General features: G+C 48.6%; 1 protein-coding gene across 1 annotated transcript; it reads left to right on the forward strand.

The window, feature by feature from the left end:
* The first annotated feature begins 3,077 nt into the window (after positions 1 to 3,077).
* Positions 3,078 to 110,446, forward strand: wdr54 (WD repeat domain 54). The gene is made up of 10 exons (XM_067978499.1): positions 3,078 to 3,255; positions 11,266 to 11,491; positions 14,576 to 14,638; positions 29,636 to 29,702; positions 30,605 to 30,661; positions 55,749 to 55,876; positions 65,871 to 65,971; positions 67,943 to 68,105; positions 68,229 to 68,303; positions 108,520 to 110,446. The coding sequence occupies exons 2-10, from the start codon at positions 11,267 to 11,269 to the stop codon at positions 108,649 to 108,651; spliced, it is 1,011 nt and encodes a 336-aa protein (XP_067834600.1). The 5' UTR covers positions 3,078 to 3,255; position 11,266; the 3' UTR covers positions 108,652 to 110,446.
* The last annotated feature ends 20,700 nt before the right edge of the window (positions 110,447 to 131,146 follow it).

Here is a 131,146-nt window from a genome sequence, read left to right on the forward strand (position 1 = left end):
TTCTACACACAAAGGGTGGTAGAAGTTTGGAACTCTCTTCCGCAAACGGCAATTGATACTAGCTCAATTGCTAAATTTAAATCTGAGATAGATAGCTTTTTGGCAACCAAAGGTATTAAGGGATCTGGGCCAAAGACAGGTATATGGAGTTAGATCACAGATCAGCCATGATTTTAGCAAATGGCGGAGCAGGCACGAGGGGCTGAATGGCCTACTCCTGTTCCTATGTTTCTCTGTTCCTATCTCCACTGCTTACAATGCTGCCTATTTTTGTGTCATCGGCAAACTTGGATATGTGGCTCTCTATCCCGTCATCTAAGTTGTTAATAAATACAGTGAATAGTTGAGGCCCCAACACAGATCCCCATGGGACACCACTAGTCACATCCTGCCAATTTGAGTACCTGCCCATTTTCCCTACTCTCTGTCTCCTGCTGCTCAGCCAATTCCCTAACCAGGTCAATAATTTGTCCTCAATTCCATGGGCTTTAACTTTAGCTAACAATCTCTTATGAGGGACTTTATTGAATGCCTTGTGGAAGTCCATATAAATAACATCCATAGACATTCCCCTGTCCACTACTTTAGTCACCTCTTCAAAAAATTCAATCAGGTTCATCAGGCATGACCTACCCTTTACAAATCCATGCTGGCTCGCTCTGATCAGCTGAAAATTTTCAATGTGTTCAATCACTCTATCCTTAATTAAAGACTCTAATAATTTCCCGACAACAGATATTAGGCTAACTGGTCTATAATTTCCTGGTTTCCCCTCTCACCTTTCTTAAATAGCGGAGTGACATGCAATTTTCCAGTCTAAAGGAATGGTTCCTGAATCAAGAGAACTTTGGAAGATTATAGTTAGGGCATCTGCAATGTTCTCACCTACCTCCTTTAAACTCCTTGGATGGAAACCATCTGGTCTTGGGAATTTGTCACTCTTTAGCACCATTGTTTTCTTCATTAGTGTTAATTTGCTTACGTTAATTATGGTGAGTCCCCGTCTCAGATTCAAAATTCGTTACCTTGGGGTGTCCAGCATGCTATCCTCTTCCTCTATTGTAAATACTGACTCAAAGTAATTATAAGAACATGAGAAATTGGAGCTGGAGTAGGCCATACGGCCTCTCGAGCTTGCTCCGCCATTCAATAAGATCACAGCTGATTATCAACCTCAACTCCACTTTCCCGCCCGATCCCCATATCCCTTGATTCCCTTAGTGTCCAAATAGCCATCAATCTCAGCCTTGAAGATATTCAATGACTGAGCATCCACAGCACTCTGGGGTAGAGAATTCCAAAGATTCACAACCCTCTGAGTGTAGAAACGTTTCCTCATCTCAATCCTAAATGGCCGACCCCTTATCTTGAGACTATGACCTCTAGTTCTCGACTCTCCAGCCAGGGGAAACAGCCTCTCACCACCTACCCTGTCAAGTCCTCTAAGAATTTTATATGTTTCAATGCGATTACTTCTCATTCTTCTAGACTCCAGAGAGTATTGGCCCATTCTACTCAATCTGTCCTCAGAGGACAACCCTCTCATCCCAGGAATTAATCCAGTGAATCTTTGTTGCACCTCCTCTCAGGCAAGTATATCCTTCCTTAGGTAAGGAGACCAAAACTGTACACAGTACTCCAGGTGTGGTCTCGCCAGAGCTCTACATAATTGCAGCAAGATCTCCTTACTCTTGTACTCCAACCCCCTCACAATAAAGGCTAACATATCTTTTTCTTCCTAATTGCTTGCTGTACCTGCATGTTAACTTTCTGTGATTCGTGTACAAAGCCACCCAAATCCCTCTAACTACCAACATTTCTTAGTCTCTCACCTTCGAAAAATGTAAGGAGTTGCACAACACCAGGTTATAGTCCAACAGCTTTATTTGAAATCACAAGCTTTTGGAGCTTTGCTGCTTCGTCAGGTGAGGAGGAGCAAAGCTCCGAAAGCTTGTGATTTCAAATAAAGCTGTTGGACTATATCCTGGTGTTGTGCAACTCCTTACATTTGTCCACCTCAGTCCATCACCGGCATCTCCACATCATGGCTTCTAAAAATCAGTCTGTTTCTCCATCCTTCCTACCAATAATTTCACATTTCCTCACATTATACTCCATCTGCTACCTTCTCGCCCACTCATTTAACCTGTCCATAAACCTTTGCAGCCTCTTTGTGTCCTCCTCACATCTTGACTAACTTGATTGAATTTTTTGAGGAGGTAAGAAGGAGGGCCGATGAGGGTAGTGCATTTGATGTAGTCTACATGGATTTTAGCAAGGCTTTTGATAAGGACCCACATGGCAGACTGGTCAAAAAAGTACAAGCTCACGGGATCCAAGGGAGAGTGGCTAGTTGGATCCAAAATTGGCTCAGTGGAAGCAAAGGGTAATGGTCGACGGGTGTTTTTGTGAATGGAAGGCTGTTTCCAGTGGGGTTCCACGGGGCTCAGTACTAGGTTCCTTGCTTTTTGTGATATATATTAATGATTTGGACTTAAATGTAGGGGGCGTGATTAAGAAGTTTGCAACTGTTACAAAAATTGTCCATGTGGTTGATAGAATCATAGAAGTTACAACATGGAAACAGGCCCTTCGGCCCAACATGTCCATGTCGCCAAGTTTATACCACTAAGCTAGTCCCAATTGCCTGCACTTGGCCCATATCCCTCTATACCCATCTTACCCATGTAACTGTCCAAATGCTTTTTAAAAGACAAAATTGTACCCGCCTCTACTGCTGCCTCTGGCAGCTCGTTCCAGACACTCACCACCCTTTGAGTGAAAAAATTGCCCCTCTGGCCCCTTTTGTATCTCTCCCCTCTCACCTTAAATCTATGCCCCCTCGTTATAGACTCCCCTACCTTTGGGAAAAGATTTTGACTATCGACCTTATCTATGCCCCTCATTATTTTATAGACTTCTATAAGATCACCCCTTAACCTCCTACTCTCCAGGGAAAAAAGTCCCAGTCTGTCTAACCTCTCCCTGTAAGTCAAACCATCAAGTCCCGGTAGCATCCTAGTAAATCTTTTCTGCACTCTTTCTAGTTTAATAATATCCTTTCTATAATAGGGTGACCAGAACTGTACACAGTACTCCAAGTGTGGCCTCACCAATGCCCTGTACAACTTCAACAAGACATCCCAACTCCTGCATTCAATGTTCTGACCAATGAAACCAAGCATGCTGAATGCCTTCTTCAGCATGTGAGGAGGAAAGCTGTTGACTGCAGGAAGATATCAATGGACTGGTCAGGTGAGCAGAAAAGTGGCAAATGGAGTTCAATCCAGAGAAGTGTGAGGTAATACATTTGGGAAGGACAAACCAGGCAAAGGAGTAGACAACAATAGAAAACAGCTGAGTGCACTGGATACAGCAAAGGCTATGGGTCCAGACAACATCCCAGCTGTAGTGCTGAAGACTTGTGCTCCAGAACTAGCTGCGCCTCTAGCCAAGCTGTTCCAGTACAGCGACAACACTGGCATCTACCTGACAATGTGGAAAATTGCCCATAGAAAGCAGGACAAATCCAATCCGGCCAATTACCACCCCATCAGTCTACTCTCAATCATCAGCAAAGTGATGGAAGGTGTCATCAACAGTGGTATCAAGCGGCACTTACTCACCAAGAACCTGCTCACCGATGCTCAGTTTGGGTTCCGCCAGGACCAGTCGGCTCCAGATCTCGTTACAGCCTTGGTCCAAATATGGACAAAAGAGCTGAATTCCAGAGGTGAGGTGAGAGTGACTGCCCTTGACATCAAGGCAGCATTTGACTGAGTGTGGCACCAAGGAGCCCTAGTAAAATTGAAGTCAATGGGAATCAGGGGGAAAACTCTCCAATGGCTGGAGTCATACCGAGCACAAAGGAAGATGGTAGTGGTTGTTGGAGGCCAATCATCTCAGCCCCAGGACATTTCTGCAGGAGTTCCCCAGGGCAGTGTCCGAGGCCCAACCATCTTCAGCTGCTTCATCAATGACCTTCCCTCCATCATAAGGTCAGAAATGGGGATGTTCGCTGATGATTGCACAGTGTTCAGTTCCACTGGACCAGCCATATAAATACTGTGGCTACAAGAGCAGGTCAGAGTCTGGGTATTCTGTGGCGAATGACTCACCTCCTGACTCCCCAAAGCCTTTCCACCATCTACAAGCCACAAGTCAGGAGTGTGATGGAATACTGTCCACTTGCCTGGATGAGTGCAGCTGCAACAACACTCAAGAAGCTCGACACCATCCAGGACAAAGCAGCCCGCTTGATTGGCACCCCAGCCACCACCCTAAACATTCACTCCCTTCACCACCGACGCACAGTAGTTGCAGTGTGTACCATCCACAGGATGCACTGCAGCAACTCGCCAAGGCTTCTTCGACAGCACCTCCCAAACCCGCGACCTCTACCACCTAGAAGGACAAGGGCAGCAGGCACATGGGAACAACACCACCTGCACGTTCCCCACCAAGTCACACACCATCCCGACTTGGAAATATATCGCCGTTCCTTCATCGTCGCTGGGTCAAAATCCTGGAACTCCCTTCCTAACAGCACTGTGGGAGAACCTTCACCACACGGACTGCAGCGGTTCAAGAAGGCGGCTCACCACCACCTTCTCAAGGGCAATTAGGGATGGGCAGTAAATACTGGCCTCGCCAGTGACGCCCACATCCCATGAACGAATATAAAAAAAAAATCGCAACCCCTCAAATAATGAAGCAGTCCGAGCCCGCATGCAGCAAGACCTGGACAACATCCAGGCTTAGGCTCATGAGTGGCAAGTAACATTTGTGCTAGACAAGTGCCAGGCAATGACCATCTCCAACAAGAGAGAGTCTAACCACCTCCCCTTGATACTCAACGGCATTATCATCGCCGAATCCCCCACCATCAACATCCTGGGGGTCACCATTGACCAGAAACTGAACTGGACCAGCCATATAAATACTGTGGCTACAAGAGCAGGTCAGAGGCTGGGTATTCTGCGGCGAGTGACTCACCTCCTGACTCCCCATAGCCTTTCCACCATCTACAAGGCACAAGTCAGGAGTTTGATGGAATACTCTCCACTTGCCTGGATGAGTGCAGCTCCAACAACACTCAAGAAGCTCGACACCATCCAGGACAAACAGCCCGCTTGATTGGCACCCCATCCACCACCCTAAATATTCACTCCCTTCACCACTGGCGCACAGTTGCTGCAGTGTGTACCATCCACAGGATGCACTGCAGCAACTTGCCAAGGCTTCTTCGACAGCACCTCCCAAACCCGCGACCTTTACCACCTAGAAGGACAAGAGCAGCAGGCACATAGGAACAACACGACCTGCACGTTCCCCTCCAAGTCACACACCATCCCGACTTGGAAATATATCGCCGTTCCTTCATCATCGCTGGGTCAAAATCCTGGAACTCCCTTCCTAACAGCACTGTGGGAGAACCTTCACCACATGGACTGCAGCGGTTCAAGAAGGTGGCTCACCACCTCCTTCTCAAGGGCAATTAGGGATGGGCAATTAATGCTGGCCTCGCCAGCAACACCCACATCCCATGAACGAATAAAAAGAAAAAAAATGGGACGATATTGAGAGGTGTAGAGGAAGTGAGGGACCTTGGGGTGGATGTCCACAGATCCCTGAAGGTAGCAGGACAGGTAGATAAGGTGGTTAAGAAGGCATACTTTCCTTTATTAGCTGAGGCATAGAATATAAGAACAGGGAGGTTATACTGGAACTGTATAAAACATTGGTTAGACCACAGCTTGAGTACTGTGTACAGTTCTGGTCACCATATTACAGGAAGGGTGTAATTGCACAAGAGAGGGTACAGAGGAGATTTACGAGGATGTTGCTAGGACTGGAGAATTTTAGCTATGAGGACAGATTGGATTGGCTGGGGTTGTTCTCTTTGGAACAGAGGAGGCTGAGGGGAGATTTAATTGAGGTGTACAAAATTATGAGGGGCCTAGATAGAGTGGACAGGAAGGACCTATTTCCCTTAGCGGAGGGGTCAATAACCAGGGGGCATGGATTTAAAGTAATTGGTCGAAGGATTAGAGGGAAGCTGAGGAAAAACTTTTTCACCCAGAGGGTAGTGGGGGTCTGGAACTCACTGCCTGAAAGGGTGGTAGAGGCAGAAACCCTCGACTCATTTTAAAAAGTACCTGGATGTGCATCTGAAGTGTCGTGAGCTATGGACCAAGTGCTAGAAAGTGGGATTGGGCTGGGTGGCTCATTTTTGGCCGATGTGGACACAATGAGCCGAATGGCCTCCTTCTGTGCCGTACATTTTCTATGATTCTATGATTCTCCTTTCCCATCTAGCTTTGTATCCTCAGCAAACTTGGATACGTTATACTTGGTCCCCTCATCTAAGTCATTGATATATATTGTAAACAGCTGAGGCCCAAGCTCTGATCCTTGGGACACCCCACTAGTTACAACCTGCCAACCCGAAAATGAGCCGTTTATTCCTATTCTCCGTTTTCTGTACGTTAACCAATCCTCAATCCATGCTAATATATCACCCCCAATCCCACGAACCCTAATCTTGTGTAACAACCTCTTGTGTGGCACCTTATTGAATGTCTTTTGAAAATCCAAATATATTACATCCTCTGGTTCCCACTTATCTACCCTGCTAGTTACATCCTCAAAACACTCTAATAAATTTATTAAACATGATTTCCCTTTCGTCTTGACTTTGCCTAATCATATTATGATTTTCTAAGTGCCGTGTTACAACGTCCTTAATAATAAATTCTATCATTTTCCCTACTACTGATGTTAGGCTAACTGGCCTGTCTTTCCCTGTTTTCTCTCTCCCTCCTTGAATAGCGGGGTGACATTTTCTTCCTTCCAATCCACGGGGACCGTTATAGAATCTCGGGAACTCTGGAAGATCAAAACCAATGCATCCGCTATCTCTGAAGCCACCTCTTTTCGAACTCTAGGATATAGGCCATCAGGTCCAGGGGATTTGTCGGCTTTTAGTCCCATTAATTCCTCCAGTACTTTTTCTTTACTAATATTAATTACTTTAAGTTCCTCACTCTTGTTAGACCCTTGGTTCCCCACTATTTCTGGTATGTTTTTTGTGTCTTCTACTGTGAAGACAGATACAAAATATTTGTTATGTCTCTGCCATTTCCTTATTCCCCATTATAATTTCTCCTGTCTCAGCCTGTAAGGGACCAACATTTATGTTCGCTGCACTCTTCCTTATTATATACTTGTAGAAGCTCTTACAATCTGTTTTTACATTTCTTGCTCATTTACTCTCATTCCATTTTCTCCCTCTTTATATCAATTTATTGGTCATCCTTTGCTGGTTTTGAAAACCCTCCCAATCTTCAGGCTTACTACTCTTTTTTAGCAACATTGTAAGCTTCTTCATTTAATCTAATACTATCCTTAACTTCTCTCGGTAGCCACAGTTGGATCATTTTTCTCAGAGTTTTTATTGCTCAAGTGACTGTATATTCATTGAGAATCATAAATTATTTCTTTAAAATGTTTACCATTTCTTAGCTACCGTCATATCTTTTAATCTAATTTCCCAATTTACCTGAGCCAACTTGCCCCTCATACCTATGTAATTGGCTTTATTTAAATTTAAGACCCTAGTTTCAGACATATTGTTCGAGAAAACTGTCTCGAATGCATTCCATTAATTTGTCCTCCAAACTCCTTTTGCCGATTTGCTTTGCCCAGTCTATATGAAGACTAAAGTCCCCCGTAATTATTGCATTACCCTTGATACATGTTACTCTAATTTCCTGACTTATACTCTGTCCAACACTATAATTACTGTCAGGGGGCCTGTAAACTACTCCCACCAGTGTTTTCTGCCCCATGTTATTTCTTAGCTCCACCCAGACTGATTCTACATCTTGATTTTCTGAGCTAAGATCCTTTCTCACCACTGTCTTTATCTCATCCTTTATTATCAGCCCCACCCCCTTTTCCATTCTTCCTGTCTTTTCTCAAAGTCAAGTACCCTGGAATATTTAGTTCCCAACCACGTCTCCGTAATGGCTACTAGATCAAACCCATTTATTCCTATTTGTACCATTAATTTATATATCTTGTTACGAATGCTTCGTGCATTCTGATGGAGCGCCTTTAATTTTAACTTTTTATTATTTTTCCCTGATGTGACCTTATTCACTAATGCCCCATTACCTTTCTTCAACTCTCTGTCCCTTCCTGACACTCTGCTTGTTTTCACCCAGATCGCTACTCTGCTCTACAGGCTTGACTTTTCTTTTTAGACCTATAAATTTACCCTTACATGAACCCTCCGCCCACCCCCCCCCCTTATTAGTTTAAAGTCCTATATACCACTCTAGTTTTTCGATTCGCCAGAACCCTGGTCCCAGCCCGGTTTAAGTGGAACCCGTCCCAATGGAACAGCTCCCTCCTTCCCCAATACTGGTGTCAATGCCCCATGAATTGAAACCCCTGCTTCCCACACCACTCTTTCAGCCACGCATTTAACCATCTAATTTGTTTGTCCCTAATTTGCGTGTGGCTCAGGTAGTAATCCAGAGATTATTACCTTTGAGGTTCTGCTTTTTAACACGTCCACCATTTCCTTATTTTCATTTACAATATCACCATTATCAGTTTTTAAGGGGCCCACATTGCTCTTGACCACCCTCTTTTACCTAATATAATTGTAAACATTTTTTGTGTTGATTTTGATATCCCTTGCAAGTTTCTTTTCATACTCCCTTTTTGTAGCTATCTGTTTTGTCATCCTTTGCTGTTCTTTGTATCTCTCCCAGTCACCAGGATCTGTGCTATTTTTTGCATTTTTATATGCTTTTTCTTTTAGTTTTAAGTTGTCCCTTACCTCTTTTATTGTCCAAGGCTGTTTTTTTTTGGCAAGTAGTGCTCTTGCCCCTTAGGGATATAAACTAGTTCTGTATCAGGTTAAAGCCAGAAGGTAAGGAAAGGACTGTTGGGGCCAACAGATAAATGTCATATTGATCACATCAACTCTTATGTGGCAAACTTGCGTTATTTTCTCTGTAGTCGGTTCAGAATTGACTTACTGTACACCCGTTCTCCCACTGTGCCTAATTTGTAGATAGTAACCGGAGTGTGTGGGGCTGAGGATCCCAATCAGTCGGGTGTGTTTCTCCACCAACCACCAGAAGGGATAGTTATTTATCACAACGGTCGTCCCTACGGTTATGAAGAGACACGAGATACTGGGACTATTTCTGCTGGAACAGAGAAGGCGAAGAGGGGATTTAGTAGAGTTTTGATAGGGAATAGGGAAAAACGGTTTCCTCTGGTTGGAGAATCAGTGACGAGGAGCCATCAATTTAAAATTGGCACAAAGAGAATAAGGAGAGAGATTAGGAGAAATTTCTTTACACAGCGGGTTGTTGGAGCATGGAATGGTTTACCACAGGGAGTGGTTGAGGCAAAGACCATTGCATCTTTTAAAGGAAAATTGGATAAATTTTTGAAGCAGTGGAAGATACAGGGTGTGGGGAGAAAGCGGGACAGTGGGATTAGATTGGGATTGATACAGGGCTATGGGGAGAATGCAGGCAGTGGGATTAGTTTGGGGATTGATACAGGGTGTGGGGAGAAAGCGGGACAGTGGGATTAGTTTGGGGATTGATACAGGGCTATGGGGAGAGAGCAGGACAGTGGGATTAGTTTCTAGCAAAGAGCTGGCACAGACATGATCATAGAATCATAGAATGATACAGCACAGATGGAGGCCATTCGGCCCATCGTACCTGTGTCGGTTCTTTGAAAGAGCTATCCAATTATTCCCACTCCCCTGCCCTTTCCTCATAGTCCTGCAAGTTTTTTCACTTCAAGTATTTATCTAATTCCCTTTTGAAAGTTATTATTGAATCTGCTTCCTACATCCTTTCAGGCAGCGCATTCCAGATCATAACAACTCGCTGCGTAAAATTTTTATTCCTCACGTCGCCTCTAGTTCTTTTGCCAATTACCTTAAATCTGTGTCCTCTGGTTACCGACCCTTCTACCACTGGAAATAGTTTCACCTTATTTACTCCATCAAAACACTTCCTGATTTTGAACACCTCTATCTAATCTCCCCTCAACCTTCTCTGTTCTAAGGAGAACGACCCCAGATTCTCCAGTCTCTCCACGTAACTGAAGTCCCTCATCCCTGGTACCATTCGAGTAAATCTCCTTGATATCATTCCTAAAGTGTGGTGCCCAGGATTGGATACAATACTCCAGCTGAGACCTAACCAGTGTTTTATAAAGGTTTAGCATAACTTCCTTGCTTTAGTACTCTATGCCTCTATTTATAAAGCCAAGGATGCCCTGTGCTTTTTTAACGGCCTTCTCAACTTCATGAAGTGTTTTGATGTAGTAAATAAGGTGAAACTATTTCCAGTGGTAGAAGGGTCGGTAACCAGAGGACACGGATTTAAGGTAATTGACAAAAGAACTAGAGGCGACATGAGGAATAAAAATTTTACGCAGCGAGTTGTTATGATCTGGAATGCGCTGCCTGAAAGGATGTAGGAAGCAGATTCAATAATAACTTTCAAAAGGGAATTAGATAAATACTTGAAGTGAAAAAACTTGCAGGACTATGAGGAAAGGGCAGGGGAGTGGGAATAATTGGATAGCTCTTTCAACTTGTCCTGCCACCTTCAAAGATTTGTGTACATACACCCCCAGTCTCTCTGTTCCTGTACTCTCTTTAAAATTGTATCATTTTGTTTATATTGCCTTTCTTCATTCTTCCTACCAAAATGAATCACTTCACACTTCTCTGTGTTAAATTTCATCTGCCATGTGTCTGCCCATTTCACCAGTCTGTTTGTGTCCTCCTGAAATCTGTTACTATCCTCATCACTGTTTACTAGATTTCCGAGTTTCATGTCATCTGCAAACTTTGAAATTATACCCTCTATACCCAAGTCCAGGTCATTAATATATATCAAAAAGAGCAGTGGTCCTAATATTGACCCCTGGGAAACACCACTGCACACTTCCTTCCAGTCTGAAAAACAACCCTTCACCACTACTCTCTGCTTTCTGTCCCATAGCCAACTTTGTATCCATACAGACACTGCCCCTTTAATCCTATGGGCTTCAATTTTGCTAACAGGTCTATTATGTGGTAGTTTATCAAATGCCTTTTGAAAGTCCATATACACAACATCAACCACACTACCCTCATCCGTTACTTCATGGGCTGAATGTCCTCCTTCTGCGCTGTGAACCTATTTTACCAAAAGGAAGATTTTTTTTTTGCAGGATGTACAAGAAGGAGAAGAGCATTCAGATTAAGAGCAGCGCCTCTGCTCTCTACAACAACCTTAGCATCCTGCCTATCACTGATAAGAACCTCACCTACTTTGCTGTCATCCATGGCAGCATGGTGAACATGGTGAGCGCCTCGACCGACGGACTGAACTTCTCACACAGGCAGCTGCAGTCCAAGGAGGGAGGCATGGTACATGGCACTTCCTTAATCATGCAGGTAAGGGAGGTCTGGTTACGTTGCTAGTGGGGACAATGAGATCTCACAAACCAGTGTCCTTTCTCCTCTCAAAAACAGACTGGGCCAAGGGGTAAATGAAGGTCCTCGGTCTGTACTGGGGGAGCTGGATAGTGTGAGCTCACTCCTTCATCTCACCCTATCAGCATATCCTTCCATTTCTTTCTCCCTCATGTGTTTATTCAGCTGTCCCTTAAATGTATCTATGCTATTTGCCTCAACTACTCCTTGTGGTAGTGAGTTCTACATTTTAACCACTTTGAGTAAAGAAGTTTCTCCTGAATTCCTATTGGATTTATTAGTGACTATCTTATATTTATGGCCCCTAGTTTTGGACTTCCCCACAAGTGGAAACATCGTCTCTACGTCTATCCTATCAAACCTTTCATAATTTTAAAGACCTCTATCAGGTCATCTCTCATTCTTCACTTTTCTAGAGAAAAGAGCCCCAGCCTGTTCTGTCTTTTCTGATTGTTATAACCTCGCATTTCTGATATCATCCTTGCAAATCTTCTTTGCACTTTCTCCAATGCTTCCATGTTATTTTTATTTACTGAAATCAGTTTTACAAATTTCGCAACCTCTGGGATAACCATGAGGCTGCAATATCCAAATGTTTCTAGTCCCAACAAGGAAGGGGGCATTGCTGTGGGTCTGAGAAATGTTGAGGCAAATAAATGATGTTAGATTGGGAGAACAATTGGGACATAGCAATCACAATATAGTTAGGTTGAATGTAAGAATAGGGGTATGGTAGTATAGTGGTTATGTTAGTGGAGTAGTAATCCAGAGAACGTGAGTTCAAATCCCATCATAGAATGGTTACAGTACAGAAGGAGGCCATTTAGCCCATCAAGCCCGTGCCGGCTCTTTGTAAGAGCAATCCAGTTAGTCCCATTCCCCCACTCTTTCCCCATAGCCCTGCAAATTTTTTTTTCTTTAGGTATTTATCCAATTCCTTTTTAAAAGCCACGATTGAATCTGCCTCCACCACTCCCTCAGGCAGTGCATTCCAGATCCTAGCCACTCGCTGTGTAAAGCTTTTTCTCCTGTCGCCTTCGGTTCTTTTGCCAATCACCTTAACTCTGTGTCCTCTGGATCTTGACCCTTCCGCCAATGGGAACAGTTTCTCTTTATTTACTTTATCTAAACCCTTCATGATTTTGAACACTTCTATCAAATCTCCTCTCAACCTTCTCTGCTCCAAGGAGAACAACCCCACTTCTCCAGTCTATCCATGTAACTGAAGTCCCTCATCCCTGGAACCATTCTAGTAAATCTTTTCTGCACCCTCTCTAGGTCCTTCACATCCTTCCTAAAGTGCGGTGCCCAGAACTGACAATGGCAGTTTGAGAATTTGAATTCAGTTTAAAAAAAAAAAAAAATCTGGAAATTAAAAGCTGATATCAGGAAAAGTGATCATGAAGCTGTCAGATTGCCATAAAAACCCATCTGATTCGCTGATGTCCTTTAGGGAAGGGAACCTGCCGTCCTTAACCGGTCTGGTCTATATTAGGGAGAAAGGGATAAACCGAGTAATTCCAGGCCAGTCAGTCTAACCTCGGTGGTGGGCAAATTATTGGAATCGATTCTGAGGGACAGTATAAATCGTCATTTAGAAAGGCACGAGTTAATCAAGGACAGTCAGCACGGATTTGTTAAGGGGAGGTTGTGTCTGACTAACTTGATTGAATTTTCTGGGCAGGTAACAAGGAGTGTCGAGGGAAACGCGTTTGAAGTAATCTACATGGATTTTAGCAAGGCTTTTGACAAGGTCCCACATGGCAGACTGGTCTAAAAAGTAAAACCCCATGGGATCCAAGGGAATGTGACTAGTTGGATCCAAAATTGGCTCAGTGGCAAGAAGCAAAGGGTAATGGTTGACGGGTGTTTTTGCGACTGGAAGGCTGTTTCCAGTGGGGTTCTGCAAGGCTCCGTAATATGTCCCTTGCTTTTTGTGGTATATATTAATGATTTGGACTTGAAAGTGGGGGGCTTGATCAAGATGTTTGCAGATGATACAAAAATTGGCCGTGTGGTTGATAGTGAGGAGGAAAGCTGTAGACTGCAGGAAGATATCAATGGACTGGTCAGGTGGGCAGAAAAGTGGCAAATGGAATTCAGTCCATAGAAGTGTGAGGTAATGCATTTGGGGAGAGCAAACAAGGCAAGAGAGTACACAATAAATGGGAAAATTCTGAGAGGTGTAGAGGAAGTGAGGGACCTTGGAGTGCATGTCCACAGATCCCTGAAGGTAGCAGGACAGACAAATAAGGTGGTTAAAAAGGCACACGGGATACTTTCCTTTATTAGTCGAGGCATAGAATATAAGAGCAGGGAGGTTATGCTGGAACTGTATAAAACATTGGTTAGGCCACAGCTTGAGTACTGTGTACAGTTCTGGTCACCACATTACAGGAAAGATGTGATTGCACTAGAGAGGGTACAGAGGAGATTTATGAGGATGTTGGCCAGGGCTGGAGAATTTTAGCTATGAGGAAAGATTGGATGGGCTGGGGTTGTTTTCTTTGTAACCTGTGCTGTATCTACCCTGGGAGTGTTTGATGGGACAGTGTAGAGAGAGAACTTTACCCTGTATCTAACCCGTGCTGTATCTGCCCTGGGAGTGTTTGATGGGACAGTGTAGAGGGAGCTTTACCCTGTATCTAACCCATGCTGTACCTGCCCTGGGAGTGTTTGATGGGACAGTGTAGAGAGAGAACTTTACTCTGTATCTAACCCGTGCTGTATCTGCCCTGGGAGTGTTTGATGGGACAGTGTAGAGGGAGCTTTACTCTGTATCTAACCCTGTACCTGCCCTGGGAGTGTTTGATGGGACAGTGTAGAGGGAGCTTTACCCTGTATCTAACCCGTGCTGTACCTGACCTGGGAGTGTTTGATGTGTAGAGAGAGAGAGAGAGCTTTACTCTGTATCTAACCCGTGCTGTACCTGGGAATGTACGAAGCTAACACCGTTTACCCAGCTGTGGCATCATTCACGTTATAAGAATATAAAAGTGAACCTAAATACTGTTGCTAAACATCTCCCCTTCTGCCTTTCCTCAGGCATCGTGGTGTGTGTTGCCCTTTCGAGTTCTCCTGGTGCTGACGTCACAGAAAGGCATTCAGGTAATGCAGGGGCAGGGGTGGAACCAAAGAAAACCTGACTGTAAAGCTTACTACCTGGAGAATATAGTCTTATATATTGAGTTGCCATGGAGATGCTGCTGGTAAATGAAATCGTTATAGTAAATTAAATTTCTTTGCTCCTGTTTAGGTTTTCTGTGCATAGTTGTGTGTTTTTGGAACTGGCGACATGAATATGCCCTCCAGACATATGCCCCCGAGACAGTGGGAGGCAGTAGCGGACGAGGTCAATGCCAGGTCCTTGCAGGACACTCACCGACACACCTCCACACTTCCCCCTTTCTTGCAGGAGAAGGTGGTGCATAACAGGAAGCAGCAAGTGGCAGTGGCTCCATGGAACATGAACCTGCTGTCATCTCTCAGGATGACAGCATTCCTGTCCCACCCCTGCAACTCTGCCAGTGTCCTTGCTGTTGCCTGTCAGCTATGCAGCCCACTCCCTGTAGAGTATTAAAACTTTATTATAGCAACATAGGAACAGGAGTAGGCCATTTAGCCCCTCGAGCCCATTCTGCCATTCAATGAGATCATGGCTGATCTGTGATCTAACTCCATATAGCCGCCTTAGCCCCATATCCCTTAATACATTTGGTTAACAAAAATCTATCAGTCTCAGATTTAAAATTAACAATTGAGCTACCATCAACTGCCGTTTGCAGAAGAGAGTTCCAAACTTCTACCACCCTTTGCGTGTAGAAGTGATTCCTAACTTCACTCCTGCAAGTCCTGGTTCTAATTTTTAGGCTATGTCTCCTAGTCCTAGTATTCAAGTCTAGGAGACCTCCAAAAACAGGTACAAATGCATCAGCAGCCAGAAGCAATAATCCAGCAACTAACCTGTAACTCCTGCATGATCCCTTTAAATTGCGCTGGTGGGGGGTCTTCCAAGGCATTTAAGACCTGTTCAGCTGTGTGAGGTTAAGACAGTGCGTTGGCTGGAGTGTTGAGTTCCAAAATCGCATCTGTCCCTTTAAATCAGCGTTGCACGCTGATCTACTGCATAATCTCCCTGCTTTACATGCTGCCGGCGTTTGTCAAGTGTGCATGCACGCACGCCTTTAACGATATGGCGTCCTGCGCACGTCACGCCAGAAGTGTGCGTACACATCTCAGACGCCATTTTGGGTCCTTTGGTGTCCACGTAGTGCCTACACAACGGGCGCTACGCGGCCCAATTCAGCCCCCAGTGTACTTTAATCATCTCATCATCTACAACTATCCGTTAGACAATAGGTGGTGTGTGTTAAATGGAACAGTACTGATCAGAAGAGAGATCGAGGGGTTATAGTGTGTCTTAAATAGGACAGTGGGACAGGGTGTGATCAGGAGAGAGATCGAGTGGTTATAGTGTGTTTTAAATAGGACAGTGGGACAGGGTGTGATCAGGAGAGAGATCGAGGGGTTAAAGTGTTTTGATGAGGTAACAGAGAGGGTAGATGAGGGCAATGCGGTTGATGTGGTGTATATAGACTTTCAAAAGGTGTTTGATAAACTGCCGCATAATAGGCTTTTCATCAAGATGGAAGCCCATGGAATAAATGGGGCAGTAGTAGCATGGATACAAAATTGGCTAAGTAATAGGAATCGGAGAGTAGTGGTGAACGTTTGTTTTTCTGAGTGGAGGGAGGTGTACAGTGGTGTTCCCCAGGGGTCAGTACTAGGACCACTGCTTTTCTTGATATGTATTAATGACTTGGACCTGGGTGTACAGGGCACAATTTCCAAATTTGCAGATGACACAAAGCTTTGTAAGTGTAGTGAACAGTGAGGAGGATAGTGATAGACTTCAAGAGGATATAGACAGGCTGGTGGAATGGGTGGACACGTGGCAGATGAAATTTAACCTAGAAAAATACAAAGTGATACATTTCGGTAGGAAGAACGAGGAAAGGCAATATAAACTAAAGGGCACAATTCTAAAAGGGGTACAGGAACAGAGAGATCTGGGTGTATATGTGCACAAATCGTTGAAGGTGGCAGGGCAGGTTGAGAAAGCGGTCATAAGAACGTAAGAAATAGGAGCAGGAGTAGGCCATAAGGCCCCTCCAGCTTGCTCTGCCATTCAATCAGATCATGGTTGATCTTCGACCTCAACTCCACTTTCCCACCTGATCCCCATATCCCTTGATTCCCCGAGAGTCCAAAAATCTATCCGTCTCAGCCTTGAATATATTCAATGACTGAGCATCCACAGCCCCCTGGGGTGGAGAATTCCAAAGATTGACAACCCTCTGCGTGAAGAAATTCCTTCTCATCTCAGTCTTGAATGGCCGACCCCTTATCCTGCGACTATACCCCCTAGTTCTCAACTCTCTAAGGAATCTTACAACACCAGGTTATAGTCCAACAAATTTATTTTAAAATCACAAGCTTTCGGAGATTATCCCCTTCGTCAGATGAATGAGTGAAAAGGTTCTCAAATCGCATATCTTACACTAGGCTGGGACAGCATCACACCAATCAAAAGGTGGTGTTGTTATTCAAACAGGCCAGTCACGGAGAACAGCACGTCCCAGTACACTGGATATACATTGTGTCAATTACACAGACAGGCAGAAAGAAACCCAAAATGGCAGAGAGAGAGAGAGAATATTAAAAAACATAATTTTTTTCCCTTTTTTGCTGGTGGGGTTACGTGTAGCGTGACATGAACCCAAGATCCCGGTTGAGGCCGTCCTCATGGGTGCGGAACTTGGCTATCAACTTCTGCTCGACGATTTTGCGTTGTCGTGTGTCTCGAAGGCCGCCTTGGAGTACGCTTACCCGAAGATCGGTGGATGAATGTCCTTGACTGCTGAAGTGTTCCCCGACTGGGAGGGAACCCTCCTGTCTGGCGATTGTTGCGCGGTGTCCGTTCATCCGTTGTCGTAGTGTCTGCATGGTCTCGCCAATGTACCATGCTCCGGGGCATCCTTTCCTGCAACGTATGAGGTAAACAACGTTGGCCGAGTCACAGGAGTATGAACCATGTACCTGGTGGGTGGTGTCCTCTCGTGTGATGGTGGTATCTGTGTCGATGATCTGGCATGTCTTGCAGAGGTTGCCGTGGCAGGGTTGTGTGGTGTCGTGGACGCTGTTCTCCTGAAAACTGGGTAACTTGCTGCGAACGATGGTCTGTTTGAGGTTGGGTGGCTGTTTAAAGGAATCAGATCGGGACGCGACACAGGGGAGGCACCTGATTGGTGAGTAGGTTCAGGTGAGTATTTCTCCTTATCTACAGTAACTGAAGTAAAAGGAAAGGGAAGGTCTGCAGGTCTTATAGGAAGTAGCGTTTATTTTTTAGTCAATCAAGGTCCCTCGTGTAGTTAACATTCTCTAAATTGAGAACAATTTAAAGGAGTAAACTCCTTAAAGGGAGTGGTAAGTAGTTTTTCTTTCCTTTTTTTTTCTCTTGACACTGTAGTTGTTCTTAAGCTAATTTAAGGGTTAAGTCATGGCAGGAGATCCCAGCGCCGTGTCATGTTCCTCTTGTGGGATGTGGGAATTCAGGGATCCTTCCTGTATCCCTGATTCCTTCACCTGCGGGAAGTGTGTCCAGCTGCAGCTATTGTTTGACCGCTTGACGGCTCTGGAGCTGCGGATGGACTCACTTTGGAGCATCCGCGATGCTGAGAAAGTCGTGGATAGCACGTTCAGTGAGTTGGTCACACCGCAGATAAAAATTACTGAGGGAGATAGTGAATGGGTGACCAACAGACAGAGGAAGAGTAGGAAGGCAGTGCAGGGGTCCCCTGCGGTCATCTCCCTCCAAAACAGGTATACCGTTTTGGATACTGTTGGCGGAGATGGCTCACCAGGGGAAGGTGGCAGTGGCCAGGTTCATGGCACCGTGGCTGGCTCTGCTGCACAGGAGGGCAGGAAAAAGAGTGGCAGAGCTATAGTGATAGGGGACTCGATTGTAAGGGGAATAGACAGGCGTTTCTGCGGACGCAACCGAGACTCCAGGATGGTATGTTGCCTCCCTGGTGCAAGGGTCAAGGATGTCTCGGAGCGGCTGCAGGACATTCTGGAGGGGGAGGGTGAACAGCCAGTTGTCGTGGTGCATATAGGCACCAACGATATAGGTAAAAAACAGGATGAGGTCCTACAAGCTGAATTTAGGGAGTTAGGAGTTAAACTAAAGAGTAGGACCTCAAAGGTAGTAATCTCAGGATTGCTACCAGTGCCACGGGCTAGCCAGAGTAGGAATGACAGGATAGCTAAGATGAATACGTGGCTTGAGAGATGGTGCAAGAGGGAGGGATTCAAATTCCTGGGCCATTGGAACCGGTTCTGGGGGAGGTGGGACCAGTACAAATTGGACGGTCTGCATCTGGGCAGGACTGGAACCAATGTCCTAGGGGGAGTGTTTGCTAGTGCTGTTGGGGAGGGTTTAAACTAATGTGGCAGGGGGATGGGAACCGATGCAGGAAGTCAGTGGGAAATAAAGTGGTGACAGAAACAAAAGGCAGTAAGGGAGAGTGTACAGAACATGACCGGACAGATGGTCTGAGAAAGCAGGGCAAAGACCAAGGGAAGACTAGATTAAACTGCATTTATTTCAATGCAAGAAGTCTGATGGGCAAGGCAGATGAACTCAGGGCATGGATGGGTACATGGGACTGGGATGTTATAGCTATTACTGAAACATGGCTAAGGGAGGGGCAGGACTGGCAGCTCAATGTTCCAGGGTACAGATGCTATAGGAAAGATAGAGCAGGAGGTAAGAGAGGAGGGGGAGTTGCGTTCTTGATTAGGGAGAACATCACGGCAGTAGTGAGAGGGGATATATCCGAGGGTTCGCCCACTGAGTCCATATGGGTAGAACTGAAAAATAAGAAGGGAGAGATCACTTTGATAGGATTGTACTACAGACCCCCAAATAGTCAACGGGAAATTGAGGAGCAAATATGTAAGGAGATTACAGACAGCTGCAAGAAAAATAGGGTGGTAATAGTAGGGGACTTTAACTTTCCCAACATTGACTGGGACAGCCATAGCATTAGGGGCTTGGATGGAGAGAAATTTGTTGAGTGTATTCAGGAGGAATTTCTCATTCAGTATGTGGATGGCCCGACTAGAGAGGGGGCAAAACTTGACCTCCTCTTGGGAAATAAGGAAGGGCAGGTGACAGAAGTGTTAGTGAGGGATCACTTTGGGACCAGTGATCATAATTCCATTAGTTTTAAGATAGCTATGGAGAAGGATAGGTCTGGCCCAAAAGTTAAAATTCTAAATTGGGGAAAGGCCAATTTTGATGGTATTAGACAGGAACTTTCAGAAGTTGATTGGGAGAGTCTGTTGGCAGGCAAAGGGACGTCTGGTAAGTGGGAGGCTTTCAAAAGTGTGTTAACCAGGGTTCAGTGTAAGCACATTCCTTATAAAGTGAAGGGCAAGGCTGGTAGAAGTAGGGAACCTTGGATGACTCGGGAGATTGAGGCACTAGTCAAAAATAAGAAGGAGGCATATGACATGCATAGGCAGCTGGGATCAAGTGGATCCCTTGAAGAGTATAGAGATTGCCGGAGTAGAGTTAAGAGAGAAATCAGGAGGGCAAAAAGGGGATATGAGATTGCTTTGGCAGATCAGGCAAAGGTGAATCCAAAGAGCTTCTACAAATACATAAAGGGCAAAAGGGTAACAAGGGAGAGAGTAGGGCCTCTTAAGGATCAACAAGGTCATCTATGTGCGGAACCACAAGAGATGGGTGAGATCCTGAATGAATATTTCACATCGGTATTTACGGTTGAGAAAGGCATGGATGTTAGGGAACTTGGGGAAATAAATAGTGATGTCTTGAGGAGTGTACATATTACAGAGAGGGAGGTGCTGGAAGTCTTAACGCGCATCAAGGTAGATAAATCTCCGGGACCTGATGAAATGTATCCCAGGACGTTATGGGAGGTTAGGGAGGAAATTGCGGGTCCCCTAGCAGAGATATTTGAATCATCCACCGCTACAGGTGAGGTGCCTGAAGATTGGAGGGTAGCAAATGTTGTGCCTTTGTTTAAGAAGGGCGGCAGGGAAAAGCCTGGGAACTACAGACCAGTGAGCCTGACATCTGTAGTGGGTAAGTTGTTAGAGGGTATTCTGAGGGACAGAATCTACAGGCATTTGGAGAGGCAGGGACTAATTAGGAACAGTCAGCATGGTTTTGTGAGAGGAAAATCATGTCTCACGAATTTGATTGAGTTTTTTGAAGGGGTAACCAAGAAGATAGATGAGGGCTGTGCAGTAGACGTGGTCTACATGGACTTCAGCAAAGCATTTGACAAGGTACCGCATGGTAGGTTGTTACATAAGGTTAAATCTCATGGGATCCAAGGTGAGGTAGCCAATTGGATACAAAATTGGCTTGACGACAGAAGACAGAGGGTGGTTGTCGAGGGTTGTTTTTCAAACTGGATGCCTGTGTCCAGCGGTGTGCCTCAGGGATCGGTGCTGGGTCCGCTGTTATTTGTTATTTATATTAATGATTTGGATGAGAATTTAGGAGGCATGGTTAGTAAGTTTGCAGATGACACCAAGATTGGTGGCATTGTGGACAGTGAAGAAGGTTATCTAGGATTGCAACGGGATCTTGATAAATTGGGCCAGTGGGCCGATGAATGGCAGATGGAGTTTAATTTAGATAAATGTGAGGTGATGCATTTTGGTAGATCGAATCGGGCCAGGACCTACTCCGTTAATGGTAGGGCGTTGGGGAGAGTTATAGAACAAAGGGATCTAGGAGTACAGATTCATAGCTCCTTGAAAGTGGAGTCACAGGTGGATAGGGTGGTGAAGAAGGCATTCAGCATGCTTGGTTTCATTGGTCAGAACATTGAATGCAGGAGTTGGGATGTCTTGTTGAAGTTGTACAGGGCATTGGTGAGGCCACACTTGGAGTACTGTGTACAGTTCTGGTCACCCTATTATAGAAAGGATATTATTAAACTAGAAAGAGTGCAGAAAAGATTTACTAGGATGCTACCGGGACTTGATGGTTTGACTTACAGGGAGAGGTTAGACAGACTGGGACTTTATTCCCTGGAGAGTAGGAGGTTAAGGGGTGATCTTATAGAAGTCTATAAAATAATGAGGGGCATAGATAAGGTCGATAGTCAAAATCTTTTCCCAAAGGTAGGGGAGTCTATAACGAGGGGGCACAGATTTAAGGTGAGAGGGGAGAGATACAAAAGGATCCAGAGGGGCAATTTTTTCACTCAAAGGGTGGTGAGTGTCTGGAACGAGCTGCCAGAGGCAGTAGTAGAGGCGGGTACAATTTTGTCTTTTAAAAAGCATTTGGACAGTTACATGGGGAAGATGGGTATCGAGGGATATGGGCCAAGTGCAGGCAATTGGGACTAGCTTAGTGGTACAAACTGGGCGACATGGACATGTTGGGCCGAAGGGCCTGTTTCCATGTTGTAACTTCTATGATTCTATGATTCTATGAGTAGTGGAGGTGTGGGGATGGCCTTAGCGAGGTGTTCGTCGTCATCGATGACATGTTGAAGGCTGCGGAGAACATGGTGTAGTTTCTCCGCTCCAGGGAAGTACTGGACGACGAAGGGTACTCTGTTGGTTGCGTCCCGTGTTTGTCTTCTGAGGAGGTCTATGCTATTCTTCGCTGTGGCCCGTCGGAACTGTCGATCGTCAAGTCGAGCGTCATATACCGTTCGTACGAGGGCGTCTTTCAGCGTCTGTAGGTGTCCATCGCGTTCCTCCTCGTCTGAGCAGATCCTGTGTATTCGTAGGGCCTGACCATAGGGGATGGCCTCTTTGACGTGGTTGGGGTGGAAGCTGGAAAAGTGGAGCATCGTGAGGTTGTCCGTGGGCTTGCGGTAGAGTGAGGTGCTGAGGTGCCCGTCTTTGATGGAGATTTGTGTGTCCAAGAAAGAAACCGATTCTGAGGAGTAGTCCATGGTGAGTTTGATGGTGGGATGGAACTTGTTGATGTTATTGTGTAGTCTCTTCAGTGATTCTTCGCCGTGGGTCCAGAGGAAGAAACCTATGTAACCGTGGTACCTCCCCCGGTACCACGGTTACAACCACAGGGAAGTCTATCATCAATTTGTCCGACCACACCCTTCAACCAGACGAAATCGAGGTTCTCAGCCGAGGGCTCAATTTCTGCCCCACCACCAAAATGGACCGCATCGGTCTCGCGGCGGACACAGAGGAATTCACCAGGAGAATGAGGCTCCGGGAATTCTACCACAAATCCCAAGATTTCAACAGCGAACCCAATGAGACAATCAATGATCCAGAACAGCAGACAGAGGGATCCACGGTACAGCAACCGAAGAGGAAAGTGTCAAACTGGACTCCGGAGGGTCGCTACCCTCAGCTTGACATGTATGCCCAAGCTGTCAGGAAATGCGTCAATGCCAGATTCATCAGGCGCACTCAGAAGACAGTCCAGAATGTCACCCGAGCACAACGCAACTAGTAAGAACGGGATATGACGCTCGACTCATCGATCGACAGTTCCGACGGGCCACAGCAAAAAATCGCATAGACCTCCTCAGGAGACTAACACGGGACGCAACCAACAGAGTACCCTTTGTCGTCCAGTACTTCCCCGGAGCGGAGAAACTACGCCATGTTCTCCGCAGCCTTCAACATGTCATCAATGAGGACAAACACCTCGCTATGGCCATCCCCACACCTCCACTACTCGCCTTTAAACAGCCACCCAACCTCAAACAGACCATCGTTCGCAGCAAATTACCTAGCTTTCAAGAGAACAGCGTCCACGACACCACACAACCCTGCCGCGGTAACCTCTGCAAGACATGCCAGATCATCGACACAGATACCACCATCACACGAGAGGACACCACCCACCAGGTGCATGGTTCATACTCCTGTGACTCGGCCAACGTTGTCTACCTCATACGTTGCAGGAAAGAATGCCCCAGAGCATGGTACATTGGCGAGACCATGCAGACACTGCGACAACGGATGAACGGACACCTCGCAACAATCGCCAAACAGGAGGGTTCCCTCCCAGTCGGGGAACACTTCAGCAGTCATGGACATTCATCCACCGACCTTCGGGTAAGCGTACTCCAAGGCGGCCTTCGAGACACACGACAACGCAAAATCGTCGAGCAGAAATTGATAGCCAAGTTCCGCACCCATGAGGACGGCCTCAACCGGGATCTTGGGTTCATGTCACGCTACACGTTACCCCACCAGCAAACAAATGTTATCTGTTTTTAATATAACGGGTCAGTTGCTGTCTTTTCTATGTTTCTACCTCTCTATCTCTTTTCTTTTGTTTGTTGTCTTTTTTGGTGATTTGTATATTCTGAGACCTGGCAGGTAACACCTGTCTGTCTGCACACTGATTGCCTTGGCAACGGGCAGTTGAAAAAACTGTCTGTAATCACCAAGCATTGTTCTGTGAATTATAAATGCGACTTCATTTCGAGGATTTCATTTCCACATCGTTCACCTGAGGAAGGAGGTAGCCTCCGAAAGCTTGTGAATTTAAAATAAAATTGCTGGACGATAACTTGGTGTTGTAAAATTGTTTACAATTGTCAACCCCAGTCCATCACCGGCATCTCCACATCATAATCATATTATGTTTTCTAAGTGCCCTGTTACCACTTCCTTAATAAAGGATTCCAGCATTTTCCTGACGACTGATGTCAGGCTAACTGGCCTGTAATTTCCTGTTTTCTCTCTCCTTCCCTCCACCGGGACCATTCCAGAATCTAGGGAATTTTGGAAAATTATAACCCATGCATCCACTATCTCTGCAGCCACCTCTTTTAGAACCCCAGGATGTAGGCCATCAGATCTAGGGGATTTGTCGGCTTTTAGTCCCATTAATTTGTCCAATCCTTTTTCTCTAGTGATATTAATTATTTTAAGTTCCTCACTCTCATTTACCCCTTGGTTCCCCACTATTTCTGGTATGCTTTTTGTGTCTTCTACTGTGAAGACAGATACAAAATATTTGTTTAACGCATCTGCCATTTCCTGATTCTCCATTATCATTTCTCCTGTCTCAGCTTCTAAGTGACCAACGTTTACTTTTGCTACTCTCTTCCTTTCTACATACTTGTAGAAGCTCTTACAATCCGTTTTTATATTTCTTGCTAGTTTACTTTCAGATTCTATTTTCTCCCTTCTTATCAATTTTTTGGTTGTCCTTTGTTGGTTTCTAAAACTCTCCCAATCCCCAAGCTTATTACTCTTCTTCGTAGAATCATAGAAAATTTACTGCACAGAAGGAGGCCATTTGGCCCATCGTGTCCGCGCTGGCTGAGAAACGAGCCACCCAGCCTAATCCCACTTTCCCGCATTTGGTCCGTAGCCCTGCAGGTCACGGCTCTTCAGGTGCACGTCCAGGTATTTTTTAAATGAGTTGAGGGTTTCTGCCTCTACCACCCTCTCAGGCAGTGAGTTCCAGACCCCCACCACCCTCTGGGTGCAAAAATATTTCCTAATTTCCGCTCTAAGCCTTCTACCAATCACTTTAAATCTATGCCCCCTTGTTATTGACCCCTCCACTAAGGGAAATAGGTCCTTCCTATCCACTCTATCTAGGCCCCTCATAATTTTATACACCTCAATCAAATCACCCCTCAGCCTCCTCTGTTCCAAGGAAAACAACCCCAGCCTGTCCAATCTGTCATCATAGCTAAAATTCTCCAGTCCTGGCAACATCCTCGTGAATCTCCTCTGCACCCTCTCTCGTGCAATCACATCCTTCCTGTAATGTGGTGACCAGAGCTGTATGCAGTACTCGAGCTCTGGCCTAACTCGTGTTTTATACAGTTCCAGCATAACATCCCTGCTTTTATATTCTATGCCTCAGCTAATAAAGGAAAGCATTCCATATGCCTTCTTAACCACCTTATCTACCTGTCCTGCTACCTTCAGGGATCTGTGGACATGCACTCCAAGGTCCCTCACTTCCTCTACACCTCTCAGTATCCTCCCATTTATTGTGTATTCCCTTGCCTTGTTTGCCCCTTGCCTTGTTTGCTCTCCCCAAATGCATTACCTCACACTTCTCCGGATTGAACTCCACTTGTCACTTTTCTGCCCATCTGACCAGTCCATTGATATCTTCCTGCAGTCTACAACTTTCCTCCTCACTATCAACCACATGGCCTATCTTTGTGTCATCTGCAGATTTCTTAATCATGCCCCCTACATTTAAGTCTAAATTGTTAATGTATACCACGAAAAGCAAAGGACCCAGTACCGAGCCCTGCGGCACCCACTAGAAACAGCCTTCCAGTCACAAAAACACCCATTGACCATTTCCCTTTGCTTCCTGCCACTGAGCCAATTTTGGATCCAATTTACCACATTCGCTTGGATTCCATGGGCCTTTACTTTTTTGACCAGTCTGCCATGTGGGACCTTGCCAAAAGCCTTGCTGAAATCCATGTAGACTACATCAATTGCGCTACCCTCATCGATCCTCCTTGTCACCCCCTCGAAAAATTCAATCAAGTTAGTCAGACACGACCTCCCCTTAACAAATCCGTGCTGACTGTCCTTGATTAGTCCGTGCCTTTCTAAGTGACGCTTTATCCTGTCCCTCAGAATTGATTCCAATAATTTGCCCTCCACTGAGGTTAGGCTGACTGGCCTGTAATTACTCGGTCTATCCTTCACTCCCTTTTTAAACAACGGTACAATGTTAGCAGTCCTCCAATCCTACGGCACTACGCCTGTATCCAGTGAAGTTTGAAAAATGATTGTTAAAGACTCCGCTATTTCCTCCCTGGCTTCTTTTAACGGGATACGTTTCATCCGGCCCTGGTGATTATCCACTTTCAAAGATGCTAATCCCCTTAATACTTCCTCTCTCACTATGTTTATCCCAGAAACGCCTGTCTGCTCCCCTAACTATGGAATCTCCTACCACTATTGCTCTCCTGACCTGTCTCCTCCCACCTCCCCCCCCCCCCCCCCCCCCCCCCCACCCTGTACAGCTGAGCCACCCATGGAGCTCTGGTCTTGGCTCTGGCTGCACTCCCCAGGGGAACCCCCTCCCCCATCAGTATTCAGAACCGAATACTGGTTAGAGAATGAGATGCCTTCAGGGGACTCCTGAACTACCTGCCTGGTCCTCCTTGTCTGTCTGGCGGTCACTCTTGGCAACATTATAGGCCTCTTCTTTCAATCTAATACTCTCCTTAACTTGTTTAGTTAGCCACGTGTGGATCACTTTTCCCGTGGAGTTTTTATTTCTCAATGGAATGTATACTTGTTGAGAATATGCTAATATTTCTTTAAATGTTTGCCATTGCTTTTCAACTGTCAAATCCTTTAATTTAGTTTCGCAATCTACCTTTGACAACTCACCCCTCGTACCTATGTAATTGGCTTTATTTAAGTTTAAGACTCTAGTTTCTGACTTAAGTACATTAAGAAAGCATACGGGATCCTGGGCTTTATAAATAGAGGCATAGAGTACAAAAGTATTGAAGTCATGATGAACCTTTATAAAACACTGGTTCGACCACAACTGGAGTATTGTGTCCAGTTCTGGGCACTGCACATTAGGAAAGATGTGAAGGCCTTAGAGAGGGTGCAGAAGAGATTTACTAGAATGATTCCAGGGATGAGGGACTTCAGTTATATGGGTAGACTGGAGAAGCTGGGGTTGTTCTTCTTGGAACAGAGATAGTTGCGAGGAGATTTGCATAGAGTGTTTGAAATCATGAAGGGTCTAGATAGAGTAGATAGAGAGAAACTGTTCCCGTTGGCAGAAGGGTCAAGAATCAGAGGACATAGATTTAAGGTGATTGGCAAAAGAACCAAAGGTGACATGAGAAAAAACTTTTTTACACAGCGAGTGGTTAGGATCTGGAATGCACTGCCTGAGGGGGTGGTGGAGGCAGATTCAATCGTGGCCTTCAAAAGGGAACTGGATAAGTACCTGAAAGGAAAAAAATTGCAGGGCTACGGGGATAGGGCGGGGGAGTGGGACTAGCTGGATTGCTCATGCATAGAGCCGGCACGGACTCGACCGGTCGAATGGCCTCCTTCCGTGCTGTAAGCTTTGTATGATTCTAGTGTGTGTTAAATGGGACAGTGGGACAGGGTGTGATCAGGAGAGAAATTGAGGGGTTATAATGTGTTAAATGGGAGAGAGGGAGAGGGTGTGATATGGTGAGGAGGGACTGAGGAATTTGGTGACCAGGCGAGGAGGCCTTTCCTGGATTGCAAAGTTTCTTGCATCCTTAATTTAGCCCTGTTATTTTAGTTCCCTCCCTCTTGACAATGACTCTTAAGGATTGCGTAAAAGGCTGCTGTCAGCAAAGTGATTCTTCTTTCTGCTACTGTTGACGATCCGGATTCTTTCCCCTCAGTCTGGTTCAGTAAAAACTGAAGTCGAGTACATTTTAAAGTTCATCACAACTTTAATAGCAGGGTTCTTAGTCTGCAGCATTGATTTGGACTCCTGATAGAGTCCCTCTATGCTGGCAGAGCAAGAACAAGAAACATTCAGAAATCCACACGTTTTTATACAAATCAATAGGGTTGGAACATACTTAACGAGGGTCAACACCAATCTTAAGCCGGGCATAGGTTGCCATGCGAGGTTACATTATTGCCGGCCAATCATAGATCGTCCATGTGCTGATCATGCTGCTGTTAGACATCAAAGGGGATACTTCCTCACCTTCCAACCTGGAATGTTCTTTCCTGTTCCTTCTGTTCCTTATCTCCCAACCTGGAATGTCTTTCAACTTTGGCTAAGTTCGTTACCTATATTGATCTGCCATAAACATGGAGACATTCAGACCAGTCCTTGAATCACATCAAAGACCTATCATTGATAAGACAATGCAGGCCTGCTGACTAAGCAAACATATGGCCGAGCAGGAGGGCCAGGCCACCTGTATCATAGAGTCATAGAGTAGAGTCATAGAGTTATACAGCACGGATAGAGGCCCTTCGGCCCATCGTGTCCGCGCCGGCCATCAGCCCTGTCTACTCTAATCCCATATTCCAGCATTTGGTCCGTAGCCTTGTATGCTATGGCATTTCAAGTGCTCATCCAAATGCTTCTTGAATGTTGTGAGGGTTCCTGCCTCCACAACCCTTTCAGGCAGTGAGTTCCAGACTCCAACCACCCTCTGGGTGAAAAAGTTCTTTCTCAAATCCCCTCTAAACCTCCCGCCTTTTACCTTGAATCTATGTCCCCTTGTTATAGAACCCTCAACGAAGGGAAAAAGCTCCTTAGTATCCATCCTATCTGTGCCCCTCATAATTTTGTACACCTCAATCATGTCCCCCCTCAGCCTCCTCTGCTCCAAGGAAAACAAACCCAATCTTCCCAGTCTCTCTTCATAGCTGAAGCGCTCCAGCCCTGGTAACATCCTGGTGAATCTCCTCTGCACCCTCTCCAAAGCGATCACATCCTTCCTGTAGTGTGGCGACCAGAACTGCACACAGTACTCCAGCTGTGGCCTAACCAGTGTTTTATACAGCTCCATCATAACCTCCTTGCTCTTATATTCTATGCCTCGGCTAATAAAGGCAAGTATCCCATATATGCCTTCTTTACCACCTTATCTACCTGTTCCGCCGCCTTCAGGGATCTGTGAACTTGCACACCAAGATCCCTCTGACCCTCTGTCTTGCCTAGGGTCCTCCCATTCATTGTGTATTCCCTTGCCTTGTTAGTCCCTCCAAAGTGCATCACCTCGCACTTTTCCGGGTTAAATTCCATTTGCCACTGTTCCGCCCATCTGACCAACCCATCTATATCGTCCTGCAGACTGAGGCTATCCTCCTCGCTATTTACCACCCTACCAATCTTTGTATCATCAGTTACTAACTAATTAACCCTTTCTAACCATTTGCATTCTGCTTCTTTGCCACGTAGGCATTTTAATATTTTACCGAAAACTGACCACGTAGGGATTCTCACTGTGATCATGCAAGTATTTGAATTGGTTCTCAGTCTACTGGTTAAAGGAGAGGCGTGTAATTGTGTTTCCAACACTGTCACTGTGTGTGTCCTTACAGATGTATGAATCAGATGGCTCCATCATGGTATACTGGCACGCACTGGATACCCCAGAAGCACAAACAGGTACCAGCTTTATGTGAGACACTCTGGAAGGTTTTGTTGACAGTTTTGCTGGAGCAGGATACAGTTCTCACAGAGGGAAGGAGGACACCTCTCAGCCATGGGTCGAATTATTTTGACCAGCTGAACGTTGAGATTGAGTGTAAACATGCCTATGCCATTTGAAGGGGCACTAGTACTGACCATGGCAGAGCTGAAATACCCATCCCTGTAAATGTGTCAGCCATGGCTCAGTGTGTAGCATTCCCTCCTCGAAGTCAGAAGGTCATGGGTTCAAGCCCCACTCCAGAGACTTGAGTCCATAAACTAGGCTAACACTCCAGCACAGTATGGAGGGAGTGCTGCACTGTTGGAGGTGCCGTCCCTCACGTGGATGTAAAAGATCCCACGGCACTCTTCAAAGAAAAGCAGGGGAGTTCTCCCCAGTGTCCGGGACAATATTGATCCCTCAACCAATATTACTAAAACAGATAATCTGGTCATTATCACATTACTGATTGTGGGGCCTTGCTGTGCGCAAATTGGCTGCCGCGTTTCCTACATTACAACAGTGACTACACTTCAAAAAGTACTTAATTGGCTGTAAAGCACTTTGGGACGTCCTGAGGCCGTGAAAGGCGCTTATATAAATTCAAGTCTTTCTTTTTTTTTCTTTTACTGGCCTTAGTTGAAGTTTTTATTCGGTATCCTCTTTGTGCCACATTCAGCGAGTGATGGCGACTTTGTAGTTGGGATGTAAATAAAAATATGAACTACCTGAAGGGTTTGCATTCACTGAGTGGGTTTGAGATGTTGTTGTGTGATCAAATGGGGGACAGGCTTGTGGGGCCCCAATTGCCAGTTCCTGTCCCCAGACATTCTGCTGGAGAAGAATCCCATTTTTCCCCTTTATTTTCCTTTCCTAGCGGAGGCTGTGTTTGCCCGAGGGATTGCAGCAACAAGGAGCCAATACATCTGTGTGGGTAAGTACTGTTCCCAGAATTACACAGAAATTACAACATAGGAAACAGGCCATTCGGCCCAACCAGTCCATGCTGTAGTCCTAATCACAGGTTCCCATTTCCTTCACCCAACTATCTAACCTATTCTTAAATCTTGACGTAGTCTCTGCTTCAGTCACTAGCTCCGGTCGTGCATTCCACAGCCTCACAACCGTCTGGTGTAAAAAAGTTTCTCCTGTTCTCTTACATCTAATCTTGTATCTATTTCTCTTTATTCTCGATCCCTCAACCACTGGAAATAATCTGTTTCTCTCTACTCTGACCCATCACTTCTATCAAATCACCTCATAATTTCCTCTGTTTGAATGAAAACTGCCCCAATTTTTCCAAATCTCTCTTCATATTTTTATTTCCTCATACCCGGTAGCATCTGAGTGAATCTGTGCTATTCCCCCTCTGTTGCCTCAACATCCTTTCTATAGTATGGAGCCCACAACTGAACACAGTCTTACCAAGGTGGTGGCTGAGGCCAATTCTCCATGTCATATGGCACAGACGGGCGTTGAATATATAACCTTCTCCATGGTCTTTTGAACCTGTCGCATCTGCTCTGTTAATTCAGTCAAATTCGGGTACAAGCCTTGAGCTGTACCAGACTGAGATCAATTGAGACAATCCTTGGCAAAATGTCCCCCTTTTCCACAATCAGAACATTTTTCCCCGTTGCCTTGCCCTTTTCCCATAGCTGCAGTATATTTCTTAAAGGGCCCCTAATTTTTCCAAGCTACCTCCTGCGATTCAGTGACTGTGCTCACTGAACCCTTTCCCCCACTTACTTTCTGATTTTCCTACTTTAAAACCATCTTGTGAATCTGTGTAATTCGTATCCTGTGGATCAAATCCTTTCAGCGGCTGCCTGGAGGTATGGAAACGAGTGACTATTCAGAGTTTTTAGTCACCGAATTGCATGTGCCCCATTGTTGGCCCAAGTTTGGTTGTTCCTCACCAGCCCTGGTCTGCACACCCTATCCTAGTATTGCCATAAGTGGGCCGCATAGACGAGGAGGTTCTCATCTGGCAACTGTCTACGTTTAGTCAATATTATAGCTTGATTCCCTCTATTAAACTCTATGGTTTGCAGAACCTCCTCCTGCAAGTCAATGACAAATTCCTCTCCCTGTATCTCGTCTCTTCACTGGGCACTGTAAATGTTGGGCTCCAATGTCCATTAAAGCATCCACACGTTCTCCGCCTGCCCATGCAACGTCTCTGAAATATTTTATAACGTGTCCCTTCCCATCAGATTTAAGTATCTTTGCTGCCATGTCTTGCAGCCATGGTAGGTATATGGTACAATGAATCGGGAGACCAGATGAGTGTTACTGTTGTTTGAACCTATAGTATATTTGTCATGCGTGGTGGGACACATTTCCCCTCCCGGTCCCTGATCTTTACAATGGTATTGAAACATAAGATTCTGAGGGGGCTTGACAGGGTAAATGCTGGGAGGATGTTTCCCCTCATGGGGGAATCTAGAACTAGGGGGCATAGTCTCAGAATAAGGGGTCGCCCATTTAAGATGGAGATGAGGAGAAATTTCTTCCCTCAGAAGGTTGTGAACCTTTGGAATTCTTTGCCCCAAAGAACGGTAGAGGCTGAGTCATTGAATATATTCAAGACTGAGTTAGACAAATTTTTGATCAGCAAGGGAGTCAAAGGATATGGGGAACCTGCGGGAAACTGGAGTTGAGGCCAGAATCAGATCAGCCATGATCGCATTGAATGGCGGAGCAGGCTCGGAGGGCCAAATGTCTGACTCCTGCTCCTATCTCTCATGTTACATAAGAAGATAAGAAATAGGAGCAGGAGTAGGCCATCTGGCCCCTCGAGCCTGCTCCGCCATTCAACAAGATCATGGCTGATCTACTACCTCAATGCCATTTTCCTGCACCATCCCCACATCCCTTGATGCCTTTAATATCTAGAAATCTATCAATATCTCTTTTGAATGTACTCAATGACTGAGCCTTCACAGCCGTTTGGGGTAGAGAATTCCAAAGATTCACCATCCTCTGAGTGAAGAAATTTCTCCTCATCTCAGTCTGAAATGGCCTACCCCTTATTCTGAGACTGTGACCCCTGGTTCTAGATTCCCAAGCCAGGGGAAACATCCTCCCTGCATCTACCCTGTTGAGTCCTGTAAGAATTTTGTATGTTTCAATGATATCGCCTCTCATTCTTGATACTGAATCAGTTTATACCCCTGAGGGGCAAGAACTCTACTTGCCAAAAAAAACAGCCATGGACAACTAAAGAAGTAAGGGACAGTATAAGACATAAGGAAAGGACATACAAAAAGGCAAAAAATGGCACAGATCCTGGTGAATGGGTAAGATACAAAGATCAATAAAAGGTCACAAAACAGATAGTAAGAGCTACAATAAGAGAGTATGAAAAGAAACTTGCAAGGGATATCAAAACCAATATGAAGAACTTTTATAGTTATATTAGGAAAAAGAGGGTGGTCAGGAGCAGTGTTGGCCCCTTAAAAACTGAAAGTGGGGATATTGTCATTGACAATGGTGAAATGGCAGACATGTTGAATAATTACTTTGCATCAGTATTTACAGTCGAAAAAGAGGATAGCATGCCGGAAATCCCAAGAAAACTAATATTGAATCGGGGACAGGGACTTGATAAAATTAACATAAGTAAAACAACAGTAATGAAGAAAATAACAGCATGAAAGAGTGACAAATCGCCAGGACCAGATGGTTTCCATCCCAGGGTTTTAAAGGAAGTAGGTGAGTACATTGCAGATGCCCTAACTATAATCTTTCAAAGTTCTCTAGATTCAGGAACTGTCCCTCTCGATTGGAAAATTGCAGATGTCACTCCACTTTTTAAGAAAGGAGAGAGAGGGAAACCAGGGAATTATGGACCAGTTGTTGTGGGGAAAATGCTGGAGTCTATAATTAAGGATAGGGTGACTGAACACCTCGAGAATTTTCAGTTAATCAGAGAGAGCCAGCATGGATTTGTGAAAGGTAGGTCGTGCCTGACAAATCTGATTGAATTTTTTGAAGAGGTGACTAAAGTAGTGGACAGGGGAATGTCAATGGATGTTATTTATATGGACTTCCAGAAGGCATTTGATAAGGTCCCACATAAAAGACTGTTAGCTAAGATAGAAGCCCATGGAATCGAGGGAAAAGTACGGACTTGGTTCGGAAGTTGGCTGAGCGAAAGGCGACAGAGAGTAGGGATAATGGGTAGGTACTCACATTGGCAGGATGTGACTAGTGGAGTCCTGCAGAGATCTGTCTTGGGGCCTCAATTATTCACAATTAACGACTTAGATGAAGGCATAGAAAGTCTTATATCTACGTTTGCCGATGATATAATGATTGGTGGCATTGTAAGCAGTGTAGATGAAAACATAAAATTACAAAGCGATATTGATAGATTAAGTGAATGGGCAAAACTGTGGCAAATGGAGTTCAATGTCGACAAATGTGAGGTCATCCACTTTGGATCAAAAAAGGATAGAACAAGGTACTTTCTAATTGGTAAAAAGTTAAAAAGAGTGGATGTCCAAAGGGACTTAGGGGTTCAGGTACAAAGATCATTGAAGTGTCATGAACAGGTGCAGAAAATAATCAAGAAGGCAAATGGAATGCTGGCCTTTATATCTAGAGGACTAGAGTACAAGGGGGCAGAACTTATGCTGCAGCTATACAAAACCCTGGTTAGACCACACCTGGAGTACTGTGAGCAGTTCTGGGCACCGCACCTTCGGAAGGACATATTGGCCTTGGAGGGAGTGCAGCGTAGGTTTACTAGAATTATACCCGGACTTCAAGGGTTAAGTTACGAGGAGAGATTACACAAATTGGGGTTGTATTCTCTCGAGTTTCGAAGGTTAAGGGGTGATCTGATCGAAGTTTATAAGATATTAAGGGGAACAGATAGGGTGGATAGAGAGAAACTATTTCCGCTGGTTGGGGATTCTAGGAGTAGGGGGCACAGTCTAAAAATTAGAGCCAGACCTTTCAGGAGCGAGATTAGAAAACATTTCTACACGCAAAGGGTGGTAGAAATTTGGAACTCTCTTCCGCAAATGGCAATTGATGCTTGCTCAATTGGTAAATTTAAACCTTTTTTTTTATTCATTCATGGGATGTGGCGAGGCCGGCATTTATTGCCCATCCCTAATTGCCCTTGAGAAGGTGGTGGTGAGCCGCCTTCTTGAACCGCTGCAGTCCGTGTGGTGAAGGTTCTCTCACTGCTGTTAGGAAGGGAGTTCCAGGATTTTGACCCAGCGACGATGAAGGAACGGCGATATATTTCCAAGTCGGGATGGTGTGTGACTTGGAAGGGAACGTGCAGGTGGTATTGTTCCCATGTACCTGCTGCTCTTGTCCTTCTAGGTGGTAGAGGTTGCGGGTTTGGGAGGTGCTGTCGAAGAAGCCTTGGCGAATTGCTGCAGTGCATTCTGTGAATGGTACACACTGCAGCCACAGCGCGCTGGTGGTGAAGGGAGTGAATGTTTAGGGTGGTGGATGGGGTGCCAATCAAGCGGGCTGCTTTGTCCTGGATAGTGTCGAGCTTTTTGAGTGTTGTTGGAGCTGCACTCATCCAAGCAAGTGGAGAGTATTCTATCACACTCCTGACTTGTGCCTTGTAGATGGTGGAAAGGCTTTGGGGAGTCAGGAGGTGAGTCACTCGCCGCAGAATACCCAGCCTCTGACCTGCTCTCGTAGCCACAGTATTTATATGGCTGGTCCAGTTAAGTTTCTGGTCATTGGTGACCCCAGGATGTTGATGGTGGGGGATTCGGTGATGGTAATGCCGTTGAATGTCAAGAGGAGGTGGTTAGACTCTCTCTTGTTGGAGATGGTCATTGCCTGGCACTTATCTGGCGCGAATGTTACTTGCCACTTATGAGCCCAAGCCTGGATGTTCTTCAGGTCTTGCTGCATGCGGGCTCGGACTGCTTCATTATTTGAGTGGTTGCGAATGGAACTGAACACTGTGCAGTCATCAGCGAACATCCCATTTCTGACCTTATGATGGAGGGAAGGTCATTGATGAAGCAGCTGAAGATGGTTGGGCCTAGGACACTGCCCGAAGGAACTCCTGCAACAGTGCCCTGGGGCTGAGATGATTGGCCTCCAACAACCACTACCATCTTCCTTTGTGCGAGGTATGACTCCAGCCACTGGAGAGTTTTCCCATGATTCCCATTGACTTCAATTTTACTCAGTCAAATGCTGCCTTGATGTCAATCTGGAATTCAGCTCTTTTGTCCATGTTTGGACCAAGGCTGTAATGAGGTCTGGAGCCGAGTGGTCCTGGCGGAACCCAAACTGAGCATCGGAGAGTATGTTATTGGTGAGTAAGTGCCGCTTGATAGCACTGTCGACGACACCTTCCATCACTTTGCTGATGATTGAGAGTAGACTGATGAGGTGGTAATTGGCCGGATTGGATTTGTCCTGCTTTTTGTGGACAGGACATAACTGGGCAATTTTCCACATTGTTGGGTAGATGCCAGTGTTGTAGCTGTACTGGAACAGCTTGGCTAGAGGCGCAGCTAGTTCTGGAGCACAAGCCTTCAGCACTACAGCTGGGATGTTGTCGGGGCCCATAGCCTTCGTTGTATCCAGTGCACTCAGCCGTTTCTTGATCTCACGTGGAGTGAATCGAATTGGCTGAAGACTGGCTTCTGTGATGGTGGGGATATCGGGAGGAGGCTGAGATGGATCATCCACTCGGCACTTCTGGCTGAAGACGGTTGCAAACGCTTCAGCCTTGTCTTTTGCACTCGCGTGCTAGACTCCGCCATCGTTGAGGATGGGGATGTTTCCAGAGCCTCCTCCTCCCGTTAGTTGTTTAATTGTCCACCACCATTCACGACTGGATGTGGCAGGACTGCAGAGCTTTGATCTGATCCGTTGGTTGTGGAATCGCTTAGCTCTATCAATGTTGCTTCCGCTGTTTAGCACGCATGTCCTGAGTTCTGGCTTTACCAGGTTGGCACCTCATTTTTAGGTACGCCTGTTGCTGCTCCTGGCATGCTCTTCTACACTCCTCATTGAACCAGGGTTGATCCCCTGGCTTGTTGGTAATGGTAGAGTGAGGAATATGCCGGGCCATGAGGTTACAGATTGTGCTGGAATACAATTCTGCTGCTGCTGATGGCCCACAGTGCCTCATAGATGCCCAGTTTTGAGCTGCTAGATCTGTTCTGAATCTATCCCATTTAGCACGGTGGTAGTGCCACACAACACATTGGATGGTGTCCTCAGTGCGAAGATGGGACTTCGTCTCCACGAGGACTGTGCGGTGGTCACTCCTACCAATACTGTCACGGACAGATGCATCTGCGACAGGTAGATTGGTGAGGACGAGGTCAAGTAAGTTTTTCCCTCGTGTTGGTTCGCTCACCACCTGCCGCAGCCCCAGTCTGGCAGCTATGTCCTTCAGGACTCGGCCAGCTCGGTCAGTCGTGGTGCTACCGAGCCACTCTTGGCGATGGACATTGAAATGGTGGAGGAGGCTCGAGGGGCAGAATGGCCTACTCCTGTTCCTACATTCCTATGTTCCTATGTTCTAAACTCTAGAGAATATAGGCCTCGTCTGCTCAATCGCTCCTAATACGACAATCCCGCCATCCCAGGAATCAGTCTGGTGAACCTTCGTTGCACTCCCTCTATGGCATGTATATCCTTTCTTCGGTAAGGATACCAAAATTGTACACAATACTCCAGGTGCAGTCTCACCAAGGCCCTATATAATTGCAGTAAGACATCTTTACTCCTGTACTCAAATCCTCTTGTAATAAAGGCCAACATACCATTTGCCTTCCTAATTGCATGCTGCACTTGCATGTTAGCTTTCAGTGAATCATGTACAAGGACACCAGGTCCCTTTGAACATCAACATTTCCCAATATCTTACCATTTAAAAAATACTCTGCATTTCTGTTTTTCCTACCAAAGTGGATAACTTCACATTTTTCCACATTATATTCCATCTGCCATGTTCTTGCCCACTCACTTAGCCTTGCTATATGCCCTTGAAGCCTCTTTGCATCCTCCTCACAACTCACATTCCCACCTAGTTTTGTGTCATCAGCAATGTTGGAAATATTACATTTGGTCCCTCATCCAAATCATTGATATATATTGTGAATAGCTGGTGCCCAAGCACTGATCCCTGCGGTACCCCACTAGTCACTGCCTGCCCCTGGAAAAGACCCGTTTATTCCTCCTCTCTTTTCTGTCTGTTAACCAATTCTCAATCCATGCCAGTATATTACTCCCAATTCCATGTGCTCTAACTTTGTTCACCAACGTCCTGTGTGGGACCTTATTGAGAGCCTTCTGAAAATCCAAATACACCACATCCACTGGTTCCCCCTTATCTATTCTACTAGTTACATCCTCAAAAAACTCCAATAGGTTTGTCAAACATGATTTCCCTTTCATAAATCCATGTTGACTCTGTCAAATCTTACTGTTATTTTCGAAGTGTCCTGTTATCACATCTTTTATAATAGATTCTAGCATTTTCCCTACTACTGATATCAGGCTAACAGGTCTGTAGTTCCCTGTTTTCTCTCTCCCTCCTTTCTTAAATAGTGGGGTTACATTTGCCACCCTCCAATCTGCAGGAACCATTCCAGAATCTAGAATTTTGGAAGAGACAACCAGTGCATCCACTATCTCTAGAGCCACCTCTTTCAAAACCCTGGGATGTAGATCATCAGGTCCTTGGGATTTATCGACTTTCAGTCCCATTAATTTCTCTAATACTATTTTTTTACTATACTAATTTCTTTCAGTTCCTCATTCTCGCCAGACCCTTGGTTTTCTAGTATTTAGAAGCATAGAAACATAGAAAATAGGAGCAGGAGTAGGCCATTCGGCCCTTTGAGCCTGCTCCGCCATTCAATATGATCATGGCTGATCCTCTATCTCAATACCATATTCCCGCTCTCTCCCCATACCCCTTGATGCCATTTGCGTCTAGAAATCTATCTAGCTCCTTCTCAAATATATTCAGTGACTTGGCCTCCACAGCCTTCTGTGAAGACAGACACAAAGGGCTCAATTTTCGCAATCATGAGCTGGTGCGTTCGTGGCGGGGGGGCTGCGAAAATCGGGGATTCCCGGGGCGGGTCTGGAGCCCGGCTCCAACCCGCCCACTTCCGGGTTCCCCAGTGACGCACTGACATGTGCGCGCAGCCCCCGCATGTGGGACTCCCACCGGCAATTAAAACCGGCGGGGTGAGACTTAAAGTACTTAAACAGGTACTTCAGGTCGTTTACAGACCTGATTGACCTGATATTTTAGGAGGGGTGGGATTTTGCAATGATCTGAGACTGTTTCCCGTACTGGGGGAAACATTCCCAGTTCAAATGGACGTGTTGCAGCCATCAGCCTGTGGCAGCTGCAAAGGTCCATTTGACAGGTCGGGGGGAGGGGGAGACCCTCACTCATTGCAGGAGGCCACTCTGTCACTTTGGACAAAGTTTGGCCTCCATCACCCTCCTCAACAATAAGATTCACAAACTTGCACACTTACCCCGGTGTGCGGACACATGTACCTACCTTGCTGACCCCCTCAAACGTACATCTTCCGGATGGGGGCCGCTGTAGTTGCAGTCATGACCTTCTCGGAGGGCGAACAGCATCATCAGCCTCGCCATCCACGCCGTCCACCTCTGACACGTGGAGCTCCACAACACAGTGCTGTGACACATCCACCTGTACAGCAGGAGGGAGAGCAACCGCAGAGAGAGATGCGTCGCAGAGGGCACTACCCTCGCCACAGGGTCCACAGACCGAGGCTCAGCTTCCTGGACCTCTCTGAGCAGCAGTGCACACGGAGGCTCAGAGTCACTCGACATGTTGTCGTGGACATCTGCAGCCTCCTTCATGCCGAGCTGCTCCCGGCTGGCCCGAGCACCATCTTCTTACCTGTCGCTGTCAAAGTCACCACTGCCCTCAACAACTTTTCCTTCGCATCCTTCCAGGGTGCCACTGGGGACATTGCCGACGTCTCTGTCGTCTGCACAAAAGAGCCCTGCAAATACACCTACACCCACTCTGCAGTGATCCAATGGGTGGCATCAAGTGTGCGTGTTCATGGTGAACCCCATGAAAAGGACCTATTCCACAAGCCAGTCAAGAATGGGAAAGACGTGGCAGTAGTGGTGATAATAATAGGATTTATTCTGCATGTGGTAGAAGACAAATATAAATAAAAAACATGACAAATCGTCAGACACCCTTGTGCATTCTCTTTGTGCTCACAAAATCTTCGCCTTGCTTTTACGGGAACCCCTACGTGGTGCTACCCCTGTGGCTTCAGCAGAGGTAGTGGCAGGTTGCTCTTGTCCATGCCCTGACCAATTAGATGCTCTGCGCGGATGCCCTCTGAGTTTCGGTGCCCGTGAGGGCCCCTCCAAAGACTGCTCCACCTGCACCTGTGCAGGGGCAGACTGGTTGAGAGGGGGGCAACGGGTGAGACGTGGGAGTGCTTTGAGTGGCGTCCCCACTTCCTTGTTTCCTTTCACCATCATCCCTCTCCTGGCCCAGGCCCACATCACTCCTTCCACCCTGCTGGACGACAGTTTGGAGGGCTTGTGTGAGGCCTTGGACGGCCATCTGTAAAGTATCTGTCAGCCTGTTTAAGGCGGCAGAATGTTGCTCACCCTGAATCCAAACGGCCGTTGTCAGGGCCTGAATGGACTCATTGATGAGCTGTGCTTGATGCTCGATGGAGGCTAGCCTTCCCTCCACGCAGACATTCCTGCATCTACCCGCGACACTATCGCAGCCATGCCTTAACGTCCCTGCAACACGATCTTGGAGATACCCTCCTGTACCTGTGCCACCATTCCCCTCATGCAGGAGTTGGACTCCTCCATCCTCTGCGCGATTCTGGAGAGTGTGCGTGGCACCTGTTCCAGTGCCTTGGCAACGTGCTGCTGCCCCTCGATGACTCTCCTTTTCACGGCTGGCCCCCAGGGTTCAGCATCTGGGTCCAGCTGAGCAGAGCCTTGAGAAGAGTGCTCCCACCGACGTGGACTCTCCACGGCTGCCCCTGCCACTAGTGTCTGCTTGTGCTCACGTGTGTGGTGACTCACTATGTGCAAGCCCAACTAAGTGAGGACGGGGACCCACCGAGGTGTGTGTATCTGCGCTGGTGGATGCATGGCTCAGATGTGACGATGGACCCTCAGAGGCCGGCAGGTCCTCTGAGGAATCGAACCTCCACGGTCATGGCGCTCGCAGATGGCCCTGCAAGAGAACAGAAAGCAATATTAGGCATGTGGACAGATGTTGAGGTGCTGCAGATGCCAAGTGATGCTAAGATCATTCGCTCTCATGAGTGCTGAGTGTTAGATTTCTGTCACCGGCCGCTTGTGCAATCCCAGCCTCGGCATCCGCCACAGACAGGCACTCCAGCGTGCGGCTGATCTCGAATGCCTGCTGCTCTGTGTCCGTTAGTGCCACCTGGTGTGGCGGGCCCGCTCCGGTCCTTGCCCTCTCCCGGGCGTTCTGGCATCTCTTCTCCTATCAAGGCAAAACACAGAGGCGTGGTTGAGTGATGGTTGCATGGTGACCCGCTGGATGCATTGGTGTGGGTGGGGTTGAGCATGAGGGAGATGCATAGGAGAGTGCGTGAGCAACATAGCCATGATATTGTATGAGGATTGGGTTGCGTGGTAGTGTTCAAATGGGGACGGGGCGGTGAGTACGTGCAGGGAAGGTGAGGATGATAGTCATAGAGTCATACAGCACGGATAGAGGCCCTTCGGCCCATCGTGTCCGCGCCGGCCATCAGCCCTGTCTACTCTAATCCCATATTCCAGCATTTGGTCCGTAGCCTTGTATGCTATGGCATTTCAAGTGCTCATCCAAATGCTTCTTGAATGTTGTGAGGGTTCCTGCCTCCACAACCCTTTCCAACAGTGAGTTCCAGACTCCAACCACCCTCTGGGTGAAAAAGTTCTTTCTCAAATCCCCTCTAAACCTCCCGCCTTTTACCTTGAATCTATGTCCCCTTGTTATAGAACCCTCAACGAAGGGAAAAAGCTCCTTAGTATCCATCCTATCTGTGCCCCTCATAATTTTGTACACCTCAATCATGTCCCCCCTCAGCCTCCTCTGCTCCAAGGAAAACAAACCCAATCTTCCCAGTCTCTCTTCATAGCTGAAGCGCTCCAGCCCTGGTAACATCCTGGTGAATCTCCTCTGCACCCTCTCCAAAGCGATCACATCCTTCCTGTAGTGTGGTGACCAGAACTGCACACAGTACTCCAGCTGTGGCCTAACCAGTGTTTTATACAGCTCCATCATAACCTCCTTGCTCTTATATTCTATGCCTCGGCTAATAAAGGCAAGTATCCCATATGCCTTCTTTACCACCTTATCTACCTGTTCCGCCGCCTTCAGGGATCTGTGAACTTGCACACCAAGATCCCTCTGTCTTGCCTAGGGTCCTCCCATTGATAGTGTATTCCCTTGCCTTGTTAGTCCCTCCAAAGTGCATCACCTCGCACTTTTCCGGGTTAAATTCCATTTGCCACTGTTCCGTCCATCTGACCAACCCATCTATATCGTCCTGCAGACTGAGGCTATCCTCCTCACTATTTACCACCCTACCAATCTTTGTATCATCAGCGAACTTACTGATCATACCTTTTACATTCATATCCAAGTCATTAATGTAGACCACAAACAGCAAGGGACCCAGCACCGATCCCTGTGGTACCCCACTGGCCACAGGCTTCCAGTCACAAAAACAACCTTCGACCATCACCTTCTGCCTTCTGCCACTAAGCCAGTTTTGTATCCAAAGTGCCAAGGCACCCTGGATTCCATGGGCTCGTACCTTCTTGACCAGTCTCCTGTGGGGGACTTTATCGAAGGCCTTACTGAAATCCATGTATACCACATCCACTGCGTTACCCTCATCCACACGCCTAGTCACCCCCTCAAAAAATTCAATCAAATTAGTCAGACATGATCTTCCCTTGACAAAGCCATGTTGACTATCCCTGATTAATCCTTGCTTCTCCAAGTGGAGACTAATTTTGTCCTTCAGAATTTTTTCCAATAATTTTCCTACCACTGATGTTAGGCTCACTGGCCTGTAGTTCCCCGGTTTTTCCCTACTCCCCTTCTTGAATAATGGTATTACATTAGCGGTTCTCCAGTCCTCTGGCACATCCCCTGTGGCCAGAGAGGTTCTGAATATATGTGTCAGAGCCCCCGCAATCTCCTCCTTTGCCTCACACAGTAGCCTGGGATACATTTCGTCCGGGCCTGGGGATTTATCCATTTTTAGGCCTGCTAAAACCGCCAATACCTCCTCCCGCTCGATGTTAATATGTTCGAGTATATCACAGTCCCCCTGCCGTATTTCTATGTCTACATCGTCCTTCTCCATAGTGAAAACAGATGCAAAAAATTCATTTAGAACCCCTCCTACATCTGCCGGCTCCACACACAGATTGCCATTTTTGTCCCTAATGGGCCCTATTTTTTCCCTAGTCATCCTCTTACCCTGGATGTGAGGAGTGATGCGAGAGCGTTGTGTTGGCAGTGCAGAAGGTTTCGAGGGCTTGTGTGAGGCCTTGGACGGCCATCTGTAAAGTATCTGTCAGCCTGTTTAAGGCGGCAGAATGTTGCTCACCCTAATACCAGTATAAAACACTGGTTTGGCCACAGCTGGAGTACTGTGTGCATTTCTGGTCGCCACACTACAGGAAGGATGTGATCGCTTTGGAGAGGGTGCAGAGGAGATTCACCAGGATGTTACCAGGGCTGGAGCGCTTCAGCTATGAAGAGAGACTGGGAAGATTGGGTTTGTTTTCCTTGGAGCAGAGGAGGCTGAGGGGGGACATGATTGAGGTGTACAAAATTATGAGGGGCACAGATAGGATGGATACCAAGGAGCTTTTTCCCTTCGTTGAGGGTTCTATAACAAGGGGACATAGGTTCAAGGTAAAAGGCGGGAGGTTTAGAGGGGATTTGAGAAAGAACTTTTTCACCCAGAGGGTGGTTGGAGTCTGGAACTCACTGCCTGAAAGGGTTTTTTTTTTATTTTTTTATTCGATCATGGGATGTGGGCGTCGCTGGCAAGGCCGGCATTTATTGCCCATCCCTAATTGCCCTTGAGAAGGTGGTGGTGAGCCGCCTTCTTGAACCGCTGCAGTCCGTGTGGTGACAGTTCTCCCACAGTGCTGTTAGGAAGGGAGTTCCAGGATTTTGACCCTGGAACTCCCTTCCTAACAGCACTGTGGGAGAACTGTCACCACACGGACAGGAACCCTCACAACATTCAAGAAGCATTTGGATGAGCACTTGAAATGCCATAGCATACAAGGCTACGGACCAAATGCTGGAATATGGGATTAGAGTAGACAGGGCTGATGGCCGGCGCGGACACGATGGGCCGAAGGGCCTCTATCCGTGCTGTATGACTCTATGACTCTAAGGTGTTGTGTGGTGGTGGAGGTGATGTGGAGACGAAGTATGGGAGGACGTGTAAGTATACTCACTTTGGCTGACCTGGTTAGGTCATTAAATTTCTTCCTGCACTGGACCCAGGTTCATGGCACATTGCTGCTGCTGGTGACCTCCTCGGCCACCTCCAGCCAGGCCTTCTTCGTGGTGGAGGGAGGGCACTTCCTCCCATCGGATGGGAAAAGGACCTGGAGTGAGGAGTCCGAAAACCTTGGGGCAGCCTTTCCTCTGGCCTGCTCCATGGTTCAGAATTGGTTGTTTGCAGCAGGAGGAGTAATGGTGGACTGCCTCTTTAAATAGAGCTCCTCCAGCTGACAGACTATGCTGTGCATGCGCAGTCCGCCCGCTGCGCAGCTTTCCAGCGTGAAACCCGGACGCACAGGTAAGTGGCTCCAATTAGCCTGCGATTCCGTGTGGAGCACCCTGATTTCACCGGGCGCGTTACCCACGAGCCCAGTCGACCCCCCACTGAGAACCCGCCGCCCTCCTAATATCGGGCCCAAAGTATTTGTTTAATTTCTCTGCCATTTCCTTATTTCCCATTATAAATTCCGTCTCCGTCTGTAAGGGACCCACATTTGCCTTCACCAGTCTTTTCCTTTCTACATACCTATAGAAGCTTTTACAGTCTGTTTTTATGTTTCTCTCTAGTTTACTCTCATTCTATTTTCCTTTTCTTTATCAATTTCTTGGTCCTCCTTTGCTGAATTCTAAAATGCTCCCAATCCTCAGGCTTACTGCTTTTTCTGGTAACTTTATATGCCTCTGCCTTTGATTTAATGCTATCTTTAATTTCTCTTGTTAGCCACGGTTGGACCACTTTTCCTGTTGGGTTTTTGTGCCTTAAAGGAATATATATTTGTTGCAAATTATGTATTAATTATTTAAATGCCAGCCATTGCCTGTCTACCGTCATATCTTTTAATGTAGGTCCCCAATCAACCGCAGCCAACTCACGCCTCATACCTTCGTAGTTTCCTTTGTTTAGATTTAAGACCCGAGTTTCGGATTATTTTTTTTTATTCGTTCACGGGATGTGGGCGTCGCTGGCAAGGCCAGCATTTATTGCCCATCCCTAATTGCCCTTGAGAAGGTGGTGGTGAGCTGCCTTCTTGAGTGAGATTTTACAACTGAGTGGCTTGCTCGGCCATTTCAGAGGGCAATTAAGAATCAACCACATTGCTGTGGGTCTGGAGTCACATATAGGCCAGACCGGGTAAGGACGGCAGGTTTCCTTCCCTAAAGGACATTAGTGAACCAGATGGGTTTTTACGACAATCCGGTAGTTTCATGGCCACAATTACTGATACTAGTATTTTAATTCCAGATTTTTATTTAATTAATTGAATTTAAATTCCCCAGCTGCCGTGGCGGGATTTGAATTTATGACTCGGGATTTTAGTCCAGGCCTCTGGATTACTAGCCCAGTAACATAACCACTATGCTACCGTATAAATGGGGGAATTGGGGAGGGCACCAGAAAATGGGGGAATTAGGGGAGGGCACCAGTAAATGAGGGAATTGAGGGAGGGCACCAGTAAATGAGGGAATTGAGGGAGGGCACCAGTAAATGAGGGAATTAGGGGAGGGCACCAGTAAATGAGGGAATTAGGGGAGGGCACCAGTAAATGAGGGAATTAGGGGAGGGCACCAGTAAATGAGGGAATTAGGGGAGGGCACCAGTAAATGGGGGAATTAGGGGCGGGCACCAGTAAATAGGGGAATTGAGGGAGGGCACCAGAAAATGGGGGAATTGAGGGAGGGCACCAGAAAATGGGGGAATTGAGGAAGGGCACCAGAAAATGGGGGAATTGAGGGAGGGCACCAGTAAATGAGGGAATTGAGGGAGGGCACCAGTAAATGAGGGAATTGGGGGAGGGCACCAGAAAATGGGGGAATTGAGGGAGGGCACCAGAAAATGGGGGAATTGAGGGAGGGCACCAGTAAATGAGGGAATTGAGGGAGGGCACCAGAAAATGAGGGAATTGAGGGAGGGCACCAGTAAATGAGGGAATTGGGGGAGGGCACCAGTAAATGAGGGAATTGGGGGAGGGCACCAGTAAATGAGGGAATTGAGGGAGGGCACCAGTAAATGAGGGAATTGGGGGAGGGCACCAGAAAATGGGGGAATTGAGGGAGGGCACCAGAAAATGGGGGAATTGAGGGAGGGCACCAGTAAATGAGGGAATTGAGGGAGGGCACCAGTAAATGGGGGAATTGAGGGAGGGCACCAGAAAATGGGGGAATTGAGGGAGGGCACCAGAAAACGGGGAAATTGAGGGAAGGCACCAGTAAATGAGGGAATTGAGGGAGGGCACCAGTAAATGAGGGAATTGAGGGAGGGCACCAGAAAATGGGGGAATTGAGGGAGGGCACCAGTAAATGAGGGAATTGAGGGAGGGCACCAGTAAATGAGGGAATTGAGGGAGGGCACCAGAAAATGGGGGAATTGAGGGAGGGCACCAGAAAATGGGGGAATTGAGGGAGGGCACCAGAAAATGTGGGAATTGAGGGAGGGCACCAGAAAATGGGGGAATTGAGGGAGGGCACCAGAAAATGAGGGAATTGAGGGAGGGCACCAGAAAATGAGGGAATTGAGGGAGGGCACCAGTAAATGAGGGAATTGAGGGAGGGCACCAGAAAATGGGGGAATTGAGGAAGGACACCAGAAAATGGGGGAATTGAGGGAGGGCACCAGTAAATGAGAGAATTGAGGGAGGGCACCAGTAAATGAGGGAATTGAGGGAGGGCACCAGAAAATGGGGGAATTGAGGGAGGACACCAGAAAATGGGGGAATTGAGGGAGGGCACCAGAAAATGGGGGAATTGAGGAAGGGCACCAGAAAATGGGGAAATTGGGGAGGGCACCAGTAAACGGGGAAATTGTGGGAGGGCACCAGTAAACGGGGAAATTGGGGAGGGCACCAGTAAATGGGGAAATTGAGGGAGGGCACCAGAAAATGGGGAAATTGGGGAGGGCACCAGTAAATGGGGGAATTGAGGGAGGGCACCAGAAAATGGGGAAATTGGGGAGAGCACCAGAAAATGAGGGAATTGAGGGAGGGCACCAGAAAATGGGGGAATTGAGGGAGGGCACCAGAAAATGGGGGAATTGGGGGAGGGCACCAGTAAATGAGGGAATTGAGGGAGGGCACCAGAAAATGGGGAGGGCACCAGTGAATGGGGAAATTGGGGAGGGCACCAGTAAATGAGGGAATTGAGGGAGGGCACCAGAAAATGGGGAAATTGTGGGAGGGCACGGGAAAATGGGGAAATTGTGGGAGGGCACGGGAAAATGGGGAAATTGAGGGAGGGCACCAGAAAATGGGGAAATTGAGGGAGGGCACCTGTAAATGAGGAAATTGAGGGAGGGCACCAGTAAACGGGGAAATTGAGGGAGGGCACCAGAAAATGGGGAAATTGAGGGAGGGCACCAGTAAATGCTGGAATTGAGGGAGGGCACCAGAAATTGGGGAGGGCACCAGTGAATGGGGAAATTGGGGAGGGCACCAGTAAATGAGGGAATTGAGGGAGGGCACCAGTAAATGCTGGAATTGAGGGAGGGCACCAGAAATTGGGGAGGGCACCAGTGAATGGGGAAATTGGGGAGGGCACCAGTAAATGAGGGAATTGAGGGAGGGCACCAGAAAATGGGGAAATTGTGGGAGGGCACGAGAAAATGGGGAAATTGAGGGGCACCAGAAAACGGGGAAATTGAGGGAGGGCACCAGAAAACGGGGGAATTGGGGGAGGGCACCAGTAAATGAGGGAATTGGGGGAGGGCACCAGTAAATGAGGGAATTGGGGGAGGGCACCAGTAAATGAGGGAATTGGGGGAGGGCACGAGAAAATGGGGAAATTGAGGGAGGGCACCAGAAAATGGGGAAATTGAGGGAGGGCACCAGAAAATGGGGAAATTGAGGGAGGGCACCAGTAAATGAGGGAATTAGGGGAGGGCACCAGTAAATGGGGGAATTAGGGGCGGGCACCAGTAAATAGGGGAATTGAGGGAGGGCACCAGAAAATGGGGGAATTGAGGGAGGGCACCAGAAAATGGGGGAATTGAGGAAGGGCACCAGAAAATGGGGGAATTGAGGGAGGGCACCAGTAAATGAGGGAATTGGGGGAGGGCACCAGAAAATGGGGGAATTGAGGGAGGGCACCAGAAAATGGGGGAATTGAGGGAGGGCACCAGTAAATGAGGGAATTGAGGGAGGGCACCAGAAAATGAGGGAATTGAGGGAGGGCACCAGTAAATGAGGGAATTGGGGGAGGGCACCAGTAAATGAGGGAATTGGGGGAGGGCACCAGTAAATGAGGGTATTGAGGGAGGGCACCAGTAAATGAGGGAATTGGGGGAGGGCACCAGAAAATGGGGGAATTGAGGGAGGGCACCAGAAAATGGGGGAATTGAGGGAGGGCACCAGTAAATGAGGGAATTGAGGGAGGGCACCAGTAAATGGGGGAATTGAGGGAGGGCACCAGAAAATGGGGGAATTGAGGGAGGGCACCAGAAAACGGGGAAATTGAGGGAAGGCACCAGTAAATGAGGGAATTGAGGGAGGGCACCAGTAAATGAGGGAATTGAGGGAGGGCACCAGAAAATGGGGGAATTGAGGGAGGGCACCAGTAAATGAGGGAATTGAGGGAGGGCACCAGTAAATGAGGGAGGGCACCAGAAAATGGGGGAATTGAGGGAGGGCACCAGAAAATGGGGGAATTGAGGGAGGGCACCAGAAAATGTGGGAATTGAGGGAGGGCACCAGAAAATGGGGGAATTGAGGGAGGGCACCAGAAAATGAGGGAATTGAGGGAGGGCACCAGTAAATGAGGGAATTGAGGGAGGGCACCAGAAAATGGGGGAATTGAGGGAGGACACCAGAAAATGGGGGAATTGAGGGAGGGCACCAGTAAATGAGAGAATTGAGGGAGGGCACCAGTAAATGAGGGAATTGAGGGAGGGCACCAGAAAATGGGGGAATTGAGGGAGGACACCAGAAAATGGGGGAATTGAGGGAGGGCACCAGAAAATGGGGGAATTGAGGAAGGGCACCAGAAAATGGGGAAATTGGGGAGGGCACCAGTAAACGGGGAAATTGTGGGAGGGCACCAGTAAACGGGGAAATTGGGGAGGGCACCAGTAAATGGGGAAATTGAGGGAGGGCACCAGAAAATGGGGAAATTGGGGAGGGCACCAGTAAATGGGGGAATTGAGGGAGGGCACCAGAAAATGGGGAAATTGGGGAGAGCACCAGAAAATGAGGGAATTGAGGGAGGGCACCAGAAAATGGGGGAATTGAGGGAGGGCACCAGAAAATGGGGGAATTGGGGGAGGGCACCAGTAAATGAGGGAATTGAGGGAGGGCACCAGAAAATGGGGAGGGCACCAGTGAATGGGGAAATTGGGGAGGGCACCAGTAAATGAGGGAATTGAGGGAGGGCACCAGAAAATGGGGAAATTGTGGGAGGGCACGGGAAAATGGGGAAATTGTGGGAGGGCACGGGAAAATGGGGAAATTGAGGGAGGGCACCAGAAAATGGGGAAATTGAGGGAGGGCACCTGTAAATGAGGGAATTGAGGGAGGGCACCAGTAAACGGGGAAATTGAGGGAGGGCACCAGAAAATGGGGAAATTGAGGGAGGGCACCAGTAAATGCTGGAATTGAGGGAGGGCACCAGAAATTGGGGAGGGCACCAGTGAATGGGGAAATTGGGGAGGGCACCAGTAAATGAGGGAATTGAGGGAGGGCACCAGTAAATGCTGGAATTGAGGGAGGGCACCAGAAATTGGGGAGGGCACCAGTGAATGGGGAAATTGGGGAGGGCACCAGTAAATGAGGGAATTGAGGGAGGGCACCAGAAAATGGGGAAATTGTGGGAGGGCACGAGAAAATGGGGAAATTGAGGGGCACCAGAAAACGGGGAAATTGAGGGAGGGCACCAGAAAACGGGGGAATTGGGGGAGGGCACCAGTAAATGAGGGAATTGGGGGAGGGCACCAGTAAATGAGGGAATTGGGGGAGGGCACCAGTAAATGAGGGAATTGGGGGAGGGCACGAGAAAATGGGGAAATTGAGGGAGGGCACCAGAAAATGGGGAAATTGAGGGAGGGCACCAGAAAACGGGGAAATTGAGGGAGGGCACCAGAAAACGGGGGAATTGGGGGAGGGCACCAGTAAATGAGGGAATTGGGGGAGGGCACCAGTAAATGAGGGAATTGGGGGAGGGCACCAGTAAATGAGGGAATTGGGGGAGGGCACCAGTAAATGAGGGAATTGGGGGAGGGCACCAGTAAATGAGGGAATTGGGGGAGGGCACCAGTAAATGAGGGAATTGTGGGAGGGCACCAGTAAATGAGGGAATTGAGGGAGGGCACCAGTAAATAAGGGAATTGGGGGAGGGCACCAGAAATTGGGGAAGTTGAGGGTGGGCACCAGAAAATGGGGAAATTGTGGGAGGGCACCAGTAAATGAGGGAATTGTGGGAGGGCACCAGTAAATGAGGGAATTGTGGGAGGGCACCAGTAAATGAGGGAATTGTGGGAGGGCACCAGTAAATGAGGGAATTGTGGGAGGGCACCAGTAAATGAGGGAATTGGGGGAGGGCACCAGTAAATGAGGGAATTGGGGGAGGGCACCAGTAAACGGGGGAATTGAGGGAGGGCACCAGTAAATGAGGGAATTGGGTGAGGGCACCAGTAAATGAGGGAATTGAGGGGGGCACCAGTAAATGGGGGAATTGAGGGAGGGCACCAGTAAATGGGGGAATTGAGGAAGGGCACCAGTAAATGGGGGAATTGAGGGAGGGCACCAGTAAATGGGGGAATTGGGGGAGGGCACCAGTAAATAGGGAATTGGGGTGGGCACCAGAAAATGGGGGAATTGGGGTGGGCACCAGTAAATGGGGGAATTGGGGGAGGGCACCAGTAAATGAGGGAATTGGGGTGGGCACCAGAAAATGGGGGAATTGGGGGAGGGCACCAGTAAATGGGGGAATTGGGGGAGGGCACCTGTAAATGGGGGAATTGAGTGAGGGCACCAGTAAATGAGGGAATTGAGGGAGGGCACCAGTAAATGGGGGAATTGAGGGAGGGCACCAGAAATTGGGGAAATTGGGGAGGGCACCAGTAAATGAGGGAATTGAGGGAGGGCACCAGTAAATGGGGGAATTGAGGGAGGGCACCAGTAAATGGGGGAATTGAGGGAGGGCACCAGAAATTGGGGAGGGCACCAGTGAATGGGGAAATTGGGGAGGGCACCAGTAAATGAGGGAATTGGGGGAGGGCACCAGAAAACGGGGGAATTGAGGGAGGGCAGCAGAAAATGGGGAAATTGAGGGAGGGCAGCAGAAAATGGGGAAATTGAGGGAGGGCACCAGTAAATGAGGGAATTGGGGGAGGGCACCAGAAAACGGGGGAATTGAGGGAGGGCAGCAGAAAATGGGGAAATTGAGGGAGGGCACCAGTAAATGAGGGAATTGGGGGAGGGCACCAGTAAATGAGGGAATTGGGGGAGGGCACCAGTAAATGGGGGAATTGAGGGAGGGCACCAGTAAATGGGGGAATTGAGGGAGGGCAGCAGAAAATGGGGAAATTGAGGGAGGGCACCAGTAAATGAGGGAATTGGGGGAGGGCACCAGTAAATGGGGAAATTGAGGGAGGGCACCAGTAAATGGGGAAATTGAGGGAGGGCACCAGTAAATGAGGGAATTGGGGGAGGGCACCAGTAAATGAGGGAATTGGGGGAGGGCACCAGTAAATGGGGGAATTGAGGGAGGGCACCTGTAAATGAGGGAATTGGGGGAGGGCACCAGTAAACGGGGAAATTGAGGGAGGGCACCAGAAATTGGGGAGGGCACCAGTAAATGGGGAAATTGAGGGAGGGCACCAGTAAATGAGGGAATTGGGGGAGGGCACCAGTAAATGGGGGAATTGAGGGAGGGCACCTGTAAATGAGGGAATTGGGGAGGGTACCAGAAAATGGGGAAATTGAGGGAGGACACCAGTAAATGAGGGAATTGGGGGAGGGCACCAGTAAATGAGGGAATTGGGGGAGGGCACCAGTAAATGAGGGAATTGGGGGAGGGCACCAGTAAACGGGGAAATTGAGGGAGGGCACCAGTAAATGGGGAAATTGAGGGAGGGCACCAGTAAATGGGGAAATTGAGGGAGGGCACCAGTGAATGGGGAAATTGGGGAGGGCACCAGTGAATGGGGAAATTGAGGGAGGGCACCAGTAAATGAGGGAATTGAGATAGGGCACCAGAAATTGGGGAGGGCACCAGTAAATGGGGAAATTGGGGAGGGCACCAGTAAATGAGGGAATTGAGGGAGGGCACCAGAAATTGGGGAGGGCACCAGTGAATGGGGAAATTGGGGAGGGCACCAGTAAATACGGGAATTGAGGGAGGGCACCAGAAAATGGGGAAATTGTGGGAGGGCACCAGTAAATGAGGGATTTGAGGAGGGCACCAGTAAATGAGGGATTTGGGGAGGGCACCAGTAAATAAGGGAATTGGGGGAGGGCACCAAAAAATGGGGAAATTGGGGGAGGGCACCAGTAAACGAGGAAATTGAGGGAGGGCACCTGTAAATGAGGGAATTGAGGGAGGGCACCAGTAAATGGGGGAATTGGGGGAGGGCACCAGTAAATGAGGGAATTGGGGGAGGGCACCAGTAAACGAGGGAATTGGGGGAGGGCACCAGTAAAGGGGGAAATTGAGGGAGGGCACCAGTAAATGGGGAAATTGAGGGAGGGCACCAGTAAATGAGGGAATTGGGGGAGGGCACCAGTAAATGAGGGAATTGGGGAGGGTACCAGAAAATGGGGAAATTGAGGGAGGGCACCAGTAAATGAGGGAATTGGGGGAGGGCACCAGTAAATGAGGGAATTGGGGGAGGGCACCAGTAAATGAGGGAATTGGGGGAGGGCACCAGTAAATGAGGGAATTGGGGGAGGGCACCAGTAAATGAGGGAATTGGGGGAGGGCACCAGTAAATGGGGGAATTGAGGGAGGGCACCTGTAAATGAGGGAATTGGGGAGGGTACCATAAAATGGGGAAATTGAGGGAGGACACCTGTAAATTAGGGAATTGGGGGAGGGCACCAGTAAATGAGGGAATTGGGGGAGGGCACCAGTAAATGAGGGAATTGGGGGAGGGCACCAGTAAACGGGGAAATTGAGGGAGGGCACCAGTAAATGGGGAAATTGAGGGAGGGCACCAGTAAATGGGGGAATTGGGGGAGGGCACCAGAAAATGGGGAAATTGAGGGAGGGCACCAGTAAATGGGGAAATTGAGGGAGGGCACCAGTAAATGAGGGAATTGGGGGAGGGCACCAGTAAATGAGGGAATTGGGGGAGGGCACCAGAAAACGGGGAAATTGAGGGAGGGCACCAGAAAACGGGGAAATTGAGGGAGGGCACCAGTAAACGGGGAAATTGAGGGAGGGCACCAGTAAATGGGGGAATTGGGGGAGGGCACCAGAAAATGGGGAAATTGAGGGAGGGCACCAGTAAATGGGGAAATTGAGGGAGGGCACCAGTAAATGAGGGATTTGGGGAGGGCACCATTAAATAAGGGAATTGGGGGAGGGCACCAGTAAATGAGGGAATTGGGGAGGGCACCAGTTAACGGGGAAATTGAGGGAGGGCAGCAGAAAATGGGGAAATTGAGGGAGGGCACCAGTAAATGAGGGATTTGGGGAGGGCACCAGTAAATGAGGGATTTGGGGAGGGCACCAGTAAATAAGGGAATTGGGGGAGGGCACCAGTAAATGAGGGAATTGGGGGTGGGCACCAGTAAATGGGGAAATTGAGGGAGGGCACCAGTAAATGGGGAAATTGAGGGAGGGCACCATTAAATGGGGAAATTGAGGGAGGGCACCAGTAAATGAGGGAATTGGGGGAGGGCACCAGTAAATGAGGGAATTGAGATCGGGCACCAGAAATTGGGGAGGGCGCCAGAAAATGGGGGAATTGGGGGAGGGCACCAGAAAACGGGGAAATTGAGGGAGGGCACCAGAAAACGGGGAAATTGAGGGAGGGCACCAGAAAACGGGGGAATTGAGGGAGGGCACCAGTAAATGAGGGAATTGGGGGAGGGCACCAGTAAATGAGGGAATTGGGGGAGGGCACCAGAAAACGGGGAAATTGAGGGAGGGCACCAGAAAACGGGGAAATTGAGGCAGGGCACCAGTAAACAGGGAAATTGAGGGAGGGCACCAGAAAACGGGGGAATTGAGGGAGGGCACCAGTAAATGAGGGAATTGGGGGAGGGCACCAGATAAAGGGGAAATTGAGGGAGGGCACCAATAAATGGGGAAATTGAGCGAAGGCACCAGAAAATGGGGAAATTGAGGGAGGGCACCAGAAAACGAGGGAATTGGGGGAGGGCACCAGTAAATGAGGGAATTGGGGGAGGGCACCAGTCAACGGGGAAATTGAGGGAGGGCACCAATAAATGGGGAAATTGAGCGAAGGCACCAGAAAATGGGGAAATTGAGGGAGGGCACCAGTAAATGAGGGAATTGGGGGAGGGCACCAGTAAATGAGGGAATTGTGGGAGGGCACCAGTGAACGGGGAAATTGAGGGAAGGCACCAGTCAATGAGGGAATTGGGGGAGGGCACCAGAAAATGGGGAAATTGAGGGAAGGCACCAGTAAATGAGGGAATTGGGGGAGGGCACCAAAAAATGAGGGAAATTGAGGGAGGGCACCAGTAAATGGGGAAATTGGGGGAGGGCACCAGTAAATGAGGGAATTGGGGGAGGGCACCAGTAAATGAGGGAATTGGGGGAGGGCACCAGAAAATGGGGAAATTGAGGGAGGGCACCAGTAAATGGGGAAATTGAGGGAGGGCACCAGAAAATGGGGAAATTGAGGGAAGGCACCAGTAAATGAGGGAATTGGGGGAGGGCACCAAAAAATGAGGGAAATTGAGGGAGGGCACCAGTAAATGGGGAAATTGGGGGAGGGCACCAGTAAATGGGGAAATTGAGGGAGGGCACCAGAAAATGGGGAAATTGTTGGAGGGCACCAGAAAATGGGGAAATTGTTGGAGGGCACCAGAAAATGGGGAAATTGTTGGAGGGCACCAGAAAATGAGGGAAATTGAGGGAGGGCACCAGTAAATGGGTAAATTGAGGGAGGGCACCAGTAAATGGGGGAATTAGAGGAGGGCACCAGTAAATGGGGAAATTAGAGGAGGGCACCAGTAAATGAGGGAATTGGGGAGATCACCAACTGAGGGAAATGGGTGGAATCGAGTAAAAGGGGGAGCTGGGTGAGGGTATCAGTACAATGTGGGTGGTGTTTTTGGACAGTACCAGTGCTCCCTAAACCTGAAACAAACGTGGAATGCTGGAAACATTGAGCAGGTCAGACAGCGTCTGTGGAGAGAAGAAACGAGTTAATGCTTTTGAGTGGGTGAGCTCTTCGTCTAATCTCTCCTCAGGCCACTGCCAAGTGTTTCTGCATTTCGTTTGTTTTTATTTCAGATTTCCAACATCTGCAGCATTTTGCATTCTGTTCCCTAACTCCTCCGTGTCTTTCTCATTGCAGGTACCTCAACGGGATCCATCCTCGTCTTCAACATTCCCCCGAAGGGGACAAACATCACTGTGTCTGAAGTATTGGAGGAGCACAGGGACCCAATCACTGACATCGCGTGTGACTGCTCTGGAGAAAAGGTAATCATGCAGTCATAGGTGTCAGGCCTTTCGGAACATTGGGAATAGGAGGAAGCCATTCAGTCCCTCGAGCCTGTTCAGCCATGGCTGATCTGCACCTTAACTCCATTTACCCCCCCTTTGCTCCATATACCCTTAGCTAACAAAACATTATCAATCTCTGTCTTGAAAGCTCCAATTGTCCCAGCATCCACAGCCTTTTGAGGGAGAAATTCCTGATTTCCACTACCCTTTGTGTGAAAAAGTGCTTCCTGATTTCACCCCTGAATGGCCTAATTTTAAGGTTATGCCCCCTTGTTCTGGACTTCCCCACCAGAGGAAATAATTTCTCTCTATCTACCCTATTAATTCCTTTAATCATCTCAAACACCTCAATTAGATCACCCATTAATCTTCTGTATTCAAGGGAATACAAGCCTAGTCTATGCAACCTGACCTCATAATTTAACCCTTTTAGCCCCAGTGAATCTGCGCTGTACCCACTCTCAGGCCAATATATCCTTCTTAAGGTGCGGTGCTCAGAACTGAACGCAGTACTGCAGGTGGGGTCTGACCTAGGCTCTGTACAACTGAGGCATAATTTCCACCCGACTTTTGTACGCCAACCCCCTTGACATAAAGTACATCATTCCATTAACCTAGGAAGAGGAGGGGGCTAAGGATAGATACTTGGGGGAGTGGCAACCGTGTGTAGGTGGGAAGAGGAACCATTACTGGGGATGCTCTGGCTTCAATCAGATACAGGTACGTACCTTTATGGGAGCTGGGGAGGGAGGTTTAAGCAGAGCTCATGGTACAGGTTCATTATGTGTCCCGCTCCCAGCTTTCTCCCACAGTCCCAGTTATACCGGGAAACATAGGAACAGGAGTAGGCCATTTAGCACCTCTAGCCTATTCTGCCATTCAATGAGATGATTGATCTGAGACCTAACTCCATATACCCGCCTTAGCTCCATATCCCTTAATACCTTTGGTTAACAAAAATCTACCAATCTTAGATTTAAAATTAACAATTGTACTAGCATGAACTGCTGATTGCGGAAGACAGTTCCAAACTTCTTCCACCCTTTGCGTGTAGAAGTGTTTCCTAACTTCACTCCAGAAAGTCCTGGCTCTAATTTTTAGGCTCTGTCTCCTAGTCCTAGACTCCCCAACCAGCGGAAATAGTTTCTCTCTATCTACCCTGTCAGTTCCCCTTAATATCTTGAAAACTTCAATCAAATCACCCCTTAATCTTCTAAATTCCAAGGAATACAACCCTAGTTTGTGTAATCTCGCCTCGTAATTTAACCCTTGGAGTCCAGGTATCATTCTAGTAAATCTACGCTGTACTCCCTCCAAGACCAATACATCCTTCCTAAGGTGCGGTGTCCAGAACTGAACACAGTACTCCAGGTGTGGTTATAGCTGTCGCATAACTTCTACCCCCTTGTATTCTGGTCCTCTAGATATAAAGACCAGTATTCCATTAGCCTTTTTGATTATTTTCTGTGCCTGTCCATGACATTTTAATGATCTATGTACATGGACGCCTCAGTCTCTTTGGACCTTCACTGTTTCGAGCTTTTCACCATTTAGAAAGTACTCTGATCTATCCTTTTTAGGTCCAAAGTGGATGACCTCACATTTGCCTATATTGAAATCCATTTTCCATAGTTTTGCCCATTCTCTTAATCTATTAATATCTCTCTGTAATTTTATGCTTCCATCTACACTGCTTACAATGCTGCCTATCTTTGTGTCATTGGCAAACTTGGATATGTGGCTCTCTATCCCGTCATCTAAGTTGTTAATAAATACAGTGAATAGTTGAGGCCCCAACACAGATCCCCATGGGACACCACTAGTCACATCCTGCCAATCTGAGTACCTGCCCATTATCCCTACTCTCTGTCTCCTGCCGCCAGTTTACAAACCAGGTCAATAATTTGCCCTCAACTCCATGAGCTGCAACTTTAGCTAACAATCTCTTATGAGGGACTTCACCAAATGCCTTGTGGAAGTCCATATAAACAACATCATTAGACATTCCCCTGTCTATTACTTTAGTCATGTCTTCAAAAAATTCAATCAGGTTTGTCAGGCATGACCTACCTTTCACAAATCCATGCTGGCTCTCTCTGATCAGCGGAAAATTTTCAAGGTTTTCAGTCACTCTATCTTTAATTATAGACTCTAGTAATTTCCCAACAACAGATGTTAGGCTAACTAGTCTATAATTCCCTGGTTTCCCTCTCTCACCAGAGTGACGTGCAATTTTCCAATCTAAAGGAACGGTTCCTGAATCAAGAGAACTTTGAAAGATTATAGTTCGGGCATCTGCAACGTTCCCACCTACCTGCTTTAAAACCCTGGGATTGAAACCATCTGGTCTTGGGGATTTGCCATTATTTTCCTCACTACTGTTAATTTAAGGGGCCCACAATGCTCTTTTTGTGTTGACTTTGATATCCCTTGCAAGTTTCTTTTCATATTCCCATTTTGTAGCTCTTACTATCTGTTTTGTCATCCTTTGCTGTTCTTTGTATCTCTCCCGGTCGCCAGGATCTGTGCTATTTTTTGCATTTTTGAAAGCTTTTATTTTAGTTTTATGTTGTCCCTTACCTCTTTTGTCGTTCATGGCTGTTTTTTCTGGCAAGTTGAGCTCTTGCCCCTCAGGGGTATAAACTGGCTCTGTATCACGTTAACTAGTGCTGTGGAGGAGGGTTTAAACTAATTTGGCTGGGGGAGGGGAACCAAGACGTAGCAACAGAGAAGAGAGACAAGGTGCATAGAAAACTAGCAGGGATAAATAGCAACAGAATAAAGAATAGTGTAGAAAGAGCAGGAATTAGATGGAGGACAAAAGCAAAGCATGGTTGGAAGGCATGCGAGGGGTGTTACAAATAAGATTGATGAGCTGCAGGCACAAGTTGCCACATGGGGTTATGACATAGTGGTTATAACTGAGACCTGGCTTAAACGTGGGCAGGAATGGGAACTAAACATTCCTGGCTACAATGTAATCAGGAGGGTTAGGGAAGGAAAAAAGGAGGGGGGGTGGCGGTATTGATCAAGCTTAATATTACAGTTCTACAGAGGGAGGATATACTAGAGAGTTTAAAAACAGAATCTAATTGGTTAGAGTGAAGGAACAGAAAAGGAGCTGTTACATTGCTGGGTGTTTACTAGAGATCCCCAAATAGTGAGGAGGAGCTAGGGGAGCAAATCTGTAGACAGATTTCAGAGAAATGTAAAAATAATAGAGCAGTGATAGTAGGGGACTTCAATTACCCTAATACAGACTGGGGAAAAACAGTGTAAAGGAGGGTGAAGAATTCCTTACCAGGAGAACGTTCTTAATCAGAATGTTTCTAGCCCAACAAAGAAGGAAGCAGTGCTGGATCTAGTTCTGGGGAATGAAGTAGGGCAAGTGGAGTGTGTTTCAGGGAGAACATCTGGGTAATAGTGATCATAATATAATGAGGTTAAAGTAGTTATGGAAAGGGAGAAAGAAAAATCAACAGTGAAAATACCCAACTGGAAGAGAGCCAATTTCAGTGATTTGAGAAGGGATCTAGCACAGGTACATAATAAGGGAATCAAGGGGATAGGGTAGGAAAGTGGAGTCGTGGTAGAAGATCAGCCATGATCTTATTGAATGGTGGAGCAGGCTCGAGGGGCCGTACGGTCTACTCCTGCTCCTATTTCTTGTGTTCTTGGGTGGACTGGAATCAAAGATTGGCCAAGAAAACAGTAAATGAGCAAAGGCAGGCCTTCAAGGCAGAGGTAGTTCGGTTACAAACCAAACATATTCCCATAAAGAGGAAAGATGGGGCATCCAAAACTGGAGCTCACTGGATTACAAAGGAAATAGAGGTTAAAATAAAACAGAAAAAGGGGGTTTATGACAAATGTCAGGTACAGAATACAGTAGAAAACCAAGTAGAATACAGAGAGTGCAGGGGGAAATTGAAAAAGGATATAAGAAGGGCAGAGAGAGAGTATGAGAAAAGATTAGTGGGTAATGTAAAAGGGAACCCAAAATCCTTTTATAAACAAATAAAAAGGAACGGTGGGGCGGATTAGGGACAAAAAAGGAAATCTTCTTGTGGAGGCAGAGAGCATGACTTGAGGTTCTGAATGAGTGCTTTGCATCTGTCTTCACAAAAGAAGAGGATGAAGTTATTGTCGCAGTAGAGATGGGGGAGTGGAGATATTGGATAGGATAAAAATAGATAGAAAGGAGGTGCTAAATAGGTTGGCATCACTCAATGTTAACAAGTCACCCGGTCCAGGTGGGATGCATCCTAGGTTGCTGAGGGAAGCAAGGGTGGAGATAGCAGAAGCTCTGACCAAAATGTTTCAATCCTCCTTGGATATGGGAGTGGTGCCAGAGAACTGGAGGATTGCAAATGTTACACCCCTGTTCAAAAAAGGGGAGAGGGATAAACCTGGTAACTACAGGCCAATCAGTCTAAAGTCAGTGGTGGGATAATTACTAAAGACCACTGTCAAGGAGAAAATTAATTCTCACTTGGAGAAGCATGAGTTAATAAGGGACAGCCAGAACAGATTTGTTAAAGGCAAATCGTGTCTGACTAACCTGATTGAGTTCTTTGATGAAGTATCAGAGAGGGTTGATGAAGGTAATGCAGTAGATGTACATATGAACTTTCAAAAGGCATTTAATAAAGTACCACATAACAGACCTTATTTGGAAAGGCTAAGGGATAGGAGGCAAAGAATAGTGGTGAATGGATGTTTGTCTGACTGGAGAGAAGTGTGCAGTGGGGTCCCCCAGGGGTCAGTATTAGGACCATTACTTTTCTTGTTATATATAAACGACCTGGACTTGGGTATAGAGAGTACAAGAGTTCAAAGTTTGCGGATGATACAAAACTTAGCAATGTAGTAAATATTGAGGAGGATAGTAGCAGATTTACAAGGACGTAGACAGACTGGTGAAATGGCCAGATACATGGCAGATGCAATTTAATGCGGATAAGTGTGAAGTGAAGCACTTTAGGAGGAACAACATGGAGAGGCAGTATAATCTAAATGGTATTTTGAGGGAGTGCAAGAGCAGTGGGACCTGGGGGTGCATAGTCACAAATCTTTGAAGGTGGCAGGGCTGAAAAGGCAGTTAAGAAAGCATTTGGGATACTTGGCTTTGAAAATAGGGGCATTGAATACAAAACAAGGAAGTCATGCAAAACCGTTACAAATCACTGGTTAGGCCTTACTGGAGTGTATTGTGTACAATTCTGGGCACCACACTTTAGGAAGGATGTCAAGGCCTTGGAGAGAGTGCAGAGGAGGGTTACCAGGATGATTTTTTTTTATTCGTTCATGGGATGTGGGCTTCGCTGGCAAGGCCAGCATTTATTGCCCATCCCGAATTTCCCTTGAGAAGGTGGTGGTGAGCCGCCTTCTTGAACCGCTGCAGTCCGTGTGGTGAAGGTTCTCCCACAGTGCTGTTAGGAAGGGAGTTCCAGATTTTGACCCAGCAACGATGAAGGAACGGCGATATATTTCCAAGTCGGGATGGTGTATGACTTGGAGGGGAACGTGCAGGTGGTGTTGTTTCCATGTGCCTGCTGCCCTTGTCCTTCTAGGTGGTAGAGGTCGCAGGTTTAGGAGGTGCTGTCAAAGAAGCCTTGGCGAGTTGCTGCAGTGCATCCTGTGGATGGTACACACTGCAGCCACGGTGCGCCGGTGGTGAAGGGAGTGAATGTTTAGGGTGGTGGATGGGATGCCAATCAAGCGGGCTGCTTTGTCCTGGATGGTGTTGAGCTTCTTGAGTGTTGTTGGAGCTGCACTCATCCAGGCAAGTGGAGAGTATTCCATCACACTCCTGACTTGTGCCTTGTAGATGGGGAGTCAGGAGGTGAGTCACTCGCCGCAGAATACCCAGCCTCTGACCTGCTCTTGTAGCCACAATATTTATGTGGCTGGTCCAGTTAAGTTTCTGATACCTGGGATGAGGGACTTCAGTTATATGGAGAGATTGGAGAAGCTGGGATTGTTCTCCTTCGAGCAGAGAAGGTTAAGGGGAGACTAATAGAAGTATTCAAAACAATGAAGAGTTTTGATAGAGCAAATAGGGAGGAACTGTTTCCTCTGGCCAATGGGTCGGTAACCAGAGGTCATAGATTTAAAATAATTGGCAAAAGAGTTAGAGGAGAAATGAGCAGTAATGTTATCATACAGAGAGTTGTTAAGATCTGGAATGTGCTACCTGAAAGGGTGGAGGAATCAGATTCCATAGGAACTTTCATAGAGTCATAGAGTTATACAGCATGGATAGAGGCCCTTCGGCCCATCGTGTCCGCGCCGGCCATCAGCCCTGTCTACTCTAATCCCATATTCCAGCATTTGGTCCGTAGCCTTGTATGCTATGGCACTTCAAGTGCTCATCCAAATGCTTCTTGAATGTTGTGAGGGTTCCTGCCTCCACAACCCTTTCAGACAGTGAGTTCCAGACTCCAACCACCCTCTGGGTGAAAAAGTTCTTTCTCAAATCCCCTCTAAACCTCCCGCCTTTTACCTTGAATCTATGTCCCCTTGTTATAGAACCCTCAACGAAGGGAAAAAGCTCCTTAGTATCCATCCTATCTGTGCCCCTCATAATTTTGTACACCTCAATCATGTCCCCCCTCAGCCTCCTCTGCTCCAAGGAAAACAAACCCAATCTTCCCAGTCTCTCTTCATAGCTGAAGCGCTCCAGCCCTGGTAACATCCTGGTGAATCTCCTCTGCACCCTCTCCAAAGCGATCACATCCTTCCTGTAGTGTGGCGACCAGAACTGCACACAGTACTCCAGCTGTGGCCTAACCAGTGTTTTATACAGCTCCATCATAACCTCCTTGCTCTTATATTCTATGCCTCGGCTAATAAAGGCAAGTATCCCATATGCCTTCTTTACCACCTTATCTACCTGTTCCGCCGCCTTCAGGGATCTGTGAACTTGCACACCAAGATCCCTCTGACCCTCTGTCTTGCCTAGGGTCCTCCCATTCATTGTGTATTCCCTTGCCTTGTTAGTCTCTCCAAAGTGCATCACCTCGCACTTTTCCGGGTTAAATTCCATTTGCCACTGTTCCGCCCATCTGACCAACCCATCTATATCGTCCTGCAGACTGAGGCTATCCTCCTTGCTATTTACCACCCTACCAATCTTTGTATCATCAGCGAACTTACTGATCATACCTTTTACATTCATATCCAAGTCATTAATGTAGACCACAAACAGCAAGGGACCCAGCACCGATCCCTGTGGTACCCCACTGGCCACAGGCTTCCAGTCACAAAAACAACCTTCGACCATCACCCTCTGCCTTCTGCCACTAAGCCAGTTTTGTATCCAAAGTGCCAAGGCACCCTGGATTCCATGGGCTCGTACCTTCTTGACCAGTCTCCTGTGGGGGACTTTATCGAAGGCCTTACTGAAATCCATGTATACCACATCCACTGCGTTACCCTCAGCCACACGCCGAGTCACCCCCTCAAAAAATTCAATCAAATTAGTCAGACATGATCTTCCCTTGACAAAGCCATGTTGACTATCCCTGATTAATCCTTGCTTCTCCAAGTGGAGACTAATTTTGTCCTTCAGAATTTTTTCCAATAATTTTCCTACCACTGATGTTAGGCTCACTGGCCTGTAGTTCCCTGGTTTTTCCCTACTCCCCTTCTTGAATAATGGTACTACATTAGCGGTTCTCCAGTCCTCTGGCACATCCCCTGTGGCCAGAGAGGTTCTGAATATATGTGTCAGAGCCCCCGCAATCTCCTCCTTTGCCTCACACAGTAGCCTGGGATACATTTCGTCCGGGCCTGGGGATTTATCCATTTTTAGGCCTGCTAAAACCGCCAATACCTCCTCCCGCTCGATGTTAATATGTTCGAGTATATCACAGTCCCCCTGTCGTATTTCTATGTCTACGTCGTCCTTCTCCATAGTGAAAACAGATGCAAAAAATTCATTTAGAACCCCTCCTACATCTGCCGGCTCCACACACAGATTGCCATTTTTGTCCCTAATGGGCCCTATTTTTTCCCTAGTCATCCTCTTACCCTTAATATACTTATAAAACATCTTAGGATTTTCCTTTATACACTCCCATCAAAGTGCTTGCCCCCTTTTTGTTTTTAAGCTCCACCCATATGCCCTCATTTGAGGAACCTGCTAATATATCATCCCTCCTTATGGCAGTAATTGATTCTTTAATTAATATTGCGACCCCCCCTCCTCTTATACCTCCCCCTCTGTCTCACCTGAAGATTCTGTACCCCGGAATATTGAGCTGCCAGTCTTGCCCCTCCCTCAACCATGTCTCTGTGACAGCAACAATATCATACTCCCATGTGTTTATCAACACCTTCAGTTCATCCACCTTATTTGCAAGACTCCTTGCATTAAAATAGATGCCATCCAGCCTTGCCCTCACATATTTGCCCTGTCTTCCAAGCTGACTTGTTTTTTTCTCTATATTTGGCTGCACATCACCCCCTATTGTAGCTCCACTCTGTATCCCATCCCCCTGCCAAGTTAGTTTAAACCCCCCCCAACAGTGCTAGCAAACCTCCCCGCAAGGATATTTGTCCCGCTCTGGTTCAGGTGCAACCCGTCCGACTTGTACAAGTCCCACCTTCCCCAGAAGCAGGCCCAGTGATCCAGGAAACTGAAACCCTCCCTCCTGCACCAACTCTTTAGCCACGCATTCATCTGTTCTATCCTCCTATTTCTATACTCACTAGCCCGTGGCACTGGGAGTAATCCAGAGATTACAACCTTTGAGGTCCTGCTCTTTAATCTGCTACCTAGCTCCCTAAATTCTTGATGCAGGTCCTCATCTCCCTTCCTACCTATGTCGTTGGTCCCAATGTGGACCACGACCTCTGCCTGCTCACCCTCCCCCTTGAGAATGCCCTGTAGCCGCTCAGTGACATCCATGACCCTGGCACCAGGGAGGCAACAAACCATCCTGGAGTCACGTTTACGGCTACAGAAACGCCTGTCTGTTCCCCTTACGATAGAATCCCCTACCACTGTAGCTCTTCCACTCTTTTTCCTCCCAGCCTGTGCAGCAGAGCTACCCCTGGTGCCAGGAAGTTGGCTGCTGCTGCCTTCCCCTGATAAGTCATCCCCCTCAACAATATCCAAAGCGGTATATTTGTTTGAGAGGGGGACGGCCACAGAGGACCCCTGCACTGCCTGCCTGCTCCTCTTACTCTGCCTGGTGGTCACCCAATTACTTCCTGCCTGTACAACCTTTACCTGCGGTGTGACCATCTCACTAAACGTGCTATCCACGACGTTCTCAGCATCGCGAATGCTCCTTAATGAATCCATCCGCAGCTCCAGTGCCGCAATGCGGTTTGTCAGTAGCTGCAGCTGGATACATTTCCCGCACACATGGTCGTCAGGGACACCGGAAGGGTCCCTGATTTCCCACATAGAGCAGGAAGAGCATAACACGGGGCTGGGCTGTCCTGACATGACTTACCCTTTAACTAATTAATTCAAATTAAATGAATCCCACCAATTTCACTTCAATTAAAAAGGTATACTCAAGGGCCCTTGCTGAACAGCAGTCCCCCACTACACAACAGAGACCAGAGAATCCACAAACTCTAACCTTAGACAAATTCAGCAGGAAAATACTCACCAGCCAATCACTTACCTCTTCCTTGGTGACGTCCCACTTGGATTACTTTTTGCTTCTTATTTATCTTAGGTCCAGGAGTTAAGTCCCTGTGATGTCGCACAGTAGTTGTCTCTTGGTGCAAAAGGCAATTGGACATGTACTTGAAGAGGCCTAATTTGCATGGTTATGGGGAAAAAGCTGGGGTGTGGGACTAAATTGGACAGCTCTTTTCAAAGAGCAGGCACAGGCACGATGGATCCAATGGCCTCCTTCTGTGCTGTAAGATTCTATGATTGTATACCATGTGAACCCAACGATAAAATGCCATACTTTTATGGACTGATGACGTTTTGAATCTACAGGAGTGTATTTCGGATCTGGTGACAGCCGATGACTCTGGGGTCCTGTGTATCTGGAAATCAGGGGAAGATTTTAAATTAATCCACAAGATTTCAGCTTACGGGTAAGTGATCTACGGGTCTGTCATTCACTCTAGCAGTCAGCGTTCGATGTACCAGCTAATGGAGAAACAGGTAGGTGTTTATAATTATTGACTGTAGGAAGATATCAATGGACTGGTCAGGTGGGCAGAAAAGTGGCAAATGGAATTCAATCCAGAGAAGTGTGAGGTAATGCATTTGGGGAGAGCAAACAAGGCAAGGGAATACACAATAAATGGGAGGATACTGAGAGGAACAGAGGAACCTTGGAGTGCATGTCCACAGATCCCTGAAGGTAGCAGGATAGGTAGATAAGGTGATTAAGAAGGCGTACGGGATACTTTCCTTTATTAGCCAAGGCATAGGTTATGCTAGAACTGTATAAAACATTGGTTAGGCCACAGCTTGAGTACTGCGTACAGTTCTGGTCACCACATTACAGGAAAAATGTGATTGCACTAGAGAGGGTGCAGAGGAGATTTACGAGGATGTTACCAGGGCTGGAGAATTTTAGCTATGAGAAAAGATTGGATAGACTGGGGTCGTTTTCTTTGGAACAAAGAAGGCTGAGGGGAGATTTAATTGAAATATATAAAATTATGACAGGTCTAGATAGAGTGGATATAAAGGACCTACTTCCCTTAGCAGAGGGGTCAGTGACTGGGGGCATAGCTTTAAAGTGATTGGTAGAAGGATTAGAGGGGAGCTGAGGAGAAATGTTTTCACCCAGAGGGTGGTGGGAGTCTGGAACTCACTGCCTGAAAGGGTGGTAGAGGCAGAAACCCTCAACTCATTTAAAAAGTACTTGGATGTGCACTTGAAGTGCCGTGACCTACAGAGCTACGGACCAAGTGATGGAAAGTGGGATTAAGCTGGATAGCTCTTTTTCGGCTAGCACAGACATGATGGGCCGAATGGCCTCTTTCTATGCTGTAACTTTCTATGATTCTATTCTATGACTGTACTGCTGTAATGGTAGAGACTGCCAAGGGAGCTTTGTGGTTCTGGTATTGGACTAGCAACCTAGAACTTGAGTTCAAATCCCACAATGGCAAGGTGGGATTTTCAGTCATAAAAACCCAACAGGTTCAGTGATGCGCTTGCCTGGTCTGGCCTACATGTGACTCCAGTCCACACTATGTGGTTCGCTGTTGGTGGCCTCCTAGCCAGTCAGTCAGGGTGAGAACCATCGCTAAAAAGCACAAACAGGGGCTCTAGGGTTAGGTAATAAATGCTTTCTTGCCAGCGTTGCCCACAGCCCAAGAATAAATGAACTTGTGTTGGAAAGCAGATGGTGGAATCCTGGCTCCAGCACTGAGTGACCTGGTTTCCCTTTCCTGAGGCATCAAGAGAATAATTTCTAATAAGCCTGAAGTAACGATAGTACAAGCATTGGTCGCACGTTGGGTCTAATGGCCCATTTGATCTCATCATCCCAGAGTCACAACCAGCATCTCCTTGTTTTTCACTAATCTGTTTCTTTACTTTGTGGCTCTGAAGAATTTTACTTCACTTGTTATATTATCACAGAGCACGACAAGGGGCTCAGGACCACATAAACCACCCCCCCCACCTCCCCATAGTCACACACACACACCATTTATAATTTATTAGAGGGAGGAATATTGGCCAAGGCACTTGCACTCCGGTAGTGCTGCGGGATCTTCATTACCCACTGAACTGCCACTACTAATCTAATAGGGAATTCAGGAGAAACTTCTTTACCCAGAGAGTGGTGAAAATGTGGAACTTGCTACCACAAGGAGTAGTTGAGGGGAATAACATAGATACATTTAATGGGAAGCTAGATAAACACATGAGGGAGAAAGGAATAGAAGGATATGCTGATAGGGTTAGATGAAGTAGGGAGGGAGGAGGCTCGCGTGGAGCATAAACACCGGCATAGACCTGTTGGGCCGAATGGCCTGTTTCTTTGCTGTACATTCTATGTAATGTCATGTAATACTAACCAGACGATCACTGCCTGTTCCCAGGGGCACTTGTTCGTCTGTGAAGATGTGGAGCGGGATCATCACAGCTGGATACGGGAGTGGCCAGATCCAGGTCTACGATGCAGTGACCGGTGCGGTGCATGTGGAAGTGAATGCTCACACTCGCTGGGTCTGCACACTCGACATCGCCTCTGAAAGTGGCAAGGTATCCCAAGCTGCTTCCTGTCTCTGCGTGCTTGCTTTGCCCTGCCTGACACTGCCAGGCTGCCTGGTCTGTTAAGGAATTGGATTGTTTCACTTCACATAATAAACTCCATGTCTCCAACAGCTGCTGTCGGGGGCTGAGGATTCCTTTGTGAGGATCTGGAGACTCTATCGAAACCCAGAGACCAACACCATCGAGGTAAGGAGGGGGCAGGGTTATTCTGCAGCATTATATAGATTCAAGGTTTAAAGCAACTTTACATTCAGAAGCTCGTCCTTAGCTTAAAAACTCCATGTTGCAGACTGCCCAACTTGTCTGGTCTGGGTCAAACCAGTTGCCTAATTCCAGCCCTTGCTGGTATTCAGGGAAGGTCTCTATTTTCTTCACTGGATAGATCATTACAGGTTCCCCACTGCACCAGCTTCCAAATGGAAATTGCAGCTCCCTGTTGGTGCAGTTTTTCACTTTTATTAAAAAGGTGCAGATCCAGATTTAGTCCCGATACAACCTGTTCATGCAGTGGTTGCAGACCTGCAATTACATTCATAAAATCTCTTGCTTGTGTCCCAAGCTCCACAGTGTGAAGATATTTGCTTCCCTCTGGGTCTGATCACCGACATCATTGCTCAGGCCCCCCTGACCTTTTGTTTCCACCCTGCTTGACCACTCCTGCTTCTGCCCCCGATGCTTTTTGCCTCCCCCCACTGACCCCTGCTGCCTCCCCTCCCCTACTGACCCTTCACCCCTACTACATTCAGCCCACTGACCCCTGCTGCCTCCCCTCCCCTACTGACCCTTCACCCCTACTACATCCAGCCCACTGACCCCTGCTGCCTCCCCTCCCCTACTGACCCTTCACCCCTACTACATCCAGCCCACTGACCCCTGCTGCTACCACCCTATCTGTTGCCTTCCCGTTTCCATTAGAAATGCTGAGCCTTATTAGTGCCAAGAGCATACAGGTTGGAGAGGCCTGGACTGTGATTAAAGCCCAGCAATAAAAGAGGCCTGGACTGTGATTAAGGCCCAGCAGTAATAGAGGCCTGGACTGTGATTAAAGCCCAGCAGTAATAGAGGCCTGGACTGTGATTAAAGCCCAGCAGTAATAGAGGCCTGGACTGTGATTAAAGCCCAGCAGTAATAGAAGCCTGGACTGTGATTAAAGCCCAGCAGTAATAGAGGCCGAGACTGTGATTAAAGCCCAGCAGTAAGAGAAGCCTGGGCTGTGATTGAAGCCCAGCAGTAATAGAGGCCTGGGCTGTGATTGAAGCCCAGCAGTAATAGAGGCCTGGGCTGTGATTAAAGCCCAGCAGTAATAGAGGCCTGGACTGTGATTAAAGCCCAGCAGTAATAGAGGCCTGGGCTGTGATTAAAGCCCAGCAGTAATAGAGGCCTGGGCTGTGATTGAGGCCCAGCAGTAATAGAGGCCTGGGCTGTGATTAAAGCCCAGCAGTAACAGAGGCCTGGGCTGTGATTAAAGCCCAGCAGTAACAGAGGCCTGGGCTGTGATTAAGGCCCAGCAGTAATAGAGGCCTGGACTGTGATTAAGGCCCAGCAGTAATAGAGGCCGAGACTGTGATTGAAGCCCAGCAGTAATAGAGGCCTGGGCTGTGATTAAAGCCCAGCAGTAATAGAGGCCTGGACTGTGATTAAAGCCCAGCAGTAATAGAGGCCTGGGCTGTGATTAAAGCCCAGCAGTAATAGAGGCCTGGGCTGTGATTGAGGCCCAGCAGTAATAGAGGCCTGGGCTGTGATTAAAGCCCAGCAGTAATAGAGGCCTGGGCTGTGATTGAGGCCCAGCAGTAATAGAGGCCTGGGCTGTGATTAAAGCCCAGCAGTAACAGAGGCCTGGGCTGTGATTAAAGCCCAGCAGTAACAGAGGCCTGGGCTGTGATTAAGGCCCAGCAGTAATAGAGGCCTGGACTGTGATTAAAGCCCAGCAGTAATAGAGGCCTGGGCTGTGATTAAGGCCCAGCAGTAATAGAGGTCTGGACTGTGATTAAAGCCCAGCAGTAATAGAGGCCTGGACTGTGATTAAAGCCCAGCAGTAATAGAGGCCTGGGCTGTGATTAAAGCCCAGCAGTAACAGAGGCCTGGGCTGTGATTAAGGCCCAGCAGTAATAGAGGCCTGGACTGTGATTAAGGCCCAGCAGTAATAGAGGCCTGGGCTGTGATTAAGGCCCAGCAGTAATAGAGGCCTGGACTGTGATTAAGGCCCAGCAGTAATAGAGGCCTGGACTGTGATTAAAGCCCAGCAGTAATAGAGGCCTGGGCTGTGATTCAGGCCCAGCAGTAATAGAGGCCTGGACTGTGATTAAAGCCCAGCAGTAAGAGAAGCCTGGGCTGTGATTAAAGCCCAGCAGTAATAGAGGCCTGGACTGTGATTAAGGCCCAGCAGTAATAGAGGCCTGGGCTGTGATTCAGGCCCAGCAGTAATAGAGGCCTGGGCTGTGATTAAAGCCCAGCAGTAATAGAGGCCTGGGCTGTGATTAAAGCCCAGCAGTAATAGAGGCCTGGGCTGTGATTAAAGCCCAGCAGTAATAGAGGCCTGGACTGTGATTAAAGCCCAGCAGTCATAGAAGCCTGGACTGTGATTAAAGCCCAGCAGTAATAGAGGCCTGGACTGTGATTCAGGCCCAGCAGTAATACAAGCCTGGGCTGTGATTGAAGCCCAGCAGTAATAGAGGCCTGGGCTGTGATTCAGGCCCAGCAGTAATAGAGGCCTGGGCTGTGATTAAAGCCCAGCAGTAATAGAGGCCTGGACTGTGATTAAAGCCCAGCAGTAATAGAGGCCTGGACTGTGATTCAGGCCCAGCAGTAATAGAAGCCTGGGCTGTGATTGAAGCCCAGCAGTAATAGAGGCCTGGGCTGTGATTAAAGCCCAGCAGTAATAGAAGCCTGGGCTGTGATTGAAGCCCAGCAGTAATAGAGGCCTGGGCTGTGATTAAAGCCCAGCAGTAATAGAAGCCTGGACTGTGATTAAAGCCCAGCAGTAATAGAGGCCTGGACTGTGATTAAAGCCCAGCAGTAATAGAGGCCTGGACTGTGATTCAGGCCCAGCAGGAATAGAAGCCTGGGCTGTGATTGAAGCCCAGCAGTAATAGAAGCCTGGGCTGTGATTAAAGCCCAGCAGTAATAGAAGCCTGGACTGTGATTAAAGCCCAGCAGTAATAGAGGCCTGGACTGTGATTAAAGCCCAGCAGTAATAGAAGCCTGGGCTGTGATTAAAGCCCAGCAGTAATAGAAGCCTGGACTGTGATTAAGGCCCAGCAGTAATAGAAGCCTGGACTGTGATTAAAGCCCAGCAGTAATAGAGGCCTGGACTGTGATTAAGGCCCAGCAGTAATAGAGGCCTGGACTGTGATTAAGGCCCAGCAGTAATAGAAGCCTGGGCTGTGATTCAGGCCCAGCAGTAATAGAGGCCTGGGCTGTGATTCAGGCCCAGCAGCAATAGAGGCCTGGGCTGTGATTCAGGCCCAGCAGTAATAGAGGCCTGGGCTGTGATTAAAGCCCAGCAGTAATAGAGGCCTGGACTGTGATTAAAGCCCAGCAGTAATAGAGGCCTGGGCTGTGATTAAAGCCCAGCAGTAATAGAGGCCTGGACTGTGATTAAAGCCCAGCAGTAATAGAGGCCTGGGCTGTGATTAAAGCCCAGCAGTAATAGAGGCCTGGACTGTGATTAAGGCCCAGCAGTAATAGAAGCCTGGGCTGTGATTGAAGCCCAGCAGTAATAGAGGCCTGGACTGTGATTAAAGCCCAGCAGTAATAGAGGCCTGGACTGTGATTAAAGCCCAGCAGTAATAGAGGCCTGGACTGTGATTAAAGCCCAGCAGTAATAGAGGCCTGGACTGTGATTAAAGCCCAGCAGTAATAGAAGCCTGGGCTGTGATTAAAGCCCAGCAGTAATAGAGGCCTGGGCTGTGATTAAAGCCCAGCAGTAATAGAGGCCTGGACTGTGATTAAAGCCCAGCAGTAATAGAGGCCTGGACTGTGATTCAGGCCCAGCAGTAATAGAAGCCTGGACTGTGATTAAAGCCCAGCAGTAATAGAGGCCTGGGCTGTGATTAAAGCCCAGCAGTAATAGAAGCCTGGACTGTGATTAAAGCCCAGCAGAAAAAGAGGCCTGGGCTGTGATTAAAGCCCAGCAGTAATAGAGGCCTGGACTGTGATTAAGGCCCAGCAGTAATAGAGGCCTGGGCTGTGATTAAAGCCCAGCAGTAATAGAGGCCTGGACTGTGATTAAAGCCCAGCAGTAATAGAGGCCTGGACTGTGATTAAAGCCCAGCAGTAATAGAGGCCTGGGCTGTGATTAAAGCCCAGCAGTAATAGAGGCCTGGACTGTGATTCAGGCCCAGCAGTAATAGAAGCCTGGACTGTGATTAAGGCCCAGCAGTAATAGAAGCCTGGACTGTGATTAAAGCCCAGCAGTAATAGAGGCCTGGACTGTGATTAAAGCCCAGCAGTAATAGAAGCCTGGACTGTGATTAAAGCCCAGCAGTAATAGAGGCCTGCACTGTGATTAAAGCCCAGCAGTAATAGAGGCCTGGACTGTGATTAAAGCCCAGCAGCAATAGAGGCCTGGACTGTGATTAAAGCCCAGCAGTAATAGAGGCCTGGGCTGTGATTCAGGCCCAGCAGTAATAGAGGCCTGGGCTGTGATTCAGGCCCAGCAGTAATTGAGGCCTGGGCTGTGATTCAGGCCCAGCAGTAATAGAGGCCTGAGCTGTGATTCAGGCCCAGCAGTAATAGAGGCCTGGACTGTGATTAAAGCCCAGCAGTAATAGAGGCCTGGACTGTGATTAAAGCCCAGCAGTAATAGAGGCCTGGGCTGTGATTAAAGCCCAGCAGTAATAGAGGCCTGGACTGTGATTAAAGCCCAGCAGTAATAGAGGCCTGGACTGTGATTAAAGCCCAGCAGTAATAGAGGCCTGGACTGTGATTAAAGCCCAGCAGTAATAGAGGCCTGGGCTGTGATTAAAGCCCAGCAGTAATAGAGGCCTGGGCTGTGATTAAAGCCCAGCAGTAATAGAGGCCTGGGCTGTGATTAAAGCCCAGCAGTAATAGAGGCCTGGACTGTGATTAAAGCCCAGCAGTAATAGAGGCCTGGACTGTGATTCAGGCCCAGCAGTAATAGAGGCCTGGGCTGTGATTAAAGCCCAGCAGTAATAGAGGCCTGGGCTGTGATTAAAGCCCAGCAGTAATAGAAGCCTGGACTGTGATTAAAGCCCAGCAGTAATAGAGGCCTGGACTGTGATTCAGGCCCAGCAGTAATAGAGGCCTGGACTGTGATTAAAGCCCAGCAGTAATAGAGGCCTGGACTGTGATTCAGGCCCAGCAGTAATAGAGGCCTGGGCTGTGATTAAAGCCCAGCAGTAATAGAGGCCTGGGCTGTGATTAAAGCCCAGCAGTAATAGAGGCCTGGACTGTGATTCAGGCCCAGCAGTAATAGAGGCCTGGACTGTGATTAAAGCCCAGCAGCAATAGAGGCCTGGACTGTGATTAAAGCCCAGCAGTAATAGAGGCCTGGGCTGTGATTAAAGCCCAGCAGTAATAGAGGCCTGGGCTGTGATTAAAGCCCAGCAGTAATAGAGGCCTGGACTGTGATTCAGGCCCAGCAGTAATAGAGGCCTGGGCTGTGATTAAAGCCCAGCAGTAATAGAGGCCTGGACTGTGATTAAAGCCCAGCAGCAATAGAGGCCTGGGCTGTGATTAAAGCCCAGCAGTAATAGAGGCCTGGGCTGTGATTCAGGCCCAGCAGTAATAGAGGCCTGGACTGTGATTAAAGCCCAGCAGTAATAGAGGCCTGGGCTGTGATTAAAGCCCAGCAGTAATAGAGGCCTGGACTGTGATTAAAGCCCAGCAGTAATAGAGGCCTGGACTGTGATTAAAGCCCAGCAGCAATAGAGGCCTGGGCTGTGATTAAAGCCCAGCAGTAATAGAGGCCTGGACTGTGATTAAGGCCCAGCAGTAATAGAGGCCTGGACTGTGATTAAAGCCCAGCAGTAATAGAGGCCTGGACTGTGATTAAAGCCCAGCAGCAATAGAGGCCTGGACTGTGATTAAAGCCCAGCAGTAATAGAGGCCTGGACTGTGATTAAAGCCCAGCAGTAATAGAGGCCTGGACTGTGATTAAAGCCCAGCAGTAATAGAGGCCTGGACTGTGATTAAAGCCCAGCAGTAATAGAGGCCTGGGCTGTGATTAAAGCCCAGCAGTAATAGAGGCCTGGGCTGTGATTGAAGCCCAGCAGTAATAGAGGCCTGGACTGTGATTAAAGCCCAGCAGTAATAGAGGCCTGGACTGTGATTAAAGCCCAGCAGTAATAGAGGCCTGGACTGTGATTAAAGCCCAGCAGTAATAGAGGCCTGGACTGTGATTAAAGCCCAGCAGTAATAGAGGCCTGGGCTGTGATTAAAGCCCAGCAGTAATAGAGGCCTGGACTGTGATTAAAGCCCAGCAGTAATAGAGGCCTGGACTGTGATTAAAGCCCAGCAGTAATAGAGGCCTGGGCTGTGATTAAAGCCCAGCAGTAATAGAGGCCTGGGCTGTGATTAAAGCCCAGCAGTAATAGAGGCCTGGACTGTGATTCAGGCCCAGCAGTAATAGAGGCCTGGGCTGTGATTCAGGCCCAGCAGTAATAGAGGCCTGGGCTGTGATTAAAGCCCAGCAGTAATAGAGGCCTGGACTGTGATTAAAGCCCAGCAGTAATAGAGGCCTGGGCTGTGATTCAGGCCCAGCAGTAATAGAGGCCTGGGCTGTGATTAAAGCCCAGCAGTAATAGAGGCCTTGACTGTGATTCAGGCCCAGCAGTAATAGAGGCCTGGGCTGTGATTAAAGCCCAGCAGTAATAGAGGCCTGGACTGTGATTAAAGCCCAGCAGTAATAGAGGCCTGGGCTGTGATTCAGGCCCAGCAGTAATAGAGGCCTGGGCTGTGATTAAAGCCCAGCAGTAACAGAGGCCTGGGCTGTGATTAAAGCCCAGCAGTAATAGAGGCCTGGGCTGTGATTAAGGCCCAGCAGTAATAGAGGCCTGGGCTGTGATTAAAGCCCAGCAGTAATAGAGGCCTGGGCTGTGATTAAAGCCCAGCAGTAATAGAGGCCTGGACTGTGATTAAAGCCCAGCAGTAATAGAGGCCTGGACTGTGATTCAGGCCCAGCAGTAATAGAAGCCTGGACTGTGATTAAAGCCCAGCAGTAATAGAGGCCTGGGCTGTGATTAAAGCCCAGCAGTAATAGAAGCCTGGACTGTGATTAAAGCCCAGCAGAAAAAGAGGCCTGGGCTGTGATTAAAGCCCAGCAGTAATAGAGGCCTGGACTGTGATTAAGGCCCAGCAGTAATAGAGGCCTGGGCTGTGATTAAAGCCCAGCAGTAATAGAGGCCTGGACTGTGATTAAAGCCCAGCAGTAATAGAGGCCTGGACTGTGATTAAAGCCCAGCAGTAATAGAGGCCTGGGCTGTGATTAAAGCCCAGCAGTAATAGAGGCCTGGACTGTGATTAAAGCCCAGCAGTAATAGAGGCCTGGACTGTGATTCAGGCCCAGCAGTAATAGAAGCCTGGACTGTGATTAAGGCCCAGCAGTAATAGAAGCCTGGGCTGTGATTAAGGCCCAGCAGTAATAGAGGCCTGGACTGTGATTAAAGCCCAGCAGTAATAGAGGCCTGGACTGTGATTAAAGCCCAGCAGTAATAGAAGCCTGGACTGTGATTAAAGCCCAGCAGTAATAGAGGCCTGGACTGTGATTAAAGCCCAGCAGCAATAGAGGCCTGGACTGTGATTAAAGCCCAGCAGTAATAGAGGCCTGGGCTGTGATTCAGGCCCAGCAGTAATAGAGGCCTGGGCTGTGATTCAGGCCCAGCAGTAATTGAGGCCTGGGCTGTGATTCAGGCCCAGCAGTAATAGAGGCCTGAGCTGTGATTCAGGCCCAGCAGTAATAGAGGCCTGGACTGTGATTAAAGCCCAGCAGTAATAGAGGCCTGGACTGTGATTAAAGCCCAGCAGTAATAGAGGCCTGGGCTGTGATTAAAGCCCAGCAGTAATAGAGGCCTGGACTGTGATTAAAGCCCAGCAGTAATAGAGGCCTGGACTGTGATTAAAGCCCAGCAGTAATAGAGGCCTGGACTGTGATTAAAGCCCAGCAGTAATAGAAGCCTGGACTGTGATTAAAGCCCAGCAGTAATAGAGGCCTGGGCTGTGATTAAAGCCCAGCAGTAATAGAGGCCTGGGCTGTGATTAAAGCCCAGCAGTAATAGAGGCCTGGGCTGTGATTAAAGCCCAGCAGTAATAGAGGCCTGGACTGTGATTAAAGCCCAGCAGTAATAGAGGCCTGGGCTGTGATTAAAGCCCAGCAGTAATAGAGGCCTGGGCTGTGATTAAAGCCCAGCAGTAATAGAGGCCTGGGCTGTGATTAAAGCCCAGCAGTAATAGAGGCCTGGGCTGTGATTAAAGCCCAGCAGTAATAGAGGCCTGGGCTGTGATTAAAGCCCAGCAGTAATAGAGGCCTGGACTGTGATTCAGGCCCAGCAGTAATAGAGGCCTGGACTGTGATTAAAGCCCAGCAGTAATAGAGGCCTGGACTGTGATTCAGGCCCAGCAGTAATAGAGGCCTGGGCTGTGATTAAAGCCCAGCAGTAATAGAGGCCTGGGCTGTGATTAAAGCCCAGCAGTAATAGAGGCCTGGACTGTGATTCAGGCCCAGCAGTAATAGAGGCCTGGACTGTGATTAAAGCCCAGCAGCAATAGAGGCCTGGACTGTGATTAAAGCCCAGCAGTAATAGAGGCCTGGGCTGTGATTAAAGCCCAGCAGTAATAGAGGCCTGGGCTGTGATTAAAGCCCAGCAGTAATAGAGGCCTGGACTGTGATTCAGGCCCAGCAGTAATAGAGGCCTGGGCTGTGATTAAAGCCCAGCAGTAATAGAGGCCTGGGCTGTGATTAAAGCCCAGCAGTAATAGAGGCCTGGACTGTGATTCAGGCCCAGCAGTAATAGAGGCCTGGACTGTGATTAAAGCCCAGCAGCAATAGAGGCCTGGACTGTGATTAAAGCCCAGCAGTAATAGAGGCCTGGGCTGTGATTAAAGCCCAGCAGTAATAGAGGCCTGGGCTGTGATTAAAGCCCAGCAGTAATAGAGGCCTGGACTGTGATTCAGGCCCAGCAGTAATAGAGGCCTGGGCTGTGATTAAAGCCCAGCAGTAATAGAGGCCTGGACTGTGATTAAAGCCCAGCAGCAATAGAGGCCTGGGCTGTGATTAAAGCCCAGCAGTAATAGAGGCCTGGGCTGTGATTCAGGCCCAGCAGTAATAGAGGCCTGGACTGTGATTAAAGCCCAGCAGTAATAGAGGCCTGGGCTGTGATTAAAGCCCAGCAGTAATAGAGGCCTGGACTGTGATTAAAGCCCAGCAGTAATAGAGGCCTGGACTGTGATTAAGGCCCAGCAGTAATAGAGGCCTGGACTGTGATTAAGGCCCAGCAGTAATAGAGGCCTGGACTGTGATTAAAGCCCAGCAGTAATAGAGGCCTGGACTGTGATTAAAGCCCAGCAGTAATAGAGGCCTGGACTGTGATTCAGGCCCAGCAGTAATAGAAGCCTGGACTGTGATTAAAGCCCAGCAGTAATAGAGGCCTGGGCTGTGATTAAAGCCCAGCAGTAATAGAAGCCTGGACTGTGATTAAAGCCCAGCAGAAAAAGAGGCCTGGGCTGTGATTAAAGCCCAGCAGTAATAGAGGCCTGGACTGTGATTAAGGCCCAGCAGTAATAGAGGCCTGGGCTGTGATTAAAGCCCAGCAGTAATAGAGGCCTGGACTGTGATTAAAGCCCAGCAGTAATAGAGGCCTGGACTGTGATTAAAGCCCAGCAGTAATAGAGGCCTGGGCTGTGATTAAAGCCCAGCAGTAATAGAGGCCTGGACTGTGATTAAAGCCCAGCAGTAATAGAGGCCTGGACTGTGATTCAGGCCCAGCAGTAATAGAAGCCTGGACTGTGATTAAGGCCCAGCAGTAATAGAAGCCTGGGCTGTGATTAAGGCCCAGCAGTAATAGAGGCCTGGACTGTGATTAAAGCCCAGCAGTAATAGAGGCCTGGACTGTGATTAAAGCCCAGCAGTAATAGAAGCCTGGACTGTGATTAAAGCCCAGCAGTAATAGAGGCCTGGACTGTGATTAAAGCCCAGCAGCAATAGAGGCCTGGACTGTGATTAAAGCCCAGCAGTAATAGAGGCCTGGGCTGTGATTCAGGCCCAGCAGTAATAGAGGCCTGGGCTGTGATTCAGGCCCAGCAGTAATTGAGGCCTGGGCTGTGATTCAGGCCCAGCAGTAATAGAGGCCTGAGCTGTGATTCAGGCCCAGCAGTAATAGAGGCCTGGACTGTGATTAAAGCCCAGCAGTAATAGAGGCCTGGACTGTGATTAAAGCCCAGCAGTAATAGAGGCCTGGGCTGTGATTAAAGCCCAGCAGTAATAGAGGCCTGGACTGTGATTAAAGCCCAGCAGTAATAGAGGCCTGGACTGTGATTAAAGCCCAGCAGTAATAGAGGCCTGGACTGTGATTAAAGCCCAGCAGTAATAGAAGCCTGGACTGTGATTAAAGCCCAGCAGTAATAGAGGCCTGGGCTGTGATTAAAGCCCAGCAGTAATAGAGGCCTGGGCTGTGATTAAAGCCCAGCAGTAATAGAGGCCTGGGCTGTGATTAAAGCCCAGCAGTAATAGAGGCCTGGACTGTGATTAAAGCCCAGCAGTAATAGAGGCCTGGGCTGTGATTAAAGCCCAGCAGTAATAGAGGCCTGGGCTGTGATTAAAGCCCAGCAGTAATAGAGGCCTGGGCTGTGATTAAAGCCCAGCAGTAATAGAGGCCTGGGCTGTGATTAAAGCCCAGCAGTAATAGAGGCCTGGGCTGTGATTAAAGCCCAGCAGTAATAGAGGCCTGGACTGTGATTCAGGCCCAGCAGTAATAGAGGCCTGGACTGTGATTAAAGCCCAGCAGTAATAGAGGCCTGGACTGTGATTCAGGCCCAGCAGTAATAGAGGCCTGGGCTGTGATTAAAGCCCAGCAGTAATAGAGGCCTGGGCTGTGATTAAAGCCCAGCAGTAATAGAGGCCTGGACTGTGATTCAGGCCCAGCAGTAATAGAGGCCTGGACTGTGATTAAAGCCCAGCAGCAATAGAGGCCTGGACTGTGATTAAAGCCCAGCAGTAATAGAGGCCTGGGCTGTGATTAAAGCCCAGCAGTAATAGAGGCCTGGGCTGTGATTAAAGCCCAGCAGTAATAGAGGCCTGGACTGTGATTCAGGCCCAGCAGTAATAGAGGCCTGGGCTGTGATTAAAGCCCAGCAGTAATAGAGGCCTGGGCTGTGATTAAAGCCCAGCAGTAATAGAGGCCTGGACTGTGATTCAGGCCCAGCAGTAATAGAGGCCTGGACTGTGATTAAAGCCCAGCAGCAATAGAGGCCTGGACTGTGATTAAAGCCCAGCAGTAATAGAGGCCTGGGCTGTGATTAAAGCCCAGCAGTAATAGAGGCCTGGGCTGTGATTAAAGCCCAGCAGTAATAGAGGCCTGGGCTGTGATTAAAGCCCAGCAGTAATAGAGGCCTGGACTGTGATTAAAGCCCAGCAGCAATAGAGGCCTGGGCTGTGATTAAAGCCCAGCAGTAATAGAGGCCTGGGCTGTGATTCAGGCCCAGCAGTAATAGAGGCCTGGACTGTGATTCAGGCCCAGCAGTAATAGAGGCCTGGGCTGTGATTAAAGCCCAGCAGTAATAGAGGCCTGGACTGTGATTAAAGCCCAGCAGCAATAGAGGCCTGGGCTGTGATTAAAGCCCAGCAGTAATAGAGGCCTGGGCTGTGATTCAGGCCCAGCAGTAATAGAGGCCTGGACTGTGATTAAAGCCCAGCAGTAATAGAGGCCTGGGCTGTGATTAAAGCCCAGCAGTAATAGAGGCCTGGACTGTGATTAAAGCCCAGCAGTAATAGAGGCCTGGACTGTGATTAAGGCCCAGCAGTAATAGAGGCCTGGACTGTGATTAAGGCCCAGCAGTAATAGAGGCCTGGACTGTGATTAAAGCCCAGCAGTAATAGAGGCCTGGACTGTGATTAAAGCCCAGCAGCAATAGAGGCCTGGACTGTGATTAAAGCCCAGCAGTAATAGAGGCCTGGACTGTGATTAAAGCCCAGCAGTAATAGAGGCCTGGACTGTGATTAAAGCCCAGCAGTAATAGAGGCCTGGACTGTGATTAAAGCCCAGCAGTAATAGAGGCCTGGACTGTGATTAAAGCCCAGCAGTAATAGAGGCCTGGACTGTGATTAAAGCCCAGCAGTAATAGAGGCCTGGACTGTGATTAAAGCCCAGCAGTAATAGAGGCCTGGGCTGTGATTAAAGCCCAGCAGTAATAGAGGCCTGGACTGTGATTAAAGCCCAGCAGTAATAGAGGCCTGGACTGTGATTAAAGCCCAGCAGTAATAGAGGCCTGGGCTGTGATTAAAGCCCAGCAGTAATAGAGGCCTGGGCTGTGATTAAAGCCCAGCAGTAATAGAGGCCTGGACTGTGATTCAGGCCCAGCAGTAATAGAGGCCTGGGCTGTGATTCAGGCCCAGCAGTAATAGAGGCCTGGGCTGTGATTAAAGCCCAGCAGTAATAGAGGCCTGGACTGTGATTAAAGCCCAGCAGTAATAGAGGCCTGGGCTGTGATTCAGGCCCAGCAGTAATAGAGGCCTGGGCTGTGATTAAAGCCCAGCAGTAATAGAGGCCTTGACTGTGATTCAGGCCCAGCAGTAATAGAGGCCTGGGCTGTGATTAAAGCCCAGCAGTAATAGAGGCCTGGACTGTGATTAAAGCCCAGCAGTAATAGAGGCCTGGGCTGTGATTCAGGCCCAGCAGTAATAGAGGCCTGGGCTGTGATTCAGGCCCAGCAGTAATAGAGGCCTGGGCTGTGATTCAGGCCCAGCAGTAATAGAGGCCTGGGCTGTGATTAAAGCCCAGCAGTAATAGAGGCCTGGGCTGTGATTAAGGCCCAGCAGTAATAGAGGCCTGGGCTGTGATTAAAGCCCAGCAGTAATAGAGGCCTGGGCTGTGATTAAAGCCCAGCAGTAATAGAGGCCTGGGCTGTGATTAAGGCCCAGCAGTAATAGAGGCCTGGGCTGTGATTAAAGCCCAGCAGTAATAGAGGCCTGGGCTGTGATTCAGGCCCAGCAGTAATAGAGGCCTGGGCTGTGATTAAGGCCCAGCAGTAATAGAGGCCTGGGCTGTGATTAAAGCCCAGCAGTAATAGAGGCCTGGGCTGTGATTAAGGCCCAGCAGTAATAGAGGCCTGGACTGTGATTAAAGCCCAGCAGTAATAGAGGCCTTGGCTGTGATTCAGGCCCAGCAGTAATAGAGGCCTGGACTGTGATTAAGGCCCAGCAGTAATAGAGGCCTGGACTGTGATTAAAGCCCAGCAGTAATAGAGGCCTTGGCTGTGATTCAGGCCCAGCAGTAATAGAGGCCTGGACTGTGATTCAGGCCCAGCAGTAATAGAGGCCTGGACTGTGATTAAAGCCCAGCAGTAATAGAGGCCTGGGCTGTGATTCAGGCCCAGCAGTAATAGAGGCCTGGGCTGTGATTAAAGCCCAGCAGTAATAGAGGCCTGGGCTGTGATTAAGGCCCAGCAGTAATAGAGGCCTGGGCTGTGATTAAGGCCCAGCAGTAATAGAGGCCTGGACTGTGATTAAAGCCCAGCAGTAATAGAGGCCTGGGCTGTGATTCAGGCCCAGCAGTAATAGAGGCCTGGGCTGTGATTAAAGCCCAGCAGTAATAGAGGCCTGGGCTGTGATTCAGGCCCAGCAGTAATAGAGGCCTGGGCTGTGATTAAAGCCCAGCAGTAATAGAGTCCTGGACTGTGATTAAAGCCCAGCAGTAATAGAGGCCTGGACTGTGATTCAGGCCCAGCAGTAATAGAGGCCTGGGCTGTGATTCAGGCCCAGCAGTAATAGAGGCCTGGACTGTGATTCAGGCCCAGCAGTAATAGAGGCCTGGGCTGTGATTCAGGCCCAGCAGTAATAGAGGCCTGGGCTGTGATTCAGGCCCAGCAGTAATAGAGGCCTGGACTGTGATTCAGGCCCAGCAGTAATCGAGGCCTGGGCTGTGATTGAAGCCCAGCAGTAATAGAGGCCTGGGCTGTGATTAAGGCCCAGCAGTAATAGAGGCCTGGGCTGTGATTGAAGCCCAGCAGTAATAGAGGCCTGGGCTGTGATTAAGGCCCAGCAGTAATAGAGGCCTGGGCTGTGATTCAGGCCCAGCAGTAATAGAGGCCTGGGCTGTGATTCAAGCCCAGCAGTCATAGAGGCCTGGACTGTGATTCAGGCCCAGCAGTAATAGAGGCCTGGACTGTGATTAAGGCCCAGCAGTAATAGAGGCCTGGGCTGTGATTAAAGCCCAGCAGTAATAGAAGCCTGGACTGTGATTAAAGCCCAGCAGTAATAGAGGCCTGGGCTGTGATTAAAGCCCAGCAGTAATAGAGGCCTGGGCTGTGATTAAAGCCCAGCAGTAATAGAGGCCTGGACTGTGATTAAAGCCCAGCAGTAATAGAGGCCTGGGCTGTGATTAAAGCCCAGCAGTAATAGAGGCCTGGGCTGTGATTAAAGCCCAGCAGTAATAGAGGCCTGGACTGTGATTAAAGCCCAGCAGTAATAGAGGCCTGGGCTGTGATCAAAGCCCAGCAGTAATAGAGGCCTGGGCTGTGATTAAGGCCCAGCAGTAATAGAGGCCTGGGCTGTGATTAAGGCCCAGCAGTAATAGAGGCCTGGGCTGTGATTAAAGCCCAGCAGTAATAGAGGCCTGGGCTGTGATTCAGGCCCAGCAGTAATAGAGGCCTGGACTGTGATTCAGGCCCAGCAGTAATAGAGGCCTGGGCTGTGATTAAAGCCCAGCAGTAATAGAGGCCTGGACTGTGATTAAGGCCCAGCAGTAATAGAGGCCTGGGCTGTGATTAAAGCCCAGCAGTAATAGAGGCCTGGGCTGTGATTAAAGCCCAGCAGTAATAGAGGCCTGGACTGTGATTAAGGCCCAGCAGTAATAGAGGCCTGGGCTGTGATTAAAGCCCAGCAGTAATAGAGGCCTGGGCTGTGATTAAAGCCCAGCAGTAATAGAGGCCTGGGCTGTGATTAAAGCCCAGCAGTAATAGAGGCCTGGACTGTGATTAAAGCCCAGCAGTAATAGAGGCCTGGACTGTGATTAAAGCCCAGCAGTAATAGAGGCCTGGACTGTGATTAAAGCCCAGCAGTAATAGAGGCCTGGACTGTGATTCAGGCCCAGCAGTAATAGAGGCCTGGGCTGTGATTCAGGCCCAGCAGTAATAGAGGCCTGGGCTGTGATTAAAGCCCAGCAGTAATAGAGGCCTGGACTGTGATTAAAGCCCAGCAGTAATAGAGGCCTGGGCTGTGATTCAGGCCCAGCAGTAATAGAGGCCTGGGCTGTGATTCAGGCCCAGCAGTAATAGAGGCCTGGGCTGTGATTCAGGCCCAGCAGTAATAGAGGCCTGGGCTGTGATTCAGGCCCAGCAGTAATAGAGGCCTGGGCTGTGATTCAGGCCCAGCAGTAATAGAGGCCTGGGCTGTGATTCAGGCCCAGCACTAATAGAGGCCTGGGCTGTGATTAAAGCCCAGCAGTAATAGAGGCCTGGACTGTGATTAAAGCCCAGCAGTAATAGAGGCCTGGACTGTGATTAAAGCCCAGCAGTAATAGAGGCCTGGACTGTGATTAAAGCCCAGCAGTAATAGAGGCCTGGGCTGTGATTAAAGCCCAGCAGTAATAGAGGCCTGGGCTGTGATTAAAGCCCAGCAGTAATAGAGGCCTGGGCTGTGATTCAGGCCCAGCAGTAATAGAGGCCTGGGCTGTGATTCAGGCCCAGCAGTAATAGAGGCCTGGGCTGTGATTAAAGCCCAGCAGTAATAGAGGCCTGGACTGTGATTAAAGCCCAGCAGTAATAGAGGCCTGGGCTGTGATTAAAGCCCAGCAGTAATAGAGGCCTGGGCTGTGATTCAGGCCCAGCAGTCATAGAAGCCTGGGCTGTGATTCAGGCCCAGCAGTAATAGAGGCCTGGACTGTGATTCAGGCCCAGCAGTAATAGAAGCCTGGGCTGTGATTAAAGCCCAGCAGTAATAGAAGCCTGGACTGTGATTCAGGCCCAGCAGTAATAGAAGCCTGGACTGTGATTCAGGCCCAGCAGTAATAGAGGCCTGGACTGTGATTCAGGCCCAGCAGTAATAGAAGCCTGGACTGTGATTAAAGCCCAGCAGTAATAGAGGCCTGGACTGTGATTCAGGCCCAGCAGTAATAGAGGCCTGGGCTGTGATTAAAGCCCAGCAGTAATAGAGGCCTGGACTGTGATTAAAGCCCAGCAGTAATAGAGGCCTGGGCTGTGATTCAGGCCCAGCAGTAATAGAGGCCTGGGCTGTGATTAAAGCCCAGCAGTAATAGAGGCCTGGGCTGTGATTAAAGCCCAGCAGTAATAGAAGCCTGGACTGTGATTAAAGCCCAGCAGTAATAGAGGCCTGGGCTGTGATTAAAGCCCAGCAGTAATAGAAGCCTGGGCTGTGATTCAGGCCCAGCAGTAATAGAGGCCTGGGCTGTGATTAAAGCCCAGCAGTAATAGAGGCCTGGGCTGTGATTAAAGCCCAGCAGTAATAGAAGCCTGGACTGTGATTAAAGCCCAGCAGTAATAGAGGCCTGGACTGTGATTCAGGCCCAGCAGTAATAGAGGCCTGGGCTGTGATTAAAGCCCAGCAGTAATAGAGGCCTGGACTGTGATTCAGGCCCAGCAGTAATAGAGGCCTGGGCTGTGATTCAGGCCCAGCAGTAATAGAGGCCTGGGCTGTGATTAAAGCCCAGCAGTAATAGAGGCCTGGACTGTGATTAAGGCCCAGCAGTAATAGAAGCCTGGGCTGTGATTAAAGCCCAGCAGTAATAGAGGCCTGGGCTGTGATTAAAGCCCAGCAGTAATAGAAGCCTGGGCTGTGATTAAAGCCCAGCAGTAATAGAGGCCTGGGCTGTGATTAAAGCCCAGCAGTAATAGAAGCCTGGGCTGTGATTAAAGCCCAGCAGTAATAGAGGCCTGGGCTGTGATTAAGGCCCAGCAGTAATAGAGGCCTGGACTGTGATTAAAGCCCAGCAGTAATAGAGGCCTTGGCTGTGATTCAGGCCCAGCAGTAATGGAGGCCTGGACTGTGATTCAGGCCCAGCAGTAATAGAGGCCTGGACTGTGATTAAAGTCCAGCAGTAATCGAGGCCTGGACTGTGATTCAGGCCCAGCAGTAATAGAGGCCTGGGCTGTGATTAAAGCCCAGCAGTAATAGAGGCCTGGACTGTGATTAAAGCCCAGCAGTAATGGAGGCCTGGGCTGTGATTAAGGCCCAGCAGTAATAGAGGCCTGGACTGTGATTAAAGCCCAGCAGTAATAGAGGCCTGGGCTGTGATTCAGGCCCAGCAGTAATAGAGGCCTGGGCTGTGATTAAAGCCCAGCAGTAATAGAGGCCTGGGCTGTGATTAAAGCCCAGCAGTAATAGAGGCCTGGACTGTGATTCAGGCCCAGCAGTAATAGAGGCCTGGGCTGTGATTAAAGCCCAGCAGTAATAGAGGCCTGGACTGTGATTAAGGCCCAGCAGTAATAGAGGCCTGGACTGTGATTCAGGCCCAGCAGTAATAGAGGCCTGGGCTGTGATTAAGGCCCAGCAGTAATAGAGGCCTGGGCTGTGATTCAGGCCCAGCAGTAATAGAGGCCTGGGCTGTGATTCAGGCCCAGCAGTAATAGAGGCCTGGGCTGTGATTAAGGCCCAGCAGTAATAGAGGTCTGGGCTGTGATTCAGGCCCAGCAGTAATAGAGGCCTGGGCTGTGATTAAAGCCCAGCAGTAATAGAGGCCTGGACTGTGATAAAAGCCCAGCAGTAATAGAGGCCTGGACTGTGATTAAAGCCCAGCAGTAATAGAGGCCTGGGCTGTGATTAAAGCCCAGCAGTAATCGAGGCCTGGGCTGTGATTCAGGCCCAGCAGTAATAGAGGCCTGGGCTGTGATTCAAGCCCAGCAGTAATAGAGGCCTGGACTGTGATTAAAGCCCAGCAGTAATAGAGGCCTGGGCTGTGATTAAGGCCCAGCAGTAATCGAGGCCTGGGCTGTGATTCAGGCCCAGCAGTAATAGAGGCCTGGGCTGTGATTAAAGCCCAGCAGTAATCGAGGCCTGGGCTGTGATTCAGGCCCAGCAGTAATAGAGGCCTGGGCTGTGATTCAAGCCCAGCAGTAATAGAAGCCTGGGCTGTGATTAAAGCCCAGCAGTAATAGAAGCCTGGGCTGTGATTAAAGCCCAGCAGTAATAGAGGCCTGGGCTGTGATTAAAGCCCAGCAGTAATAGAAGCCTGGACTGTGATTAAAGCCCAGCAGTAATAGAGGCCTGGGCTGTGATTAAAGCCCAGCAGTAATAGAGGCCTGGGCTGTGATTAAAGCCCAGCAGTAATAGAAGCCTGGACTGTGATTAAAGCCCAGCAGTAATAGAGGCCTGGGCTGTGATTAAAGCCCAGCAGTAATAGAGGCCTGGGCTGTGATTAAAGCCCAGCAGTAATAGAAGCCTGGACTGTGATTAAAGCCCAGCAGTAATAGAGGCCTGGGCTGTGATTAAAGCCCAGCAGTAATAGAGGCCTGGGCTGTGATTAAAGCCCAGCAGTAATAGAGGCCTGGACTGTGATTAAAGCCCAGCAGTAATAGAGGCCTGGGCTGTGATTAAAGCCCAGCAGTAATAGAGGCCTGGGCTGTGATTAAAGCCCAGCAGTAATAGAGGCCTGGGCTGTGATTAAAGCCCAGCAGTAATAGAAGCCTGGACTGTGATTAAAGCCCAGCAGTAATAGAGGCCTGGGCTGTGATTAAAGCCCAGCAGTAATAGAGGCCTGGGCTTTGATTAAAGCCCAGCAGTAATAGAGGCCTGGACTGTGATTAAAGCCCAGCAGTAATAGAGGCCTGGGCTGTGATTAAAGCCCAGCAGTAATAGAGGCCTGGGCTGTGATTAAAGCCCAGCAGTAATAGAGGCCTGGGCTGTGATCAAAGCCCAGCAGTAATAGAGGCCTGGGCTGTGATTAAAGCCCAGCAGTAATAGAGGCCTGGGCTGTGATTAAGGCCCAGCAGTAATAGAGGCCTGGGCTGTGATTAAAGCCCAGCAGTAATAGAGGCCTGGGCTGTGATTCAGGCCCAGCAGTAATAGAGGCCTGGACTGTGATTCAGGCCCAGCAGTAATAGAGGCCTGGGCTGTGATTAAAGCCCAGCAGTAATAGAGGCCTGGGCTGTGATTAAAGCCCAGCAGTAATAGAGGCCTGGGCTGTGATTAAAGCCCAGCAGTAATAGAGGCCTGGACTGTGATTAAGGCCCAGCAGTAATAGAGGCCTGGGCTGTGATTAAAGCCCAGCAGTAATAGAGGCCTTGGCTGTGATTAAAGCCCAGCAGTAATAGAGGCCTGGACTGTGATTAAGGCCCAGCAGTAATAGAGGCCTGGGCTGTGATTAAAGCCCAGCAGTAATAGAGGCCTGGGCTGTGATTAAAGCCCAGCAGTAATAGAGGCCTGGGCTGTGATTAAAGCCCAGCAGTAATAGAGGCCTGGACTGTGATTAAAGCCCAGCAGTAATAGAGGCCTGGACTGTGATTAAAGCCCAGCAGTAATAGAGGCCTGGACTGTGATTAAAGCCCAGCAGTAATAGAGGCCTGGACTGTGATTCAGGCCCAGCAGTAATAGAGGCCTGGGCTGTGATTCAGGCCCAGCAGTAATAGAGGCCTGGGCTGTGATTAAAGCCCAGCAGTAATAGAGGCCTGGGCTGTGATTCAGGCCCAGCAGTAATAGAGGCCTGGGCTGTGATTCAGGCCCAGCAGTAATAGAGGCCTGGGCTGTGATTCAGGCCCAGCAGTAATAGAGGCCTGGGCTGTGATTCAGGCCCAGCAGTAATAGAGGCCTGGGCTGTGATTCAGGGCCAGCAGTAATAGAGGCCTGGGCTGTGATTCAGGCCCAGCACTAATAGAGGCCTGGGCTGTGATTAAAGCCCAGCAGTAATAGAGGCCTGGACTGTGATTAAAGCCCAGCAGTAATAGAGGCCTGGACTGTGATTAAAGCCCAGCAGTAATAGAGGCCTGGACTGTGATTAAAGCCCAGCAGTAATAGAGGCCTGGACTGTGATTCAGGCCCAGCAGTAATAGAAGCCTGGACTGTGATTAAAGCCCAGCAGTAATAGAGGCCTGGGCTGTGATTAAAGCCCAGCAATAATAGAGGCCTGGGCTGTGATTCAGGCCCAGCAGTAATAGAGGCCTGGGCTGTGATTCAGGCCCAGCAGTAATAGAGGCCTGGGCTGTGATTAAAGCCCAGCAGTAATAGAGGCCTGGACTGTGATTAAAGCCCAGCAGTAATAGAGGCCTGGGCTGTGATTAAAGCCCAGCAGTAATAGAGGCCTGGGCTGTGATTAAAGCCCAGCAGTAATAGAAGCCTGGGCTGTGATTCAGGCCCAGCAGTAATAGAGGCCTGGACTGTGATTAAAGCCCAGCAGTAATAGAGGCCTGGGCTGTGATTAAAGCCCAGCAGTAATAGAAGCCTGGGCTGTGATTCAGGCCCAGCAGTAATAGAGGCCTGGACTGTGATTAAGGCCCAGCAGTAATAGAGGCCTGGGCTGTGATTAAAGCCCAGCAGTAATAGAAGCCTGGACTGTGATTAAAGCCCAGCAGTAATAGAGGCCTGGACTGTGATTAAAGCCCAGCAGTAATAGAGGCCTGGACTGTGATTAAAGCCCAGCAGTAATAGAAGCCTGGGCTGTGATTAAAGCCCAGCAGTAATAGAAGCCTGGGCTGTGATTCAGGCCCAGCAGTAATAGAGGCCTGGACTGTGATTAAAGCCCAGCAGTAATAGAAGCCTGGGCTGTGATTCAGGCCCAGCAGTAATAGAGGCCTGGACTGTGATTAAAGCCCAGCAGTAATAGAAGCCTGGGCTGTGATTAAAGCCCAGCAGTAATAGAGGCCTGGACTGTGATTAAAGCCCAGCAGTAATCGAGGCCTGGGCTGTGATTAAAGCCCAGCAGTAATAGAGGCCTGGACTGTGATTAAAGCCCAGCAGTAATAGAAGCCTGGGCTGTGATTCAGGCCCAGCAGTAATAGAGGCCTGGGCTGTGATTAAAGCCCAGCAGTAATAGAAGCCTGGGCTGTGATTCAGGCCCAGCAGTAATAGAGGCCTGGGCTGTGATTAAAGCCCAGCAGTAATAGAGGCCTGGGCAGTGATTAAAGCCCAGCAGTAATAGAAGCCTGGACTGTGATTAAAGCCCAGCAGTAATAGAGGCCTGGACTGTGATTCAGGCCCAGCAGTAATAGAGGCCTGGACTGTGATTAAAGCCCAGCAGTAATAGAGGCCTGGACTGTGATTAAAGCCCAGCAGTAATAGAGGCCTGGACTGTGATTCAGGCCCAGCAGTAATAGAGGCCTGGGCTGTGATTAAAGCCCAGCAGTAATAGAGGCCTGGACTGTGATTCAGGCCCAGCAGTAATAGAGGCCTGGGCTGTGATTCAGGCCCAGCAGTAATAGAGGCCTGGGCTGTGATTAAAGCCCAGCAGTAATAGAGGCCTGGACTGTGATTAAAGCCCAGCAGTAATAGAGGCCTGGACTGTGATTAAGGCCCAGCAGTAATAGAAGCCTGGGCTGTGATTAAAGCCCAGCAGTAATAGAGGCCTGGGCTGTGATTAAAGCCCAGCAGTAATAGAAGCCTGGGCTGTGATTAAAGCCCAGCAGTAATAGAGGCCTGGGCTGTGATTCAGGCCCAGCAGTAATAGAAGCCTGGGCTGTGATTCAGGCCCAGCAGTAATAGAGGCCTGGACTGTGATTAAAGCCCAGCAGTAATAGAGGCCTGGGCTGTGATTGAGGCCCAGCAGTAATAGAGGCCTGGACTGTGATTAAAGCCCAGCAGTAATAGAAGCCTGGACTGTGATTGAAGCCCGGCAGTAATCGAGGCCTGGACTGTGATTAAAGCCCAGCAGTAATAGAGGCCTGGGCTGTGATTAAAGCCCAGCAGTAATAGAGGCCTGGGCTGTGATTAAAGCCCAGCAGTAATAGAGGCCTGGACTGTGATTAAAGCCCAGCAGTAATAGAGGCCTGGACTGTGATTAAGGCCCAGCAGTAATAGAGGCCTGGGCTGTGATTAAAGCCCAGCAGTAATAGAGGCCTGGGCTGTGATTAAAGCCCAGCAGTAATAGAGGCCTGGGCTGTGATTAAAGCCCAGCAGTAATAGAGGCCTGGACTGTGATTAAAGCCCAGCAGTAATAGAGGCCTGGACTGTGATTAAAGCCCAGCAGTAATAGAAGCCTGGGCTGTGATTAAAGCCCAGCAGTAATAGAGGCCTGGACTGTGATTAAAGCCCAGCAGTAATAGAGGCCTGGGCTGTGATTCAGGCCCAGCAGTAATAGAGGCCTGGGCTGTGATTAAGGCCCAGCAGTAATAGAGGCCTGGACTGTGATTAAGGCCCAGCAGTAATAGAAGCCTGGGCTGTGATTAAGGCCCAGCAGTAATAGAGTCCTGGGCTGTGATTCAGGCCCAGCAGTAATAGAGGCCTGGGCTGTGATTAAAGCCCAGCAGTCATCGAGGCCTGGGCTGTGATTAAGGCCCAGCAGTAATAGAGGCCTGGGCTGTGATTCAGGCCCAGCAGTAATAGAGGCCTGGACTGTGATTAAAGCCCAGCAGTAATAGAGGCCTGGACTGTGATTAAAGCCCAGCAGTAATAGAGGCCTGGGCTGTGATTAAAGCCCAGCAGTAATAGAGGCCTGGACTGTGATTCAGGCCCAGCAGTAATAGAGGCCTGGGCTGTGATTCAGGCCCAGCAGTAATAGAGGCCTGGGCTGTGATTCAGGCCCAGCAGTAATAGAGGCCTGGGCTGTGATTCAGGCCCAGCAGTAATAGAGGCCTGGGCTGTGATTCAGGCCCAGCAGTAATAGAGGCCTGGGCTGTGATTCAGGCCCAGCAGTAATAGAGGCCTGGACTGTGATTAAAGCCCAGCAGTAATAGAGGCCTGGGCTGTGATTAAAGCCCAGCAGTAATAGAGGCCTGGGCTGTGATTAAGGCCCAGCAGTAATAGAGGCCTGGGCTGTGATTAAAGCCCAGCAGTAATAGAGGCCTGGGCTGTGATTAAAGCCCAGCAGTAATAGAGGCCTGGGCTGTGATTAAAGCCCAGCAGTAATAGAGGCCTGGACTGTGATTAAAGCCCAGCAGTAATAGAGGCCTGGACTGTGATTAAAGCCCAGCAGTAATAGAGGCCTGGACTGTGATTAAAGCCCAGCAGTAATAGAGGCCTGGACTGTGATTAAAGCCCAGCAGTAATAGAGGCCTGGACTGTGATTAAAGCCCAGCAGTAATAGAGGCCTGGACTGTGATTCAGGCCCAGCAGTCATAGAGGCCTGGACTGTGATTAAAGCCCAGCAATAATAGAGGCCTGGACTGTGATTAAAGCCCAGCAGTAATAGAGGCCTGGGCTGTGATTAAAGCCCAGCAGTAATAGAGGCCTGGACTGTGATTAAAGCCCAGCAATAATAGAAGCCTGGGCTGTGATTCAGGCCCAGCAGTAATAGAGGCCTTGGCTGTGATTCAGGCCCAGCAGTAATAGAGGCCTGGGCTGTGATTAAAGCCCAGCAGTAATAGAGGCCTGGACTGTGATTAAAGCCCAGCAGTAATAGAGGCCTGGGCTGTGATTAAGGCCCAGCAGTAATAGAGGCCTGGGCTGTGATTAAAGCCCAGCAGTAATAGAGGCCTGGACTGTGATTCAGGCCCAGCAGTAATAGAAGCCTGGACTGTGATTAAAGCCCAGCAGTAATAGAGGCCTGGGCTGTGATTAAAGCCCAGCAGTAATAGAGGCCTGGACTGTGATTCAGGCCCAGCAGTAATAGAGGCCTGGGCTGTGATTCAGGCCCAGCAGTAATAGAAGCCTGGACTGTGATTAAAGCCCAGCAGTAATAGAGGCCTGGACTGTGATTCAGGCCCAGCAGTAATAGAGGCCTGGACTGTGATTCAGGCCCAGCAGTAATAGAAGCCTGGACTGTGATTAAAGCCCAGCAGTAATAGAGGCCTGGACTGTGATTCAGGCCCAGCAGTAATAGAGGCCTGGGCTGTGATTAAAGCCCAGCAGTAATAGAGGCCTGGGCTGTGATTAAAGCCCAGCAGTAATAGAGGCCTGGGCTGTGATTCAGGCCCAGCAGTAATAGAGGCCTGGGCTGTGATTAAAGCCCAGCAGTAATAGAGGCCTGGACTGTGATTAAAGCCCAGCAGTAATAGAGGCCTGGACTGTGATTAAAGCCCAGCAGTAATAGAGGCCTGGGCTGTGATTAAAGCCCAGCAGTAATAGAGGCCTGGACTGTGATTAAAGCCCAGCAGTAATAGAGGCCTGGGCTGTGATTAAAGCCCAGCAGTAATAGAGGCCTGGACTGTGATTAAAGCCCAGCAGTAATAGAGGCCTGGACTGTGATTCAGGCCCAGCAGTAATAGAGGCCTGGGCTGTGATTAAAGCCCAGCAGTAATAGAGGCCTGGGCTGTGATTAAAGCCCAGCAGTAATAGAGGCCTGGGCTGTGATTAAAGCCCAGCAGTAATAGAGGCCTGGGCTGTGATTGAAGCCCAGCAGTAATAGAGGCCTGGACTGTGATTAAAGCCCAGCAGTAATAGAGGCCTGGACTGTGATTAAAGCCCAGCAGTAATAGAGGCCTGGACTGTGATTAAGGCCCAGCAGTAATAGAGGCCTGGGCTGTGATTAAAGCCCAGCAGTAATAGAGGCCTGGGCTGCAATTAAAGCCCAGCAGTAATAGAAGCCTGGACTGTGATTAAGGCCCAGCAGTAATAGAGGCCTGGGCTGTGATTAAAGCCCAGCAGTAATAGAGGCCTGGACTGTGATTAAAGCCCAGCAGTAATAGAAGCCTGGGCTGTGATTAAAGCCCAGCAGTAATAGAGGCCTGGGCTGTGATTAAAGCCCAGCAGTAATAGAGGCCTGGACTGTGATTAAAGCCCAGCAGTAATAGAGGCCTGGACTGTGATTAAGGCCCAGCAGTAATAGAGGCCTGGGCTGTGATTAAAGCCCAGCAGTAATAGAGGCCTGGACTGTGATTAAAGCCCAGCAATAATAGAGGCCTGGACTGTGATTAAAGCCCAGCAATAATAGAGGCCTGGGCTGTGATTAAAGCCCAGCAGTAATAGAGGCCTGGGCTGTGATTAAAGCCCAGCAGTAATAGAGGCCTGGGCTGTGATTAAAGCCCAGCAATAATAGAGGCCTGGGCTGTGATTAAAGCCCAGCAGTAATAGAGGCCTGGACTGTGATTAAAGCCCAGCAGTAATAGAAGCCTGGACTGTGATTAAAGCCCAGCAGTAATAGAAGCCTGGACTGTGATTAAAGCCCAGCAGTAATAGAGGCCTGGACTGTGATTAAGGCCCAGCAGTAATCGAGGCCTGGACTGTGATTAAAGCCCAGCAGTAATAGAGGCCTGGGCTGTGATTAAAGCCCAGCAGTAATAGAGGCCTGGGCTGTGATTAAAGCCCAGCAGTAATAGAGGCCTGGACTGTGATTAAGGCCCAGCAGTAATAGAGGCCTGGGCTGTGATTCAGGCCCAGCAGTAATAGAGGCCTGGACTGTGATTAAAGCCCAGCAGTAATAGAGGCCTGGGCTGTGATTAAAGCCCAGCATTAATAGAGGCCTGGACTGTGATTAAGGCCCAGCAGTAATAGAGGCCTGGGCTGTGATTAAAGCCCAGCAGTAATAGAGGCCTGGACTGTGATTAAAGCCCAGCAGTAATAGAGGCCTGGGCTGTGATTAAAGCCCAGCAGTAATAGAGGCCTGGACTGTGATTAAAGCCCAGCAGTAATAGAGGCCTGGACTGTGATTAAAGCCCAGCAGTAATAGAGGCCTGGACTGTGATTAAAGCCCAGCAGTAATAGAGGCCTGGACTGTGATTAAAGCCCAGCAGTAATAGAGGCCTGGACTGTGATTAAAGCCCAGCAGTAATAGAGGCCTGGGCTGTGATTAAAGCCCAGCAGTAATAGAGGCCTGGGCTGTGATTAAAGCCCAGCAGTAATAGAGGCCTGGACTGTGATTAAAGCCCAGCAGTAATAGAGGCCTGGGCTGTGATTAAAGCCCAGCAGTAATAGAGGCCTGGGCTGTGATTAAAGCCCAGCAGTAATAGAGGCCTGGACTGTGATTAAGGCCCAGCAGTAATAGAAGCCTGGGCTGTGATTAAAGCCCAGCAGTAATAGAGGCCTGGACTGTGATTCAGGCCCAGCAGTAATAGAGGCCTGGGCTGTGATTAAAGCCCAGCAGTCATAGAAGCCTGGACTGTGATTAAGGCCCAGCAGTAATAGAAGCCTGGGCTGTGATTCAGGCCCAGCAGTAATAGAGGCCTGGGCTGTGATTAAAGCCCAGCAGTAATAGAAGCCTGGGCTGTGATTAAGGCCCAGCAGTAATAGAGGCCTGGGCTGTGATTAAAGCCCAGCAGTAATAGAGGCCTGGGCTGTGATTAAAGCCCAGCAGTAATAGAAGCCTGGACTGTGATTAAGGCCCAGCAGTAATAGAGGCCTGGGCTGTGATTAAAGCCCAGCAGTAATAGAGGCCTGGACTGTGATTAAAGCCCAGCAGTAATAGAGGCCTGGACTGTGATTCAAGCCCAGCAGTAATAGAGGCCTGGGCTGTGATTGAAGCCCAGCAGTAATAGAGGCCTGGACTGTGATTAAGGCCCAGCAGTAATAGAAGCCTGGGCTGTGATTCAGGCCCAGCAGTAATAGAGGCCTGGGCTGTGATTAAAGCCCAGCAGTAATAGAGGCCTGGGCTGTGATTAAAGCCCAGCAGTAATAGAGGCCTGGGCTGTGATTAAAGCCCAACAGTAATAGAGGCCTGGGCTGTGATTAAAGCCCAGCAGTAATAGAAGCCTGGGCTGTGATTCAGGCCCAGCAGTAATAGAGGCCTGGGCTGTGATTAAAGCCCAGCAGTAATAGAGGCCTGGGCTGTGATTAAAGCCCAGCAGTAATAGAGGCCTGGGCTGTGATTGAAGCCCACCAGTAATAGAGGCCTGGGCTGTGATTAAAGCCCAGCAGTAATGGAAGCCTGGACTATGATTAAAGCCCAGCAGTAATAGAGGCCTGGGCTGTGATTAAAGCCCAGCAGTAATAGAGGCCTGGACTGTGATTAAAGCCCAGCAGTAATAGAGGCCTGGACTGTGATTAAAGCCCAGCAGTAATAGAGGCCTGGGCTGTGATTAAAGCCCAGCAGTAATAGAGGCCTGGACTGTGATTAAAGCCCAGCAGTAATAGAGGCCTGGACTGTGATTAAAGCCCAGCAGTAATAGAGGCCTGGGCTGTGATTAAAGCCCAGCAGTAATAGAAGCCTGGACTGTGATTAAGGCCCAGCAGTAATAGAGGCCTGGGCTGTGATTAAAGCCCAGCAGTAATAGAGGCCTGGACTGTGATTAAAGCCCAGCAGTAATAGAGGCCTGGACTGTGATTCAAGCCCAGCAGTAATAGAGGCCTGGGCTGTGATTCAGGCCCAGCAGTAATAGAGGCCTCGGCTGTGATTAAAGCCCAGCAGTAATAGAGGCCTGGACTGTGATTCAGGCCCAGCAGTAATAGAGGCCTGGGCTGTGATTCAGGCCCAGCAGTAATAGAGGCCTGGGCTGTGATTGAAGCCCAGCAGTAATAGAGGCCTGGACTGTGATTCAGGCCCAGCAGTAATAGAGGCCTGGACTGTGATTAAAGCCCAGCAGTGATAGAGGCCTGGACTGTGATTAAAGCCCAGCAGTAATAGAGGCCTGGGCTGTGATTAAGGCCCAGCAGTAATAGAAGCCTGGGCTGTGATTAAATCCCAGCAGTAATAGAGGCCTGGACTGTGATTCAGCCCAGCAGTAATAGAGGCCTGCACTGTGATTAAAGCCCAGCAGTAATAGAGGCCTGGACTGTGATTAAAGCCCAGCAGTAATAGAGGCCTGGACTGTGATTAAAGCCCAGCAGTAATAGAGGCCTGGACTGTGATTAAAGCCCAGCAGTAATAGAGGCCTGGACTGTGATTAAGGCCCAGCAGTAATAGAGGCCTGGGCTGTGATTAAGGCCCAGCAGTAATAGAGGCCTGGGCTGTGATTAAAGCCCAGCAGTAATAGAGGCCTGGACTGTGATTAAAGCCCAGCAGTAATAGAAGCCTGGGCTGTGATTAAAGCCCAGCAGTAATAGAGGCCTGGACTGTGATTAAGGCCCAGCAGTAATAGAGGCCTGGGCTGTGATTAAAGCCCAGCAGTAATAGAGGCCTGGACTGTGATTAAAGCCCAGCAATAATAGAGGCCTGGGCTGTGATTAAAGCCCAGCAGTAATAGAGGCCTGGGCTGTGATTAAAGCCCAGCAGTAATAGAGGCCTGGGCTGTGATTAAAGCCCAGCAATAATAGAGGCCTGGACTGTGATTAAAGCCCAGCAGTAATAGAAGCCTGGACTGTGATTAAAGCCCAGCAGTAATAGAAGCCTGGGCTGTGATTAAAGCCCAGCAGTAATAGAGGCCTGGGCTGTGATTAAAGCCCAGCAGTAATAGAAGCCTGGACTGTGATTAAGGCCCAGCAGTAATAGAGGCCTGGGCTGTGATTAAAGCCCAGCAGTAATAGAGGCCTGGACTGTGATTAAAGCCCAGCAGTAATAGAGGCCTGGACTGTGATTCAAGCCCAGCAGTAATAGAGGCCTGGGCTGTGATTCAGGCCCAGCAGTAATAGAGGCCTGGGCTGTGATTAAAGCCCAGCAGTAATAGAGGCCTGGACTGTGATTAAAGCCCAGCAGTAATAGAGGCCTGGACTGTGATTCAGGCCCAGCAGTAATAGAGGCCTCGGCTGTGATTAAAGCCCAGCAGTAATAGAGGCCTGGACTGTGATTCAGGCCCAGCAGTAATAGAGGCCTGGGCTGTGATTCAGGCCCAGCAGTAATAGAGGCCTGGGCTGTGATTGAAGCCCAGCAGTAATAGAGGCCTGGACTGTGATTCAGGCCCAGCAGTAATAGAGGCCTGGACTGTGATTAAAGCCCAGCAGTGATAGAGGCCTGGACTGTGATTAAAGCCCAGCAGTAATAGAGGCCTGGGCTGTGATTAAAGCCCAGCAGTAATAGAGGCCTGGACTGTGATTAAAGCCCAGCAGTAATAGAGGCCTGGACTGTGATTAAAGCCCAGCAGTAATAGAGGCCTGGACTGTGATTAAAGCCCAGCAGTAATAGAGGCCTGGACTGTGATTAAAGCCCAGCAGTAATAGAGGCCTGGGCTGTGATTAAGGCCCAGCAGTAATAGAAGCCTGGGCTGTGATTAAATCCCAGCAGTAATAGAGGCCTGGACTGTGATTCAGCCCAGCAGTAATAGAGGCCTGCACTGTGATTAAAGCCCAGCAGTAATAGAGGCCTGGACTGTGATTGAAGCCCAGCAGTAATAGAGGCCTGGACTGTGATTAAAGCCCAGCAGTAATAGAGGCCTGGACTGTGATTAAAGCCCAGCAGTAATAGAGGCCTGGGCTGTGATTAAAGCCCAGCAGTAATAGAAGCCTGGACTGTGATTAAGGCCCAGCAGTAATAGAGGCCTGGGCTGTGATTAAGGCCCAGCAGTAATAGAGGCCTGGGCTGTGATTAAGGCCCAGCAGTAATAGAGGCCTGGGCTGTGATTAAAGCCCAGCAGTAATAGAGGCCTGGACTGTGATTAAAGCCCAGCAGTAATAGAAGCCTGGGCTGTGATTAAAGCCCAGCAGTAATAGAGGCCTGGACTGTGATTAAGGCCCAGCAGTAATAGAGGCCTGGGCTGTGATTAAAGCCCAGCAGTAATAGAGGCCTGGACTGTGATTAAAGCCCAGCAATAATAGAGGCCTGGACTGTGATTAAAGCCCAGCAATAATAGAGGCCTGGGCTGTGATTAAAGCCCAGCAGTAATAGAGGCCTGGGCTGTGATTAAAGCCCAGCAGTAATAGAGGCCTGGGCTGTGATTAAAGCCCAGCAATAATAGAGGCCTGGACTGTGATTAAAGCCCAGCAGTAATAGAAGCCTGGACTGTGATTAAAGCCCAGCAGTAATAGAAGCCTGGGCTGTGATTAAAGCCCAGCAGTAATAGAAGCCTGGGCTGTGATTCAGGCCCAGCAGTAATAGAGGCCTGGGCTGTGATTGAAGCCCACCAGTAATAGAGGCCTGGGCTGTGATTAAAGCCCAGCAGTAATGGAAGCCTGGACTGTGATTAAAGCCCAGCAGTAATAGAGGCCTGGGCTGTGATTCAGGCCCAGCAGTAATAGAGGCCTGGGCTGTGATTAAAGCCCAGCAGTAATAGAGGCCTGGACTGTGATTAAAGCCCAGCAGTAATAGAGGCCTGGACTGTGATTCAGGCCCAGCAGTAATAGAGGCCTGGGCTGTGATTCAGGCCCAGCAGTAATAGAGGCCTGGGCTGTGATTAAAGCCCAGCAGTAATAGAGGCCTGGACTGTGATTAAGGCCCAGCAGTAATAGAAGCCTGGGCTGTGATTAAAGCCCAGCAGTAATAGAGGCCTGGACTGTGATTCAGGCCCAGCAGTAATAGAGGCCTGGGCTGTGATTAAAGCCCAGCAGTAATAGAGGCCTGGACTGTGATTAAGGCCCAGCAGTAATAGAAGCCTGGGCTGTGATTCAGGCCCAGCAGTAATAGAGGCCTGGGCTGTGATTAAAGCCCAGCAGTAATAGAAGCCTGGGCTGTGATTAAGGCCCAGCAGTAATAGAGGCCTGGACTGTGATTAAAGCCCAGCAGTAATAGAAGCCTGGGCTGTGATTAAAGCCCAGCAGTAATAGAGGCCTGGGCTGTGATTAAAGCCCAGCAGTAATAGAAGCCTGGACTGTGATTAAGGCCCAGCAGTAATAGAGGCCTGGGCTGTGATTAAAGCCCAGCAGTAATAGAGGCCTGGACTGTGATTAAAGCCCAGCAGTAATAGAGGCCTGGACTGTGATTCAAGCCCAGCAGTAATAGAGGCCTGGGCTGTGATTCAGGCCCAGCAGTAATAGAGGCCTCGGCTGTGATTAAAGCCCAGCAGTAATAGAGGCCTGGACTGTGATTCAGGCCCAGCAGTAATAGAGGCCTGGGCTGTGATTCAGGCCCAGCAGTAATAGAGGCCTGGGCTGTGATTTAAGCCCAGCAGTAATAGAGGCCTGGACTGTGATTCAGGCCCAGCAGTAATAGAGGCCTGGGCTGTGATTGAAGCCCAGCAGTAATAGAGGCCTGGACTGTGATTCAGGCCCAGCAGTAATAGAGGCCTGGACTGTGATTAAAGCCCAGCAGTAATGGAGGCCTGGGCTGTGATTAAAGCCCAGCAGTAATAGAGGCCTGGGCTGTGATTAAAGCCCAGCAGTAATAGAGGCCTGGGCTGTGATTAAGGCCCAGCAGTAATAGAGGCCTGGGCTGTGATTAAATCCCAGCAGTAATAGAGGCCTGGACTGTGATTCAGCCCAGCAGTAATAGAGGCCTGCACTGTGATTAAAGCCCAGCAGTAATAGAGGCCTGGACTGTGATTAAAGCCCAGCAGTAATAGAGGCCTGGACTGTGATTAAAGCCCAGCAGTAATAGAGGCCTGGACTGTGATTAAAGCCCAGCAGTAATAGAGGCCTGGACTGTGATTAAGGCCCAGCAGTAATAGAGGCCTGGGCTGTGATTAAAGCCAAGCAGTAATAGAGGCCTGGGCTGTGATTAAAGCCCAGCAGTAATAGAGGCCTGGGCTGTGATTAAAGCCCAGCAGTAATAGAGGCCTGGGCTGTGATTAAAGCCCAGCAGTAATAGAGGCCTGGACTGTGATTAAAGCCCAGCAGTAATAGAGGCCTGGGCTGTGATTAAAGCCCAGCAGTAATAGAGGCCTGGGCTGTGATTAAAGCCCAGCAGTAATAGAGGCCTGGGCTGTGATTAAAGCCCAGCACGAATAGAGGCCTGGGCTGTGATTCAGGCCCAGCAGTAATAGAGGCCTGGGCTGTGATTAAAGCCCAGCAGTAATAGAGGCCTGGACTGTGATTAAAGCCCAGCAGTAATAGAGGCCTGGACTGTGATTAAAGCCCAGCAGTAATAGAGGCCTGGGCTGTGATTCAGGCCCAGCAGTAATCGAAGCCTGGACTGTGATTAAGGCCCAGCAGTAATAGAGGCCTGGGCTGTGATTCAGGCCCAGCAGTAATAGAAGCCTGGACTGTGATTAAGGCCCAGCAGTAATAGAGGCCTGGGCTGTGATTAAAGCCCAGCAGTAATAGAAGCCTGGGCTGTGATTAAAGCCCAGCAGTAATAGAGGCCTGGACTGTGATTAAGGCCCAGCAGTAATAGAGGCCTGGGCTGTGATTAAAGCCCAGCAGTAATAGAGGCCTGGACTGTGATTAAAGCCCAGCAATAATAGAGGCCTGGACTGTGATTAAAGCCCAGCAATAATAGAGGCCTGGGCTGTGATTAAAGCCCAGCAGTAATAGAGGCCTGGGCTGTGATTAAAGCCCAGCAGTAATAGAGGCCTGGGCTGTGATTAAAGCCCAGCAATAATAGAGGCCTGGACTGTGATTAAAGCCCAGCAGTAATAGAAGCCTGGACTGTGATTAAAGCCCAGCAGTAATAGAAGCCTGGACTGTGATTAAAGCCCAGCAGTAATAGAGGCCTGGGCTGTGATTCAGGCCCAGCAGTAATAGAGGCCTGGACTGTGATTAAGGCCCAGCAGTAATAGAGGCCTGGGCTGTGATTAAAGCCCAGCAGTAATAGAGGCCTGGACTGTGATTAAAGCCCAGCAGTAATAGAGGCCTGGACTGTGATTAAAGCCCAGCAGTAATAGAGGCCTGGACTGTGATTAAAGCCCAGCAGTAATAGAGGCCTGGACTGTGATTAAAGCCCAGCAGTAATAGAGGCCTGGACTGTGATTAAAGCCCAGCAGTAATAGAGGCCTGGGCTGTGATTAAAGCCCAGCAGTAATAGAGGCCTGGACTGTGATTAAAGCCCAGCAGTAATAGAGGCCTGGGCTGTGATTAAAGCCCAGCAGTAATAGAGGCCTGGGCTGTGATTAAAGCCCAGCAGTAATAGAGGCCTGGACTGTGATTAAGGCCCAGCAGTAATAGAGGCCTGGGCTGTGATTCAGGCCCAGCAGTAATAGAGGCCTGGACTGTGATTAAAGCCCAGCAGTAATAGAGGCCTGGGCTGTGATTAAAGCCCAGCAGTAATAGAGGCCTGGACTGTGATTAAGGCCCAGCAGTAATAGAGGCCTGGGCTGTGATTAAAGCCCAGCAGTAATAGAGGCCTGGACTGTGATTAAAGCCCAGCAGTAATAGAGGCCTGGGCTGTGATTAAAGCCCAGCAGTAATAGAGGCCTGGACTGTGATTAAGGCCCAGCAGTCATAGTGGCCTGGACTGTGATTAAAGCCCAGCAGTAATAGAGGCCTGGGCTGTGATTAAAGCCCAGCAGTAATAGAGGCCTGGACTGTGATTAAGGCCCAGCAGTAATAGTGGCCTGGACTGTGATTAAAGCCCAGCAGTAATAGAGGCCTGGACTGTGATTAAGGCCCAGCAGTAATAGTGGCCTGGACTGTGATTAAAGCCCAGCAGTAATAGAGGCCTGGGCTGTGATTAAAGCCCAGCAGTAATAGAGGCCTGGACTGTGATTAAGGCCCAGCAGTAATAGAAGCCTGGGCTGTGATTCAGGCCCAGCAGTAATAGAGGCCTGGGCTGTGATTAAAGCCCAGCAGTAATAGAGGCCTGGGCTGTGATTAAAGCCCAGCAGTAATAGAGGCCTGGGCTGTGATTAAAGCCCAGCAGTAATAGAGGCCTGGGCTGTGATTAAAGCCCAGCAGTAATAGAAGCCTGGGCTGTGATTCAGGCCCAGCAGTAATAGAGGCCTGGGCTGTGATTAAAGCCCAGCAGTAATAGAGGCCTGGGCTGTGATTAAAGCCCAGCAGTAATAGAGGCCTGGGCTGTGATTGAAGCCCACCAGTAATAGAGGCCTGGGCTGTGATTAAAGCCCAGCAGTAATGGAAGCCTGGACTGTGATTAAAGCCCAGCAGTAATAGAGGCCTGGGCTGTGATTAAAGCCCAGCAGTAATAGAGGCCTGGACTGTGATTAAAGCCCAGCAGTAATAGAGGCCTGGGCTGTGATTCAGGCCCAGCAGTAATAGAGGCCTGGGCTGTGATTAAAGCCCAGCAGTAATAGAGGCCTGGACTGTGATTAAGGCCCAGCAGTAATAGAAGCCTGGGCTGTGATTAAAGCCCAGCAGTAATAGAGGCCTGGACTGTGATTCAGGCCCAGCAGTAATAGAGGCCTGGGCTGTGATTAAAGCCCAGCAGTAATAGAGGCCTGGACTGTGATTAAGGCCCAGCAGTAATAGAAGCCTGGGCTGTGATTCAGGCCCAGCAGTAATAGAGGCCTGGGCTGTGATTAAAGCCCAGCAGTAATAGAAGCCTGGGCTGTGATTAAGGCCCAGCAGTAATAGAGGCCTGGACTGTGATTAAAGCCCAGCAGTAATAGAAGCCTGGGCTGTGATTAAAGCCCAGCAGTAATAGAGGCCTGGGCTGTGATTAAAGCCCAGCAGTAATAGAAGCCTGGACTGTGATTAAGGCCCAGCAGTAATAGAGGCCTGGGCTGTGATTAAAGCCCAGCAGTAATAGAGGCCTGGACTGTGATTAAAGCCCAGCAGTAATAGAGGCCTGGACTGTGATTCAAGCCCAGCAGTAATAGAGGCCTGGGCTGTGATTCAGGCCCAGCAGTAATAGAGGCCTCGGCTGTGATTAAAGCCCAGCAGTAATAGAGGCCTGGACTGTGATTCAGGCCCAGCAGTAATAGAGGCCTGGGCTGTGATTCAGGCCCAGCAGTAATAGAGGCCTGGGCTGTGATTTAAGCCCAGCAGTAATAGAGGCCTGGACTGTGATTCAGGCCCAGCAGTAATAGAGGCCTGGGCTGTGATTGAAGCCCAGCAGTAATAGAGGCCTGGACTGTGATTCAGGCCCAGCAGTAATAGAGGCCTGGACTGTGATTAAAGCCCAGCAGTAATGGAGGCCTGGGCTGTGATTAAAGCCCAGCAGTAATAGAGGCCTGGGCTGTGATTAAAGCCCAGCAGTAATAGAGGCCTGGGCTGTGATTAAGGCCCAGCAGTAATAGAGGCCTGGGCTGTGATTAAATCCCAGCAGTAATAGAGGCCTGGACTGTGATTCAGCCCAGCAGTAATAGAGGCCTGCACTGTGATTAAAGCCCAGCAGTAATAGAGGCCTGGACTGTGATTAAAGCCCAGCAGTAATAGAGGCCTGGACTGTGATTAAAGCCCAGCAGTAATAGAGGCCTGGACTGTGATTAAAGCCCAGCAGTAATAGAGGCCTGGAGTGTGATTAAGGCCCAGCAGTAATAGAGGCCTGGGCTGTGATTAAAGCCCAGCAGTAATAGAGGCCTGGGCTGTGATTAAAGCCCAGCAGTAATAGAGGCCTGGGCTGTGATTAAAGCCCAGCAGTAATAGAGGCCTGGGCTGTGATTAAAGCCCAGCAGTAATAGAGGCCTGGGCTGTGATTCAGGCCCAGCAGTAATAGAGGCCTGGGCTGTGATTAAAGCCCAGCAGTAATAGAGGCCTGGGCTGTGATTAAGGCCCAGCAGTAATAGAGGCCTGGGCTGTGATTAAAGCCCATCAGTAATAGAGGCCTGGACTGTGATTAAAGCCCATCAGTAATAGAGGCCTGGGCTGTGATTAAAGCCCAGCAGTAATAGAGGCCTGGACTGTGATTCAGGCCCAGCAGTAATAGAAGCCTGGACTGTGATTAAGGCCCAGCAGTAATAGAGGCCTGGGCTGTGATTCAGGCCCAGCAGTAATAGAAGCCTGGACTGTGATTAAGGCCCAGCAGTAATAGAGGCCTGGGCTGTGATTAAAGCCCAGCAGTAATAGAGGCCTGGACTGTGATTAAAGCCCAGCAGTAATAGAGGCCTGGGCTGTGATTCAGGCCCAGCAGTAATAGAGGCCTGGGCTGTGATTAAAGCCCAGCAGTAATAGAGGCCTGGACTGTGATTAAAGCCCAGCAGTAATAGAGGCCTGGACTGTGATTAAAGCCCAGCAGTAATAGAGGCCTGGGCTGTGATTCAGGCCCAGCAGTAATCGAAGCCTGGACTGTGATTAAGGCCCAGCAGTAATAGAGGCCTGGGCTGTGATTCAGGCCCAGCAGTAATAGAAGCCTGGACTGTGATTAAGGCCCAGCAGTAATAGAGGCCTGGGCTGTGATTAAAGCCCAGCAGTAATAGAGGCCTGGACTGTGATTAAAGCCCAGCAGTAATAGAGGCCTGGGCTGTGATTCAGGCCCAGCAGTAATAGAAGCCTGGACTTTGATTAAGGCCCAGCAGTAATAGAGGCCTGGGCTGTGATTAAAGCCCAGCAGTAATAGAGGCCTGGACTGTGATTAAGGCCCAGCAGTAATAGAGGCCTGGACTGTGATTAAAGCCCAGCAGTAATAGAGGCCTGGACTGTGATTAAAGCCCAGCAGTAATAGAGGCCTGGGCTGTGATTAAAGCCCAGCAGTAATAGAGGCCTGGACTGTGATTAAAGCCCAGCAGTAATAGAAGCCTGGACTGTGATTAAAGCCCAGCAGTAATAGAGGCCTGGACTGTGATTAAAGCCCAGCAGTAATAGAGGCCTGGGCTGTGATTAAAGCCCAGCAGTAATAGAAGCCTGGACTGTGATTAAAGCCCAGCAGTAATAGAAGCCTGGACTGTGATTAAAGCCCAGCAGTAATAGAAGCCTGGACTGTGATTAAAGCCCAGCAGTAATAGAAGCCTGGACTGTGATTAAAGCCCAGCAGTAATAGAGGCCTGGACTGTGATTAAAGCCCAGCAGTAATAGAGGCCTGGACTGTGATTAAGGCCCAGCAGTAATAGAGGCCTGGACTGTGATTAAAGCCCAGCAGTAATAGAGGCCTGGGCTGTGATTAAAGCCCAGCAGTAATAGAGGCCTGGACTGTGATTAAGGCCCAGCAGTAATAGAGGCCTGGACTGTGATTAAAGCCCAGCAGTAATAGAGGCCTGGACTGTGATTAAGGCCCAGCAGTAATAGAGGCCTGGACTGTGATTAAAGCCCAGCAGTAATAGAGGCCTGGGCTGTGATTCAGGCCCAGCAGTAATAGAGGCCTGGACTGTGATTAAAGCCCAGCAGTAATAGAAGCCTGGGCTGTGATTAAAGCCCACCAGTAATAGAGGCCTGGGCTGTGATTAAAGCCCAGCAGTAATAGAGGCCTGGACTGTGATTAAAGCCCAGCAGTAATAGAGGCCTGGGCTGTGATTCAGGCCCAGCAGTAATAGAGGCCTGGGCTGTGATTAAAGCCCAGCAGTAATAGAGGCCTGGACTGTGATTAAAGCCCAGCAGTAATAGAGGCCTGGACTGTGATTAAAGCCCAGCAGTAATAGAGGCATGGGCTGTGATTCAGGCCCAGCAGTAATAGAAGCCTGGACTGTGATTAAGGCCCAGCAGTAATAGAGGCCTGGGCTGTGATTCAGGCCCAGCAGTTATAGAAGCCTGGACTGTGATTAAGGCCCAGCAGTAATAGAGGCCTGGGCTGTGATTAAAGCCCAGCAGTAATAGAGGCCTGGACTGTGATTAAAGCCCAGCAGTAATAGAGGCCTGGGCTGTGATTCAGGCCCAGCAGTAATAGAAGCCTGGACTGTGATTAAGGCCCAGCAGTAATAGAGGCCTGGACTGTGATTAAAGCCCAGCAGTAATAGAGGCCTGGGCTGTGATTCAGGCCCAGCAGTAATAGAGGCCTGGGCTGTGATTAAAGCCCAGCAGTAATAGAGGCCTGGGCTGTGATTGAAGCCCAGCAGTAATAGAGGCCTGGGCTGTGATTCAGGCCCAGCAGTAATAGAGGCCTGGGCTGTGATTCAGGCCCAGCAGTAATAGAGGCCTGGGCTGTGATTAAGGCCCAGCAGTAATAGAAGCCTGGGCTGTGATTAAAGCCCAGCAGTAATAGAGGCCTGGACTGTGATTAAAGCCCAGCAGTAATAGAGGCCTGGGCTGTGATTGAAGCCCACCAGTAATAGAGGCCTGGGCTGTGATTAAAGCCCAGCAGTAATAGAGGCCTGGGCTGTGATTAAAGCCCAGCAGTAATAGAGGCCTGGGCTGTGATTAAAGCCCAGCAGTAATAGAAGCCTGGACTGTGATTAAAGCCCAGCAGTAATAGAAGCCTGGACTGTGATTAAAGCCCAGCAGTAATAGAAGCCTGGACTGTGATTAAAGCCCAGCAGTAATAGAAGCCTGGACTGTGATTCAGGCCCAGCAGTAATAGAGGCCTGGACTGTGATTAAAGCCCAGCAGTAATAGAGGCCTGGGCTGTGATTAAAGCCCAGCAGTAATAGAGGCCTGGACTGTGATTAAAGCCCAGCAGTAATAGAAGCCTGGACTGTGATTAAAGCCCAGCAGTAATAGAAGCCTGGACTGTGATTAAAGCCCAGCAGTAATAGAGGCCTGGACTGTGATTCAGGCCCAGCAGTAATAGAAGCCTGGACTGTGATTAAAGCCCAGCAGTCATAGAGGCCTGGACTGTGATTCAGGCCCAGCAGTAATAGAGGCCTGGACTGTGATTAAAGCCCATCAGTAATAGAGGCCTGGACTGTGATTAAGGCCCAGCAGTAATAGAGGCCTGGGCTGTGATTAAAGCCCAGCAGTAATAGAGGCCTGGACTGTGATTAAAGCCCAGCAGTAATAGAGGCCTGGACTGTGATTAAGGCCCAGCAGTAATAGAGGCCTGGACTGTGATTAAAGCCCAGCAGTAATAGAGGCCTGGGCTGTGATTAAAGCCCAGCAGTAATAGAGGCCTGGACTGTGATTAAGGCCCAGCAGTAATAGAAGCCTGGACTGTGATTAAAGCCCAGCAGTAATAGAGGCCTGGGCTGTGATTAAAGCCCAGCAGTAATAGAAGCCTGGACTGTGATTAAAGCCCAGCAGTAATAGAGGCCTGGGCTGTGATTAAAGCCCAGCAGTAATAGAGGCCTGGACTGTGATTAAAGCCCAGCAGTAATAGAGGCCTGGACTGTGATTAAAGCCCAGCAGTAATAGAGGCCTGGGCTGTGATTAAAGCCCAGCAGTAATAGAAGCCTGGACTGTGATTAAAGCCCAGCAGTAATAGAAGCCTGGACTGTGATTCAGGCCCAGCAGTAATAGAGGCCTGGACTGTGATTCAGGCCCAGCAGTAATAGAGGCCTGGACTGTGATTAAAGCCCAGCAGTAATAGAGGCCTGGGCTGTGATTCAGGCCCAGCAGTAATAGAGGCCTGGACTGTGATTAAAGCCCAGCAGTAATAGAGGCCTGGGCTGTGATTAAAGCCCAGCAGTAATAGAGGCCTGGGCTGTGATTAAAGCCCAGCAGTAATAGAGGCCTGGACTGTGATTCAGGCCCAGCAGTAATAGAGGCCTGGACTGTGATTCAGGCCCAGCAGTAATAGAGGCCTGGACTGTGATTAAAGCCCAGCAGTAATAGAGGCCTGGGCTGTGATTCAGGCCCAGCAGTAATAGAGGCCTGGACTGTGATTAAAGCCCAGCAGTAATAGAGGCCTGGGCTGTGATTAAAGCCCAGCAGTAATAGAGGCCTGGGCTGTGATTAAAGCCCAGCAGTAATAGAGGCCTGGACTGTGATTCAGGCCCAGCAGTAATAGAGGCCTGGACTGTGATTCAGGCCCAGCAGTAATAGAAGCCTGGACTGTGATTAAAGCCCAGCAGTAATAGAGGCCTGGGCTGTGATTAAAGCCCAGCAGTAATAGAGGCCTGGGCTGTGATTAAAGCCCAGCAGTAATAGAGGCCTGGGCTGTGATTAAAGCCCAGCAGTAATAGAGGCCTGGACTGTGATTCAGGCCCAGCAGTAATAGAGGCCTGGGCTGTGATTAAAGCCCAGCAGTAATAGAGGCCTGGACTGTGATTAAAGCCCAGCAGTAATAGAGGCCTGGACTGTGATTAAAGCCCAGCAGTAATAGAGGCCTGGACTGTGATTAAAGCCCAGCAGTAATAGAGGCCTGGACTGTGATTAAAGCCCAGCAGTAATAGAGGCCTGGGCTGTGATTAAAGCCCAGCAGTAATAGAGGCCTGGGCTGTGATTAAAGCCCAGCAGTAATAGAGGCCTGGACTGTGATTAAAGCCCAGCAGTAATAGAGGCCTGGGCTGTGATTAAAGCCCAGCAGTAATAGAGGCCTGGGCTGTGATTAAAGCCCAGCAGTAATAGAGGCCTGGGCTGTGATTAAGGCCCAGCAGTAATAGAGGCCTGGGCTGTGATTAAAGCCCAGCAGTAATAGAGGCCTGGGCTGTGATTAAAGCCCAGCAGTAATAGAGGCCTGGGCTGTGACAGGGAGGCTGCAGATGCCAAACCATTTACTGGGTCCATCAAACATGGAGGCAGAAAAGGCCAAGTAAGAAACTTTAGCTCCAGATGTGACCTTCCTCTGAGGAAATAAAAGGACATTTCCCTTTGCAGGTGGAGCACGACCACACGGAGTGTGTAACCGACATCCAGATCTGTGGAGCCAAGTTCTGTGACCCGGAAGGAAACGCCTTTGCAGTGACTGGATATGACCTGAGTGAGATTATTCGCTATATCCAGGTGTAATTCCAGAAGGACGAGAGTAAAGGACCAGGTGCTGGGAAACGCTGCCAGGAGAGCACAGCCTGTCTGTACATTGATTTTCCTCCAGAGCCTGGAGAATTTAACAAGGACCAGCCTCCTCTGCTCATCACCGGGAGACCGCTACTACCCTCGCCCACCTCTGTGATTTGGTTGCGAGCCACAGGTTTGCAGTTGCAGACTGCGGTGCTTGCTTTTGTTCTTACTTGTTACTTCCACAATGTAGAGGGGCAGATTCACTGTACAGTGACGCCTCGAGAGGGGCCGATTCACTGTACAGTGACGCCTCTAGAGGGGCAGATTCACTGTACAGTGACGCCTCTAGAGGGGCCGATTCACTGTACAGTGACGCCTCTAGAGGGGCCGATTCACCGTACAGTGACGCCTCTAGAGGGGCCGATTCACCGTACAGTGACGCCTCTGGAGGGGCCGATTCACCGTACAGTGACGCCTCTGGAGGGGCCGATTCACCGTACAGTGACGCCTCTAGAGGGGCAGATTCACTGTACAGTGACGCCTCTAGAGGGGCCGATTTACTGTACAGTGACGCCTCTAGAGGGGCCGATTCACCGTACAGTGACGCCTCTAGAGGGGCCGATTCACCGTACAGTGACGCCTCTAGAGGGGCCGATTCACCGTACAGTGACGCCTCTAGAGGGGCCGATTCACCGTACAGTGACGCCTCTAGAGGGGCAGATTCACTGTACAGTGACGCCTCTAGAGGGGCCGATTCACCGTACAGTGACGCCTCTAGAGGGGCCGATTCACTGTACAGTGACGCCTCTAGAGGGGCCGATTCACCGTACAGTGACGCCTCTAGAGGGGCCGATTCACCGTACAGTGACGCCTCTAGAGGGGCCGATTCACCGTACAGTGACGCCTCTAGAGGGGCCGATTCACCGTACAGTGACGCCTCTAGAGGGGCCGATTCACCGTACAGTGACGCCTCTAGAGGGGCCGATTCACCGTACAGTGACGCCTCTAGAGGGGCCGATTCACCGTACAGTGACGCCTCTAGAGGGGCCGATTCACCGTACAGTGACGCCTCTAGAGGGGCCGATTCACCGTACAATGCCCGTACAGAGGGGCAGATTTGCGGCTCATTGTACATTATCACTGATTGTGTACAGTGGTGTAGTTACTAGACCAATAATCCAGAGGCCTGGACTAATATTCCAGAGAACATGAGTTCAAATCCCACCATGGCAGATTGAGAATTTGAATTCAGTTTAAAAAAAAATCTGGATATAAAAAGCTGGTCCTCGGGAAGGAAACTTGCCGTCCTTACCCGGTCTGGGCCTATAAATGACTCCAGTCCCCACACCAAATGTGATTGAATCTCATTTGCCCTCTGAAGTGACCACTCAGTTGTATCAAAACCACGACCAGCGGTTCAAGAAGGCGACCCACCACCACCTTCTCAGGGCAACGAGGGATGGGCAATAAATGCCGACCTCGCCAGCGACGCATTAAGAAAAATTATGGGGTGGTTGTGCTGATAGCGCTCTCTCTGCAGTTTTCATATTTAGTTAAAGACATTCAGTGTTCGCTGTTTGATTGTTCAGTTTTTGATTGTTACATATCATTCGAGTCTGTTTAAAGAAAATGTTTGGTCATTTTTTTGAATGATGTCGTGGATGAGACTAACTGTGGGCAATCTCGTATTCAGCACTGGCTAAGTGTCGGGTGGTTCAGCTGACAATATGACATGCTTTGTGTAATGTGACATCAGCACATGTAAGTCATCTGCTTTTAATAAAAGTAACCTATATTAACATAAGCAAGTGTAAATTACCGATCACGTGGACCTTCCTAGTTTGTTTTGGGGTATGAAACATTTACTGTGTACTGTAACAGCGAGAGGTTTGTTTTGAGGTCACTGTAGAACAAGCCATCTGTACAGTGTGGGATTTAAACTCAAGTCTTTCTGATAACTGCAAAATCAAAATAAGATTGATTTTAAGCTGAGGATTCCCAGCAGCTCTCTCATACCCTGCCACTCTGACATATTGGCTGATTGTTAAGTGTGGCACGCTGGCCAGTACTTCCTGTGAACGGACTCGAGTAAGACAGCACTATTGCACTCATGAATCCCTTAATTATTGACCTGGACTATCAGAACTTATCTGTAACATTTATTTTTCTTTTAGGTAGTTGGTTAAATATCTTTGAGAAATGTTTAATAATTTCAACATCAGATAGGGGCCCACACAGGTTGATAGGGCTCTAAACAATCAAATCCTCAGGCATGAGTGGTATTTACCTGAGGGTACTAAGAACATAGGAGCAGGAGTCGACCATTCGGCCTCTCGAGCCTGTTTCGCCATTCAAGTAGATCATGGCTGATCTGTGAGAGAGACACAGAACAAGATTTGCAAATTGTTCATCATGATTGAGATACCAATGAATGGCCAGGAGGTCCCAATGGGCATCGTACCCATATTCGAAGGTGACTAGACCTGGCTGTCCACCAACTCTCTGTATTCACAACAAAAACCAGTTTCCAAAGACACTCCCGTCCCCTATGATCCTACAGTTACACCCTTCTGTGTGTTGTGAGAGGGATAGTGTTCCACAGGATTAACACTTACCGTTTTACTGTGATATTTTGCACTGCAGGTAGCATAAATTGCCCAGAATATACTGATGTCCATATAAAAAGGTATAAAACACCACACTGTCAGACAGTAATGGTCAGAGCAAAAAAAGTCACAGAATGTGTCACTCCTTAAGAAAAGTCTAGGAGGTTGATCACATACTTGCTTCCCTTCTGAAGCCATGGTGGCTATTTACCAGATTATTAGCATGCAGGTTATCCTCAATCAGGTCAGTTATTCTGATATAAAATGGATAAGTTTGTGAAACAGAAACAGAACTCTGTTAGGCATAGTTTTGGTGTAAAACATTCCCACCACCATCAAAGCTGCAGGTCAAGACCTGCAAAACCGACTTCTCAGAGAGCTTCAGTCGTGTGATCCCATCTCTTGTCATTGTACCTCCAACATCGAGGCTCGCCACTCTCCCAATCCCACATCCCGTGTCAGTCCCTCCACTCACACTGCGAAAGATGACAGTCTGAACAAAAATAATTCACCAATCGTTCCCACCATCATCACAACAATTGGCACCATGTCATGATGGTCCTGGAATAATTTGGTAACCACAAACCCCATGCTTACTCCTTGTGAGTTTACGGTCTGTCCTGTGCTCCATTCTCATCCTTATAAGAGCCGCCCTAAGGCCTGGGATCTGTGATGCGGACGACTTCTCCCCTCGACTATGAGCCCCCTGGACCCCTGAGTCCCTGGGATGGTCCCATGGCAGGCTGCATCACAGGGCATGAACCCTAAGCAGCGTGTGTCTCCCTACTGACTCCTCCCTGTGAAGGAATCTGTGGGAACACTGCAGAGAGAACTCTCGAACCCTCGTACTGCTACCACCGGGGGAGTGAGTTCCTTGGAGAGTGGAGGTTGGATAGTGTTGCTCACTGATCTGTGGGAGATCAGACCTATTGGAGGCACTTACTAACCTGACCCCCAGAGAGAGTGTGTACCTGACACCGTCCAAGATCCTTCTCTGGAGAAAACGCATTCCAGCACTCGTCAATCTCTCCAATGCTTTCAGTGCAACAAAACTATCTGCTCGGATGAACCCACTGCAGCTGCAGGAGCTCCAACTTCCCTATCCCCACTCTCTGAGATGGATTGGTGCCGAGGATCTCCCTCGCATCTTCCTCCTTGGATGTCTGCTGGTCCTCCACCTGGAGGGCATTATGGACTCATAGAATGGTTATGGCACAGAAGGAGGCCATTCAGCCCATCTAGCCTGCGCCAGCTCTCTGCAAGAGCAATCCAGCTAGTCCATCTCCCCCGCTCTTTCCCCGTGGCCCTGCAAATGTTTCTCCTTCAGGTACCTATCTAATTCCGTTCTGAAAGCCACAATTGACCCTGCTTCCACCATCCCACGGGCAGTGCATTCCAGATCCTAACCACTCGCCTTTGGTTCTTTTGCCAATCACCTGAAACCTGTGTCCTCTGGTTCGTGACCCTTCCGCCAGTGGGAACAGTTTTTCTTTATTTACTTTATCTAAACCCGTCATGATTTTGAACACCTCTAGCAAATCTCCTCTCAACCTTCTCTGCTCTAAGGACAACAACCCCAGCTTCTCCAGTCTATCTACGTAACTGAGAAGATTTACAAGCATGTTGCCAGGGCTTGAAAATTGCAGCTATGAGGAGAGATTGGATAGGCTGGTTTTGTTTTCCTTGGAGCAGAGGAGGCTGAGGGGTGACTTGATTGAGGTGTACAAAATTATGAGGGGCCCAGATAGAGTAGACAGGAAGTACCTGTTTCCCCTAGCGGAGAGTTCAAGAACTAGAGGACATAGATTTAAGCTGATTGGCGGAAGGATTAGAGGGGACTTGAGGAAAAACTTTTTTACCCAGAGGGTGGTGGGTGTATGGAATTCACTGCCTGAATTGGTGATAGAGGCAGGGACCCTCAACTCTTTGAAAAAGTACCTGGACCTGCACCTAAAGTGCTGTAAGCTGCAGGGCTACGGACTGGGTGCTGGAAGGTGGGATTAGAATGGGCACCTGGTTGTTCTTCGAGCCAGCGCGGACACGATGGGCCGAATGGCCCCCTTCTGTGCTGTATCTTTTCTATGGTTCGAACTGAGGTCCCTCATCCCTGGGACTATTCTAGTAAATCTTTTCTGCACCCTCTCTAAGGCCTTCACATCTTTCTGAAAGTGTGGTGTCCAGAATTGGACACAATACTCCAATTGTGGCTGAACCAATCCAACACTAGGGTCCTAAATCTAAACAAAGGAAACTACGAAGGTATGAGGAGTGAGTTGGCTATGACAGATTGGGAAGCTTCATTAAAAGGCATAACGGTGGATAGGCAATGGCTAACATTTAAGGAACGAATGCATGAATTGAAACAATTATACCCTGCGGGTACGGTAGCATAGTGGTTATGTTATCTGGGCTAGTAATCCAGAGGCCTGGACTAAAATCCAGAGTCATGAGTTCAAATCCCACCATGGCAGCTGGCGAATTTAAATTCAATTAATTAAATTTTTTTTTAAAAATCTGGAATTAAAATACTAGTATCAGTAATGGTGGCCATGAAACTACCGGATTGTCGTAAAAACCCATCTGGTTCACTAATGTCCTTTAGGGAAGGAAGCCTGCCGCCCTTACCCGGTCTGGCCGATATGTGACTCCAGACCCACAGCAATGTGGTTGATTCTTAATTGCCCTCTGAAATGGCCGAGCAAGCCACTCAGTTGTAAAATCTCGCTACGAAAAGTCATAATAAGAATAAAACCGGACGGACCACCCGGCATCGGACCACAAGGCACCGGAGAACGACAACGGCAAAACACCAAGCCCAGTCGACCCTGCAAGGTCCTCCTTACTAACATCTGGGGACTTGTGCCAAAATTGGGAGAGCTGTCCCACAGACTAGTCAAGCAACAGCCTGACATAGCCATACTCACAGAATCATATCTTTCAGCCAACGTCCCAGACTCTTCCATCACCATCCCTGGGTATGTCCTGTCCAACCGGCAGGACAGACCCACCAGAGGTGGTGGTACAGTGATATACAGTCAGGAGGGAGTGACCCTGGGAGTCCTCAACATTGACTCTGGACCCCATGAAATCTCATGGCATCAGGTCAAACATGGGCAAGGAAACCTCCTGCTGATTACCACCTACCGTCCTCCCTCAGCTGATGAATCAGTCCTCCTCCATGTTGAGCACCACTTGGAGGAAGCACTGAGGGTAGCAAGGGCACAGAATGTACTCTGGGTGGGGGACTTCAATGTCCATCACCAAGAGTGGCTTGGTAGCACCACGACTGACCGAGCTGGCCGAGTCCTGAAGGACACAGCTGCTAGACTGGGCCTGCGGCAGGTGGTGAGCGAACCAAGATGAGGGAAAAACTTACTTGACCTCGTCCTCACCAATCTACCTGTTGCAAATGCATCTGTCCATGACAGTATTGGTAGGAGTGACCACCACACAGTCCTCGTGGAGATGAAGTCCCGTCTTCGCACTGAAGACACCATCCAACGTGTTGTGTGGCACTACCACCGTGCGAAATGGGATAGATTCAGAACGGATCTAGCAGCTCAAAATTGGGCATCCATGAGGCACTGTGGGTCATCAGCAGCAGCAGAATTGTATTCCAGCACAATCTGTAACCTCATGGCCCGGCATATTCCTCACTCTACCGTTACCAACAAGCCAGGGGATCAACCCTGGTTCAATGAGGAGTGCAGAAGAGCATGCCAGGAGCAGCGCCAGGCGTACCGAAAAATGAGGTGCCAACCTGGTGAAGCTACAACTCAGGACTACGTGCATGCTAAACAGCGGAAGCAACATGCTATAGACAGAGCTAAGCGATTCCACAACCAACGGATCAGATCAAAGCTCTGCAGTCCTGCCACATCCAGTCGTGAATGGTGGTGGACAATTAAACAACTAACGGGAGGAGGAGGCTCTGCAAACATCCCCATTCTCAATGATGGCGGAGTCCAGCACGTGAGTGCAAAAGACAAGGCTGAAGCGTTTGCAACCATCTTCAGCCAGAAGTGCCGAGTGGATAATCCATCTCAGCCTCCTCCCGATATCCCCACCATCACGGAAGCCAGTCTTCGGCCAATTCGATTCACTCCACGTCATATCAAGAAACGGCTGAGTGCACTGGATACAGCAAAGGCTATGGGCCCCGACAACATCCCAGCTGTAGTGCTGAAGACTTGTGCTCCAGAACTAGCCGCGCCTCTAGCCAAGCTGTTCCAGTACAGCTACAACACTGGCATCCACCCGACAATGTGGAAAATTGCCCAGGTATGTCCTGTCCACAAAAAGCAGGACAAATCCAATCCGGCCAATTACCGCCCCATCAGTCTACTCTCAATCATCAGCAAAATGATGGAAGGTGTCGTCGACAGTGCTATCAAGCGACACTTACTCACCAATAACCTGCTCACCGATGCTCAGTTTGGGTTCCGCCAGGACCACTCGGCTCCAGACCTCATTACAGCCTTGGTCCAAACATTGACAAAAGAGCTGAATTCCAGAGGTGAGGTGAGAGTGACTGCCCTTGACATCAAGGCAGCATTTGACCGAGTGTGGCACCAAGGAGCCCTAGTAAAATTGAAGTCAATGGGAATCAGGGGGAAAACTCTCCAGTGGCTGGAGTCATACCTAGCACAAAGGAAGATGGTAGTGGTTGTTGGAGGCCAAGCATCTCAGCCCCAGGGCATTGCTGCAGGAGTTCCTCAGGGCAGTGTCCTAGGCCCAACCATCTTCAGCTGCTTCATCAATGACCTTCCCTCCATCATAAGGTCAGAAATGGGGATGTTCGCTGATGACTGCACAGTGTTCAGTTCCATTCGCAACCCCTCAGATAATGAAGCAGTCCGAGCCCGCATGCAGCAAGACCTGGACAACATCCAGGCTTGGGCTGATAAGTGGCAAGTAACATTCGCGCCAGATAAGTGCCAGGCAATGCCCATCTCCAACAAGAGAGAGTCTAACCACCTCCCCTTGACATTCAACGCCATTACCATCGCCGAATCCCCCACCATCAACATCCTGGGGGTCACCATTGACCAGAAACTTAACTGGACCAGCCATATAAATACTGTGGCTACGAGAGCAGGTCAGAGGCTGGGTATTCTGCGGCGAGTGACTCACCTCCTGACTCCCCAAAGCCTTTCCACCATCTACAAGGCACAAGTCAGGAGTGTGATGGAATACTCTCCACTTGCCTGGATGAGTGCAGCTCCAACAACACTCAAGAAGCTCGACACCATCCAAGATAAAGCAGCCCGCTTGATTGGCACCCCATCCACCACCCTAAACATTCACTCCCTTCACCACCGGCGCACTGTGGCTGCAGTGTGCACCATCCACAGGATGCACTGCAGCAACTCGCCAAGGCTTCTTCGACAGCACCTCCCAAACCCGCGACCTCTACCACCTAGAAGGACAAGGGCAGCAGGCGCATGGGAACAACACCACCTGCACGTTCCCCTCCAAGTCACACACCATCCCGACTTGGAAATATATCGCCGTTCCTTCATTGTCGCTGGGTCAAAATCCTGGAACTCCCTTCCTAACAGCACTGTGGGAGAACCGTCACCACACGGACTGCAGCGGTTCAAGAAGGCGGCTCACCACCACCTTCTCAAGGGCAATTAGGGATGGGCAATAAATGCCGGCCTTGCCAGCGACGCCCACATCCCGTGAACGAATAAAAAAAAAACATTCCTTTCTGGCACAAAAACACACAAAGAAAAGCGGCCCAACCATGGCTAACAAAAGAAATTAAGGATAGTATTAGATCCAGAGAGGAGTCATATAAAGTTGCCAGAAAAAGTAGCAAGCCTGAGGATTGGAAGCAGTTTAGAATTCAGCAAAAAAGGACCAAGAGATTTATTAAGAGGGTAAAATAGAGTATGAGAGTGAACTTGCAAGGAACATAAAAGTGGACTGTAAAAGCTTCTACAATTATGTAAAAAGAAAAAGATCAGTGAAGACAAATGTAGGTCCCTTACAGTCAGAAACGGGAGAATTTATAATGGGGAACAAGGAAACGGCAGAGCAATTAAACAAATACTTTGGTTCTGTCTTCACGGAAGAGGACACAAATAACTTCCCAGAAATGCGAGGGAACCAAGGGACTGGTGAGAAGGAGGAATTAAAGGAAATTAGTATTATTAAAAAAATAGTGCTGGAGAAATTAATGGGACTGAAAGCTGATAAATCCCCAGGGCCTGATAATCTGCATCCCAGAATACTAAAAGAGGTAGCCATGGAAATAGTGGATGCACTATTAGTTGTCATCTTCCAAAATTCTATAGATTATGGAACAGTTCCTGCAGATTGGAGGGCGGCAAATGTAACCCCACTATTTTTTTAAAAAAGGAGAGAGAGAGAAAACAGGGAACTACAGACCGGTTAGTCTAACATCAGTAGTAGGGAAAATGCTAGAGTCCATTATAAAGGATGTGATAACAGGACATTTAGAAAATATCAACGGGATTAGACAAAGTCAACATGGATTTATGAAAGGGAAATCATGTTTGACAAACCTACTGAGGATGTAACTGGTAGAATAGATAAGGGAGAACCAGAGGATGTGGTGTATTTGGATTTTCAGAAGGCCTTTGATAAAGTTCCACATAAGAGAGTGTGTAAAATTAAAGCACATGGGATTGGGGGTAATATACTGGCTTGGATTGAAAATTGGTTAACAGACAGGAAACAGAGAGTAGGAATAAATGGGTCTTTTTCGGGGTGGCAGACAGTGACTAGTGGGGTACCGCAGAGATCAGTGCTTGGGCCCCAGCTATTCACAATATATATCAATGATTTGGATGAGGGAACCAAATGTAATATTTCCAACTTTGCTGACGACACAAAACTAGGTGGGATCGTGAGTTGTAAAGAGGATGCAAAGAGGCTTCAAGGCGATTTAGACAAGTTGAGTGAGTGGACAAATACATGGCAGATGCAGTATAATGTGGATAAATGTGAAGTTATCCACTTCGGAAGGAAAAACAGAAAGGCAGAGTATTATTTAAATGGTGATAGATTGGGAAATGTTGATGTACAAGGGGACCTGGGTGTCCTTGTACACCAGTCACTGAAAGCAAACATGCAGGTGCAGCAAGCAGTTAGGAAGGCAAATGGTATGTTAGCCTTCATTGCAAGAGGATTTAAGTACAGGAGCAAGGATGTCTTACTGCAGTTATACAGGGCCTTGGTGAGACCACACCTGGAGTATTGTGCGCAGTTTTGGTCTCTTTACCTAAGAAAGGATATACTTGCCATAGAGGGAGTGCAGCGAAGGTTCACCAGACTGATTCCTGGGATGGCAGGACTGTCATATGAGGAGAGATTGGGTCAACTCGGCCTGTATTCACTCGAATTTAGAAGAATGAGAGGGGATCTCATTGAAACATATAAAATTCTGACAGGGCTTGACAGACTGGATGCAGGGAGGATGTTTCCCCTGGCTGGGGGGTCCAGAACGAGGGGTCACAGTCTCAGGATAGGGGTTGGACATTTAGGACTGAGATGAGGAGAAATTTCTTCACTCAGAGGGTGGTGAACCTGTGGAATTCTCTACCACAGAAGGCTGTGGAGGCCAAGTCACTGAATATATTTAAGAAGGAGCTCGATAGATTTCTAGACACAAAAGGCGTCAAGGGGTATGGGGAGAGAGTGGAAATATGGTGTTGAGATAGAGGATCAGCCATGATCGTATTGAATGGCGGAGCAGGCTCGAAGGGCCGAATGGCCTACTTTTGCTCCTATTTTCTATGTTAATAAAGTTTCAACATAACCTCCTTGCTTTTGTACTCTAAGCCTCTATTTATAAAGCCCAGGATCATGTATGCTTTCTTAAACGCTTTCTCAACCTGACCTGCCACCTTCAACGACCTGTGTACATATACCCCCAGGTCTTCTGTTCCTGCACCCCCTTTAGAGTTGTACCCTTTAGTTTATACTGCCTCTCCTCGTTCTTCCTACCAAAATGTATCACACCAAAATGTGTAATCTTCTACGTAGAAGATGTAACAACACGGAAACAGGCCCTCCACATGAGCAAATAGTCCTAATCACATTTACCCATCCTGTTCCCACATCCCTTCATCCCCCTACCCAATCTAATCTTGAATTTTGACATAGTTCCTGCCTCAACCACTAACTCTATAAGTGAATTCCACAGCCTCACGACTCTCTGTGTAAAGAAGTTTTTCCTGCCCTCTGTTCTAATTCTCTTACATTTAATCTTGTATATCTGGCCCCCCGTTCTAGACCCTCAACTATTGGAAACCATCTGCTTCCATCTACCTGTCCCATCCTTTCATCATGTTAAATGCTCATCATGTTGCCCCATAATCTGTGTTGTTTCTCCACTACCAACCATCTCCTTAAACCCCTCTCCCCTGCCCTCCCCACCCTCACAACAACAACTTGCATTTATATAGCACTTTTATTGTAGTAAAACGTCCCATGGCACTTTACAGGAGCGATTATTAAACAAAATTTGACACCGAGCCACAGAAGGAGATATTAGGTCACTTTCCTTGCACGTGTGTGAGCCTTTTCTTTTAGCTTGATACTGCCTCTTAGCTCATTTATTGACTGTGATTGCTTAACTACACAAACAGATCCTTTGCCTTTTAAGGGTATGTACTTTTCTAAAGGCATTTGATAAGGTGCCACACTGTGGACTCAAGACTAAGGTCAGAGCATATAGAGTTAGCGATAGCAAGCTGGCTACAAAACAGTAAACAGAGAGTAGGGATTAAGGGTAGCTGCTCAGACTGGCAAGAGGTGGGAAGTGGTGTTCCATAGGGATCGGTGCTGGGACCACTGTTGTTCACAATTTACATCAACAATTTGGACTCGGGAATCAGAAGTACAATTTCAAAATTTGCGGACAACACAAAATTAAGAATTCTGAGTGCAACAGAGCGAGCAGCTGAGAGTTTGGTGAGTGTGGGAGTTTAAGGGTTAATCTCTTTTAAACTCTAGTGTAAATTGCTATCAACTGTTTAAGTTCAATTTTAAAGTTTAAATTTTTAAGTTTCTGGCGGCTTAAGCAGAGACAAACAAGCAATCTCTCCTACTGGAGAGCTGCTATAGTTAGTTAATTGGTTAGCTGGATTAATAGGAGCAGGCCCGACTCATCTCAGTCACAAGCAGTAGAAATACAGGGGCCTGTGAGTGCAACAGCACAGAGTGCAATGGAGCACAGAGTGAAAAGCTGAGAGTTTGGTGAGTGTGGGAGTTCGGGGAAGTGGGGGAAGGAGGTGCTGCTTTGCCTTGCTTTTCCTAACTTTTTCCACAGAGCGCGGCGGACCTGAGCAGCAGAAGACTGAGAGCGGGGAATAAAAGCAGCAGCAGACCTGCAACAAGAGACAACTACTGTGCGACGTCACAGGTGAGGCAGGAGAGTCCAAGAGGTGAGCGCAGTATAAAAGGAGAGACCGAGAGCGGGAGGAGAGTCCGAGAGGTGAGCACAGTATAAAAGGAGAGACCGAGAGCGGGAGGAGAGTCCGAGAGGTGAGCGCAGTGTAAATCTAAGGCAAGTCATGGCAGCACAGCTCGCACCCGTGATATGCTCCTCCTGCACTATGTGGGAAGTCATGGACACTACAGGTGTCCCTGGTGACCATGTGTGCAGGAAATGTGTCCAGCTGCAGCTACTGGCTAACCGCATTTCGGAGCTGGAGCTGTGGGTGGATTCACTGTGGAGCATCCGCGATGCTGAGACTATTGTGGATAGCACGTTCAGTGAGATGGTCACACCGCTGGGAAAGATTACGCAGGCAGAAAGGAAAAGGGTGACCGCCAGGCAGAGTAAAAGGACTAGGCAGGTAGAGCAGGAGTCCCCTGGGGCCGTCTCCTTCTCAAACAGATATACCGCTTTAGATTTTGTTGGGGGAGATGGCTTATCAGGGGAAAGCAGCAAGAGCCAGGTTCGGGGCATCACGGGTGGCTCTGCTGCACAGGAGGGGAGGAAGAAGAGTGGCAGGGCTATAGTGATAGGGGATTCAATTGTAAGGGGAATAGATAGGCGTTTCTGCGGCCGCAAACGTGACTCCAGGATGGTATGTTGCCTCCCTGGTGCTAGGGTCAGGGATGTCACGGAGCGGCTGCAGGGCATTCTGGAGGGGGAGGGTGAACAGCCAGTAGTCGTGGTCCATATCGGTACCAACGACATAGGTTTAAAAAAAAAGATGAGGTCCTGCAAGGTGAATTTAAAGAGTTAGGAGATAAATTAAAAAGCAGGACCTCAAAGATAGTGATCTCAGGATTACTACCAGTGCCACGTGCTAGTGAGTATAGGAACAGGAGAATAGACCAGATGAATGTGTGGCTGCAGGGATGGTGTAGGAGGGAGGGATTTAGATTCCTGGGACATTGGGACCGGTTGTGGGGAAGGTGGGACCTGTACAAGCGGGACGGGTTACACCCGAGCAAGACCGGGACCGATGTCCTCGCGGGGGTGTTTGCTAGTGCTGATGGGGAAGGTTTAAACTAGAATGGCAGGGGGATGGGAACCTGAGCAGGGAGACAGAGGAGGGAGAAACAAGGATAGAAACAAAAGACAGAAAAGGAAGAAGCAATAGTGGAAGGCAGAGAAAACAAGGGCGAAAAACAAATAGGGCCATAGTGCAAAATAAAACTAAGATGACTAGCAATCTTAAAAAGACACGTCTAAAGGCATTGTGTCTTAATGCGCAGAGCATTCGCAATAAGGTAGATGAATTAACAGCGCAGATAGATATTAACGGGTATGACATAGTTGCGATTACGGAGACATGGCTGCAGGGTGACCAAGGATGGGAGCTGAACATCCAGGGGTATTCAATATCTAGGAAGGACAGGCAAAAAGGGAAAGGAGGTGGGGTAGCGTTGTTAGTAAAGGATGAAATCAATGCAATAGTGAGGAAGGATATTGGCTCGGAAAATCACGATGTGGAATCTGTATGGGTGGAGCTAAGGAACACCAAGGGGCAGAAAACTTTGATGGGAGTTGTCTATAGGCCCCCAAACAGTAGTGGAGATGTAGGGGGGGACGTTAAACAGGAAATTAGAGATGCATGCAAGAAGGGTACAACTATAATCATGGGTGACTTTAATTTACATATAGATTGGTCGAACCAAATTAGCAATAATACTGTGGGGGAGGAATTCCTGGAGTGTGTAAGTGATGGATTTCTGGACCAATACATTGAGGAACCAACTAGAGAACAGGCGATCCTAGACTGGGTATTGTGCAATGAGAAAGGATTAATTAACAATCTTGTTGTGCAGGGTCCCTTAGGGAAGAGCGACCATAACATGATAGAATTCCTCATTAAGATGGAGAGTGAAGTAGTTGAATCCGAAACTAGGGTCCTGAATCTAAATAAAGGAAGTTACGAAAATATGAGGTGTGAGTTGGATAGGATAGATTGGGGAACTTTACTAAAAGGGATGACGGTAGATAGGCAATGGTTAATATTTAAAGAACATGTGCAGGAATTACATTCATTCCTGTCTGGCGCAAAAATAAAACAGGAAAGGTGGCTCAACCGTGGTTTACAAAAGAAATTAGGGATAGTATTAGATCCAAAGAGGAGACACATAAAATTGCCAGAAAAAGAGGCAAGCCTGAGGATTGGGAGCAGTTTAGAATTCAGCAAAGGAGGACAAAGAGATTGATTAAGAGGGGAAAAATAGAGTATGAGAGTAAACTAGCAGGGAACATAAAAACGGACTAAAAGTTTCCATAATATGTCAAGAGAAAAAGATTAGTGAAGAAAAATGCAGGTCCCTTACAGTCAGAAATGGGGGAAATTATAATGGGGAACAAAGAAATGGCAGAACAATTAAACACATACTTTGGTTCTGTCTTCACAAAGGAGGACACAAATAACCTGCCAGAAATGTTAGGGAACCAAGGATCTAGTAAGAGGGAGGAACTGAAGGAAATGCTGGAGTCTATCATAAAAGATGTGATAACAGAACACTTGGAGGGCATTAACGGGATTGGACAAAGTCAGCATGGGTTTATGAAAGGGAAATCATGCTTAACAAATCTACTGGAGTTTTTTGAGGATGTAACTAGTAGAATAGATAGGGGAGAACCAGTGGATGTGGTGTACTTGGATTTTCAGAAGGCTTTTGATAAGGTCCCACACAAGAGGTTAGTGTGCAAAATTAAAGCACAGGGGATTGGGGGAATATACTGGCATGGATTGAGAATTGGTTGACAGACAGGAAACAGAGAGTAGGAATAAACAGGTCTTTTTCCAGTTGGCAGACAGTGACTAGTGGGGTACTGCAGGGATCAGTGCTTGGGCCCCAGCTATTCACAATATGTATCAATGATTTGGATGAGGGAACTAAATGTAATATTTCCAAGTTTGCAGACGACACAAAGCTGGGGTGGAATGTGAGCTGTGAGGAGGATGCAAAGAGGCTCCAATGTGATTTAGACAAGTTGGGTGAGTGGGCAAGAACATGGCAGATGCAGTATAACGTGGTTGTAAAAACAGAAAGACAGATTATTATCTGAATGGTGACAGATTGGGAAAAGGGGAGGTGCAACGAGATCTGGGTGTCCTTGTACATCAGTCGCTGAAAGCGAGCATTCAGGTGCAGCAAGCAGTTAGGAAGGCGAATGGTATGTTGGCCTTCATTGCAAGAGGATTTGAGTACAGGAGCAAGGATGTCTTACTGCAGTTATAGAGGGTGTTGGTGAGACCACATCTGGAGTATTGTGTGCAGTTTTGGTCTCCTTATCTGAGGAAGGATATCCTTGCCATGGAGGGAGTGCAACGAAGGTTTACCAGACTGATTCCTGGGATGGCAGGACTAACATATGAGGAGAGATTGGGTCGACTAGGCCTATATTCACTAGAGTTTGGAAGAATGAGAGGGGATCTCATTGAAACATATAAAATTCTAACAGGACTAGACAGACTAGATGCAGGGAGGATGTTCCCGATGGCTGGGGAGTCCAGAACCAGGGGTCACAGTCTCAGGATACGGGGTATGCCATTTAGAACCGAGATGAAGAGAAATTTCTTCACTCAGAGGGTGGTGAACCTGTGGAATTCTCTACCACAGAAGGCAGTGGAGGCCAAGTCACTGAATATATTTAAGAAGTAGATAGATATATTTCTTAATGCTAAAGGGATCAAGGGATATGGGGAAAAAGCAGGAACAGGGAACTGAGTTAGACGATCAGCCATGATCATTTTGAATGGCGGAGCAGGCCCGAAGGGCTGAATGGCCTACTCTTGCTCCTATTTTCTATGATTCTATGATTCTATGTTATAGTCAATACAAATGAGGACTGCGTTAAAATACAGGAAGACATTAATAAACTTGCAGTATGGGTGTGTAATTTGCAAATGAATTTCAATATAGGTATGTGTGAGGTGGTGCATTTTGATAGGTACAATAAGGAGACCTCATACTGCTTGGATACTAAGGGGTCGATTTTTGGATGGCCGAGCGGGTGCGTTCGTGGTGGGGGGGCTGCTAAAATTGAGGATTCCCGGGGCGGGTCCGGAGCCCGGCTCCAACCCGCCCACCTCCGGGTTCCCCAATGACGTACTTAGATGTGCGCGCAGCCCCCGCATGCGGGACTCCCACCGGCAATTAAAGCCGTCGGGATCCCACTTAAACCAATTAATTAGATAGTTCAGGTCGTTTGCAGACCTGATTGGGAGGATATTTTAGGAGGGTTGGGATTTTCATATCAACTGGGACTGTTTACCGTACTGGGGAAAACACTCCCAGTTGAAACAGATGTGTTAGAGCCACCAGCCTGTGGGAGCTGCAAAGGTCCATTTGACAGGTGCGGGGGGGAGACCCTCACTCATTGCAGGAGGCCACTCTGTCACTTTGGACAAAGTTTGGCCTCCACCACCCTCCTCCTAACAACAAAATTCACCAGCTTGGAACCTCAACTCCGGTGTGCAGACACATTTACCTATCTTGCGGACCCCCTAAAACGTACATCTTGCGGATGGGGGCCGCCATAGCTGCAGTGATGACCTCATCGGAGGACGAACAGCATCACCAGCATCGCCATCCACGCCGTCCACCTCTGACACGTGGCGCTCCACAACACAGTGCTGTGACACATCCACCTGCACAGCAGGAGGGAGGGCAACCGCAGAGAGAGATGCGTCGCAGAGGGCACTACCCTCGCCACAGGGTCCACAGACCGAGGCTCAGCTTCCTGGACCTCTCTGAGCAGCAGTGCACACGGAGGCTCAGAGTCACTCGACATGTAGTTGCGGACATCTGCAGCCTCCTTCATGCCGAGTTGCTCCCGGCTGGCCCGAGCACCATCTTCTTACCTGTCGCTGTCAAAGTCACCACTGCCCTCAACAACTTCTGCTTCGCATCCTTCCAGGGTGCCACCGGGGACATCGCCGACGTCTCTCAGTCATCTGCACAAAAGAGCCCTGCAAATACACCTACACCCACTCTGCAGTGATCCAATGGGTGGCATCAGGTGTGGGTCTTCATGGTGATCGTCAGGAAAGGGCATTATTGCTCAAACCAGACAGGATTTGCAAAGACGTGGCAGTAGTGGTGATAATAAATTTTAATGTGGTTGGCAAAACAAACAAAACTAAGTGAAAAACATGACATTCTGTCATACACACTTGTGCATCCCCTTTGTGCTCACAAAACCTTAGCCTTACGTTTACAGGAACCCCTACGTGGTGCTACCCCTGTGGCTTCAGCAGAGGTAGTGGCAGGTTGCTCTTGTCCATGCCCTGACTGATTAGATGCTTTGGGCCGACGCCCTCTGGGTTTCGGTGCCCGTGAGGGCCCCTCCAAAGACTGCTCCACCTGCACCTGTGCAGGGGCAGACTGGTTGAGAGGGGGGCAACGGGTGAGACGTGGGAGTGCTTTGAGTGGCGTCCCCACTTCCATGTTCCCTTTCGCTATCATCCCTCTCCTGGGCCAGGCCCATATCACTCCTTCCACCCTGCTGGACGACAGTTTGGAGGACTTGTGTGAAGCCTTGGACAGCCATCTGTAAAGTGTCTGTCAGCCTGTTCAAGGCGGCAGAATGTTGCTCACCCTGAATCCGAACGGCCGTTGTCAGGGTCTGAATGGACTCATTGATGAGCTGTGCTTGATGCTCGATGGAGGCTAGCCTTCCCTCCACGCAGACATTCCTGCATCTACCCGCGACACTATCGCAGCCATGCCTTAACGTCCCTGCAACACTATCTTGGAGATATCCTCCTGTACCTGTGCCACCATTCCCCTCATGCAGGAGTTGGACTCCTCCATCCTCTGCGCGATTCTGGAGAGTGTGCGTGGCACCTGTTCCAGCGCCTTGGCAATGTGCTGCTGCCCCTCGATGACTCTCCTTTTCACGGCTGGCCCCCAGGGTTCAGCATCTGGGTCCAGCTGAGCAGAGCCTTGAGAAGAGTGCTCCCACCGACGTGGACTCTCCACGGCTACCCCTGCCACTAGTGTCTGCTTGTGCTCACGTGTGTGGTGACTCACTATGTGCAAGCCCAACTAAGTGAGGACGGGGACCCACCGAGGTGTGTGTATCTGCGCTGGTGGATGGCTCGCTCAGATGTGATGATGCACCCTCAGAGGCTGGCAGGTCCTCTGAGGAATCGCCCTCCGCAGTCACGGCGCTCGCAAATTGCCCTGCAAGAGAACAGAAAGCAATATTAGGCATGTGGACAGATGTTGAGGTGCTGCACATGCCAAGTGATGCTAAGATCATTCGCTATCATGAGTGCTGTGTTAGATTTCTGTCACCAGCCACTTGTGCGCTCCCAGTCTTGGTGTCCGCCACGGACAGGCACTCCAGCGTGCGGCTTATTTATATTGCCTTGCGCTCCGCGTCCGTTAGGACCACCTGGTGTGGTGGGCCCCCTACGGTCCTTGCCCTCTCCCGGGCATTCTGGCATCTCTTCTCCTATCAAGGCAAAAGACAGAGGCGTGATTGAGTGATGGTTGCATGGTGACCCGCTGCATGCATTGGTGTGGGTGGGGGTGACCGTGAGGGAGATGCATGGGAGGGTGCGTGTGAGACATAGCCATGATATTGTATGAAGATGTGTGCGGACTACACAGTGTGTGCTGCTGAGAGTTCGGTGAGTGTGGGAGTTTGGTGAAGTGGGAGAAGGAGGTGCTGCTTTGCCTTGCTTTTCCTGACTTTTTCCCCAGAGCGGCAGTGTACCTGAGAGTAGAAGACTGCGATTGGGGAATAAAAGCAGCAGCAGACCTACAACAAGAGAAAACTACTGTGCGACGTCACAGGTGAGGCAGGAGAGTCCAAGAGGTGAGCACAGTACAAAAGGGGAGACCTAGAGCGGGAGGAGAGTCCGAGAGGTGAGCGCAGTACAAAAGGAGAGACCGAGAGCGGGAGGAGAGTCTGAGAGTCTAAGGCAAGTCATGGCAGCAGAGCACGCACCTGTGATATGCTCCTCCTGCACTATGTGGGAAGTCATGGACACTACCAGTGTCCCTGGCGACCATGTGTGCAGGAAGTGTGTTCAGCTGCAGCTACTGGCTAACCGTCTTTCGGAGCTGGAGCTGCGGGTGGACTCGCTGTGGAGCATCCGCGATGCTGAGACTATCGTGGATAGCACGTTCAGTGAGGTGGTCACACCACAGGTAAAGAATACGCAGGCAGAAAGGAAATGGGTGACCGCCAGGCAGAGTAAAAGGACTAGGCAGGTAGAGCAGGAGTCCCCTGGGGCCATCTCCCTCTCAAACAGATATTCTGCTTTAGATACTGTTGGGGGAGATGGCTTATCAGGGGAAAGCAGCAAGAGCCAGGCTCGGGGCACCACGGGTGGCTCTGCTGCACAGGAGGGGAGGAAGAAGAGTGGCAGGGCTATAGTGATAGGGGATTCAATTGTAAGGGGAACAGATAGGCGTTTCTGCGGCCGCAAACGTGACTCCAGGATGGTATGTTGCCTCCCTGGTGCAAGGGTCAAGGATGTCACGGAGCGGCTGCAGGGCATTCTGGAGGGGGAGGGTGAACAGCCAGTAGTCGTGGTCCATATTGGTACCAACGACATAGGTAAAAAAAGGGATGAGGTCCTGCAAGGTGAATTTAAGGAGTTAGGAGATAAATTAAAAAGCAGGACCTCAAAGGTAGTGATCTCAGGATTACTACTGGTGCCACGTGCTAGTGAGGATAGGAACAGGAGAATAGACAGGATGAATGCGTGGCTGCAGGGATTGTGTAGGAGGGAGGGATTTCGATTCCTGGGACATTGGGACTGGTTCTGGGCAAGGTGGGACCTGTACAAGTGAGACGGGTTACACCCGAGCAGGACCAGGACCAATGTCCTCGTGGGGGTGTTTGCTAGTGCTGTTGGGGAAGGTTTAAACTAGAGTGGCAGGGGGATGGGAACCTGAGCGGGGAGTCAGAAGGGAATAAATTTGAGAGCAGCAAGAGAGGGGAAGACCCAGGGGAAATCTACAATACAAATAGTACAAACAGTTGTTCAAGAACAAGTGAAAGGGAAAAGCGTAGAGCAGCGGAAAGAAAGTGTACTTTAGGCACGAGAGATAAAATAAAAACTAGAAGGTGCAAGGCGATTAACCCAGCATCAAAGCTGTGGCAGGGGGTTGGGAACCTGAGCAGGGAGACAGAGGAAAGCGTAACAGGAAGGGACAGAAGGTATGGAGTAAAAGGTAAAGTGTTAAAAAAGGAAAAAGCAGGAACTAAGTGTCACAAAACATATTTGAAAGTTCTTTATCTGAATGCACGTAGCATTCGTAATAAAATGGACGAGTTAACGGCACAAATAACGACGTATGGGTATGATCTTGTGGCCATTACAGAAACATGGCTGCAGGATGACAACGACTGGGAATTAAATATGCCAGGGTATTTAACAATCAGGAAGGACAGGCAGGAAGGAAGGGGAGGTGGGGTGGCTATGTTAATAAGGGAAGGGATCACTGTAATACAGAAAAAAGATATTGGGACAAAGGATCAGGATAATGAAACAGTTTGGGTAGAGATAAGGAATAATAAGGGGAAAAAAACACTCGTGGGCGTAGTATATAGGCCTCCTAATAGTTGCAACTCTGCTGGAAGAAGTATTAATCAGGAAATAGTCGGGGCATGTAATAAGGGAACAGCTATAATTATGGGGGATTTTAACTATCATATTAACTGGACAAATCAAATTGGGCAGGGTAGCCTTGAGGAAGAGTTTATTGAGTGTATTAGGGATGGATTTCTTGAGCAGTATGTAACTGATCCTACAAGGGGGCAAGCAACCTTGGACCTGGTCCTGTGTAATGAGCCAGGATTAATTAATAATGTCCTAGTTAAGGATCCCCTTGGAATGAGTGACCATAACATGGTTACATTCCATATCCAATTAGAGGGTGAGAAGGTTGGTTCTCAAACAAGCATACTGAGCTTGAATAAAGGAGACTATGATGGTATGACAGCGGAATTGATTAAAGTGGACTGGGAAAATAGTTTAAAGGGTAAGACGGTACATGAACAGTGGTGTTCATTTAAGGAATTATTCTGCAACTTTCAAAAAAAATATATTCCACTGAGGAAAAAAGGGTGTAAAAGAAATGACAGCCATCCGTGGCTAAGTAAAGAAATCAAGGATAGTATCCGACTAAAAACAAGGACATATAAGGTATCCAAACTTAGTGGGAGGATAGAAGATTGGGAAGTCTTCAAAAGACAGCAAAAAGTAACGAAAGGATTGATTAAGAAAGGGAAGATAGATTATGAAAATAAATTAGCAAAAAATATAAAAAACAGATAGCAAGAGTTTCTACAGTTATATGAAAAGAAAAAGGGTGGCTAAGGCAAACGTAGGTCCCTTAGAGGATGAGACCGGGAAATTAATGGTGGGAAACATGGAGATGGCAAAAATGCTGAACAAATATTTTGTTTCAGTCTTTACAGTAGAGGACACTAAGAATATCCCAACACTGGACAAACAGGGGGCTCTCGGGGGGGAGGAGCTAAATACGATTAAAATCACTAAGGAATTGGTACTCAGTAAAATAATGGGACTCAAGGCGGATAAATCCCCTGGACCTGATGGCTTACATCCTAGGGTCTTGAGGGAAGTGGCAGTAGGGATTGTGGGTGCTTTGGTAATAATTTTCCAAAATTCTCTGGACTCGGCAAAGGTCCTGGCAGATTGTAAAACTGCTAATGTAACACCCTTATTTAAAAAGGGTTACTAGGCAGAAAGCTGGAAATTATAGACCAGTTAGCCTAACATCTGTGGTGGGTAAAATTTTGGAGTCTATTATTAAGGAGACAGTAACGGAACATTTGGATAAACATAATTTAATAGGACAAAGTCAGCATGGCTTTACGAAGGGGAAGTCATGTCTGACAAATTTGCTTGAGTTCTTTGAGGATATAACGTACAGAGTGGATAAAGGGGAACCAGTGGATGTAGTGTATTTAGACTTCCAGAAGGCATTCAACAAGGTGCCACATAAAAGATTATTGCTCAAGATAAAGAATCACTGGATTGGGGGTAATATTCTGGCATGGGTGGAGGATTGGTTATCTAACAGGAAGCAGAGAGTTGGGATAAATGGTACATTCTCGGACTGGCAACCAGTAGCCAGTGGTGTTCCGCAGGGGTCGGTGCTGGGTCCCCAACTCTTTACAATCTATATTAACGATTTGGAGGAGGGGACCGAGTGTAACATATCAAAGTTTGCAGATGATAAAAAGATGGGAGGGAAAGTAGAGAGTGAGGAGGACATAAAAAACCTCCAAGGGGATATAGACAGGCTGGGTGAGTGGGCGGAGATTTGGCAGATGCAATACAATATTGGAAAATGTGAGGTTATGCACTTTGGCAGGAAACATCGGAGAGCAAGTTATTATCTCAATGGCGAGAAACTGGAAAGTACTGCAGTACAAAGGGATCTGGGGG

The sequence above is a fragment of the Heptranchias perlo genome, unplaced genomic scaffold (assembly GCF_035084215.1).
Source record: "Heptranchias perlo isolate sHepPer1 unplaced genomic scaffold, sHepPer1.hap1 HAP1_SCAFFOLD_303, whole genome shotgun sequence".
Classification (NCBI taxonomy): domain Eukaryota; kingdom Metazoa; phylum Chordata; class Chondrichthyes; order Hexanchiformes; family Hexanchidae; genus Heptranchias; species Heptranchias perlo.

Bases quoted from the DNA above. Each gene is read 5' to 3' on its own strand.
- wdr54 (XM_067978499.1), top strand. From the start codon at position 11,267: ATGTACAAGAAGGAGAAGAGCATTCAGATTAAGAGCAGCGCCTCTGCT. The intron at 14,639-29,635 runs GTAATGCAGGGG...GTGTCCTTACAG, and splicing joins CGTCACAGAAAGGCATTCAG to ATGTATGAATCAGATGGCTC. The intron at 29,703-30,604 runs GTACCAGCTTTA...TTCCTTTCCTAG, and splicing joins TACCCCAGAAGCACAAACAG to CGGAGGCTGTGTTTGCCCGA.